At 39.3% G+C, this 144,179-nt stretch overlaps 1 protein-coding gene and 3 pseudogenes across 2 annotated transcripts; 1 reads left to right on the forward strand and 3 right to left on the reverse strand.

The window, feature by feature from the left end:
* Positions 1-13,754: 13,754 nt before the first annotated feature.
* On the reverse strand, positions 13,755-111,219 carry ARHGAP11A (Rho GTPase activating protein 11A). 2 transcript variants are annotated; one of them, XM_058293864.2, is made up of 15 exons: positions 110,305-111,203; positions 106,235-106,305; positions 104,270-104,366; positions 103,595-103,848; positions 98,283-98,446; positions 97,961-98,107; positions 90,871-90,945; positions 89,920-90,087; positions 86,527-86,656; positions 80,423-80,440; positions 75,275-75,489; positions 29,597-29,746; positions 25,495-25,604; positions 20,004-20,057; positions 13,755-15,788 (listed from the first exon to the last, which is right to left on the reverse strand). In XM_058293864.2, the coding sequence occupies exons 1-15, from the start codon at positions 110,431-110,433 to the stop codon at positions 15,693-15,695; spliced, it is 1,878 nt and encodes a 625-aa protein (XP_058149847.1). In that variant the 5' UTR covers positions 110,434-111,203; the 3' UTR covers positions 13,755-15,692. The 2 variants fall into 2 exon arrangements, with proteins under 2 accessions (XP_058149847.1, XP_004455415.1); XM_004455358.5 differs by lacking the exons at positions 13,755-15,788; positions 20,004-20,057; positions 25,495-25,604; ... (1 more) ...; positions 75,275-75,489; positions 80,423-80,440 and adding exons at positions 81,328-83,820; positions 84,155-84,290; positions 85,491-85,599 and having other exon boundaries at positions 110,305-111,219.
* Positions 33,653-35,376, reverse strand: LOC101440397 (non-POU domain-containing octamer-binding protein-like; annotated as a pseudogene).
* On the reverse strand, positions 43,792-44,402 carry LOC139438178 (eukaryotic translation initiation factor 4E pseudogene; annotated as a pseudogene).
* A 670-nt stretch (positions 111,220-111,889) lies between the features above and the next one.
* On the forward strand, positions 111,890-113,665 carry LOC101446194 (ras-related protein Rab-11A-like; annotated as a pseudogene).
* The last annotated feature ends 30,514 nt before the right edge of the window (positions 113,666-144,179 follow it).

Raw genomic sequence — 144,179 nt, forward strand, 5'->3', positions numbered from 1 at the left:
GAAAACAAAGTTTTGTTTAGGAAGATATTTTCATTTTCTTAGCCTGGTGAAATAGGGCACAAAAGATGAAGGTAGCATTGAATTAGAGAAAGAACATTTGGCTTTGTGGCAAGGAGTAATGCTCATTTTGCAATTGATTTTATTTTATTTTTAGCCCTTTTTTGAAGCATGGTCAAGTAACTAGCCAAGTACATTTGAGGAATAGCCATCATTCTAAATGCCTCTTCCTCTACTGTTTATTGATGAAGGCCCAAGTATCTCATCCTAATACATCTTGAGGGAACAGGGTGGGGTTTCTGAAAGCACAATTCCTAACATAGGAATATCTGGTAACCATCTGGGAGGAGGTGGGCTGCTTTCAAAGATCTGGGGTCACAGAAATAAATTCAGGTGAAGCCAAAACATATTTTTCCTATCTGATAGAATTTTTGTGAGACTAATTTCTCAAGAAAACTACTGGCTGGTTATATTTTAGCAGGTTGCTTATTAATTTAGTAACCAGTGGGATCATAAAGCAGTGGTGTTCTTGTATCCTTCCCCCTCTCTCACACTTTTCTTTACCCATTCTCATGCCATTACTGGTCATAACTGTGTGCAATGTTTCCCTAGGTTGACTGGGCATCAGAGTCACTGGAGGAACTTTTGAAGAATTGGATTCCCAGAGCTTGCTCCAGACTACTGAATCAGAATTTCCTGGGCTGGGGCCCAAGAATCTGTATTTTTTACAAGCTCTCAGATGATTCTGATTAGCATCCAGGTTTGGGAACATTGGGCCAGTGGAAACAATTCTTTTTGCACCTAAACTCAACTAATTTTAAACAAGTAAACTCTGTTATCAGGAAAATAAGGAAAATGATACCTACATCACAGGGTTGTTAAAGAATTAAAGGATATTACCTATGTAAACTATTGCGATATGAGTTTAATAGGCTGCATTAGTTAATACTCTGGTGTCCTGGAAGCTTACCATAGTCTTTTTCTGAAATAGGACTTAGCTTACTCCTCTGTGTTTAATTCCTTATGAAACTTTGTTTCTCCCTACATCAGTCACCAAGGATAAGGCCATATGTAGATGAATCACAAAGCCCTTATGCCATGTGTTCTAAGCGCCTTCCAAATTCATTGCTGCAAGAAGCGCTCAACATTTAATGCATATTGTATCTTGATATCTCTTTCCAAATTGCTAGTACAGTTTCCATTTCTGGAAATTACATAGACATGTCTGGATCCAACTCTTTTATCTTTGCATTTCCAACTGTTCTGTTTTCCTTCTTTCTTCCTGTCAAATTCTCATATTTTGACAGTTTTAAGACCAGTTCTTCCTTGATCTTTTCCTTCCTATAATATATTGAATAGAAATGAGCCCATTCTCCTTGTTGTGCCTTCTCGCCAAACACAGATTACTCTGATGTTCAGATCCGCTTTCTGTGATGGGTTAACATCACAAAAAGTTTGTGGTTTCATCCATCATAAACAAGAGTGTTTTAAAGGAACTCTGCTTCTTTTCTCCCAAGCCTCACAGAATGGTTGGGACAAAGTGAAATGAGTTTTCAACAAGGAAAGTTATGTATTAAAAATAGTGGTGCTAAAAATATGCAAATTGATTCAGTAAGAAGAATTTGTAAATTGCTTTAACTTAAAAGGAAAGACTCTTGTAGGCATCTACAATGTATAAAAAGGAAAACACTTCTTGAAAAAACTGCTCAGTCCACTGTTCACAAAATGTATGCCAAAAAGCCCCTTCTCTTGTGACATGAGGGCAGAAGTAAAACTGCGTGTGAGAACATCTGATCACACTTCATTTGGAATGTTGCAGCTTTGGTTGTGGGCTCAGTTGTTCAGAGCATATTAACAAATACAGCATTAGCAGTTGACAGTGTTTTGTATTGAACACATCCTTTTGTGAAAATAAAAGAAATACAATATTCACATTTTCAATCCTCCTCTTTATTTAAAAAAAAAGCTGCAATGTGGTTTCAGTTGTGAATTTATTGAAGACATCTTTGATGAATCAACAGTCAAGGCATATGTAAAAAGTGATTTGGAAAATTTTTCACTGTGGTGGATAGAATGATGAGGTATTCCTCCATTCTCTTTTTGGCTCTTTAATTGGTCCCTGTCACTCCCTAAATTCATCAGCTCTTATAATGAAAATAATGCCCTCTCCTATGCCAACCTTTCTCAGTTTCTTCCGGGGTCTGATTGGCTAATTGCAAAGTAATTTGAACGTCTTGGATAACTGGTGCCATGTAAATATAATACACTGTTCCTGTGTCAGACCCTTTAAAATAGCATCATCCAAGCTGAAAGCTTCCAAATCTGTGGAGGATAAATAAGCTAACAACCCAATTCAAAAATTAATAAGTGAAAGTACAGTGAAAAATTATAAAGATAAGCCGCCATCTTCACCTTTTCCTTTATGTCATTGTGTATCTGGGGGATGAGAAAGCTTGGGGTTATGCATGTCTTTGCTGCTCATTGGGTGCAAGACTTTGGGCAATTACTTATCTTCCATAGAACACACTTCCTTATTTTATCAAACAAGAAGTTTGGAAAAATTGTCTCTAAAATTCTTTGATTTACTGTTTGGCCATGGTGAATTGATGGCTAAACTGAGAATCAGATCTGGGCATTATTTTGACTTTTTTTTTAAGATTTATTTGTTTATTTCTCCCACCCCCCACCCCACCCCATTGTCTGTTCTCTGTGTCCATTCCCTGTGCGTCCAAGAACCGATCCTGGCACTTTCTGGAGTGGGAGAGAAGTGCTCAATCTCTTGTACCACCTCAGCTCCCTGGTCTGCTGCATCTCTTATTGTCTCTCTCTGTGTCTCTTTTTATTGCATCATCTTGCTGTGCCAACTCTTCACTCTGGCCAGCTTGCCTTCACCAGGAGGCCCCAGAAATTAAACCCTGGACCTCCCATATGGTAGATGGGAGCCCAATTGCTTGAGTCACATCCGCTTCCCTGCTTTTACTTTTGACAGAAAATTCAACTTACCTGTGCTTTGGTTACCTCTATTTGGAAAATATAGATAATACTTTCTGATTATATACTTGACAGGGTAGATGAGAAAAATATGATGCAGGCTGCCTTCACTTCTAAGAATAATAGTATATAAATGCTCACTTAAATTTATGTATCTATTAATAATAAAATAATACAAGGTATCATTTAAAAACCTAGATAAACTAACTCTGTGATAAGGACTTTAAATATTGGTTATGGCCAAATGGTACTCAGTATCTATTCTCATCACCTTCTATGTGCCTTCTTATATTACAGGCAATGGAAAGCTAGTAATTACATTTACCTCTCTCTCTGGCAACTAGAATTCCGGATGCAGACAAGAATACCAGATGGATGCACTCCCACAAATTTTGAAGGTGGGAAAGAGAGAGAGAGAAACGATTATTTCTGCTGCTATTTCTGCTATGAGCAGCAGTTGCTGCAGGCCAGCACAGTACCACTGCACTAAAACACTGGCTTGAAGGGTGTCAGGCAGTGATCGTAGCCAGACGGTGGCAGCACCGTTAGTTACCACTCCCTAACCTCTGGGATCTTGAACTGGTAAAGCCAAGCCATGACCTCCTGGCTCCTTCACCCCCTTCGAATGGTTTTGTAAGCATTGAATTCCTTGTATTAAATCCCTTTCATCTGGAAGTAAACAGAGTAAATGTGCTTCTTGCACTGAAATCTGACTAATTCTGAATTTGGCACCCAAATGGAAGCTTAATAGAGGTGCGTAATGCAGTGAATTCATTCTCACACCAGTTGGGTGAGATTTGTATTATTTTTTCCCTTTTGGCAGATGAGAGGACTAAAGTCCAGTGAGATTAAACACACTTGTTTGAGGTCACACAAATTTTAAGTGCCAGAACCCAGGGTCAAATGCAAATTTAATCACCAAGTTCTTGTTCCTGTTTACTGTTGCATTGTAATGTTATAGGGTCAGGTACATAATAATAGTGTGTTCTTGCTGATTTAATTTTTATCAACGTGTCATTGACTGCATGAGGGAAGAGTCTATGTCTTATACATCTCTGTATAAATCTCCTGAACCTCAGAGCATAGTTCAGTTTTTGGCCCCCAGAATAGGTAAGCAACTTGGGAAGTTGCTGTTGCAACATTAAATTCATCAAACAATAGGACATGTGGTCTATTAAGATGTGCTTTTACCCTAACCTAAAAGAGCAGCAGCTCTTTTCTAAAAGATTCTTTTTTATGTAACTTTTGAGTTACTATGCTTCTAAACCCAAATTTGAGGACCTCTTTCTGCTAGAATCTTTGCAAATGCCCTGCCTTTGCTTATGAACTTCAGAAGGCAAGGTGTGACATCCACAAATCTCCTGCCAATTTTCTCCATGATTTCCTTCTGAACCCATTAGCAATAAGCCTTCTTTCACTAAAAGGTTGGTTAATTTTTAGTAGCCCCCACCTTCTCATGGGACTTTCTGGCCACCAAGTTCTGCCACATTCAACACATTTTCTTTTAATTGCCAAACCCATGTGTATTTTAGGAGGAAATTTGATCCAGATGTTTCTGATTCATCTACAATTAAGTCACCACGCTGTTGTGAGAGAGCTGCCTGACAGCCAAAAAGTCTTGGTAAAGCCTCTATTTTCCTTTAGAAACAGGAAGTCAGGTATATGAAGAGCAAACACCCCAAATCCTACCATGCTCAGGTCATTGGTGAAATCCAGGCCTCAGAAGGCTTTCAGGAAATGTTACTTTTTTAAGATATTCTTATTTTTTAGTAGTTTTGGCTTGCAATAGTTCTTGTGAATAATGTTCCAGGAGCTGCTTTTGAGAGGTGATGAAACAGACCCACTCCCCTGGTCCATCTTGGGGGTCTCCTAGCCTCAAAGCAACCTCTCCATTGACTAGCCAGTTTCCCCAGATTGCTCTGCTCTAATTAGTAAGACTGTTTCCATAGCACTTGATACTAGTTAAGGGCTGCCATCAGCCCTGTGTGCTGCCCACATGGGACATTCCCATGGTCAGAGGAGCACTGCCAACCCCACCATAACCCAAGGCTATGGCTTCCCACAGATCTGCCCTCATGGTGAGCAGGACTGTTACATTGGTCTGGTCTAGCTTCCTAATACATGGAGCATGTACAGTCATCCTCGGAGTGCAGCAAATTGAGATATTTGGCCAAAGCTCTGTGCTTTGAGACTTCCTAGACTGCCAACACTTGGGCATGACTCAAGGAAGAAAAGGGTGGTTCTATTGACTGCTTCTAAAAAACATCTGAGAATCATAAATATAACTTAGAGTCAACCTTTAAACCCCATCAAAATAAGACAATACCATCCTTCCTTCTTTGCACACATTCTAAGATGACCAGCTTTTTGTGGATTCTTTAAAACATTCCAAAATGTTCATTCATCCAGCTAACAGTATTGCCTTTTTGAGGTCTTATGTGAGGTACCAGGCTACATCAGTCCGCCAAAGGGGTGCTGATGCAAAGTACCAGAACTCTGTTGGCTTTAATAAAGGGTATTTATTTGGGGTAAAAGTTTACAGTCCCAAGGCCAAAGGAAGACCAACTCAAGGTACCATAAAAGGTACTTTATCACCAAAGTTAGGTGCCACAAGTTGGCAGCAGATGGCAGGTGATCTCTGCTGGTTTCAGCCTTCCCCTCTGGGCTTCCTCTTCCTCTTGAGGCTCTGTGGGCCCAGCCTCTTTCCGATCCCAGCCACAGGCTGGCATAGGACTTGTCTCTCAGGGCTTCCTTGTCTGGCTCCACTTTCTTCCCAACATCAGCTGTAAGCTATCAGGCAAATGGTCCATCTCTCCCCGGGGCCTTAGTTATTTGAGCCTTCTCCTTTTTGTCACATGACGGGATCAAAATGACAAAGTTCTGTCCTCTGCATGTTTTCTTATGTCTGGTTGTCTATGTGAGTGTCTGTTAATATCACATCCACCCAGGGGGTGGATATTTAACCTGAATCACACTTTACTGATGTGGTGGAATTAAAAAAAGCCCTAATCTTAACAGGTAATTTAATCAAAGGCATCTCTGCTGGACTTAATACCATCAAAGAGTATCACACCCAGAGGAATAGATTAGTTTACAAACATAATCTTTCTTTTTTAGGGATTTATAAATAATCTCAAACTGCCATACAGGCTTGGAGAAAAATGAGACAGTCCCTGGACTCAAGGAGCTTATAACCTGGCAGTGAGGCAGACATATAAGCAAGTATCAGGGAGAAGTATGGTACAGGAGAAGGAACACCTACTGTACAGTCCAAATTCCAATTCTGCTACTTACTAGTTGTGGAGTCCTCCTTAAACTATGTGACTTCTTAGCCTCAATTGTCTCAACTATAAAACAAGAGAGGGTTAAATAAATCATATATATAAAACCTCTGCCCATTTCATAACTCCTATTATTATGCTTTGTCACAGGGACTGTGTGGAAAAATGGTGGGGTTCCACAGAAACACAAAAGAGGGTGATAAGAGAGCATTAGGGGATTTGGGGGAAATAATGACCTCTGACCTTTATTTCTAGGTGAAAGTTCATTGGAGGAGGATCTACCCAATCAACTTGAGTTCCTATTCTCCTAGAAATGACTTTAAGTATTCTGAAATATTGAGATGGAGAATACATACTCAGCACTGAAGTCAACCTAGCTTTATAAATAGCTCCCAAGGCTCACAAGACCTGGAAATTCCACGTGCCTTGAAATTTCAGTATTGCTATTTTTCTTGCCCTTTCTAGATTATAAACTTCAACAGCCAATGGATTGGTCTGTGCACTATTGCATTGACCTTTCTGAAAATGTAAACTTGATAATACTCCTCCCCTTAAGGAAATCCTTTTGTGACTCCCAGCTTCTTTAGGATAAAATCCACACTCTTTAGCATTTCTGTCACTCCACCTGGGGCAGTCCTGACTCATGAGATGTTCGTGAATGAATCACAGAATCTTAGAGGGAATCTTGGCTACTCTCCTCCTAAATGCAGGAATCTCTCTACGACTTTCCTGATGAGACAAGTCTCTCTGTGTAAAGTTGTAGATCAAGACAGATTCAGGGTGCCCAGAGAAAGGGCTGCTTCTAATGCCAGCCTCTCCTGTGTTTGGTGCGCAGACCACCTGGAGCAGACAAAAGGAAGAGGCATTCAAGTTCCTGGGAGAAGAACCACTTGCCTTTCTTGATTATGTTAGTGTAGCATGGCAAGGTCCCATTGTCCTAGGAAAAGAGTATTAATTGCAACAAATGTACCACACAAATGAAGGATGTTGTTAATGTGGGAAAGTGCAGGAGGGGTAGGGAGTGGGGCAATATGGGAATACCCTATGGTTTTTATGTAACATTTATGTAATCTAAGTATCTTTTTTAAAAAATAAAAAAGCGTATTGAATGGCTTTTAAAAAGCTACTTCACTGGTCCTGGAAAGAAAGGGAAGGGAGGGAAACGGCTAGTGAGGTGGAACATGTTAGAACAGCTCCTCATATCCCTAGAGCTGGCTTTTCCTCGAGAAAGCAGCTGTGACTGTAATTGGAGAATCATGTTGGGGACAGAGTCTGGAATCCTTCTAGGTAAGTGTCTGGATGCAGGACCAGGTTTCACTTGCTCAATGGTAGCAAGAAATGCCAGCAGTGGCTAACCATACTTGAGTGATTTTCCCCTCTTCAGACTGATGCAGTATCCTGGGGTTCTTAGACAATTGTTTTTGGGGGGAACTGAGGGAGATTCTGGGCTACCTGTCAGTAAGGCTGCTGTGTGTTTTAATGACACTGAAAAATAAAATAAAATAAAAACTGGCTATATTTTGAATGCTGAGTTTATGGAGTGTTCCTGCTGATTGCTTAGTGACAAGGGGCTAGTGCTCACTTAGCACTACATTACAGTTTGGATGCTCTGATGGATCTTTCCTCCCTTAAATAGTGCATTCACTGACTATCACCACCATCCCTGCAAAAGAGGTCCAGGTAAGTTCTTGGCTGTAAGAGCAGAGGCAGTATCCATTTTGTCTTATGTTTTAATTTTGTATTAATAATGAGATTACCAGAGTGTGGAAGTAGGGGCTGTCACAGATGCAGAATTAACTAGGCTCTGAACAGACCCTGCTAAAACATTCTCCTTTACCTTACCTCCATCTTCATTATCTTTCAATTTGACTCTGCAATGCCACCCTGTAACAGTTTGAATTTTGTGAATACCAGGAAAAGCTTATGCTCTTAAACTAATACATTCCTGTGGGTATGGGGCCCTTTGATTGCATTAAATTCAGTTAAAGGGTCTTTGATTAGATCATTGGGTAAGAGTAATTCAGGGCTTTTGATTGGACTATGTCAGTGAGGCATGAGCCAGCTTGGGTCTCTGCCATCTTGTTGGGTCTGATATAAACCAAGACAGAGAGAGAGAGAGACATAGAGGAAGGAAGCCAGCCACCATTTTTTTACCTTAAAATGTGAGAAAGGACTTAAGGATCACTAGCATCCAAAGCTTAAGCACAAAGCTCCCAAGAGGCTGGGCCCACAGAGTAACTCAAGGCTGAGAAGACAAACCCTGCCCTATGTCTCCTGCCACATGGAAGGATGCCAGCATCACCATTAGCTGACTTTGGTAAGGAAACATCCTTGTGGTGCCTTGATTTGGACATGTCATGGCCTCATAACTGTAAGCATTGATCACAAATAAAATTCACATAAAAGCCAATCCATTTCTGGTACTTTGAACTGGCAGCCCTTTGACAAACTAAGACACATCCCTTTTCTGAAACATGAACATGGACTCATTTGAGTCACTTCTGAGCCTTTCCACATTGCATCTGCTTTATTGGTTTAGTCTCACTGCTTTGTCTTTCCCATCTCCTAGTAGTCCCCTAATACATGCATACATTATACTTAGATCAGTATTTTCTATAAGTTATTTAGTGAAGGACCTCCAGAAACAGTGCTTCTCAACCATTTTCCAGCCCAGTACTCAATCTCACTTTCTCTTCTGTGCATCCCACCAGTCAACTAGTAGATATAATAATTAACCATGCCCTTCTCCCAGAAGATTCTGCTATCTGCTCCCACAATCCTCCCAGTACAGGCCTGCCTCTTAATGTCTTTCTCTAGCCAACAATCTAAGGTGATATTTCCTATTTTTAAAAAATGTTCCTATTTCAAGTTTCCCTGTTACCCTGGGCTAAGGCAGTAGCAGCTTAGAGATCATCTTGTGATTTTGTAGCAGATACAAGGACCTGGAGACGCCTGTTTCCATGCCAAGCCTGTGAATGGCTGATACCTGTGATACTTCTAGGTGAAGCCTAGTTTCTCTGAAAAAAAGATGGTTCTGTGCCTGGCTGGGTAATTAGGAAAGCTCCTCCTGGCAGGCTCACCAAAGAAATAGACTTCTGTCACAGGAGGCTTGGGGGGTGGAGGTTGGGTTATCATGCTGTTTCTTGTTGTGTGGGCTTTAGACAAAGTGGAGGGCTCCAGTTTTCCACTGTCATATCATCTCCAATTAGCTGCCCAACCCAGACAAACCCCAACTTCCTTACAAAAATGCTTCAAACTCAGAATTGGTCCTCCCAGCAATCCCAGGTAAGTCCTGGAATATTCTGAATTGTTGAAGACAAATGCATTTTAATTTCAGAGCCAACCCAAGGATATTCATGCTGTTGGAGTTAGGGGAAGGGCAACTGACTTTTGACACTTTGACACATGCTGTGGGAAACAGCTGTAGAAAACAGTCAACATTTTTTTCCCTGTTCTCTAGCAACAAGAACAGTCTAAAATGACCCCTTGTAAACTCCTCCAGGATTGTGTGTCCCCTTCACACTGTATAACTCCTCACAGGAGTCTCCAGCTGGCCATGCCCACAGTGGGAATTCAATCAGGATTGATGGCTGATGGTGCTAGCACCATATGCCTTACTTCTGGCTTCTGCTACTTTCCAGAGCATTCTCTTCTTTTATTCTCCACATGTCCTGGAGGTGGCTATAATCACCTTCCCAATTTCAAAGGTCACTGGGCCTGGAGACCCCAAGAAATGAGGTAAGAACCCTTCCCCTACTTCAGAAAAAACTATTTCTGCTGAAGATACAGGTCCAGCCTCCACACAGGAAAAAAAGGACTTTTTAAGTCTATCATTCTGTAGAGATCCCCCTTCTCTACTGCCTTTGAGACTCTACTCTGACCCATCACTAGCCAGTAGGCTCTCTCTCCCCTCACCAGGTTTTTTCTATGCTACTTCCTTCCATGGTATTCTGGGTAAACACTCTTTGTTAACCTGCTTTTTTGTCTTCCTCACATTTTTCCACTGCCCTATCCAGTAAAGCCTCATACTTTGCCCTACCTTGCTATTTCCAGGCCAATGCTCACCAGAGTCTACTCATTCTTTTAAACTTTTAATTGTGGCTTATTATGGAAAAATCAAAATATTCACAACATAGAGATAGAAGTACAATGGACCCCCATGAACCCTTGACCCAGTTTCAACAGTTATCAATTTATTACCAATCTTGATTCATTTATAATCCCATGTCCCCCATCCCTAACCCTATGTCCTACCATCACTACCACTGGATTATTTTAAAGTAAATCCCAGACATTATATCGAATAAAGACTCTTTTTAAAATATAGCCATAATACCATGTAACACCTAAATGTCACCAATTTTCTCCAATTTTCTGATCAATGTCTTTTAAATTTGACCTCTTATCTGTATCAGGATACAAATAAGATCCACATGTTATGGCTCATATGTCTCTTAAGTCTTTTAAAATCTTTACTATTTCCCTATTTATTTCTTCCTTGTCATTTATTTCTTGACAAAACAAGATCACTTGTATTATGGCATTTCCTACAATGGATTTTGTTAAATGCATCCTCATGGCTTGCTTAATGTGTTTCTGTACTCTCTGTACTATCTGTTAGTAGGTAGCTGAACCTAGAGGTTCAGATTAGATTGTTTTAGCATGACTATTTCATTGACAGTTCTTCATATTTATCCCACCAGGAGGCACCAACTTCTGCTTATCTCTTCTTTCCATGATGTTAAGATAGATTAGAATGGGACCTCACATATATATTTTTAATGTAATATTATTACAAAGTCAATAAAAAAAAAAAAGATAGATTAGTAAGTGCAGGTGCTCCTGGCTTTTAGGAATTAACCCTTTGCTCTTTCACACTGGTTTTATCAGTCATTGATGATTACTGCCCATTCCCATTACAATCTCATTTTGAAGTCTATATGAAAGAAGATTTTTTAAAAATTTATTTTACTGAAATTTTAGATTACATAAAGATTACATTAAAAATATAGGGGATTCCCATATGCCCGACTCCCTCCCACTCCCACATTTTCCCACATTAACAATATCCTTCATTATTGTGGCACATTTGTTGCAATTGATGAACACGTCCTGAAGCATTGCCAATAACTGTGGATTATGGTTTACATGCTGGCTCATGCAATTTTGTAAGCTATAACAAAATATATAATGACCTGTATCCATCATTGCAACATCATGCAGAACAATTCCAATATCCTGAAAATGCCCCCATATCACACCTATTTCTTCCTCTCCATCTCCTCAGAACCTCTGGTGACCACTGCCTCCACATCAACGATAAAAGTGCTTCTATTGCTAGAATAACAATAAAGTATATAGCAGAATAATAGTAAGTCTTCTTTAGTCCACTGTTCATTCCCAGTCTTGAGGATTTGGGGATGGTGATGCCCAGGCTGCCTGTAATTGAGAGGGGGCTTAGATTCCATGGGCAGATAAATGGAGCTAAGGGAAGATATTCTGTCATCTTGTTTCTTTCTCAAAAGCCCCTCATGACAAACTTGTTTTTTTCAAGACAAACTTCTGTTTTTCAAGACAAACTTTGATATTCCTCAGTGATTGCTGAGATGGTTCACACTGTTCCTCTCAGCAGTGATTTCTGCCTTTTGGAGGTAACAGATTCCTTTGAGATTCTGGAACTTTTTCATAGGAAAAAAAACGTGCACAGGCACACAAAATTGTAGCTAGTGTCAGACGAACTTGGACCTCAAGGTAACCCCACATTCTACAGGCTTGCTGGGCAGTCACGGAACCATGTCTAGCCTGACCTCCCCTCGAATCTGAAGTCTTCACTTTCCACAATAATGATTCTTTGTTCCCTGACCTCACAATCTACTTCCTAAAGTCCAATGATCTTTACCTCTGTACAGCTCTGCCTATTCAGTGTATTTGTGACAACTTAGACATCATTTATTTTCACTTGAAATTTTCCCTTCCCCAAGATTCCAAATTCAGCTTTCCTGTGACCATTAACTCCTTGACTTCTCCCTCCCTTTTTCCTTTATATTTACTGAGGCTTATTTTTGTCCATATCATTTCCTTCATTCTTTTGACCTTCTCAGATCATTGGTCTCAGCTCAACCTATACAAAGTCTATAATCTGTAATGAAACTTCTTGGCATTGCTTTCTCTGGTGTTTTAGAATCTTCGTCCTTTTGATGTTCAACCACGTGTCACACCTGAGAGGTTCACTCTTTCAATCTGCCCTGTCTGCTTTTTGTCCCAAGGTACTGAAACTAAATAAAATTATCAAAAAATGCTGACCAGACCTTATGAATTCAGACTAAATTAAACTGGGATCTCAGTGCTGTTCACCACTTGCATTAATCTTTTCTTAATTCCCTATCTCCTCATTACCCAAAGTGTGGGCCAGCAGCAGCAACATTACCGAGGAACTTGTGAGAAATGTAAAATCTAAGGCCCCACCCTGGACCTACTGTATCAGAGTGTGCATTTTAACATTATCCCCAAGGGAATCTTTTTCACAGTAAAGATCAAGAATCACTGTTGTATTCCCCACAATAGTTTTCTAAATATTTCAAACAAAACTTAACTCTTTTTTTTAAGGAGGTACCAGAGATTGAACCCAGAATCTCATACATGGGAAGGAGGTTTTAAACCACTGATCTATATCTACTCCCCCACGACAGTTTGTTTTTTTCATTTGTCTGTTTGTTTTTAGGAGGTACCAGAGTTCGAACCTGGAACCCCATACATGAGAAGCAGGTGCTCAACCACTTGAACTACATCTGCTCCCCAATAATTCTTTTATTTTTAATTAAAATTTTTTTCCTTCTCCTCCCCCTCCCCCTGCCCTGCTGTTTTTGCTGTCTGTGTCCATTCACTGTGTGATTTTCTGTGTCTATTTCTCTTTTTGTCTTTTTTTCTCATCTTTCTCCTCCAGGATTCACCAGGATTTGAACTTGGGGACATCTGATGTGAAGAGAGGTTCCCTGTCAACTGGGCTACCTCAGTTCCTGGTCTCTGCTGCACTTCATCTTGACTGTCCCCTTCATCTCTCTTCTGTTGGGTCATCATCTTGCTGTGTGACTCACTGTGCAGGCACTGGCTTATGGCACAGGCACTGGCTCACCATGTGGGACCTTGTGCGGGCACTTGGCTCACCAAGCAGGCACTTGGCTTGCTGCCTGGGCACTTAGCTCACCATGTGGGCATTCATGTGAGCACCTGGCTGACCATGTGGGCACTCGTTTTGCCACATGGACACGTGGCTCGCCATGCAGGCACTGGCTCCCCAGGCATACTTTCTCTTCTTCTTTTTCACCAGGAGACTCCAGAGATCGAACCCATGTCCTCCCACATGGTAGGCAGAAGCTCTATCATTTGGGTCACATCAGCTTCCCCTCAATACTTAATTCTTGATTGCCCCTCTGGATGACTGTATTGGTCAGTGTCCAATCAGGAAAACAGAAATAACTCTGAAGATTTCAAACAGAAGGAATTTAATCAAGGAAATTTTTCACACAGGTTATATAGAGCCAGGAAGCCAAACAGGAACTGGTGAAACCACCCTGAGATTAAAAATAGCAGATGGCATGATGTCACCAGACTAACCAGGGAAGGAGACAGCAGGAGATGGAGCCCCAACAAGGATGTGGCTACTGAGAGAGAAAAAGGAGAATGACCTTGCTCCTCCCATTCTCCTGCCTTCTATTCTCTTCTCAGTGACCTCACATTAAACTCAGTCCCAGATGACAAACGGACCTGGAAAGAACAGTCCACCATTCACAGAACCACAGGGGAGGGAAACGAATGCATCTGAGGACAAGCAAGCCAGACACAGGCCCTTGCCTTCTCCATCTTCACCTACAAGCGCCTTTGAGACTGACTTCTCTCTTCCTTCTTCATGACCTCAAAACATCAGTCTTTAGTCATTTTCTCTTCCTTCTGTCTAGTCTCAGAGAAAAAAGACATCATTCAGTTTTTTCAAGACAACAAAGCCTGGTATGAAATGTCACTAAATCAGCTACAAAACCCAGAATTGGTAGGATAGAACCTCCCAACTCTATATGTCTCAAGAACATGAGGGAATTCTCTTTTGGAATCAAGTGAAAAGGTGCTTTTGAAATCATGCCCCATGATGTGGAGAAATTACTGCCAAAGCCCTCTAGGAAAAATATTTCCTGCAATGAAAACAGTGCCAATGTATTTCTTGATTTTCATAAGTCATAATAACATAGACTCACATATTAAGTGAATATGGCCAACTGTTTCTATTAGAGAAATCATTAACATTTAGACTTAATGTGCATTTAAGGAAATTAAAATCAAGAATGGCCTTTTTCTCTGCGTTCTTTCTCACTGCCATCTCCCTTTTAAAGACAAGGAAATTGAGGTCAACGATATCAAAGCCTGAAGCCATTGTCTCCTCTACAGCAAGGGGTTGCAAAGAGCACTGAACTAAAATAATCCCACCAGTGAGCTGATATTCCTGTCTTCCTTTCAATGAATTGATTTTCTGACCTTGGGAGGAATTGACTGAAAGAAAATTGTACAGCTCTTCATAAAAACCAGCACAAGTGTGCTCCTGCACCTGCCATTCCAAATGTTAAAAGCAGGGTGGAGATGAACAACTTAACTTGGTGCTCAAGGAGACCTGGACTGTACGCTCTGCTGAATGAGGGCCTTGGGGGTGTCAGTCTGAGACACCAGTGCACCTCAAGAACCCAGCCCTGTGTCTGGCACATGGTAGAAAACCATTTGTTGAGTGTGCCACTTTCAGCTTTTCATGGAAGCTGTCTCAGTTCCACCATCTATAAATGGGGCTAATTATACCAACCCTCCCCATCTATTTACAAGATTATTGTCAAGATCAGAAAAGATGACGTGCATGAAGATTCTCTACTAAACAAAGAAACTTTCTATAAAGCTTTAAAAAAAGCCACACACTTGTGCTTGCATACACATTTATTAAGATACAGCTAAGTGAAATTGTCAGCTCCTCCTCCTGAGAACATTCTTATTTATTGGTGTGTAGCAATGCCCAAGGGCTGGACGAACTACATAATCAAAATCAAATGCCAGACTGACCAGAATACTACAGCTCCCAAATACCACTGTAAATTCCAACAAATCTGAGGACATTTCATTTACAGTCTTGCTTTTATCGTTGTTGACATATACATTTTAATGTTAATGCTCATTGCAGGCACACACACACATACACAAAAGCTCTTATTCTAAATTAGCAGGAAGCAGAACCATCAATGTCACTGGCAATGTAATATCAAAAATACAGTGGCTCTTCAATCATAGTTACTTAAATAAGAAACAAGCTGCCATTCACGGGGGCTTTAATAGCACATGCACATAAGCAATACTGAGGACTAATGATAGTGCAGGTTTCCCTCCAGCATCTTCACTTTACTCAGGGTCCTTATCCTCATCTGAAAAATGGGGGACTGATTTCTTTGCAACAACGTTGTCTAGTCTCTGTCCTTGCAGGTATGGATTAACACTCTGGAAAATAAAAAGACATAGTATTACACATAAAATATCAGCTACAGACATCTCATAAATGACATACAAGAGAATTGTTCCTGGCCTTTTGGGTTAACAAGGTTAACAAGGTATCTACCACCTAGCAAATGACTACATCAGTGCACTCATCAGTTTCTCAATGGTCTATGAACCATCCTCTGACTGACAGATAGCTGTATCTGCCACACAATAATCAGAATCTTTTTGGCACAAAGATTTGAGGTGAAGCTGCTAATAAGCCCTCATTATTAACTTAGATATCAAGTCCTAGATGAAAGGGAATTCTTATTCTTATTCTCCGGCCCCGTTTAGGTGGGAGAGGGAATCTGAAGTCGATTAAATTATTTTACAAGAATGTTCTAAAGATGACAGCAGGGCAGGACTAATTGGGAAGTAACATCTGGAGACTCATCACAGGATCATCCTGTTACTGCGATTGAGTCTTCCATGCCAGTGTTCTACTGAAGCACATTCATTAGGGCTGTAGCAATCATTTCCATCTTCCCTCAGCCAGATTCAAAAGCTGAAGAAAAGAAGGAAGTTATTTAGAAGTCTCCTTTACTTTTTAAAAAATATATTTTTATTAGAGAAGTTGTGAAATTACAAAACAATCATGCACTTGTGAGGAATTCCCATACAACACTTCTGCACCAACACACTACACTGTTGTGGAATATTGGTTACAGATTAAGAGATAATATCCTCAGACTATTACCACTATGGTCTATAGTGTACATTTGGTTTATTTTTTCCATACCTGCTATTATTAACATACTATATCTTTGGCATTGATGCAATAATATTACAGTATTACTGTTAACTATAGTCCTTAGATTATATTAATTGTATTTTCCCCATGCTTCTCCACATTCTTACCACTTGCGGTAGAGATGTACATTTGTTCTAGTTCATAGAAGGACATTCATGTATTTGTACTATTAACTACATTTGTCAACCACCTCTGAGTTCATTATGTTATTCAGTCCCTAGATTATTCTCTACCCATCTTTCAAGTGAAATTTACATCCCTAGACTACTCTTTTCAGCCACAATCTCATTTTAAACAAGGGTGCATCTACTCACTCTAATGTGTTATCATCAACTCTATCCATTTCTACACTTTTATGGTCAAGTTAATTAAAACTTCTACATACATTAAACATGAGTACCCCTTCTTAGTCCTCCTCTTATCTCCTAATAACCTATACCCTGGGTCTTAACTCCATGCATTTATTCTTCATATTTAGTTCACATTAGTGAGATCATGCAATATTTGTCCTTTTGTGTCTGGCTTATTTCACTTAGCAAATGTCTAGAAGGTGCCTTTATTTTTGACTCAAGACTCCATACACTGAAATTTCTTTCATGTGTCAGTATTCAGAGTGAGTCAAGGTTTTTCCATTCCTCCTCTAATACATATCTACTTTTTGAGGTTTGGATTTGAACCAGTAACTGGAACTTCACAACATAGTCTTCAGCAAAAAGAAAAATTCTTTTTCAGAAATTTTGGAAGATATTTATTTATGGAAGATGTCTTCCAATAACTCAGAAATACGAGAAAGAAACTGTAGTTGCAAATGATCAGATATCCCATTGCAAGTCAAGTCCCAGTACATGAATGAGTGCCAGTCACAGGTGTGGGGGGGTAACTGTTGCCCATGAGACGTGAACTGCTGTGACTTTTTTGGAAGGGTAGCAGAAATTCTCCAAAAGAGAAGGAATAGAAACTGAGCTTAGTATCTGTAAATGCCCTTCCACATTCTGACAGGAAAACGTATGAAAAATGAAAGGTTCACTTCACTCTGCAAAAATAAAGTGCATCACAAACCATCTGAAATTGATTTATAGTTGAGAATTAACTACAAAGTGTACAATATCCTTACATATCTGAAAAGTGACATGTCACAAAAAGATAGTACCTTGCTGGGAAGTCATTTTTAAAAGACTTAAAATAATGAAAATACTTTTTATATCAAGAACTGTCAACTAGAATGGCGGGGCCACCCCCCAGGAAATCCTATCAGAATATTTGGGTAGGTGAAGCAAGTGTGGACTGAAAAAGATATAATATCACAAATATTTTTATTGTTTTGAATAATAATATTTATTTGGAAATTTCTAATGTATTATAAGAGAATTTGAGATATTCATGTTTATCAAATATGAGATTACATAATATATAATATATGCATATCTTCTCATTTGGGTGAAAGCCTGATGAGGTTACGCAGAGAACAGTATTCCTATTTCACAGCCAAAGAGATGAAAATACAGTGGGCTCTCAGACTATTTGTCCACAGCATTGCGGCCCTCAGGTGTAATGCAAAAGACCACGGGTTTTCATTTGGAAGGACCACTGGAATTGGATCCCTGCCTTTGATGTCTTCTGGAAACCCCAGCAGATGATGCGCTTCACTGAAGGAAGCAATGATTTTTTTTTAAAAGCCAGCCTGTCATTTCCTTATTCATGCCCTTGAGGGGTGGTTAACGTCTTCAGTCCCAGTAGGAACACCATCTGAGACCTGATGATGGTGGAGGCAGCTTCTAGTTCCCCACCAAGCCTGAGAGACCCACAGCTTATGGCCTGAGCATGGGTCTTCGGAGATACCTGAGAACAGAAAGGACCCTTATTTTCATAAAGTCTAAGCCATTTCTATGTGGAAGAAGTTGAGACTAAAGTAAAATCCTTTATAACAAGTGTCTTAGCCAGAGTTCTGAGATTGGGTAATTGCTGGTCTCGTGGGAAGTGAACTAGGTTGTGATCCACAGTCATGCGAGTCAGGTCAAGAGGAATGGGGGGGCAGGAAACAGAGGCAATTAGAACTTCATGCTAAGCTATTCATTTTGGATCAGACCCTGGTCATTTTGGAAATGTCCTTGTGCTGTGGGGAGACAGTCAAGCCAAGTGACTGATAAATTATGTGCTCCTGATGAAATTTGTGCTCCTAGAATAGAATTTCTTGATTTTCTCTCAAGATCACATCCTACCCTTCAGACCTTTCCTGCCACCATCTGCCATTGGAAGTTGTAATCACCCAAGAAAAAAATCCTAATAACCCTGTTAGATCTCCCAAAGGAAATTTGTCTCCTGATGTCAACATTTTCTGCTTCTTGCATAGAAAACTGGCTGTGGATCATCTTGGTTTCATCAGGAAGCAAAGAAGCTGCCTGTTATGTGGACAGGAGGATTAATGCTGAGGCCAGAAAATCTACACCTCTTAACACACTTTCTGAATGGGTTAGGCAAAACTACTTAAAATGGCCACAGTTACCACTATCCAGATTCTCAAAATTTGCCAAGATCTGGCACTTGCTATTCTAAATAAACATTCATTGGCCTTGGGTATTTGGTTTTCTGTTTGATTTGTATTCTATAACTAAAATGCTTTCAATCCATTAGCATTTTCCTCCATCTGATAGGGGAAAAAGGGCAAGTGGCCAGGTCCTTTGGTCAAGTAAGGTACCAGCAGATGAGTAGAATGGATATTGATCACTTAAGTCTCAGTTCCACGAAATGTCCTGGAAACCCAAAGCAAATTTAATATTCGGTGTAATAACACAACTAACTAAATGCAGAGCAGCAAGACCAAGGTCCAACCTTGGACATCCCTAGGTTGGTTATGCCTATGCTGGAAGAAAACCCAGTGGTCTGCCAACAAATATAATAGATCCACCAGATTTTACATTAATCTATGTAGACCAAGAATAAAGATCTGTTGGAAGAATGAGGTTTGTGCACCTCATCTTTTTCCTGCAAATTCCTTCAAAATTATTGCCTGGCTCCTGCAGTTTTCACTCCCTTGTTCTTGTCTGTGCTTTTATAAACCGATGCAGATGTGTCAGCAGTTTCCCTCCTCTGGCCTACATACCCTTGAGGAAAGGTATATAACCTTATGCATTCCCCACATTTCCCATACGAAGGGAAGGATGCAGTATACATTTCCTGAACTGAGTGGTAACGATAGACTTGGGGTTCCACTCGAATTCATGTGCTAAGGCTTCTGGAAGCCACTGCAGAAAGCAGGGTGGATTTTCTGGGCGTGGCCTCACTATATAGAAGCACATTTTTTTCCCTCTCAGGGCTGCATGTGATAGGATTCTGGTACTTTCTAACACCCGGGGTCACATCTTGTCAACTCCCCCACTCAAAAAGCTCCGGGGATCCCAATACCCACCCGGCCAGACATCTCTTACCCTCCGCCTCCGTCTCTGTCCTCCTTTCATCTTCTCATAAAGGAGTTTCTTGTTCTAGAAAGGAGAGAAAAGAAAACACAAATGCAGAAGTATGGATCAAATTTGGGGATCGTTTATTTTAAAAGCAATAGTTGGTATGTCCCCTAGATATTTGCATATACATATTTTGGAAACAAAATTAGATGAAAAGAATGCCGTGTCAGAAAGACAGACCACAAGAGAAAAGCTGGTGGCTGCGCAGCTTTTAATAAAGTCCTCTGCAATGCCCTGGGGCACACTAGTGTCATCAACAGTTGCAAAAACAGGAAAATACAACATTCTAAAGCACAGGGGAAGCCCATCTTCTCACTTTGAACAGCTTTTGTTGAGAACACTTTTATCTTATTTTAGTTTTGTATCCACCTCCCTTGTATACATTGTGTTCTTGAGATGAGCGTCTGACTATTAATAACAATCTTCTACATAAATAAACGCAACTTTCTGACGTCGGCAGTCATTCTTCCTGTGGCTTCAGTCCATGTCCCTAGTCAAGAAAATCGGAAAGCCATTTGGTCTATAACATTTTTAATAGAATGAACCTTTTAAAAACTGCCAAAAAAACATCTTGGCAGAAAGGAAAGTTATGTTGGGGGGAAAATAAGGTTCCGTTACCACAGTTTGTATAAGTGTTTCCACATATCACTGTATTTCAAACACAAAGTGGACTTAAATGAGCTCTAGGATATCAGACACATGCTCAACAGATTTCCCTTCTATTGAGATTATAAAAGACAGAACCCTTAACCTAGAGGCAGAACAAGAGACAGGGAAATTGGGTGGGGGTGGGGTGTTAATTGTGTTACTTTGTGTTTTTTTTTTTAATCAAAAGGAAATGATATATAAAAGAGGTGATTCATCTTACTCCAAATAAAATACCCTGACATTGACTTAAAAAAAAAAAGAGAGACTTCTGGTAAGAAACAAGTTTATACAAAACTTGTATCCTCTGAGCTGTCTGATTATAAAGTTGTGTTTTTTTTAACGATAGATTTGGAGATGAAAATGACAAATGCCAACAATGAGCTTCATAACTTTCATGTTCATTAAAATCTACCCCACCCACAATTTACAATGAGAATCTCTTGCCCAACCTCAAGTATACAGCGAGGCTGTGCCAGGGAGAGAAGGAGCCTCCATTGCCAAAAATGCCAGTGCTGGCCACAGCCTCTATCTCCTGCTCACACGAGGATCTGTTTGATTTAATATTAGAAAGGAGGAAAGGCCGATGTGCGGATCATTTGCTGGTGGAATGAGAATATCTCTGTGAGGTTCATTGCTGTCAGTCTGTAGCTGCCTTTCTGTGGCTGTAAAATCTCCTGATGGATGGAGAATGTCCTGGGAATTAGTACCAGAGCTGAGGATGAAGGAGCACAGTTAGCACAATCTCCCTAAATCCACATTTTCTCATGTGTAAAATGAAGAGTGATAGGGATGTGTGGCCTAAATGAGATAGTTCATATAAAATATTTAGCAAAGTGCCTCACATACAGTAGGTACTCAACAAATGTTAATTAACTATTATCATCCATCTAGTTTCTATTCCCATCACCTACCATGGGGCCCAGCAGGCATAAAAGTGCATATAACAAATGAGCCTTAATGCCTTCCCACAGAGAAAAATGCAAGAAACAAGAAGGACACTGATAATTATGATATGGCATCATGGCTAAAGACCCAGTTCTGGGCTAATGCCAAAAATAGGGAAGCGGTATTGCAAATAAGGAATCAGGGTTTTCTATTGTGAAAAATAATTACTCTGTCAACTAAAAGGATGGTTGGAGACAAGTTTGAGATTATCATTATATATAAACACTGAGGAATGCTTGTGGGCCCCAGTTTAGAAAAGCAAGGCATACAATTTGCACTTCCATGTGAAGATCAAGCAAATCATGTTTTACTGACAGGTGGTAATGAGAAAATAAACCAAGGAAACTTAAGTTTAAACAAACACAGAATAACAGAGGATAAAATACATGTAAACATTGTTCCTGGCCATTGGTTTGTATTAGAACTTCCCTTCTGAACATAGTTCTAAATTCTCATCTTTAGTTCCGATGTAGACAAAGAATGGGAATGACTGAGAGAGACACAAATCATTGTTTGGAGAAAGCAGAGAATGAAGGATGGTGAGTGGGAGCTTTCTGAAGTGCCTGGTGAGAGAAACCTGTAAAGGCTTTCAAGAAGAGATGTGGAAAGTCTGGAAAGAGAGAAGTTTCCATTTATTCTGCTTCCCTTTTTCAGTCTCCCTCTTGCTTCCTTTCACTCATTTCCAGCTACAGGTTATGCAGGACTACCTCCCACGGTGGGCTGCAGTGCTGCGCTCTCCAGCACCTTCTACTTTCTCGAAGGCTATCGATCATAGCAATCAGCTGCCCTGCCCTCATTCCTGGATCCTCCTCTACCCCTCCCATCTTTGCCAGTAATTTCATCTGGGCTTCATAGTACTGTTAGAACATGAAGCTGAGCAGTGCTAAATTGGGTAAATTTCATTTTCACACAACGCTTCTCAACTAGACTGTAATCTCTTCCAGGACCATGTCTCTGTTACAGTGCCTGGAACTAAGCAGGCTCAACATCTCCTATTTGTTCATGGTTGAATCTGGCTTTTGCTTCTGTTTGGCAATACTTTTTTTTTTTTAGGTACCAGGGATTAATCCCGGAACCTTGTACACACAAAGCAGGTACTCAACCACTTAGCTACACCTGCTCTGCATGTTTGGCAATACTTTTGCCCATCTTTTGTGGATTATTTCTTCTATCCTTTCTCTTCTTCTTTCTGCTTCCTTCCTTCCCTCCCACCCCTACTCTTTCTTCCTTGCTTTAAAAAAATAAAATTCCCCCAAGAAGAAAATTTCATTCCTTCTGTTTCATATAAACCTGCCATATCTCTTTTTTCCTCCTGCCATATTTATACCATATGCCAATTCTAGTTAGTAAACCCCTCCTCTTTGTAATATCTTGGAGGCAAGCAGATTTGGCTCAACTGATAGAGCACCCGCCTACCACATGGGAGGGCCAGGGTTCAAATCCAGGGCCTCCTGACCCATGTGGTAAGCTGGACCAAGCGCAGCACTGATCCATGCAAGGAGTGCCATGCCACACAGGGGTGTCCCCTGTGTAGGGGAACACAACGCACAAGGAGTGTGCCCCATAAGGAGAGCCATCCCACCTGAAAAAAGTGCAGCCTGCCCAGGAATGGCACCGCACACACAGAGAGCTGACACAGAAAGATAATGCAACAAAAAGAGACGCGGTTTCGCAGTGCTGCTGACAAGAATGCAAGCAGACACAGAAGAACAATGGACATGGAGAGCAAACAACTTGGGGGGGGGGAGGAAAAATAAAAATATAAAAAATAATAAAAAAATTTTAAAAAGGAAATATCTTGGATTCTCACCCTTATTCACTATGTTCTCAGCCTTCATAATTGAATTACTTCCTGGATTTTCTTCTTAACTTTAGTTTCTTTTCCCTCTTTTTTATCTTTCAATATCCCACCAGGATAACTTATTTGATGGAGGACTTTCATGATTCAGTCTCTTATTTGAGAAACCATAGATGTCTGTCTCTCTAATTCAACATGTTTAAATTCTACTGGTAGGCTTTAAAAATGGCTTCACAAACCAATCTTCCCTGAAGGAATTGCTTATAAAAAGAAGAGAAATAGAATGATGTATATCAGAGGCAGCAAAATCAACTTAGGCTTTTATTATTTTAAGATGAGAAACTTATGCATGTCGAGGCAGAGGGAACTGACTCAGTGCAATGTTGATGCAAGATGCTGGGAAAATGAAAGTGGTCATTAATGAGGAGGGACATCTTTCTCTAAAACATTATACAAGGAATGGAAGGAGTTTAGGCTTGAGATTTCAATATTCCCCGTAAAATAGGTGGCAAGGTCGCCTGCCAGAAAATGAACTGAGAGGGGCTTGAGGGTTTCAATTGGACTTACGTAGTCTGAAACATCTGCTCACTCGCTCACTCACTCACTCATTCTGCAGATACATTGACTACCTGCTCTTATATCACATGGCTGTCTGTACTTCAGCATTTGATGATGCAGACCCAACCACAGGAACGTAAGACATAACCCAGTTCAATTGTGACCTTGTTTGGCTCATTGTTTTAGCCTTTTGGGACCTTCTTGAATCCCAACTCTATTATCTGGTGTTATCCAGACTTTTATATTTTTATTGCAAACATTGATAAAATTGTTGAATGAGGTAGTGCTAAGATGTACAGAATCCCATGTGAGTTCTCCCTCCCTGTTTTGGTCATGATCTTTTGCCTAGGCTCTATCTCTCCTCCTCTTCTAATAGAAGACCATGAAAGATCTTGTCAAATACTTTGCTGAATCCAAAGGTACCATACCCATTTCATTTCCTTCATCAAGCTGGCAAGTAAATGAATACTGTTGGCAAGTAAAAGAATACAATTAGAATGACAAGACTTGTTCCTAGCAAATCTATACCAATGGCCACAACTTTTCTTTCAAAGTGCTTATAAACAACATCCTTAGCTAACAGATATAGAGTCTTGCCTGGGATAGACAGCAAGCTCACTACTACACATTTTGGAAATTGTCTTCTCTTTTTGTAAAAACAAAATTCCACATCTATTTCTAAGCTTCTGGCATCTCTATTCCTTGATTCTGCAGATATTACCTCTAGACAAAATTTGTAATTTTTTAAAAGTCATACTTTAAAATAAAATCCTGTAAGAGCTACATGAAAAACTGGTAAGACTTTAGGATGAATTATGATGCAAGCTGTGGAGAAGACCAGAGAGAGGAGAAGCTTCTGGATACTAGCTGATGAGGCTGATATAGGTTTCCGTCTTTTCGGATGAGTTTGGTACATTACTGCCTAACACATTGGAGTAGCCTGCAATAGCAATCACTTAAAGTCCCCCTTGGCCAGAGATTTCCGAAAAATCAGCTTTGAACACTTTTTTATTCTTTCCTGCCCCAAGTCACATAAATCATCTCTGCCGTCAGTACCTTTGAAATACCACTATCACCAGAGTGCAAAGTCTACTAGTAATTAAGATTGGACTGGGGAAACGGACTTTGGCAGTGGTTAGGGCGTCCGTCTACCACATGGGAGGTCCGCGGTTCAAACCCCGGGCCTCCTTGACCCGTGTGGAGCTGGCCCATGCACAGTGCTGATGCGCACAAGGAGTGCCCTGCCATGCAGGGGTGTCCCCCGCATAGGGGAGCCCCACGTGCAAGGAGTGCGCCCCATAAGGAGAGCCGCCCAGCGCGAAGGAGGGAGCAGCCTGCGGAGGAATGGCACCGCCCACACTTCCCGAGCCGCTGAGAGCCACTGATGACAACAGAAGCGGACAAAGAAACAAGACGCAGCAAAAAGACACAGAAAACAGACAACCGGGGGAGGGGAGGGGAATTAAATAAATAAAAATAAATCTTTAAAAAAAAAAAGCCTGGACTTACCCATTTGCCCAGGCCTGGATAGTCATGTTCCGGATCAAAAAGGTGCTGGTGCAACTGGAATTCTCGACTGAACTCTGCTGTATCAGGGGTATTTTCTAGACATCCATCTTCTACTGTGAACAGCCAAAGGTTTTTGAGGAACAGAGAAGGCATTTATCTTTATTCTAAGAGTTAATGTATTAAGAACGGTTAGGCATTCAAAGGTCAGAATCTATTCACATTGGCCGCTGTAGCTTAATTTTTCCTTTAGGATTCAGTCTCCCAGTTGGATGGCACCACTCATCCCAAACTCCCACTCCTCCTCCTCCTTGTGGCAGAGACTGGCTGGCTGTTCACCAAACCCCTTTTCCTTTCCCTTTCCTTCTCAGCACACAGCTAGACTAACTTTCCAGTCTTGCTTTGCAATCAGGCGGCATCATAGGCCTGAGCTTGGGCCAATATAATGTGGTCAGAAGTGCTGTACTCCACTTCCAAGCCTGGCCTATAAAAACCTTCCAAGTGATGCTCCACCAATTGGATCCGCATCCCATTCTCTCTCCATCTGCTGATCCACTTGTTACATGTTGCTGATTAAAGCAACTGTGAAGGCCAAGTGTGAAGATGGAGCCCGGACCTCTGAAAGAGCTGAATCCTCCACCCCCACTACATCCTCCCCACCGCTGGCAGGATTTCACACAAATAAAAAATAAACTCCCATTGTGTTAAGCCACTAATTTTTTATGCCATAACAATAAGTATTTCCTTAACTAAAATACTCTTGTGGCATATGGCTGACCTGGTTTTCTCTTGGCTGTTGTGAGCTCTTTAGAAACAACTTCGGCTTTTTGGAAAAACAACAACAATCATTAGATATACTTGATGTGTGTCATAGCAGTAATGGAGTAAGCTTTGGAGTCAGGCAGACCATTGCTCAAGGTTCAAATCCCATATCATAAGTACTATATAGGCTTAGTTTCTCAGGACAGTCAATTGAGCCTCTCCATTTTATTCACCTATGGAATGGGAGTCATAAAATACTTTCCTTACTGGGTTACAGTGAGGATTAGAGAGGATCATATATATACAGCACCTGGCACCAAGCAGGTTTACAATATGCTTTAATACTCTCCCCACACTCTCCCTTTAAATGGCAGCTTATACTCTGACTGCTCTTTGAAGTAAAGTATGTCTTCCTTTCAGACCCAAGAAAGAAGGTTATCCCTTTTGGCTGCTGCTTTTTCCTAAGCCCTACCTTTACTAGGCACGATGCTCTAAAGATGAGCCATTTTCTCCATCTCTAATGCTTTAGAGATGCCTTAGAGCTGACTTAGATGACAGCTTAAAAAAACACAAAAAATAAAATAGGGAGTGTGGATTTTGTGCAGGGCTAAAAGGAAGAAACAGTATCCCTTTTCAAAGGGATAATGAGGTATCAAAATAAATGCTGGAAAGGGGTCTATTTACAATGAACCAGGCCGTCGAGTCTCTTGAGACAGCTGCCAAGCCTTCCAGCAGCAGCTTTAAGCATCCGCTGTCCCTCAACTTGTAGCAGCTTGAAGCTAGTGTGACGTCATTAGCTTTCTGAATGAATCCTTAATTTGGCTCTAATTTGTCTCCCCACTTTTCACTGGGTTATTTATCTAACTTCTTCATCTATAGCAATTAACAAATAGGAAAGGAATATCAAATCGGGAGTGTTTGGGCCCAGTCCGCATATGGAAGCTTTACCACCTGGGCCTCCTTTCTTCTCAAGCACTTCTGAGTTGACCTGGACTGATACGTAGACTGATACGCTGCTCTGGTAACCTAAGGTATGAGGGGTCTGAATGTTCGCCCTGGAATTCACGTCCTGTTCCTGAGGACAAGAATTGGACTCTTTGAGCTCTGCTGCCATTTCCAGAGTGAATGTGCCGTGATTCAGTGGTGAGCCTGTCATAGGAAGTTGAGGTCAGGTTTTATTTTTGGATTGCTTTACTGTGGTGTGTCATGATTACCTTAGGCATGTCTCAAGTAATTTCTTACAAATTATGGCTAAATTTAGTAAGTGATTTCCTTTTTAGAAAGAAAAGTGTGGTAGAACAAAGACTGAGAAATATATTAGTTTACTGGATAGAGAGCAAAGGAAATGGCAGAGAATCTGTGACAAGGCAAGGACTGATAGTTTGGCTTTTGCCCAACTTCATCAGCCCACATTGATCGCTCTTCTCTCAGAGATCCCAAATGCATGCTATTTTGTGCTTGATCTGTATTGTTTGTTTGTTTTATAAGTTTTCAGGATGATCAAGAACTATAGAGGTTTCTTTAAGGCATTGACTATGTGTTCATTTTACAGATGAAGAGACTGAGGCCCAAGGAAGTAAACTACATGCTGAAGTTAAAACTAACCTCACATCTCTTGGCTCAAATGGCTTCTTCCATTCTGCCATACAGTGGTTCTGAAACTTTGGTTTACATCAGAACTTATGTGGTGGACTGGATAAAACAGATTGCTGGGCCCCACCCTTAAAGTTTCTGATTCATGGGTCTAGGGTGAGGCTGGAGAATTTGCGTTTCTAACAAATTTCCAGGTGATGCTGATCATGCTGGTCCTGGGAGCACAATTTAAGAAGCACGACACTACACTATGTCTAATCAATTTAAACAGATCCCCATGGAGACTGTTGCTCTTTAAACTCTGAGCAGGTCTTTCCTCCTACCCATCCAAAAGCCTACGAGCAAGTAAAATATGACTGAAGTGATTAGAGTCATGCAGTGATTCAGGTTTTCCTGCAGTCTTATTCCAGCAGCCCCACATTTGCTTGGCCACATCCAACTACTTTGGTTGTTCTGTCCTAAGATGGAGGCTCTGTGACCCATAGAAACTGAGGACCCACCCTAAATGGAAGGAAGAGCATCATTTTTCAGAGTGCCTCTTTCAGAGAACGCCTGCATTGTATTTAAGAAAAGCTGAGGGGCCAGTACTCAAAATTCTCAGAGCAAGGCAATATATCATGATGGTTGAGCAGAAGGTTCTAACTCAGGTAACCCTGGGTTTGAATCTTGGCTCAGCTACTTGCTACGTGGATAATCTTGGCCAACAGCTCTCTAGGCTTTAGTTTCCTTATATGTAAAATAGAGATAATGAATACTGACTATTATTATTAGGAGGAGGTTTGGGTATAAAGACTGCTCTGGTGCTAGAAGCTACTACAAGCCCAAGGGGAAGAGATACATTATTAATGGCAAAACAACTTTAGCTAATTATAACAAGGGTGGCATTTAATGAGTTCTTACTATGTGCTAGGTACAGGGCTAGGTGCTTTACATGGAGAGCTTTATTTAATTTCCCCAACAACTCCCATTTTGCAAATGAGGAAACCAAGGTACAAAGTGGTTAATTAACTTGTTCATGGTCATATAGCTTGACCTTGGGTTCACACCCAAGTAGTTGAGTCTAGAGCCACTACACTTAACTACCAAGGCAAGATGCTCAACGCTCAACATAAACAGCCTACCTCCCATTCTTTTTGATAATAGCAGACAGAGAGGGGAAATGAGAGGAATACATGAGTAGCATGAAAAGTTTCAACCTTCTTCCTTAACCAGCCTCTTACCTTTCTGCACTAGCCTCTTCTATCTCATGGCACTCTCTCCCCAAACAAACATTCCAGGATAGATGCTAACTTGGTGTGACATAGTGGAAATGTTGATTGCCAAGAGAAACAAGGAAAACAAATGGGCATGGATAATCTACAAACTAAATAACCAGTTCCAAAGACACTAAAAATGGGCAACAGTTGTATAACAGAGGAAGAAAAACAAAACACCAACCAAGGAACCCACAACAAACCCTTCTCCCCTTTTCATTTTAAGAGTAGCTAGTACAAAAAGAGCATCATTTCAAAAGAAGGGAGGGAGACAGAAGGTAAAGACTTGGCAAGGGAATGCTACGTGGGTGTAACTGAACTCAATAACTCACACAAGGGTTCTGGAATACATTTCTCTATCCGATCCATGTACAAATACATAGGAGTTCATCAGTATAGAAATACTACTTCTCAGAATATTTGTAGCTGATGTTAGAATTTCTCATTTTCTCCCAAAGCCGTTACCTTCCATGGAAACCCAAGGGCAGGTCCATTACCTGTTTTTCCAATGGGGCAGGGATTTGGAGGGTCTGGGTATCCCTGATCTTCACTAAAATCCTTAGGAATGTTGTCACCAGTCAACTCTGCCACAATGTTGGGAATATTGCCAAAAGGACCCAAGTGCTGCAGACCTTCGTGGGCTCCACCTGCCAGGGAATCAGAAGTAGTTCTTTCAGTGCAACTTAAGTCATCTCACTAATATTGATTCAGGCATACCATTGAGGAGAAGCACTGTGTTCTGTATTGTGGGAAGAGAAAAATGAATCAAATGGTCCCTGCCCTCTAGAGGTTTAAAAATTGAATTGCATAAACAGACACGTGCTGAACAGCTATCATTCCCACACAAGGTAAATGGTATCTTTGCTATCATAGACATGTTCACACAGTATTATGGGAGCATAAGAAAGGGAGAGTTTTATTTGGCTGGCAGGATAAGGAGGACTTCTCATGGCATTGGATCTTGAGAGGCACAGTCACAGATGGGTAGGGCTTTGGAAGCTGGATATAGAGTCTGGGTGGTGGGGACACGAAGAGAGGCAATTGCTCAGGTATGAGAATAGACTGAATGACTACAAATTACCCCAAAAAAACAGGTTATAAAAAAAGGACCCCTGCCCTGCCATTCTAGCTCAATCACTTAAAATTTGGTGTATTTAACCCAGACTTTTCTCTGGCTCATACTTTTATACATAAATGTGTCTTCTTTTATCCTTAACATTAAAGCACAGCATCTTTCCATGTTGTTTCCTGGTCTTTAGTAGCAAACTTACAAATGCCTATATAGTTTTTTTTTTTTTAATCCAATGGCTATACCATGACATATTTACCATTCCCCTATTGTGGGACACTTAGTGTTTCCCAATTTATTCTTAGGCATTTAATTTTTTCCATACTTTGGATTAATTTTCCTCAGGATAGATTCCCAGAAGTCAAATTACTGAGTCAAAGGCTATAAACATTTTATGGCTCTTTATATTATATTGCCAAACTGGTTTCCAAAAACATTGCACCAATTTATAAAATACCACTAACAAAATGTGAGATTGCCATTTTCACAACATCCTCACCAGCACTGGGTTTAGTAAAAAATATATACATATTTTAAATTATATTGTCTTTGCTAATTTTAAAGACTTTTTAAAAATTACACTTTTATTTTGAATAGTTTTAATTACTAGCTCAGTCAAATATTTTTCCATGTGTTCATTTACTAATTTTAATTCCTATTTTGTGAGTTGTCTGTTTACACTCTTGGAATTTTAGAGTTTTTCTTATCAATTTATATCAACACTTTATCTAATAAAGATATCAGGCCTTTGGCTGTTGCATTTTCTACAAATATTCCCATGTTGCCTGACTTGGAATTCTGGTTACTATTATATTTTGCTAACATAAGTTTTTAATATTTTTGCACTCAAGTTTGTTTTGTTTATTCTCCTTTGTGATTTCTTCTCATCCTACTAAGCTTACAAAATTGTTGCCCCTTCAGAAGTAAAATCACTCTTCAGATATTTCTTTTAATTGTTCTTTTTTTTTCAAATACATTTTTAAATCCATATGCTATTTGTTTTGGTGTATATAATAATCAATTATCCTACCAGCATTTGTTAAATAATTCTGTCCTTCCTCACTTACTTTATTCCCTCAATACAGATTCAAGTGCCTCATGCATACTAAAAACTGCTCTGAGTACCAAGGCACAGCTGTGAATAAGAACCATTTATACTGTATAAAATTCTTCACTTATATCTACAAACGCATGTCAATTTCTGGGCTCTTTCCTTTATTGTGGCCATCACATCCTGTACCAAGTTCAGGAGCCTTATTTTTCTAACTCAAGACCAGACCATTTCTTGTTAGGATTCATATTTATCAATTCTTTTGGGAAACGGGGACCCCACACTCCCATCAGGGAATCATAATGCCCAGCTGTCCTACACGCAGACCTGTACATAGGAGTCCAAATCAAAAGGAAAAGGAGCCATGGTGTGCATGATTTCAGAACCAAATCAGGCTCAAAACGCCATGCTTACACCCACCAGAGGAATGGTCTTGCCAATAGGGCCATATTAGTTTAAGTCCAGTGGGATAAGGTTTCCTTCTCCTTGGGATGGCACTGTCAATGTATACCACTGAGACTTTCTTTTTCCTTAGCCTTTTTGCTGAAGCAGCTCTCCTTGGGAATGATACATTTTTTTCTCCTCTTTGGCAATGCTAATATATTCATTAGGTTCATGATGAGATCTTAGTATCCTAGGGATCATATTGTCTCTTTGAGGTGACATCACACCACTTTGTTTTACTGCACTGTTTGATTAAAGTTTAACCTTCAAAGGACAATCTTACTTGCTTTGATTCCAAATTCCCTTAGCCTCCCATTACAGACCCCACAAAATGGCTGGGTTACTTGTTTTGTCTACATTTTGATAAGATTGCATTGCTTTGTGATGGAAGCATTTAGCCTAGAAAATTTCTGTATTAAAAATGGTATTTTATACAAATGGCCAGAAAGCACTTGAAAAAAATGTTCAACTTCACTAGTTATTAGGGAAATGCAGATCAAAACTACAAAGAGAAACCATTTCACACCTTCCACAATGGCCATGACCAAAAAAACCCCAGAAAACTACAAGTGGTGGAGAGGATGTAAAGAAATAGGAACACTCCTTCTATGCTGGCAGGAATGTCGAATGGTGCATCCTCTTTGGAAGACACGTTGGCAGTACCTCAAGAAGCTGAATATAGAACTGCTGTATGGTACAGCAATCCCATTATTAGGAATATATTCAGAAGAACTGAAAGCAAGAACGTGAACTGACATTTGCACACTGAAGTTCATAGCAGCATTATTCACTGTTGCTAAAATATGGAACCAGCCCAAATGTCCATCAACGGCTGAGTGGCTAAACAAAATGTCTTATATAGACCACAATGGAATACTATTCAGTTGTAAGAAGAAATAAAACCGGGATGCATATGACAACATGGATCAACCTAGATAACATTATGTTGAGTGAAACAAGCCAGATGCAAAAGGAAAAATATATTATGGTTTCACTAATTTGGGCTAAACATGATGAGTAAACTCACAGAGGAAAACTCTAGAATATGGTTAATAGGAAATAGAATGCAGGTTGAGAACGGGAACAGGTGTTCAATATATATAGAACTTTTTTTAAGGCTTAAAATGTATTTTAATAAGTTGATGTTGCATTACTGCTCCATCTCTCAGAAAAACTCCAAATTTCAGGTTTCAGAGACAAAGCAAAAGTGGTACACCAATAAAAAATGCACAGCATAACTACCTAAGATAGGCAAGGCTAAGGGTTACTGTCAGACCTTCAGCACACAGCAGCCCTGGTCCTAAGGTTGTACTAAGTCTATGAAGAAAAGCTGTGAACAGCAACACATAGACACAAAAGGGCCATTCCTGGACAGCCTCACCCAAAAAAAAAGATGGATGCAAGTTTACACAAGATATTTCTAAAGATATACTAAAATGAAAATCTATGAGAAAATGTCTTCTTTAGGACATTAAGGGGTAATATATGAGTTATAATGGAACCATGTCCTGTGATGTCTGTGGACATTTGCCTGAATTCTGACCTGGGAGTGAATGGAGCAATGGGGCTAAGGTCATTGGGTGATGTTTGTGTGTGTGTGGTATATGTGGGTCTCAGGTTGGGGGACAGAGGGTAAAGGATAAGAAAGCAAACAGAACAGGATGGACAAAGAATGGGATAATCAGGATTAATGGAGCTCTAACTGGATCCATTTTTGTCATGGTTCCCCCCGGGCCCGAACATTAATAACATTTGAGACTTCAGGATTGCACCACACAGAAGTGATCTGTTAAATAATATATCACACTGAACTGATTTCTTAAATACTACCCTCCCTCCCTTGGCCTAGGTCTCCGTAGAGTACACAGAAAGGAAAAACCTAACTAGTGGGAGGAAATCCCTAACACTCTTCTTCAGGGTAGAATTCTGGCTAATCCCAAAAGGGTCCTTCTTTGAAGGGTTTTGAGAAACTAGGACAGTGCAGCTTTATTAGTATCGGCAACATTTGTTTGGAGCAATTTCAACTCCAGATGCTGCATGGTTGAATGCAGGAGGGGTTCCTCCAATTGCTCCAATTCCTTACATTGCAGCAACTTGGCCAAAGCACTCAGGTATTGGTGGGGTCAATCCCAAGGTTCCATCAAGCATCATAGTAGCTGGTCCTGGAGGAGCTGGGGTACCAGCTGGCCCAGGAGCAGGGTACAGGGAGCCTCTGTTGTTTATGCCCACAGCCATCTGGCCCATTTGTATCTCCTGCTCTCTTGGGAAGGTTCCCTAGAGTCCTTGAATCCTTGAATCCTTCCTGCTATCGCTGCATCATTTCCTACTGTTGTTGTCGCATCTCTTCCTCACAGTACCTGCATTCCTCCTGCCTGAGCTCCAGTTGCTTTCATTTTTGCACCTCTTGGTTGTGCAGCTCTTCTATCCTCCGTAGTTCTTCTTGGCGCCTTATCAAATTCTGCTTCATTAGCAGGGGCTCATGGCGAGCAGTCTCCATCTCTAGCTTCTCATAAGCTTCCTTGATATTGTTGTCCCTCTAGTCCTGCTGCTACTCCTCCATCTCAGTGAGTGCCTTCCAGTGCATGGCATACTCATACTCAAAAGACCCAGCTGGGAAGCAGATGCAGCTCAAGCATTTGGGTGCCTCATGCTTCCTAGAGAAGATGAGCAAGACAGCAAGCTGGCATGATGGGTTGGTGCAGCAACTTGACACAAGATGGCACAATGAGAAGACACAATCAGAGACACAACAAAGCAGGGAGTAGACGTTGCTCAAGTGATCGAGCATCTCTCTCCCACATGGGAGGTCTGGGGTTCTGTTCCCCATGCCTTCTAAAGAGAAGACAAGCAGACACAGAGAGCAGACAAAGAGCATAAATAACAAGGTTGGGGGGAGAAATAAACAAATAAAATAAACATTAAAAAAAAAAAAAAAGAGCCAGGCTGTGTAAATCTGGGTGGCTACTCTCTCTTCTCGTGAAGTTGCTGGTTCTTTATAACCAGCTTCTCTGGAAGTCCTTCTTCATCATCTAACTGGCCCATAGGTTCCACAGTCACAGGTCAAGGAATGAGATTAGTAGGAAGGAGCCAATGCTGCATCTGTCCAGAGCTTTCTGAGCATCTGGCTGCCCTAAGAACTCAAAAATGCCTTTTCCTGAGGACCTTCCTGAATTATCCACAATGACTACAGCCCAGTCCACCTGACCAAACACAGAAAAGGCCTCTTCCAGCAGTGGTGGGACACATACTGAGGAAGGTTTCTGACCATAAGGGATGCGCTTGGCAGGCAAAGCACAAGCGCAGCTGCTTTCCACGGAGAGGCACTTTGTCAAGCTCTGCTTTGGTAATATCCTCTAGGGTTTGTGTTTCCAAGCAGATTTAGCCACAGCCTTTCTCCTTATGAATGAAGACCCGGTCTGCTTTCCTATAGTTTTCAAATAGTTTCATCATTTCCTCCTCAATGTTGTCGGGAGGAAAATTGCCCACAAAGGAGAAAACTTGGGTGAAGGTTTTCTCTCCTGGTTTCCTAAAATTCCTCAGGTCGATAGTTAAGCCTTCATTATGGCTGCTGGCCTGTTGCCCGTTTGTAGGGACTGGTGGTGGTGGTGGCTGCTGCTGTTGTCACTGCAGTGGTGCTGCCGATGATGATGCTGACGACGCTTCCTTGGAGTATAGTTTTGCTTCTCCAGGTTAAAGGCTTTATTGCTCTGCATTTCTGCAAGCTCGACTGGCTGTACTCTCCTCAGAGCAGGGCTTCTTAACTTTTTTGTTCCAAGGACCCCTCTGCCAGTCAGGTGAAAACCACAGACCCCTTCTCAGAAAGTAGTGGCCGATAGTTTTATGACAGTCAGCTAGCATGGGGACTAATAACTACCGTAATTTCAAAGTTATGGATGAGCTTAAGTGATTATTTTGAGATAAGCAACAACTGTAATGTGATATGAAATGAGTGCTACTGTAATTTATTACATACATTCATAAATAAAGGAAATGCTAGATTTCAGTTAGAGGTCAGAGAAAATAAAGATAATAAGTTGATTTCTTTCATTTCAAGCTCATGGATCCCCTGGTTAAGAACCCCTGCCTCAGAGTAACAGCAATGCTAAGTAGAATTTTTAATAAGGTTTACTATAGAAGTGTGGAAATGAATAGAGTTGATGGTAACACTTTATAGTGAGTATAAAACTGCTGATTTTAAAATGTGGTTGAGGCTGAAAGGGGTAGCCTGTGGACATAACTGTCAATTGAAAAGAAACTAGAGAATAATCTAGGATATGTGTAACATAGTGATTTTGGTGGGTGATGAAGATTGTGGTTAATAATATACATAAAAGAATGTTCTTTTACAAAGTGTTAAGAATATGATGATACTTGGGAAAATTACAACTAACATAACTTACAGATGATAGTTAAAAGTAGTATTGTAATATTTTTGCAGCAATGGCAAAGAAGATACTTCAATTCTAAGAGACAACTATAGGGTGGTATAAGGGGATATGGGATTTTTTTCTTTAGGAGTAATAAAACGTTCTAAAATTGATGGAGGTGATGACAGCTTAACTCTGATGAAAATGAGGGCCACTGGGAGTACACTTTGAATGCACTGTACAAAACATGGGGCTGCACAGCACAGGGAATCCAGTGATGAAAGACAGCCTGTGGTTAAGAGGACAAATGAGTACGTTCTTCTCACAAATTATAACAAATGTATAACAATTGGGTGGGTTGGGGGAAAAACACAACAAATGTAAGATATAGGCTACAGTTAGTAGTAATATTTTGACAATGCTATTTCATAGTTTGTAACAAATGTTTCACAACACTGAAAAGTGTTAGTGGTGGGGTGATGTATGAGAGCCCTGCATGATGATATGCATGTTTGTTTTGTAAGTTCACAACTTTTATTATACACTTATTAATGTATAAATGATATATATCAATAAAATTTTATTTTATGAAAAGAAATATCTAATCCATAAAAAATAAAAAATCTAAAATGGTATTTCCTTTGTAGACTACCACATGATTATTTTTGTAAATTTTCCATGTGACTATTTAAAATGAGATGCATTTTATATAATGCGGCGGCTTGCTCGGTCGGTAGAGGTGGGGTCTGGCTGCGGACGAGGGGTCGGTCCCGCCTGGGATGAGGGATCGGTCCCGCTTGGGACGAGGGGTCGGTCCGGCAGCAGACGAAGGGTCGGTCTCACAGGGGTTGCGCGGTTCGGCTGACGGGGTCGCCCGGCGAAGCAGGTGACGAACTGGGGACAAGGGAGGCCAGGCCCTTGTCGGGGGCTCTCAGGACTGGAGGGCACCCGGCAGGAAAACTACCGCGGAGACAAGATAAACACGCAAGTCCACTTTACGGAGGGAGAGGCAACAGTTTTATAGGGGCTGGGGAAGGCTGATTGGTCGAAGCCACGCCCTGTTCTGATTGGTTGCCGGCGAAAGGTCAGTGGGCAGTACTGGACGGGGGAGGGGTGGTGGTTAGGGATTGGCTGTCGCTGTTGCTGGGGGAAGGGGCAGGGTTTAGGGATTGGTGGCTGCTGTTGCTGGGGTGGAGGGCAGACTTGAGTTTCCCGCCCACGCCCGGCTGTTGCTGCTGTCGGGGGAGGGGAAAAGGGCAGACTGGAATTTTCCGCCCTGCGCCTGCGCAGGGAGAAAGAAGAAGGGTGCCGCCCTACAAGGCATCGTGTGGCGCTATCTGGGAGGAGGGGCGGCCGCGGAAGCATGGCTGCCGAGAAGGGGAGACCCGAGGGCACTCTGCGCCCATGCCGAGCTCCCTTCAGGGGTGGCGGTGAGTCCGACCAGCCACCCTATTATGGGGACAGCGGCTTGGCCTGCCGCAGTCGCTCCCCCGCCAGGCCAGCAAACCACACTTCAGCCCGAGGGGTGACCGCAATATAACCCATAAACTTCTAAATATAGCCAATTATTCCACACTGTTAATTATATTTTTTATGTTCTTATTCATAGTTTAGCTGCTTAATCTAGCACAATCTGAGAGTTAAAATATATTAAAATCTACTTCTGCCAGTAAGTGTCTGTCATTCTCTTCTTTTATTTTCTTGGTATTTTTGCTTTATCATTTTTATGCTATGCTATTTGGCATATCCAAGGGTATAAATTCATTTTTAATTGTGTTATTAGTTGGCTGTTAAGTGAATAATTGATAAATCATTTTGACTCCAATTTTCTTTTAAAGTTGCCTCTCTTGTTCTGCTGATTTGTGCTTGACTAACGTGGTGGGTTGAACTGTGGATCCCAGTTGGACATGTTCTTGGTCTTGGTCTGCATTCTGGTGGGTGTGGATCCATTGTAAATAACACTTCAGTTAAGGTCTGGCCCCACTGAATCAGGCTGTATTTTAATCTGGATTACTGGAGATCTTTAGAAGCAGAGTGAAAGTCAGAGAGAGAACCCAGGAGGGGCCACCATGAGCACTGCCATGTGACAGAAAAACCAAGGACCAAGGATCCCCGGCAGCCAGCCCCAGAACACCTCAGTCTTTGGAGAAGAAAGCATCACCTTGATGACACCTCAATTTTGGACTTCTCCTAGTCTCAAAATGGTGAGCCAATAAATTCCCATTATTTAAGCAAGTCCGTTGTATGGTATTTGTTTTAGGGGCCGGAAACTAAAACAACTGGTAAATCTTAGACAATCTGTTTATTTTTTAATCTTTCTGTATCTTTCTGATAGTTTGTTTGATTCATACTATGGTGCCTGCTTTTCAGATACATTCTGGTGATTCATAGTTATTATTCCACTTTAACATGTTCAATGAAAAACTTGATGTTTTCCTTGTAATCTCTCCACTCTTTTACCAGATTGTCCACTAGCCTTTTTCCACTGCCCTTGCCCTGAAAACTAACTCCCTGTCTCTCTTAGAATTGAATTCTATAGTCTCTTTCCTACTAGTAGCTATGAAATGAAGTGATTATTGCCTGCTTAACATTGTCCAGTGTAGATTTTTCTTTGAAAAACCCAAGATCTACAAAAGGTTAAATAGGCATATTGATACCTTCAGTATTGATATATTTAAAGCTTTGTATAATCTTGGCACTCTAGCCACCACCATTCTTGCTACAGGGCATGCTCTCTGGTGTGTCAATACATGTCTCAACTTTTCAAAGTACTCTAGCCTTAAGTGCCAGGAATTACCCAACTTGGCTCAAGGAAAAATGCATGTCTTAATGCTCCATTAGTAATTAACGAAGGAAGCAAACACAGCTTCCCTTATGAAAGCCCTGCCAGGGCTCTATTTACCTCTGTGCACTAGAGCCATTACACTGAATACAGCATTTGTTGGGAAGCAACAGATGTTTAGCACCAGGCAGATACTTTATAACACTGGCTCTTTTAAAAACCACTTTTAATGACATCAGATCAAGAAACCCTCACTAAGCTAGGAACTGTGAAAAATAAGTAGAATTTTTTTTTAAGTGATTATTCGCTCTCCAACAGTTTGAATTTTATAGACAAGGAAAGTAACCACACACAGAAAATAATTTGAAAATGATATGCCCAAGTATACCATCAAGTGCTAGCTTTTCTGGTTCATTATGTTTAACTTGCACTAATCTATTGTATCTAAAGCCAAGTCAATCAAAATGTTATGGAGCTGTGGTCCATTCATCCCAGGTTCCTTAACTATCTTACATGGACTGCACTAACAATCAAACACATGTTTTTAAATCATCAATTATTCAGTCAATTAAAAAATAAAAATTGAGGAAGTGCTACATATCAAAACCTGGACTAGGTGCCAGAGGGTCAGTGATGAGACAGATAAATGTGTTCCCTACTCTCATGGAGTTTACAGTCTAGAGGGGGAATATAGGAAGTAAACACACACTGATAATGCAGACAGCTGTAATGCATTTATAATGTAACTGGGATACTGGAGGATGTAAACGTGTGTGGAGGAGAACTATCTAGTTCATTCTAGTTGGTTATTCAAGGCTAACACAATAAGCCAGTGGTCAGTAACAAGACATAGTCCTCAATATAATTCATTGTGGTTCAGACTATAAATGATGTAGGACATCAGGAAAAAGGGAATCTGCCAAGAAAACTTCCAGGTAGGAGAGGACTCATGACAGGTAGGATCCATTCTTAGAGGTAGTAAAAGGGAAAACCACAGCTGAGGGCACAGAGGTAGGTGTGAGCATGGGATGTTCAGCATCCATGATGAACACTGTTGGGGAAGGGAGGAGGAGCTCAACAGGAGGTGAACACCAAGCCGAAGAACATGAGCAGACAGGGCAATAAACAGCCACCAAAGGTTTCTGGCCAGGAGAGCAATGTGATAGTTGGATTTCATGTAGACTGTCAATTTAGCAACAGTTTAAAGCCCTTGTTATCACCTAGGGATGCACATCAGAATCACTCGTGGAGTTTTTAAAAGATCAGATGCTTGCCACTCAAGACTACTGTACCCAGATATGAAGACCAATGTACAAAGGGAGACTGGAGGAGAGTTAGAAAGGCCCGCTAGAAGGCTGTTGCTGACACTCAAGGGCGAAGTGACAAGGCTCAGGATTAGGTGGCTGCAACATGGATAGAAACCAGAGAGATTTCAAATGCTGTAGAGGGGAAAGATGAATCCAAAGTCCACGAAGTTTCGAAGTCTGAAGGCCTGCTGATTTGAGAAACTAATGATATTGGTAAAGACAACCTCTTTCACTTAACAGCTTTAAAATTATTTCAGGCAATTAATTAATTCTATGTGATGATGTTTTATTTATCTGGTTCCATCACAGCCATAGTGGTCTAAAAATGTTTCTAGACTAAATGGAAAATATTTCATTCCTGCCAAAGAAGCTTTAAGCCCAATTTTGTTTATATAAATTTTACTTTCTATAATAAAATTGGTACCATACAGCTGTTTATTTCCAAACTCTCATAGAAAATCATTGGTAGATTTTCTTTAGATTCTCATGGCAATAAAGTGCCAGTCAGTTGTAATGCTCAGGGGCAATGGGGGTGGAGAGCGAGAGAGAAAGGTAAAGGGGGATCTGAGTTGGTCTGATCTGGGCAAGGGCCCTGAAATCTCCTTCTGGCCCAAGCAGAACCCTCCATAAAAATCTGCCAGAGGCTCTTTTTCACCTTCTTGATAGATTTCTCCAACAGCTTTGAGCCCCCAGCTCCTTTCTGGCTCTATAGTCTCACTCCTTTGCTTTGAGCTTAGATTCTCCCTCCTCTGTGCGTCTTGTTTTGGCTGGCAGGTCAGCTGAGGTGACTGACCCTGTTGGTTTCAGTCTCTCCCTAACCTCAGCTATCTGAGGCTTGTTGGACGTCAACATAGTTTCCAGCAAGGCTCCTGCCCCTCCAGCTTGGGTCCAGCACCCTCAGAGCTCACTTATCTAGACCAGGGGCACTAATTTTTCTGGTTAATCAAAACCTTTCAGTTTCAAATCCAGTTTCCCACCTCAGTGATTTTGAAGGTCAGCTTTCAGTTTCTAGTAAATGAAAATATGGAAACTGAATACCTACTGACCCCCAAAATTTTACCTGGCTCTGGACAGTTGTGGGCTTTTTGTTGTTGTTGGTTGTACTTTTTAAGTATTCAGTTTTAAGAGTAACTGTCTGGTATCACACCTTATCTTGTTGACATTTGATTCTTTCTCCCAAATGTAGTCCATAAAAAGTAAAATTCAAGTTAACTGAGGTTTCCAACATCTCACTTATCTCTTTATTGGAGAATATGGTTCCCCACATGAGTATCCAGATCACTGAAGATCCCCTTTAAGATCAAAACTCATTTTTAATCTATTTAACTTAAAATTTTCACAATATATTTTAGCTAAACACTTTATTTTTTTTTAATTATTTATTTATTTTTTTAAATTACATTATGAAAAATATGAGGTCCCATTCAACCCCACCGCCCCCGCCCCCCACTCCCCCCACAGCAACACTCTCTCCCATCATCATGACACATCCATTGCACCTGGTAAGTTCATCTCTGAGCATCACTGCACCCCATAGTCAATGGTCCACATCATAGCCCAGACTCTCTCACGTTCCATCCAGTGGGCCCTGGGGGGATCTACAGTGTCCCGTAATTGTCCGTGAAGCACTATCCAGGACAACTCCACGTCCCGAAAATGCCTCCACATCTCATCTCTTCCTCCCGTTCCCCACACCCAGCAGCCACCATGGCTACCGTTCCCACACCCATTCCACATTTTCTCTGTGGACATTGGATTGGTTGTGTCCATTGCACATCTATGTCAAGTGAGGGCTTAGATTCCATATGGGTACTGGATGCACTCCTCCCGCTTCCAGTTGTAGACACTCTAGGCTCCATGTTGTGGTGGTTGACCTTCTTCAACTCCATGTTAGCTGAGTGGAGTAAGTCCAATAAATCAAAGTGTAGGAGCTGAAATCTGTTGAGGCTCTGGGCCTGGGTGTCATATTAGTCCAGTCCAGAGATTCGAATCCCCTACATATATCTTAAACCCAGCACCGACTACAATTCCAATAAAGTAGCATGCAAGTCTTGTGAAAAGAGATCCCCTCTGAGTCCAATTCCATCACGCAGAAACACCAGCTCCAAAGAAGGGCTATCTGTCATGGCAGTGAACCCCTTCTGCCATGACCATAGAACCCGTGGGTCTCTTTATCCCTCAAAAGAACCAATACCTGGGGTTGTATCTACCTTATCTGTCTCTTAGACTCTGTTCAGTTGTACATAGGGGTATTCCTTCTGACAACCTCCAGACTCTTTTTTAGAGACTCACAGCCTTATAATCTCATTTCTCCTTTCCATTTCCCCCTTACATTAGGTCAAACAGCTTCCCAAAGTCATGTCATTATATGTAGACAGGTATATTCTGCTGTTCCGCATTGAATCTTTAATTCAAGGTCATTTTCTAGTTGCTTCTTCAGCTGGTATGTGGTAGTGATCCCTCGGTGCCTGGGAGGCTCATCCCCGGGTGTCATGTCCCACGCTGGGGGGAATGCATCGCATCTACACGCTGAGGCTAAACACTTTAAATGGAAATTTTGAAATATGACTTTGTCTCTTCTTGATACGTTAGAACTATTTGGTGGAATATCAAAGACCATATAGTGTTGTAACAATGTGTTCTCTGAGTATGAAGTGTTTATGACTAAGAGTTATATGAAACAGTCCCAACTGCTATTTTTTTTAAAAGACAATTCATTGTACACATTTTATTTGCAGTTTTGTGCACTGTCTTAATATGAATGGGACTGCTTCTCTACTTGAGCCATTTTTAACCAAAGCAAAATAACCTAAGTAATATATAGTGTTATAATAGAGCATAAAAATATAAAAACAGAAATTCTAACTCTAGTTAGGAATGTAATCATAATGTTACATTTTTAAAACTTCACAATTTTGTTTAGGAAATAAATAAACATAGATCACTGATTGAATGAGAGACATAAATTTGTAGCAAAGCTTTGTAGCTCCAAAAAAAATTCCAAAGAATACACAAAATTAATGTTTATTCCACTTTGTGTTATATTCCTGGATCCTTCACTAATGTTACATGGAAAAAAAAAAGCAAAACAAAATGAATAAAAAACCAGAATCATTAGTGTTATCAAGTTGTGAAACAAATATATCAAAATAGAACAGTCATCAGTAGCAGTCCAGCAAAGACAATGCCATAAAAAGAAACAACGAAAATTGCTAGAAAACGTATGCATTGTCTTCTTTCAAACCAGCAAAATACGATCCTGCAAACAATGAAACAGAATTTTTTTTCCTGTAAGGTATAGAAATGCAAGTTCTTTTTTGAATATTGTGGATGGGTAAATATGTTTGTAATGGTAATTTTCCTAAGCTATTACAGAGTGGGCCAGGAACACATTTATGGATTCTGGGGACAATTTACACTATAATTCTTTGATTGAAATAGTTGATATGCTAGTCAAAATTTTAAAAAAATAATGATATATGAACACAGAAGTACAAGACAAAGGTGAATGAGTCTTCTCATATATTTTAGCAACGTTTAGAAGGAAATCCAATTTAAATGCAGTCCACTCTGTTTTTGAAGAGGCTTTGGTTCAGCTCCCAAATCTTGATTACTTGACACACCTTCCTATGAGAATACTCAGAAGGTGTCTTCTTAAATGACAAACTGATTTTAGTGGTGGAGCCACTCTGTGTCTGTAGGGGACTGATAACCAATCACCTTCTTTGAAGGAAGTCCTCACCTTTCCTTGTATTCCCTCCCTATATGTGTAACAGCATCTCTGTTTTGACATTCAGTAGTCCATATTGCTACCTTATCACCTTTAGTTCTAACGTTAACAATGGCTCCACACACATCATTGCTGTAGTCATTAAAGATCTCCAATAAGGCAGTGTCTCTAGCTAAAAGTGATCGAGATTCTTCTCAGCTGTTTGTTCAATGTAATTAGACATTGTCCCTGTTTGTTTTTTTCATCTTCCGACATAGGCTCACTACCACCCTTAAAGAGTGAGTAGTCACAGTGAGCCATTAGATTACTAGACAACTGAATATGGTTGTACAGAGCCCCAGAGTCTGCAACTGTATGAAACTTAGAGACCAGTCTAAGGTTTGCTTACCAAGTTTTTCTTTTATTGTTTTTAAAACCCAAAGCACCCATATGTTGTGTAGTGGATGTTTAGTGTATTGTTCTGGGTTAGCAACCTCTGACTAGATTCTGTTTTCTCTCCTTCTGTAGATGGGGGATGAGGAGTAGGGGTGGTTTCTGGTTCCACAGTTGTCATCTTAGAACCATCTCTGCTTTGGTTTTTAAAGTTCTTTGCTTCCTCCTTCCTTGCAAGCTTTTAATCCTTGTATTAAGTATAGTCATCCCCAGTTATTTTCATAATTAAATATATTGTATAAATTTAAAAAACTGAAAATGGGTCTAGGCCCTGGTAGTCCCTTCTTCCAGCTTGCTTTACCATGCCCATGAATGCAGTGGGGATCTTGGCAAAATGCAGACTCTGCCTCAAGAGGTGAGAGCAGGCCCTAGCTTCTGCATTTTCTAACAAGTCCCCATGTGGTGCTGATGCTGCTGGTCCACAAACCACATCTGGAGTAGCCAGGGACTAGAAAATGAACGTGCATGGCTTATTAAAATTGCATATAAAATAAGATTAAATTAGCCCTCAGAGCACCCCTGGGACCATGATCTTGGTTCACGGAGTTTGTGACACCCAGTGTGGTTGCTGAAAGGCTTTTTGCAGCTACCTGAGGTTTCAGATAAGGGACTGTAGCCTCTAGTTAAAGAGATATTTGCTCACATTTCATAAGAAAAGAACAGGCTGCACCTGTTTTCATCTAAACCAATTCTGTGGAAACTGAGGGTAAATACCATCCTTGAAGGTGTACTATCTTTTGAAAGGTACAAGAGATAATGTCTTTCATAGAGCCTGATGACTTCACACCATGATACAAAAGCCCTTCCTGGCTGTGGATGACTGGACAATTTTGGCAGAGGGTCAAGTTTGGTGAGCAGTGAAGAAAATCAACTGGGGTCTATACCATCCTTTCTCCTTTTTAAAACCATAATGCTATGGTTTCAATATTTTCAAAGTTCTTTTACAGCCTTACATAAACTTTCTAGGGAGTTCAGTAGGACAAGAATTACTATTCATAACTATAAGAGAAAATTAGTCCCAGGAGAACATTACTTGCCCAAAGCCACTTGGCAAGTTGGTACTACTTTGGAGACTGGGACTCTCAGCATTGTTTCCCCTCCACAATGACACCAGGAGAGCCCTCGTGGGGCCTTGAGGTTCATCCATACCATTTTAAAATGGGTTTCCATTTTCCAAAGATTACATCTAGCTCCAAAGCAAACCTTGGTAGAACAACCTGTCAGAATAACAGAGACCTCATTATTCAAGCAAACTCACAAATCTCTCATTTTCTAGCTCATTCTGAGGACCCAAAGGGTCCATGACCAGGGAAGTCAAATTCCCACTCTCTGGCACCAGGAGAATGATTCCGAGATGGGAAGCCAGCTCTAGTCCTTGCTACTGTGTCTCGTGCCAGAATGTTCATAGCATCCAGACACAGAGACAAAGCCCCTGCCCTGCAGACTTTGTCTCACAATTGGGTAACACCCTGACAAGCTCACAGCCAGTAAAGTTTCATCCCCAGTATCCTCTCCACCCCCGCCCACAGCCCCCTGCTGGGGCTGCCCACAGAAGCAAACAACTGGGCATCCGTGCTCGGCAATAAAGAATAATTGTGGCAGGGCAGTCTGGTGCCAAGGAGCCAGTCACCCACCTCATAAAAAGGGAGCTCCATGAGGGAAGCTGGCAGGGAATGGGCACACTCTCCTGAATACCAGCCATTCAACTGAAGGGGAAAAGATCCAGCAGTTTTCACTTATGTTACCACAAGCAGCAGACGCTAAAAATACACTGTGGTCTCGTCCTTCATTCCTCCAGCAAGTCTCGATACATCATTTGTAAAGCGATGACCAGACTTTTCTTTTGTTAACAGCCTTGGAGGCTGAAGCAGTCCGACGGGTTATTCAAACTATGGCGACCCTCCTTTGTTTCTTTCCTCAGCCTCGTGACGGGAAGCTGAGGGTGCAAGGAGAGGGAGCACCTGCAGCGAAGAGAGGGAAAAGTCCTCCCTGGGCTGGAGGGAAGATGAGGGGAAGTAAAGCAGGCAGGAGAGCCATCTGACATCTCATTTCAGAGGCCCCAGGGCAGGAATGGAAGGGAAGGGGACAGGGCAGGGTCAGAGTGGAGCACTCGTAGGACATGAGCGGCCCCTGTCCCAGGAAATCGGAAGGGCCTGACTGAGGAAGGTATCGCTTGCCCCACAGGTTTGTTTTTTTCCACAAATGAAAGTAAACATACACTTTGGAAAAAGTGCAATCGCTTCTCAAAGATTGGAGATCACTTTCTGTACAACCCATGCCTTGATTTTCTCCTTCAAGTACAGCATTCAGGCAGTTTCTTTACATATTATTGTCTTCATTGGAGCCAAGCAGACAGAGGGAAGGAGAGAGGATTGGAGAAGGACAACCAAATTAGTCCTTTTTAATGAGAACACCTGAAAGAAATGGTCAATTTAAGGGTGAATCTTTAAATTTTAGATGGCTAATGTCCCTGCTTCGGCTTTTTTCAACCCAAGTAATATAAGAAACAGAAAGAATTGAGAGTAATTTCTGCACATGTCCAACTTCAAAATCAACTCTGTATATTAAGATTTTCTTTTTATCTTGACTCTTAGTGAGAAATGAAAGTCCTAAAATTCAAACGAATTTATGAAAAAAGCAATTCATTTCCATTTATGGAAGACCCACAGTCAAGATGGTGCTTTCAATAGATAAACGTTTTATAGCATTTTTTGATAGGGCCCTGGGCTCAATTTCACATTCTGCCACACAACCATGTGATTCTGATTAAGTTCTAAGCTCTTTGGACCTCGATTTCCTCCTTTGTAAGCTGTGGATAATACACTTGCCAGAGGTTCCAATAAGATACTGTACATAAGATGCTTAGTTCACTACATAGAATGTAGTAAGCACTCAATAAATATTAGCCACTTTGTTATTCAATCAAAAATTTTAACAACAAAGTTAACAGAGCTCTAATTCATGATCCTACATATTTTTCATTCTAGTGATAACAGTCCTATATTTGCAGCAGTGAGCAAAAGGGGTGTAAAACAATTGAGGTTTTTTTTTAACTAATACCAGCACCTTCTTATCAATTTTAAACTAAATAATTTAATCATTACTTATATTCATCCATCCCCACCCAAACAGCATAAACTCTTCTCTCGAGGAGTTTGCCACTGAGTCATAGGGCACAAAATACGCCCACACAAACATATATCTATGTAAGTGCCAGTTTAGTGGAAGAGTCTGTGAGCACTCTGAGGGAAGAGAAACATGTATCCTGGTATGAAGAAATACAAGCTGATCACCTAACACCTGGAGGTGGATGTTCCCCCTCAACTCTCCTTTGCTCTAGAGACAGAATTTAGTTTAAGCCTTTTAGAATGGTGAGGGCTCATGTTGCAATATCCACATTCTCTAAACCCATGACAAGTGACCTCAAAGTGCACAGCACTTGGTAATTGAGAAAAACAAAGAAATGATTCTATCTATGCTGAATTGGCTTATTCTTTGATTGGCTTCAGGGGAAAGGACTGGTGCAGGCAGTTTGCTAGAGTTATCCTAAAGTTCTGAGTGTGAGCCTGTCCCCTCACAAGGATCTTTCCACAGAGCCCACCAGCAAAACAAAACACCCCACTAGCCTGGCATCATCCAGCATGTTCCAGGAAAGTTCTGAATTGAGTTGAGCTTGCTGGCAGATAAGCAAAATGTAACTCGTTGTTGGGATATTTTGTCTTGAAAGGCATTTGTTTTCATTCCTTTTCTTTCTTCTTCTGCTTCTCCTCCCCACATTAGGATCTAAAAAATCTCCAGCTCCCTTGGGATCACGGGCAGCATTAGCATCATCTACTCTGAGGCACGCGAACAGAGGGCACAGACGCAAAGTGTAAGTGTGCTGCATTTGTAGCCTTCACATCTTCATATGGTCCCAATTTAGGATCACAAGCAGGGTTGTTTATTTTAGAAAAGCTTTTTAGTTCACTTTTAAGGTATTTTGCTTAGGCATTGCCTGCTTTTAAAAAGGAGAAAATGTGTATTTTTTTCCAAGGGGGGGGTGTTTGTTTTGGCTGTATACTCATTTACAAAGTTCAAATTTTACCCTGTGAATTTAACTAATTTTCCTGCAGTGGCTACAAGGCCTGCTCCTCCCCAACACACACACACACACACACACACCATTAAAATAAAAGGAAAATTAGACACTTTAAGCGTAGCTGTGAATTTTGTAGGTTTTGAAAAAGTCATTTGGAATAGGAAAGTTGCAATAGTCATCTCAGCCCTTCACATGCTTTTATTTGCTGTCTGACATGAAGTGAAGTGTCAATTCAGCAATTTGAATGGAGGCCAAGCATGGTTTTGTACTGAGGTTAAGGCCCATTTTGGTCCTTTAAAAAGTTCATTCTATGATTTTTGCTGAAATTATATGATTTAGCTGGATGTAAGAGGGGAGCTTAAGTTAAGAAATCAATTATTTTTGAAAAATAACAGGACATATAAATGAAACTGGTAATGGTAGGGATTGGTGGTGGACATGGACAAAATGATAGAACACTCAAAATATGAACTTGGGCCCTCTAGCACTTGGTTCCACCATGAGTCCTGCTGCTCCTAATTAGTCAAAGCCTCTATCAACCAAATCTTTCTGAAACTTCACTTACTGATAGCATCCTTTGTACAGAGCCTGGACCCCACATCCCCACTCTTATGGACATGAATCCTGGGTATCATTCCTTTGGGTCAAACTCTCTGCTAACATGATAATGGGTAATTTTGGTGATGTGTTACTCTGCTTCTGTGTAAATATGTTTGCACCTTAGAGAACTTCCGGAGATAACCATTTAAACTAAAGTCTTGACTTCACTAGCAGAAATTCCAGTTCCCATGGTGTACCAGCTAAAGAAATAAGTAGGCTACATCAGGTTCTCAGGTAAGGAGAAAGGGCGATGGGAGTGACAATCCTGGTAAGCAGGCAGAAATTCAAGGTAACTGGGACATTAGAGGCCAAACCATAGCCAGGTAGATGTGTAAGAAGTTCATAATTAGTGATTCAGAGTCCAAGGAGAGAACATACAACACACACACACAAAATAACTGAGATGTGCAGAAGCTTAGAAAACAGGGAAGCAATGAGTGGTCAAGCAGGAGATGACATCAACATCAAGGCACCGTAATAATGGAGGTGATCCTCTGTCCTAGACCCAAAGTTCTTTGATGGTTTCTGTTAAGACGGAACTCTCCTACTAGCCTGGGCTTTCTAAGGGTAGCAGGACACTGGGAACACGCAGCTCAGCGGAGGGTTTGAATAAGGAGTAGCAAAGGCTGTGATGTGCCTTCCCAGAGCCCCCTGCTGTCAGGTCACTTGGTGTTGAAAGTTTCCTTTTGGAGGTTCTGCACTGGCCAGACATACACGGCTCATGGGTATAATTATTCCACTGGCCATTGCATTTACCTCCTTTAGTCTGCAGACTAAGATAAGATGACTTGATGTGGGGCAGGGAAGGCCTTCTGAGCCACGAAAAAGAACATTCTCACGTGGCTTTACAAATTGGCACCTGCTTCAATTACTGACCCCCTACATCCTTTTCTCCATCCGAACTGCTACAAATCATTGAGTATCCCTTAATAAATAAATGGCACAAATATCTGCTTTAGACAAACAAAGATCTCCTTGTAGAACATTCTTTTCTGTTTCTGAGTTTCAAACAGATATTCCCTATTTTTTGAAATTACAGCCTTGGGAAGGGAAAGCAGGAGGTGTGTATAGGGGTGGGTGAGAGATGCTAAGACCAAAACTTATATAAACCTTTGCTAATGTTTCTCTAGCCTGTAATTCTTCCATCTCACACAAATATTCCCAACTTCATCCTTTCATATCCATGAAATCCCTGCCTGGCCGTAGTTACTAAGAGTAACATAACAAACAACAGCAAACCCTTAGCTACATACTGAATGCTGACTAAGAGCTAGTGGCCATGCTTGAGTTAGAGCCTGATAGCATTGGAAGAGACAGACACAAAAGTGGTCACAAAGATGCGTGGAAGTGGTAAGCAAGTCACACCATGGGAGTCCAGAAAGGAACATCTGGTATTGTATACCCAGACAGGTAAAGCACTCCATGTGGACACCAAAAATATAACTTAAATGGCAATCACACTTAACCACATATGGCAATGCGGGGGGGTGGAGGGGTGGTGGTGGAGAAGAAAGCATAATTAATTCAAATACATCAATAATCCCAGGCCTACATTTAAAAAATGGCTTCAATCTCCATCTCCCCCCCACCCCACAATCCCAACCAGATTTTAAACTAGAACTGATGACCTGCGTAAATTTCACACTTTGTCTTTACTTGGAATAGTATATAGCAGCACTGTCCAATAGGAATATAATCAAGGCAAATATGTGACTTTAAACTGGCCATTAGCCTCATTTTTAAAAAGTAAAAAGAAACAGGTAACATTAATTTTCCAATATATTCAAAATATTTATAATTTCAACATGTTATCAATAAAAAAATGATTGATGAGATACTTTCCTTTCTTTTTTTCTACTAAGTCTTTGAACTCTGGTGTGTCATTCACACTTAAAGCACATTGCAACTTGAACTAGCCAAACTACAAGTGCTCAGTAGCCACGTATGGCTGGTGGCCATCATATTGGACAGCTTAGGTATATAGGGTAGATGGTCAAAAGTGCCAAAAGTATAACTTCTGCAATCCAACTGCTTGAATTGGAATATTGATTTCACCACACCAGCTGTGTAGTCTGAGGCAAATTATTTAATCCTTTTGAATCTTCCAGCCAGTAAAAGGAAGATACTAATAATACAAAGATAGAAGGGTCTGAAGAGTAAATATAATCATCCACGTAAGGCTTTTTTTTAATGGATCCCGAAAAACAGTGAGTATTCAATAAATGTCCTTTTATAATGCGTGGGCTCTGCCCTTAGTTTGTGTGAACTTGGACAAGTTATTTTACCTCTTTGAATATTAGTTTTCTTCTCTGTAAAACAGGGATGATAATACTTCATTAAGATAAACTGGTACAACATATCACCTAAAAAAGGTTCGCGCCTTTTCCCTTGGATTCAGGTGCCCGTGGGGTGGGCAGAGAAGTAAGTGGGCTGGCTCATTAGCACACTGGAGGGCCAGGGGGAGCTCGGCCACAGGCAACCGTCCACATGGTTCCAACTCACCCCGGGCAGCTTGCGAGTGGTCACTAGTTGTGTTCCTTTTGCAGTCCCTTTACTACACGCTGTATGACAGCAAGCAGTGCCACTGTTTTACAGGCTGATAAACAGAGTGGGTGCTTGTGTCTTTTATGACATATTGCTGTGGACAGCTACGTTTAGTATATTAAAACTAGAGTTATGACGCCTTTAGTGTTGGTAAGAAGAAAAATTTGGGAAAAAGACCAATTTGTTTATCATTTGGGGAAAAGACAAATTTGTTTATCATGGGATTCAAAATCCCTAATAGTGTATTGATTTCCTACTCAGAGGGTTTTTCCCCCCATATATAATAGCTCATACAAGATTTTGAGAAGACTTACAAATTTTAATTAAAACCATATCCTAAATATCTCTCCTCTCCTCCACATATTTGTTTATTTTTCTTAGGATTTATTTGTTAAGAGTTTTGGAATTACCGGGGAAGAGCTTTTTGAGGATATTTGATATCCATGATTTAAAACTGGAAGGGACACGTGGGTAATGGGACTGGCTATGACATCAGAAGTAGCCAGCCACTCCTCAAAGCTCTGCTTGGAACCCTCCATCCTGCACTTCAAGGAGACATTGTAAACCCTGCAAAGGATGTCATGTCCCTTCATGCTTTAACTTTTCAGAGGCTAATTTCTGAATCACAGTAAAACTGACTTGAAAACATGAGTTTGGGATAATACCAAGGACTCAGTCATGTCTCCCACCAACTGAGAAGGAAATTGTGATTAGAGACAGAAAGTACTTGATTTTACCTACAGGAACTTACAATTTCATAGCTCTTGACTCCTCCTTTTCTCCACAGGAATTCAATAAAAAATGAAATAATAAACATAACAGATAGCACACTATACTAAGGTAGCCCCCTTCTTACTCTAGATTTGCCTATATCTCATTGTATCTTACAGAAAGTGTCAGAAATGGGTCTTTTTTTTTTCAGTATAGGATCTAATTCTGATGTGGACATTAAAATAAATAGAATTGGATAAAGATGCTCTTTTAACAAAATGGAAATAAAATAAATTTCTTGAGAATATTCATATATTATTCAGAATATCCATGTTATTCTAATTGTTTCAGTGGAATTAGACACATTTTAGGGAAAAGTGGCCCTGGTGAATAAATGCACTTTAAACTTTTTAAAAACGTTTTATTTTAGTAACATATATACAACTAAAAATTTCCCATTTTAACCACTTTCAAGTGTACAATTCAGTGGTATTAATTACATTCACAATATTGGGTACCATTATCAGTATATATTATCCCAACATTTTCATCACCTCACACAGAACCTCTATACCCATTAAGAAATAATTCCCTCTTCCCCAGCCTCTGGTAACATATAATCTACTGTCTGTCCCTGTGAAATTTTTTTTCCCTTCCTCTCCCCCTCGCCCTGTTGTTTTTGCTGTCTGTGTCCATTCATTGTGTGATCTTCTGTATTTATTTCTCTTTTTGTCTTCTCTTCTTGTTTTTCTCCTCTAGGATTCACTGGGATTTGACCCTAGGGACCTCTGATGTGGAAAGAGTTTCTCTGTCACTTGTGCCACCTCAGTTCCTGGTTTCTGTTGCGCCTCACCTTGACTCTCCCCTTCATCTCTCTTTTGTTGCATCATCACCGTGCTGTATGACTCACCTGTGTGGGCACTTGCTCGCCACACAGGCACTTGGCTTGCCACATGGGAACGCTTTTTTTTTTTTAACCCAGGAGGTCCCAGGGATCAAACCTAGGTCCTCTGATATGGTGGTCAGAAGCCCAATCACTTTAGCCACATCTGCTTCCCCCTATGAAATTTTGAAAAGATTTCAATTTATTTCAAGGCAATGATTTGAGATTTAAGGGAATTTGGGGGGGGGGGGGGAAGGACACAACCACAAAAATGTCATGCAAATCTTGAAAAGTTTTTCATTAGAAAACTCAAATCATTTTATTCATGTTAACGTCCACCTCCCCATTTTACAGATGGAGGAAGAAGAATGTCTATGAGAGAAAGAAGATTCTCTGAGACCAAAATTAGAAACAAAAATAGAAGTGGGGCTCCATTAACCATCCCTGGTCCAGATCACAGTTGGGAAGTAAGACTGGTATCACATTATCTACCTTCATGTGTTTGTGCCTCATCTCCTGCATTAGACTGTAGTCTTTCCCTCTGTCCTCTTTAGTATTCCTTGGACAGAACAAAAGCCAATACATACTTGTTGAGTGAATGACTTCCATTCTGAGAGTAGAGGTGACTAAATGGTTCTCAGCAGGACACGTGTTATACAAATAAAAGAATGTAGCAAAACACACATTCTAGATTTATGACCCTAGTTATTATTGTTTCTAGAGGCAGATATACAGTGAAAGGAAGCTTAAGCTTCAGGGCCCCTCATTTGCACAGGCCACTTCCAAAGCCTTGTACGTAATTTTGTATTTGTAATATTGTATTATTTTACTTAAAGAGGATTTCCAAATTGTATGTTTCAGGCCAACAAAACCTGGACATGCTCCTGTTTTTGTTCTTAAAAACCATCTATGAATACCATTTTGGATTTTTCATCTGTCATTATGTTAACTTCTATTCACCCACAGCAAATATAAATCAATTAGCTCTGTAACCATAACAAATCTCTTAACCTCTTTTCCTCACTTATGAAAATGAGAGGTGATTGTTTATGATCTCTCAGCTTCCAAAGACAGGGATGAGGAGAAATAAGCCATAATGGGAAAAGAGGAGGCAAAGGATTGGACCCCCAGCCCTAGTCCTGACTGTGCTACTAACAGCTGCTGTATGACCTTCAGCAAGGAACTTCACACTTCTTAGGGTCTCAATTTTCTCTATTATGAAATGAAAAAGGTAAACAAGATGCTTTCTAATGTCCAATCTTGCCCTGTCATTCCAATACTGTAATTTGTGTAGTATGTCACATTTCACACTCACTCTCACTGGATGCTCATAATAGCCCCAGAGAGTATTCAGTGGGACATTCTGGCATGCTTCAGACTTCAAATCCAGTGTTTTTTCTACTATACCACACAGTTATTTTAGCTGAATACGAAATAACTGGAATCACTGGTTTGATGGCTTTCACATCCAAATTGTATGTTTCAGGCCAACAAAACCTGGACATGCTCCTGTTTTTGTTCTTAAAAACCATCTATGAATACCATTTTGGATTTTTCATCTGTCATTATTGCACTCTTGTCATGCCCCAAGATGATACTCTGATGCCAGTGTCATGGAAAGTAGATGTGGTACTCATGAGGGTGCAGTTCCTCTCCCACAACGGCCACCAGAAGTTCTGAGGGGAGGAAGAGGGAAGATCAGGTGTAATATGGGGCATTTTCAGGACATTGGAATTGTCCTGCATGACACTGCAATGATGGATACAGGCCATTATAAATTTTGTCGTAACCTACAAAATTATGCAGAGCACTAGATTTGAAGTGGCAGCTGGTAGAGCCAGGCTGCTGAGGAAGGCTGTTTTCTTCTCAAGCCTCCACTCAAAATCAGGTTTCCAATGAACCAGAGAGTAGGTGGTTCGTTGGAACTCTGCTGAGGCTTATGGCCCATCGGGCACATGGACAGTCCAGAGATTCAATTCTTCTGAGCATACACCAACCCCAGAGCCAACCACAGGTTCAGTAAAAGTGACAGAAAAGGCATGCGTAGAGAGGTCACATCTGAATCCAACTCCATCACACTTAGGAGCACAAGTTCCAAAGTAGGGCCTACTGGCAAGGCACTGGACTCCAGAGCCATCTGTCATGACCATAGGCACTGGGTGTCTCCATTGCCCTCAGGAGCTCCACTGCCTGGGGTTGTATCTACTTTGAATGGAAGAACCAAAAGAGTCCACAGCTGCAAGCAGGAGAATTCCATCCATCAGCCATGTGGGATCTAAGCCCCCTTTCGATTTAGAGGTCGAGTGGATGGCTTAGAGTGAACTTACTGGTATTCTACTACAGAATTATTGTGACTCTAGCAATAGAAGAAATGATATCATTGGTGTGTAGACAGTGGCCACGGAAGTTGCTGAAGGTAGGGAGAGGGAAAAAGGTGTGATATTGGGGCATTTTCAGGACTTGCAGTTGTCCTTAATGATATTGCAGGGGCAGATGCAGGACATTATATATCCTGCCATTATCCACTGAATGGACTGGGAGAGAGTGTAAACTACAACATAAACTATAATCCATGCTGTGTAGAAATGCTCCAAAATGTATGCACTCATCACATGCAATGAATGTTCCACACTAATGAAAGTTGTCAGTGTGGGAGGAGTGGGGAGTATGGAGAGTGGGGTATATGGGAACCTCTTATATTTTTTAATGTAACATTTTATGTGACCTATGTATCTTTTAAAAAAAGATAATAAAATAAAATAAACACATATAAAAAACAACCAGGTTTCCTTTTCTCCATTGTTCTTTATTTTTTTAATAATGTACGTTCATGGTGAGCTTCTTTTTTTTTCTTCCTCTCTTTATTTTTTTAAATGTTACTTTAAAAAAAATAAGAGGTCCCCATATACCCCCCCCCTTCACCCCCCTTCTCCCACATCAACAACCTCTTTCATCATCGTGACACATTCATTGCATTTGGTGAATACATTTTGGAGCACTGCTGCACCACATGGATAGTGGTTTACATTGTAGTTTACACTTTCCCCCAGTCCACCCAGTGGGCAATGGTAGGACATACAATGTCCAGCATCTGTCCCTGCAGTACCACCCAGGACAACTCCAAGTCCTGAAAATGCCCCCACATCATATCTCTTCTTCTCTCTCCCTGCCCTCAGCAACTACCATGGCCACTTTCTCCACATCAATGCTACAATTTCTTCCATTACTAATCACAATAGTTTCATAGTAGAATATCAGTAAGTCCACTCTAATCCATACATATCCTTCTCCATTGTTCTTTGACAGCTATTAGGATCACCAGAGGCACTGAAAGCAATCTTAAGCATCCCGACCCCTAGAATTACCAAATTTGAATGCCTGGAGAGATCGGAGGCCAAGAGTTCTTCATTTTAGAAGCTTCCCAGGTGATTCTGATGCTCTATGAAGTCAGCAAATAACTTTTCTAAGTAGTTTGCTCTGTCCTACAGCCCTGGAAATGCTATATTACTTAAAATAATCAATCGATCTAGCTACCCTTATGCTTTCACAAAGTCAAACTGGTATAATTAATGTTGGCTGAGATAAGTTATAATCAGATAACAGCCCTATCACAAAAGGTTACAAATTGTTTGATTCCATTTTTAGAAAATGTCCAGAATAGGCAAATCCAGAGACAGAAAGTAGGCTAGTGGTTTCAGGAAGTGGGGATGGGAGGTAGGGGCAGAGAATGGCGGGATTAGAGGGTAATGACTAAGAGAAACAAAGTTTCTTTTTTGGGGTGATGAAAATGTTCTAAAATTGTGGTGATGTTGAATATTCAAAAAAGCATTAAATTATATGTTTTAAATGGGTGAATTGTATGGCATGTAAATTATATTCAATAAAGCTGTGTGTGCGTATATATATATACTTTTTTAAAGCTCCTAACCCCTTTCTCCCCTCTAAACACAGGCAAGTACACACACATACACACACATACAGATGTACCACATCAAGTCATGATCATTGGCAATTTAATTACAAGCGCTCAATTTGTGAATATCCTACATGGATGAATAGCACTAAGCCTACTTATCACCTCACCCACCTATACCTTCCTCTAACCCTCCAGTACCAGAGCAAGCACATCAGCCTGGCCTCATGGCACCACCTGGTGGCCAGCATGGGAAATCTATGATCAGATACCTCTTGTGCATCACATTCTCTCTTGCCGGTCATGGAACTCCGGAATAAGCCATTCTCCCCTCTTTTCTTCTTCTGGCTTCAGGGCTCAGTTAATTCTAGTTCGGTAATCTCCAATTTCTATAAAAGCATCTCCTTCCATCTCTTTCCTCTTGCCCCAGATCTCCCTCTATTGCTGCTAAAAAGCTTAAGGATTTCAATTAGAAGCCTGCATTGAGAAAAAGGAAAGTAGAAAATCTTAAAGTGGTCATATCCAATTAGATCTAATAAAGAATCGTGCAGCAGAGTGGGTGGAGCTCAGTGGTTGAGCACTTGCTTTGCATGTATGAGGTCCCAGATTCAATCCACAGTACCTCCTTATAACAAACAACAACAAAAACAACAACAAAAATGCATCTCATTAATATTTCAGAGAAGAAAAGCAAATAGCTAAAAATAGATGTTATTTAAATGTAATTTAGATATAAATAAAAGTTTCCATTTTGTTACTCAAATAAATGCAATTAAATCTATGAAATGTCATTTTTGTCTGTCAAATTCAAAGATTTAAGATAATACTCATAGCTAGCAAGTGAGACAAGATCCCCATGAACAGCATGAGAGAGCAGCCATACTGGTCCAATATTTACAGAAAACAATCTGGCAGGTGGTAGTAAATGGGGCCTCAATCATATGCACACAGCTAGATCAAATAATTCTTTTTGGAGAAATATATGCTCTAGAGAAGTTATCAGGAACACACAAAAAGATTTATGTGTAAATATGTTTACTGAAGCAATGTTTATGGTGGGGCTAAATTGGAACTTCTCTAAATGTCCAACATTTGGAGAATGCCTAAAAACTGTGGTACAAATGCAGTTACAAATGCAAATGACGACTGCATTGATTTTTGATAATCTAGGGAAAAGCTCTCCATATGACATTAAGTATAAAAAGCCAGATAAAAATATTTACAGTACAATATTAAAGAAAGAATAAATTGCATACATATGCATAGAAAAAGAAACAGGAAGGAAGCACAACCAAATGTTGAAAGTGGGTGTCTCTATGTTGGTAAGATTATGAGCAATTTATTTTTTTCCAAATAACCCACATAGGCCTTTATCAGTTCTATACTAAGAAATATCTAGGGAAACGGACTTTGGCCCAGTGGTTAGGGCGTCCGTCTACCATATGGGAGGTCCGCGGTTCAAACCCCGGGCCTCCTTGACCCGTGTGGAGCTGGCCATGCGCAGTGCTGATGCGCGCAAGGAGTGCCTTGCCACGCAAGGGTGTCCCCTGCGTGGGGGAGCCCCACGCGCAAGGAGTGCGCCCGTGAGGAAAGCCGCCCAGCATGAAAAGAAAGTGCAGCCTGCCCAGGAATGGCACCGCCCACACTTCCCGTGACGCTGGCGACAACAGAAGCGGACAAAAAAACAAGACGCAGCAAATAGACACCAAGAACAGACAACCAGGGGAGGGGGGGGGGGGGGGAATTAAATAAATAAATAAATCTTTAAAAAAAAAAAAAAAAGAAATATATAAAAAGACATCTAGACTAGAGTCTTTAAAGATACCCCCAAATTTCCTTCTGAAAGTGAAATGGTGGAAAAAAAGAAAGTCTTTAGAGCAGTGGTTTTCAATGGGGGTTAAATTTGAACCCAACAGGGAATATTTGACAATAACTGGAGAAATATTTTTGTGGCCACAACTGGGGAATTTTACAGGCATCTACTGGGTAGAGTACAGGGGTGCTCTACATCCTACAATGCTCAGGACAGCACTGGCAACAGAGTATCAATCATTTGACTCAAATTTCAAAAAAGCTGAGCTTGAAAGCCCCAGAGTCAAACACACTGGGGTTTGATCCAGATTCTATTCCCCTTAGTGGTTTGATCTTGGGCAAGTTGCTCATCCACTCTAAACCTCAACTTCACCTTGGGGAAGGGAATCATCTGCATAGGATTTCCATGGAGAAAATAACAATATATAAAGTGCCATAGAAGATACAAAATAAATATTAGTCTTCTTCCCCCGGAGTAATACTTAAAAGATAACTATGACACAGTTTTGTATTTCCTTTTGTGACGTATTATAAAAATAGTGCTTTGCAAGTTTTAATTGCATCTTAATTTCCACTTTGGATATAATTTTAGAGTTGAGTAAGCTTTGAAGGGCTCTTCCTAGATTCTATAGCTCTAACATCAAGTTGTGAGGATACAAAAATGAAATCTTGGCTCTATAGTATCAATTAATTGCCTATGACATTGGGAAGCAGACTTGGCCCAGTGGTTAGGGCATCCTTCTACCACATAGGAGGTCCACAGGTCAAACCCTGGGCCTCCTTGACCCGTGTGGAGCTGGCCCATGCGCAGTGCTGATGTGCGCAAGGAGTGCCGTGCCATGGAGGGGTGTCCCCTGCATAGGGTAGCCCCACGCACAAGGAGTGCGCCCCGTAAGGAGAGCCGCCCAGCGCAAAAGAAAGTGCAGCCTGCCCAAGAATGGCACCACCCAAATGGAGAGCTGACACAACAAGGTGATGCAACAAAAAAGAGAAATACAGATTCCCATGCCGCTGATAACAGCAGAAGCGGACAAAGAAGACACAGCAAATACACACTGAGAACAGACAACCGGGGTGGAGGGGTCAGGGGAAGGGGAGAGAAATAAATAAATAAATAAATCTTTTTTTAAAAAATGACATCTTGGAGGTAAATATTCTCAGCACTGGAGGTAATATATATAAAGAGCTGTGTCTCCTGCCCCACACTGTCCAACTGAGTCTGCCCTGCAGTCGAAAGGTTGAGAGGGTGCAGTGCACAACAGGACCTGAGCAGCAGTGTCCTGGGTGCATTTCAGCTCATCACCAGAACCGGTCATTCATTTGGGATACTCACACTTCTACCTTCCACCAAATGAGCTCTACTTACAAATCTGCTCACAGATATTAAAAATGATCCAGAAAGAACATAACTAAACCCAAGATACTCTAATTCCTACTTATTCTACCTTAGAACAGTGATGATACTATCTTATTAGTGCCATGGGACATTTTGGCAACTGCCTCTCAGGTACTTTGTGGAGGATGGAAAAAGGCTGAGGGTCATTAGGGCACCATCCTCAGTGGCAACTGAAGGTGAGGGTGGTGATCTGACTTGCCCTGGAGCAAGGACACTTTGAAGCAGGGTCAGGAGGAGGCCTGCGGGGGAGCTGCAAGGATCCTGATAACTTACTCTTATCACAGCCATGGATCTAGGGAGCTGGGAGCAGGCTGACTACTCCGCGTCTGCAGGCTCCTCTTGCCTGTCCACAGCTCAGACCCACAGGCACCAAAACTCTGACTGTAAAAAAAAGCCAGAGGCCTAACCAGGCCCCAGTGTGCTATATACAGACCTAGTTAAAGAGAGCTGACTGCCAAAAATTCTCTACACTGACCACACATGAAAAAAAAATCCTTCCAATATTAGAATAATGCATCATTTACTGTCAGGATAAGTGCTCTTTTCCCCCCCTTCCCTTCGAGAACATTCTCAAACAATAGCACCTGCATTGTTGCCATGTTTTTGCACACTTCAGTGACCAAGGACTATTCACAGAGTCTGGACAAACTCAGCAAATGGTCCCTCCTATCATCTGCTGAAGGATTAAAAAAAAAGAAAAGAAAGAAAGACAGCAAGAGAGGAGAAGAGACCTGCTGGTTCAATGCAGGTGCCAGGCATCTATAGTAGTTTACACCAAAGGAATTCTTCCCAGCAGGCTGCTGATTGGGAGGAAAATGTTAGTCACTCACAGATCTTGTCCAAATGGTACAGGGCTTGTTGACACTGGCCTGCTGAGCTTCGTACCACAAAGATGGCATCAGCAAGGTCCCCTGGGCCTCTGCAGGGCAGGCCAATTACCTGGACTAGCTTTTCCCCTCAACCACAATTTGTGTCTCTTACAAAGGAAAACTTTGAGAAGCCACTGGGGGAATGAGCAGTTCTGCCATGAGCCCACCATGGACACCTATTAGAAGGGCCCGTCACCAGGGTCATTTCAGGTTCCGGGTATCACTGTCTTGGCCAAGCCAAATGCCAGTGAAAGTGTTCCCACCATACACTATAGCACCACCTAGTGGGCATGGAGTGTGCTGTAGACTATGTGCTGTGGGACATCAGTGTCTGAACCTCTGGGAACTTGCAATCAAATGTATTGAAGTAAACAACCACATGGAAAGGCTGAGCTGCTAGAGGAAAGATCCAGTTTACTGATTACTTGTACTAAGCGTGGCAAGACGCACTCTCCCTTTATTACCTCTCTGAGCTCTATAAATGTTGAATGACTGAAAAATACCTACCCCCATGTATTAGTCAGCCAAAGGGGTGCTTATGCAAAATACCAGAAATTGATTGGTTTTTATAAAGGGTATTTATTTGGGGTAGGAGCCTACAGATACCAGGCCATAAAGCATAAGTTACTTCCCTCACCAAAGTCTATTTTCACTTGTTGGAGAAAGACGACTACCGATGGCTGTGAGGGTTCAGGCTTCCTGGATTCCTTCTTTTCAGAGTCTTGCTTCTTTCTGGGCTCAGGTTCCTTTCTTCCTGGGGCTGGCTTCTCTTTCCTCTGTGGGCTTACTTCCCCAGGCTCCAGCTTAAGTCTTCAGCATCAAACTCCAACATCAAAATGCTAACCAGACACCCTCAACTCTGTCCTTTGCCATGCCTTTTATCTGTGAGTCCCCACCCAATAAGGGGTGGGGACTCAACACCCTAATGACATGGCCCAATCAAAGACCTAATCAAAACTTAATCACACCCAGGTACAGACCAGATTACAAACATAATCCAATATCTATTTTTTGGAATTCATAACCATATCAAACTGCTACACCCCATCCCAAGATCCCAGTGGTGTTGATGCCATCTGTGCATGTATTTAACCAACACACAGAGAAAAACCCAACCTCTCTATCCCCCACCATCACCACCACTGCTGCTGCCATTGAGGATATCTCCAGATTTGAGGCAGCTTTTTTATGTGAGGACAAAGCAGTGTTAATGGACACTCTGCGGGCAAGGTGCAGGTAGGCTGTGGGAGGCAGGAATTCCTTGTGTGAGTTTAGGGTCCTGAGCACTGCAGATCAGGCTCCCATGTTCTTAATTAGAGAAACTTGGTGACATCCTGAAAGGTATCTACCCTCTCTCCACATGCCACCCCCCTTCCCCCCACCCCCACAAGTCCACCTTGCATTCAAAACATACTGGCTAAGATGTATATTCCTTGTCACTTCTTTCTACCTGACTTGAATCCCCATGATCTATGTCCTACTCTCAGGTTCAACTCGGGGGACCAACACTTTATTCCCCTCCAGAACCCTTTTCATGGTAACTGTCTGAAACACATACTGGGCTTTCAGCTTCTATTGCAGAGTGTTGTGGATTTGCATTTTCTTTTTTAAGTCCCTTTCCCCCACTTAGACTTCAAGTTCTATAAACAAGGGCTGCAAGTCTCAGTAAGAGATGTTGACCCCTGCTACTCCTCTTTATAGTTCCCTAAATGCAACCTTTAACTCATCCACCTCATTGAAGGGGAGCAGTGTATGTAAACCTAGTTCACTATTCCTGATCTTTCTTGTGTTTTGTCATTCTTATACCTCTGGATGCCTCTAGACAGAAATATCAATGGAAAACGCTGTCAGGGAATGGAAAAGGGAAAAGGCAGTCTAGTCCTGCCCTATTCCTGATTTTCCATAAAACTGCTCAGTTCCACTGGTCAAAGCTTTACTTTTGTCAAAAGGCTAAAAGATAATGCCTGGCTCTAGCTATTTCACAAAGATCCTAGGTAAATAAATTAGATATATGTTTATTGGTTTTAAAACATACCAAGGCCACAGTTCCTGGAACATAATGGCACTCGATAAGTACTTGGTGAGTAAATGAAAATGCAAATTTTGTTGGATTATATTTTGATAGTATGTATAGCTCAGGGAAAGTATATTGATCATTGGCTGCTGGAGATACCAGAATGCGGAAAGTCTACTTTCAAACCAGAGAGAATGCTTTTAATATATCTGCGTACCTTTCTTACACTAATACCTCATATCTGCATGAGCATGCTTCACTCTTGGCTTGGTCGCTAACTAAATAGCATTCTTGACTTTAAAGATGCTTCCATAATCTATTTCATGGCAGAAAGGAAAATGTATACTGTCACAAGAATAAGAAGTGGAAGAGAGCATGATTGAGTATGGAAAAGGTGCCATTTATCAGAATTTTCAGAAAGCATCCATCCTCACTCTAGTTACAAGTTCCTAATTGATAGGAAGCTGAATACTTAAGATCATGTGGGAAACTAATATCTCCAAAATTTAACATGTAACTATTGGGGGACAGTTTTCCCAAGTCAAGCTTAGGAGAAGACTATCATACAGGGGATATAGGATGGAAAGGGAGACCATCTTCCAACCCTGGAAATATATGTGGTAGGATGGAAGAAGCAAAAGCCATGAAAATAATGTTTTGCATTTGTGTAACATTTTATATTTTTCAAACACATACACATTATTTAATTTGACTGTCAACAACCCTATGAATAATGCGCAGCTTATCCCCATTTTCAGATTTGTAAATGAACTCCATAGAGTTCAGTGCCATGTGATGGGTCCAAGGCAGGACTAGAACCCCAGGGCTTTGTGCCTCGGTACTCTTCCCATTATATGATACAATGAGCACCACCACTCCCATCCCCTGCCAGGCACACTTCTCTGCCCTATGAAATCACATGGCACACCATGGACAAAAGCATACGCTCAGTTTTAATCATGGTGCCAAGATTGTGGTCTGCTAAACCCTTCCAACTTGCTTCAATAGCTTTCTTTATGAACTGTGGTACCCAAGTTATTTGAACCAATTTGTTCCAAGAGAACTGTTTGTCAGAAAATTTACTTCCTGAAGCTTCATGTCCCTGAAACAGTATCCACCCAAATCTTTATGTGGTTTACCACGACTTCCAGCATCATTACAATTTCTCAGCTAAGTATCACAGGCTTATGCAAGTCTATGAGGAGAGAAGACGGTTGGAGAGATTACATTCAAGCCTAATAACACAGCTGGCTTGCCAACTACCAAAAAACTCAAACCATGTGACTGTGGGCAACTTTAAACCTTTTCAACCTTTATAAGGGTTATATCAAACGAGACAGAGTACAGGGGAGTATTTTTGCAAACAATAAAATAGTATCTAAAATTTAGTTACCACTGTTCTATTTCCTACATGTGCATGATCTGCTTTGTTGATTACCTGTGGAAAATTGTTCACCATGGCTTCCCTGGTGACACAGCATGCTTCTTGTTGCCTCTCGTTTCCAGATGGCATGTCTCAGGTGATGTGAAACAGCAGGGAGCCCAGCGAAGCTACTCTGGGCTTTGCATAGGACTAGCACGTTTGGCAGGACACCTGCCAGAAGCCGGAACTGAGAAACCTCCTGGGAAATGCTCACTCCAAAGGAAAGAGGAGTCAGGCTTGTTGGCACTGCATCAGGCATAAAAAATGCCTTGTTAGGCAGTAGGGAGGGAGGATTTTTAACCCTCAGGGTGCCCAATGCTCAGATTTGTCTCCCTTCTCAACCTCTCAAATCAATCCTGTGGAAAATACCGGGGGTAGGAGGAAGGAGGAAGACAGGGGCAATGGGAAAAAATGGAAAGCTCTGTTTTCCTAAAAATTCTCTAAGATTTAGGTATACCAGGTACAATGAGGGGATCTCCCCCTACCCTCTCCACCTAACACTCATTACAGCACACGCCCTGAAGCTGAGCTCCTTGGCTGGAGGGAGGGAGACAGCAGTAGAAGTACATCATCGTGCCCATCTAAAGGGCACAAGGGGAGGAAGAAGGGGAAGATGGGTAATTGCTCCCATGGCAGCTGACCCGCCCCCCCCCCTCCAGAAATCTTTAGAGCACTTTGTAGGGAGCTCAGGTTCTAATTGAGCAGGTGTGAGCAAAAGCCAATAAATTTTGGATTGTTACTGTTAAAATGCCTCCAAATAAACTTACAGGTTGTGAGGGTTGGATCATTTTGATCAGAATAACAATAGTCTCACTTGCAGGCTTCTCAGAGGTTAATGTTACAAGGTAGCAAATAAGGCAAGATTATTTCAACAAATATCTAGTGAGTGTCTATTATTTGCCTGGCCTATGTAGGCACTGTGGATAAAAAAGGCAAGGCAGATATGATATCTGCTTTTGCAGATTTTATAGGTTAGTAGGAAGATAGGTAATTCCTCATCTTAAATTCTGATTCACAAATACTGCATAAAGAGCAAATTTAAAGAAGTATCAACGGTGAACCCAGGAGCAAGGGTCATCCTTAAAGGTAAACCTATTTTGTAATTTGGTCTAAACTCAACTTTGTCCATATCTATACCTACAGTCAACTAGCCTGATATGCTGAATGGAACAGAAGAAAACACCAAGGTCTAGAATAGGCTCCAAACCCTCATAAAGTACAAGCTGTAGTCTCAGGTAGGTCATTTCTCTGAACTTCTATTTCCATATCTGTAAAATTCAACTAGGAATGCTTGTCTTTCTCAAGGCGATGATTATAAAGGGCAAGCATGACATGGTGCACGAAGATACTTTGGGATCCATAACGAATAAAGAAGTATGAAATGCACAATATTATCTTTATGTGGATTATAGTCATTTTCCTTAGGAAATAGAGACTTTTTTAAAATTGATTTTTTTAAAAAGCTTATTTCTCTCCCCTCCCCCCTCCCCCATTGTCTCCTCCCTGTGTCCATTCGCTGTGTGTTCTTCTGTGTCTGTTTGCATTCTTGTCATCAGCACCAGGAATCTGAGTCTCTTTTTGTTGCGTCATCTTGCTGAGTCAGCTCTCTTTATGTGCACCACTCCTGGGCAGGCTGCAATTTTTTCACACTGGGCAGCTCTCCTTGCAGGGGCGCACTCATTGCATGCAGGGGTCCCCTACATAGGGGACACCCCTGCGTGGCAGGGCACTCCTTGTGCTCATCAGCACTGTGTGTGGGCCACCTCACCACACTGGTCAGGAGGCCCTGGGTTTGAACACTGTGCCTCCCATATGGTAGGCGTACACTCTATCTATTGAGTCAAATCTACTTCCCAGAAAATAGAGACTTGATGGCAACTGTGTAATTGTGTTGCTCATCTTCTGGACTGACTTTCATGAAAGTCATGGGATTCAGATTCCTCAGGCTCCAACCTCTCTGGCAGTGAGCACTTCATAATGGCTGTCCCAGAGTCAGACAACTGGCACAAAAACTAGCAGTTGTTAAATAGTAGACTTAATTTTAGTAGTTTTTCTAGTTTTCTGTGTCCTTCTTTGTCATTATAGGGTGGGCACATTTCATTTAAGGATGAATTGAAGGTCTCACCAAGAATCAAATTTCACAGAATTCAATTCAATCCTTATCAAGTATGATGACTATTTTCTGCTTATTGGCTGAATATAATAAGCACGGTTTACAACTTAGTAAGCTTACTAGTTTCAAACAATGATTCTTGACAAACTGTTATTTGAGGGAGGGGGTTACATTACTTCACATTTTGTACATGCAGTGAGACTATGCTAACTGGCCATATGCACTGTTGCAAAGTCAAAAACATACAACTACATTAAACAGGCATATACAAAATTCCCTAATGGCATATTAAGATGGTTTTCCATTTTTTTCTAATTAAAGAAGTTGTGAGTTTACAAAATAAACATGCCATACAGGATTCCCATACATCACGCAACCGCCATTACCTTACACTGTAAGGTATATATTTGTCACATATTTTCCATTTTTGTTTTATGTTTTTGGCTCACTAAAACATTTATTACTATTAAGCAAAAAAGAAAATAGACATGTCACTCTATAGATCTTTTGAGCTTGGATTTTATTTTACAATATATATAGGAGTTACGTAATGTAAATATACAATGCTTATAATGTAATTAGTAAATAACTAGCAACTGAACTATATCCATAGAAAGTTAAAACCAGTCTTGCCTGAAATTTTAAAATGCCAAGAAACATATAGGTAAGATGTATAAGATGTGTAAGTTGACAAAGAATAGAGATTTGGGAAGCTAAGTACATTTCTTACCTGTATTCTTATTTTAGTTAATTCTAAGGTGGCTTAGCCAAAACCCTCCAAACTCTTCTGCATCCTGATGCACCCTGACCTCTTTCTTTTTTACCCAACGGAGAAACTATCTATGCTCGTTCTCATCCCCTCCCACCTCCTCAGGAGCTTTTATGATTCAGTTTCCTGCTCTTCATCCCATATCTTCAACTCTCCCTCTCCATTGGTTCTTGTCTATAAGCAGGAAAAAGTTAAAATCTCCCCCACCTTAAAACTACAATCTAAACAGACACTTTCCTCAGCTTTATAACACTCTCCCCTCCCCCATCTTCCCACGACTATTACTCATCTTCCCCTTCCCTGACATTTGCGGAACAGATTTTTGCATTGTCTTCTTTCTTGTTTCCCATTAACACCTCAGCTCCTTAAGTAAGGCTTCTGTACCTCCTACTCCATAGAACTAGTTCCGACCAAAGTCCCTAGGAACTTCTGTATTGCTAAAGAACCCAGTGAACATCCTACATCCAACCATTCTTATTTCAAGTAAGCTCTTAGCTGATTTTGACAGTGGTGACCACACCCCCTCCCTGAAACTCTTTTTTTTTTTTTTTTCCTCCCTTACTTTTCATCTTCTGGTTCTTCTCCTTTCTGGCCAATCTTTCTCAGTTCCTTTGAAGATTCTTCTTCAACCAGGCCCTCATATGTTGAGATCTCCTGGCCTTTGTTTCAGGTATTCTTAATACTTGCCCAGGGTAACCTCATCCATTCCTAAAGAGCCAGCCACCATTCACATCTCTCTTCACCCTGACATTTCTCCTATGTTAGAAACATCTCAGTCCCCTCTGGACACCAGCACCTGTGTCTCAGGGCACCTTACACGCAATAATGTCACCATTTGCATCCTCCCTAAAGCACCTCACCTCCCCCAAGAAAAGAAAAGCCTCCTCCATTCCTGTGGAATTTATCATTATTCATGTAATTTCCCAAGACAGAAAACTGGAAATCATCATCCAGGGACTTTTAAGAAATTGAGTTCAGGGTGGACTCAGGATGATCACAAAGGTTCCCCCAGGATGGGGATGAATTAGAAATTGGTTTTAGTCAAGATATCTAGGTTAAGAGTCAGCCCTACCCCTTCTAACTGCAGAGAGAAGCTAGAACTCAGCAAGCCTCCGGTATTATTGACTCATTTCTGCATTTCCTCCAACCTTCAAATGGGAAGCAACTGTTGCCGCTCTGTGGTGAAATGGAGTACTGCAACGCAACGCCTTTATCTACGCCCAAGGTTGGTGAATGGAGGCTTCTTGGGATCTGCCTCTTCAAATAGATATTTGATATTATCAATCATTTCATCAATCACTGATTATCAATGATTATCAATCCATGGTTCTCTTGATTTTGAAACGAAAAATGTGGAATCCAAAAGCCAGTGTTATAGAAAAGAATTCTGGTATTTTTATGTTTGGCAATATAGATTTAAAATTATTCAGAACTACCAAACATTAATATTTAATGAATTTCTATCTCAGTGGTTATTAGTGTGATAGTTATCTGTGGCCTAGAACTGTGGGGGCATTGAGGAGACCATCTTTCACCTGAGGATGTTAATGTTCTGAAAACTGCAGCACAAACATTTTTCTGGGTAGATCATCCAATACCAACATCTGACTCCCAAGAGCCTCTATACTGTAGCAAAACGCACTCTGAATTAGTCCCATAGACAGCAAGTAGCTTTACTTGTTTCTGGGGATAATGTAACAACAGTAGCCATTTGGCAATGACATAAAAACCAGTGAGCAACTTTGGGAGCAAGACTTGAACAGTACCCACTTATTGCATATCCCCATTTTACATATGAGGAAACTAAGGTTCAACAGGTTTCCAAGGTCACACACAGCTAGTAAGTGAGTGAAACTAGCAAGCCTCAACCCCAGTTCTCCTTGCCACTAAAGCACATGATCTTTTTTCCACAAAACCCCAAGTAGGTTCCTGTTTTATTGTCTTTATTGCCTTTACTCTGTGTTACTTTGTGTTAATTTGCTTTGGGCTAAGAAAGAAGTTCCTTACCAAGCCATGTTTAAAGTGCCCAGGGAGAAGATTAAGAATAACCCCCGATCCTCTCTGGATATTTTTGGCAAATGCTTCCTCCCCAGTGACCACTTTGAGCAACGACTAGGAGGCTACCAGTAATAATATATTTCTATTCTAATAGGTCCCTTGCTGGTTTAGGTACAAAACAGCAAAAAGTCTTTGCTTGTTCCAGGTCGACAGCTGTACAAATGATGCAAATCTTGCACCATGACGAACACAGGTATAAATCAGTCTAGGTAAAAAGACATTTTTGCTGAGTACATATCACTGAGCTCATGGTAAGAAATTCTAGATAGATTTTTTAAAACCACAGAATAAAAATGGAATATTTTCTGTGAATTGAAAAAGTCTCAACAGATCCAGATAGCAAATAGTATTTATTTACATACTATTGCTGCCATATATATTTATTTTTCACTGAGAGTATGTAGTCTTTCCTCAAATATTTACCGAATACCTACTACTCTGTGTCTGGGTATAAAGCAGTAAATAAAATAGGCATAGTTTCATGGTGCTTATATTCCAGTGAGGGAGATAGGTAACTTAAGAAACATTAAGTATAAGTTACAATAAATGCCATGTAGTTTTAAAAATATATAAGGATGCTGATTTTTGCCTCAAAGTTTATTGAGAAAGTAAAAAGACAACCTATAGAATGAGATTATTTGGAAATGATTTATTTGAAAAGGGTTTAATATCAAGAATAAGAATTCTTACAACTCAAAAAAAGATAAACAGGCAGCGGACTTGGCCCAGTGGTTAGGGCGTCCACCTACCACATGGGAGGTCTGCGGTTCAAATCCCGGGCCTCCTTGACCCGTGTGGAGCTGGCCCATGCACAGTGCTGATGCGCATAAGGAGTGCCGTGCCACGCAGGGGTGTCCCCAGTGTAGGGGAGCCCCATGTGCAAGGAGTGCACCCCGTAAGGAGAGCCGCCCAGTGCGAAAGAAAGTGCAACCTGCCCAGGAATGGTGCCACACACAGGGAGAGCTGACACAACAAGATGACACAACAAAAACAGAATCACAGATTCCCGTGCCGCTGACAACAACAGAAGTGGACACAGAAGACACAGCAAATAGACACAGAGAACAGACAACGGGGGAGGGGGGGTGGGGGGGCGGGAGAAAAAGAAATAAATAAATCTTAAAAAAAAAAAAGATAAACAACCCGATTAAAAAGGGGTAATGGGCTTGAGTAGACATTTGTCCAAAGAAGATATATAAACGATTAATAAGCACACAAAAAGATGCCCCAGCATTTTTAGTCATTATGGAAATGAAATACAAAACCACAGTGAGATATTACTTCATACACACTAGGATGGCTATTACTAAAAGGTAGGAAAATAACAAGTGTTAGTAAGGATGTGGAGAAATTGGAACTCTTGTACATTGCTGGTAATATAAAATGGTACAACCACTCAAAAACTGTGCATAGAATCACCATATGACACAGCAAAGCCAGTCTTAGGTATATACCCCAAAGAATGGAAAGCAGGAAGTCAAACAGATACTCATACACCAATGTTCATAACTGTATTTTCCACAATAGCTAAAAGGTAGAAACCACTCGAGTCCATCAGGTGAATGGATCAACAAAATGCAGTATATTCATATAATGGAATATTATCCAGCCATAAAAAGGAGTGAAGTTCCCATATACATTATAACATGAATGAACCATGAAAACACGTTAAGTGAAATAAGCCAGACATAGAAGGACAAATACTGTAAGATTCCATTTATATGAAATGCCTAAAATAAGCAAATCCAGTGAAAGAAAATAGATTAGAGGTTACCAGGGGCTGGAGGCGGTTGGGGGAAAGACTGGAGCATTATTGCTTAATAGATTCAGAGTTTCTGTTTGGGGTGATGAAAAAGTTTTGGAAATAATGGATGTTGGTAATAGTAGCACAAAATTGTAAGGGTAATTAACCCACTGAATTGCACATTTAAAAATGGTTAAAATGCATCATGCTAAGTGAAAGAAACCAGACACAAAGTACTACATATTGTATGATTCCATTTATATAAAATGTAAATATAAATGAATTTATAAAGATGAAATTAGATTAGTGGTTATGTAGGGCTGGGGAAGGATAGAGGGGTTGAGAGGTAACTACTAATGGGTGTGGAGTTCTTTTTGGAGTAATGAAATTGCTCTAAAATTTTTTGTAATGATGAATGCACAACATTGTGATTATACTAAAATCCATGGGTTATACACTTTGGAGAGATTGTATGGTATGTTAATATATGTTAATAAAATGGCTTAATAAATAAATAGTATAGCCAGAAATAGAAGCTATGTACAGCAGGGGAAGCATAAAGAGATTGAGAGGTGAAGAATTTTCTTGTTGGTTTGTTTATTATTATTATTAATTGAAATGAAAATGCTCTAATAATGATTGAAATGATGACTGCACAACTGTGTGATTATAGCAAATACCATTGATGGTATAATTTGGATGGATTTTATGCTTTATTAATATGTATCAATAAAATTGATTCATTTTTTAAAAATGGTTAAAATAGAAATTTTGTTATATATATTCCCACAATTAAAAAATGAAAAAGTACAGGAAGGGGGTGGGGAAGACACTGTGATAGAGAATGGGGGGCTGCTGAGAGCAGTCAGTGCAAGCTTCTCTCAGCAGGTGACTTTGAAATTGAAACCTAAACATGAGAATACAGGTAGGCAGAGTGGAAGAAACAACCTGTGTGAAAGCCTTGAGGTAGAAAGACACAGGTGTGACTGTGGGACTGAAGGGAGGCCAAGGTGGATGGAGCAAAGTAAGAGAGGAAGGCACGGCAGGAAATGTGTCAGCTCATGTGGATCCTTATAGGTCATGACAAGAAGTGTTATTTTTATTCAAGGTGCAATGGACAGCCATTGATTAGATTTTAAGTGGGGGCCTGGGGCATGACATGGTCTGATTTAAAACTTATTTTTGCAAGTTTAACTCTGGATTTCCTCTGGAGAACAATTTGGAAGGGACCAAGGACAGAAACAGGAAGACCAAATAAGAGGCAATTTCAGAAAGTCACACCAGACCATGGTACCTTGGACCAGGGAATTTGGAGCAGAGCTAAAGAGAAGAGGACAAATTACAGCTATATTTTGGAACTATAAATGAAATAAATTGTTTATAGTTTGGGTATTACATGTGATCTCCCTATTCCTTATCTCCCTGACTACGGGGATATTTTCAAAACTGAGTGATCCTTTCAAAATATAGGTTGACCTCATCTTTCTGTCCAAACCCTCTAATGGCTTCTCATATCACTCAGAGGAAAAGCCAAAGGCCTGATAGGCCTATAAGACCTTACATGATCTGTCCCCACACACCCAGCCTCCCACCTCCCCTTCTTGCCATTACCCCAATCTCATCTCCAACTACTTTTGAGTCTTTTCACTCCAGCCACACTAGCCTCCTTGCTATTCCTCAAACAGCTCCCATTTTATGGCTGTTGCATTTTCTGTACCCTCTTTCTGGAATGTTCTCCTCCTTTATATCACACAACTTACTCTAACTACTCTTTCAGACTTTTGCTCACATTCCCAGTGAGGGTCTCCAACCCCTATTTTAGGTTGTTTTTCCATTTCCCTTCCCCACTTTATTTTTTAATAACATTTATAACCATCCAACATATATGTTTTACTTATTTTTTTAATTTAAGGACTATATCATCTCTGCTCTGCAACTCTTTGAGGTTCATGTTTAGTATCTAAAATAGTCCCTGGAACTCATTTAATACTTGTAGAAGTGAGGAATAAGGAATGGCACAGTTGACTATAATGGACTAGGAGAGATTGCTGTGACTTCACATTACCCCAAGAGTAATAATAGAAACAGATTTGTCCTAATCCTTGTTCTTTCATAGCTCCATGCCTTTCCCGTGCTGTTCCCTAGAATGCCTGGTTGTCCTGATGAATTAATATTCAAGTTTCAAAACCCAAGTGAAATGCTGCTTCTTCAAAAGCAACATTTCCTTACAGCAACTCTCAGCCACCCCAAGCAGAATAAGTTACTCCTACCCCTTGCTTCCTTGGCAGCAGCTTGTTTGTGTATCTACATAATCATGGCAGTATATACACCAAACACTTGCCTCAATTCATTGTAATAACTTTTTATATATCTACCCCCACCCAGACTGAAATCTTTCAGGGCAGAACTGCCCCAGTCTCCTCACAGTGCTAGCATATACTGGGTACTAAACAGTGGGATGCTGAGTGAATCAAATGAGGCTCTTAATAAACACAGGCTTTTAATATTCAGAGAGTTGCTGTTTCTTTTCCAGCATAGATGATCAGGACTCAGGAAACTCAGAAAGCCTTCTCCATGGCAACAGCTGGGTGACCAACCAAGCATTTACTGCATTAAAAGGGAAGATGTTTACTGTTTCAAGAGAGCTGGTCTGAAATGGATAGGTGTGCTTGAAGCAACAGGTGGCAGGTGTTGGACAGGATTTAGGTTCTCCCCCAAAAGGGGTGGCAGTAAAGCCCTGTCTGATTTGATGATTCAAGCCCTATGCTAAATTTGCATGCTTACTGATTCAAACCATCTGTTTAATCCACTCCTAAAATTAAACATCATCTGGAACATCAACAGAATTAGTTTTATTCAGTGGCTTAAGAATCTGGATTAAAAATTGCAGAAATGTAAAACATGTGTCAACAATATCCATGGCACTAACAGGACCCCAGGACAGGTAGTAATTTTAGAAGATAAGAAATGCCAGCAAAATTATGCATAATCAACCCCCAGGGAGTGGCATTTAGCTGGGTGTGTGTCTTGAGAAAACTCAGGGAGAGAATTCACATTTTTCTTTAGGATCCATTCCCACTGGCAAATGTTTGATACCATAAGGAAATGCTCCCTTGCTTTGAACCTATATTAGCCATGCTATTGCTCTACCTCAGTGGAAAAGGAGATCATTCTGGATCAGAGAGGATTCAAAGCAAGGCATAGTAATAAGGTTCACAGGAGTTAGATTCAGGATCTCTTTGTAAATAAATCATTAAACAAATGTACTGCTTTCTGATAAAACTATTATACCCACATTGTCAGAAACGTAGAAAATTTGGGGGGAAAATAGTCTTGCCATCCCCCCCAAAGTTTAACTGACATACTAACGATTACATTTTTAAATTAAAAAAATTTTTTGACATAGTTAAGAATCTTAATGTCAGTACTTTTTGGTTCCTCTTTAGTGTACCTGCAGTTATTCCTAAGAATCAAACCATAGCATGTAGTTCCTACACTTTGAGATTCTTTTGCAAGTAGTGGCAGGCAGTGGCTAAGGGACACAGTTGGGGTCTGGGTCCTAACTTTCTTTATGGACAGCACTAACTGCTCCACCATTCACTCAACAAATGTCAGTTATCAATTATGTACTAGACTTTGTGCTAGGTCCTGGGGCTACAACTGTGTATTAGATAAGGTCCCTGCCCTCATAAGACTTATATTCTCATGTGGGTGTATATGTAGACACTGTGTAGAAAAAGAAGAAAGGGAAAACAAAGGAGAGGATATAGACTTTTAAAATGTATTAACTATTCCAGATAACTAGAATAGTTAGGTATCTAGTTGGGGCTGGGAGAGAGGCTGGGGCTAGGAGTTATTGCTTAATGGGTATAGAGTTTCTGGGATGATGAAAATGTTCTGGAAATAGATAGGAGGTGAAAGTTACACAACTTTGTCAATGTACTTAATGTCACTGAATTGTACACTTAAAAATGTATATTTTACCACAAATAAAGAAGTGTAAAATAATGTGCTAACTATTTAAAATGGCAATGGAAATTTCAAACAGGCAGAACTCAGTAAATACCTTCAATGTTCTGAGGGCCCACTAGATTCATGGCCTGGTGAGCTGGATATTCTACTCGTGGCCTGGCAATGCCCAACTGCTCCATGACACCATGGAGCAGCCTCTGGATGTCTGTTTCTGAGACACGGTCAGGGCTCCGAGGGCTATAAGCAGATGTCGGAGTCCATCCAAATGCCAGCCAAAACACTAAGCCAGACAGCATTACAGAGGCCATCCTAATCTGCAGAAAAAAAAACCAAACATATATCAGTTGACCAAAACTGGCAATTATGATGATGCCATTATACCACTACAGGGAATGGTTCAATGACCACTCAAAAAAGAACTGCAATGAAGAAATCCTTAGAGGTCTGCTTTTGTCTTAAATATCTACCCTACGCAGGGTATCAACTGTGGGAAGGTATTAAAAGAACAAACAAAAAACCCCAGACAAACAAAAAAAACAGTCCAAGGTATATCTATTCAATTCCTTAGGTACCTGCATTCTTGGGAAGGTTGGTCTGGAATGGCAGTTCTTTTTTTTTTTTAAATCTTCCTTGCATCTTCCTGAAAGACCTGATTGTCCCTGACCCTAACACTCGTTCCCACTCTTCCTAACAACAACAAAAAGAACACTCTTCCTAACAACAACAAAAAGAACTTCCTAACAACAACAAAAAGAACACTCTTCCTAACAACAACAAAAAGAACAACTCTGAGAAAGGGAGAGGAATGGTGACATCTTGAATTTTTCCAGTCTCATGAGAAAAGAGACTAACAGAAAGGTGTTTTGTAACCATTCTTTAACATTTATAAGATGTAAATAGCAAAGAAGCACAGAAGGGTTAGGGGGTGGTAGAAGGCAACATTTTTTTTTAATTTTAAAAAATTTTCCTCTCTCTTTTTTAAAATGTTACATTCAAAAAATATGAGGTCACCATATACCCCCAACCCCCTTCACCCCACTCCTCCCACATCAACAACCTCTTTCATAATCATGGCAAATTCAATGCATTTGGTGAATACATTTTGGAGCACTGCTGCACCACATGGATAATGGTTTACACTATAGTTTGCACTCTCCCCCAGTCCACCCAGTGGGCCATGGCAGGACATACAATGTCCAGCATCTGTCCCTACAGTACCACCCAGGACAACTCCAAGTCCTGAAAATGCCCCCACATCATATCTCTTCTTCCCTGTCCCTACCCTCAGCAGCTACCGTGGCTACTTTCTCCACATCAGTGCTACAATTTCTTCCATTACTAATCACAATAGTTCCACAGTAGAATATCAGTAAGTCTCCTCTAATCCATACTCTATTCCTCCATCCTGTGGCCCTGGGATGGTTATGTACACTCCACCTCTATATTGAGAGGGGGCTTAGATTCCACATGGATGATGGATGCAATTCTCCTGCTTGCAGTTGTAGGCACTCTTGGCTCCCTGGTGTGATGGTTGACCTTCTTCACCTCCCTGTTAGCTGGCCTGTGTAAGTCCAATAAACTAGATGGTAGGGGTTGCAAGTCTGCTGAGGCTCAGGGCCTGGCTGTCACATGGACAGTCCAGAGATTCAGGTCTCCTGAGTATACACCAACCCCAGCACCAAGCACAGGTTCGGTAAAAGTGACAGAAGAAGCATGTGTAGAAAGGTCATATCTGAGTCCAACTCCATCACACTCAGGAACACAAACTCCAAAGTAGGGCCAACTGACATGGCACTAAACTGCAGATCCATCTGCCATGGACACAGAACCTGTGGGTCTCTGTCGCCCTCATGAGAACCAGTACCTGGGGTTGTATCTACTTTGGCTGTCTCTGGGACCCTGCTGAGGCATGCATAAGCACCACCCCTCTGATGACCTCCAGACTCTTTTTTGGAGACTCATAGCCATATAAACTCATTTGCTCTTTCATTTTTAACTTATCAAACATCTATTATGCTTGACATCCTGAGAGGAATGAAAATACCCACAGCACAGGCCTGGTCCTGCCCTGCCATTTGGTAGAGGAGATGAAGTATGCTTGCTCTACCACATACTAGCTTGATGATCTCAGGCAATTGCCTCAGTTTCCTCTTCTACAAAAAAAAAAAAAAAGGATAATAAAAGCATCTACACAGTTGTGAAAAATAAGCGTGCAAATACATGTAAGAGGGCTTTGAACAATGCCAGGCACTGAGTGAGCGCCCTATTACAGTTGCTATTATTATGATGGTAATATTGCCTCAGGCTGACCAGTTTATCCTTACAGTTTTGGAGGTCAGAATTTCTGCAGGGGGGTTGATGACAGCAGGAATGCAGAGAGAAGGAGAAAACTAGCCTGGGGAGTCAATCTGTCTAAAAATTTTTAATTCTATGGATAAGTCAGGGAAACATGGGAACAAATGTTCACACAGCTTCCCTCTGCAGCTGCTAACCTGGTTAGGGTGGATGCTCCAGGCAGCGGCCTCGAAAACCCTCCCTTTGATTCCCTCTTTCTTTGGAGGGAAGGGGCTGAGGAGGAAACTCGTACATTTTCTTTCCTGAAACTGAAGTTGGTACCCACAATTTCTTCTTTTGTAAAAGGAAACCTTTTTCTAGTGACCTCTAGATCTAAAACCTTGCTCCTCAGAGAATTGAGAACAGCTCTGCGTTGCAGTGCGGAGCGAAGCCTGCAGTTCTGACGGAAAACGCCGGAGGCAGACTTCAGCCTCTCCATCCTCCATCTTTCCCTTGTCTGCTCTGAATGCAGGAAGTCAGTCTGTTTGATTTCCACTTCATGCCTACACCGTTCTGATCTGATGATTGTCCAATCTCTTCTCCTCGGTCCTGGTACTCCTTTCCGCTTATTTATAGCCGACCCCCCAAACCCCCCATCTTTCTTTGGTACCCAGCCTCCAGCTCGAGCATTTCCGCAGAATGCCCTCCCCCACACTCAAATCCCCAAAACGATCCGCCTGTCTCAATTTCGAGGCAAAAGGCCGAGAGGGCATCAGCGCAGTACTCACCTACAGGCAGCCCCGGGAGCGCGCTGCGGTCAAGGCCTCTGACACCGGCGACCGGGCGCCGGGCGGCTCCTGCGTCGCCTCCCTCCGCACCTTAGCTCCGCCCCGGCTCCTCCTCCCGCAGGTGGAGGCTTCCTCGCCCACACTCCACCGAAAGCGTGCCGGGGTGCGTGTGCATCTCGCCCGTCAGGCACACAGCGCCGCACTCCCCCATTTTCTTGACTGTCAACATCCTTCAGAGACCGTCTTTCTCCATCGACCCCTATGGAAGTAATTCCCCTCCTTTCTCAAGCTATTATCTAAACAGAGTATGCCAGATAGCCGCGTCTGTCCTTTGCCTCCACTAGCCCATCGTTAATTTTGCTACCAGTTTAAACAAGTCTTGTAGTGGGAAGAGGGAGGAGGTAAGGGCAAGGGTTACAGAAGATGAAGAGGACCTAAGATCTTCCAATGGTGGCAATAAAGTATATATTGCTTAAGGATCCCTTTCACTGAGCAGGAATTTGGGGGATATGTTATACAGGACGCTAAGGACGTCTGTTAAAGTGATACACCAAAAAACCTCTAGGTTTATTAGTCCTGAATGTTACATCTAAACCATCTAAGTAAAGTTTCAACTTTTGTCTGAAAAGAAACCATGCCAATGGATCCCAGGAATAGCACTTGCATAAACATATCCAGGTAGAGCCAGGATTTTTTATTAAATAAAGGTTTATAAACTTCCTACTGTATGCAATCTTGAACATTTGAAATTTGGTATAAAAAAAAAATCTAAGCCATACAATACAGTATGATAGTTCTACAAATTTCTTTAAGGACCAGGGATGTGTAATGTACCTGGGAAGGGGGGGTGGTGGTGAGGATAACTAAACAACTTAATAAGGTTAGAGCTCTCTTTTATCATCCGTAACGATTTTATGCACGGAATAGGGGCTGGCAACAGTCATTCATGAGACACACAGCTTTTTGGCTTGAAGCCAAGCCTCCTTCCTGGAGCTTTCTTCCATGTATGCTTTTCTGTTTACTGTTTTGTTTTGTTTCAATGCATGTTAAACAAGACTGCTACTATGTATTGACTCTGGACTCAGAGACCAAGCTGGGACTTACTATTTACTGTTCACACATATTGAGATTTTTTTCAATTCTGAATTTTACTTTAGCAGTGTTCACTATTTTCACTTTGTACTTAGAAAAATGGGATTGATAAAATGTACCGCCTTTGTGTTGAATGGAAATTTGATTAAAATAACCCAAAACTTCTATACATCATGCAATATTTATTTTTAAAATGAAACATCAAATATATCCTGAGCTTGATGATTATCAAAACCCTATATATTTAAGTTAATGATAGAGAATATTACCAAGCAGCCTACCACTTTCAGCTGTATGACTGTACTGTTTGTTGCTAATCAAATATTAGATCTTTATACTTAAAGCATAATCTTTGAAGTTATTGCACATATACACTTTTAACTTTGTACATTTGTATATTTATCATTTGATCCAATATCCATGTGCAGTTAGTAACCTAAGTATTAATTTACCTCCATTTTGTATAAGGAAAAATGAAAACAGAGATTAAATCAAGGATTCCTTTTTTAAAAAGATTTATCTCTGCCCCTGCCCCCCCTCCCCGCTCCCCCAGCCTTGTTTTGCACTCACTGTCTACTCTTTGTGTGTTCTTTTGTGTCTGCTTGTCTTAGCTCCAGACAGCGCTGGAAACTGATCCTGGGACCTTCCAGGATGGAGAGAGGCGTTCAATCTCTTGTGCCACCCCAGCTCCCTAGTCTGCTGCATCTCTGTCTATCCTCTGTGTCTTTTCTTACTGCATCATCTTGCTGTGCTAGCTCTCTGCAAGGGCCACTACTCCATATGGGCCAGCACTCCACGTGTGACAGCTTATCGTGTGGGCCAGCTCACCATGTGGACCAGCTTGCCTTTCACCAGAAGGCCCTGGAAATAGAACCCTGGACCTCCCACATGGTAGATGGGAGCCCAATTGTTTGAGTCAGATCCGCTTCCCAAATCAGGGGTTCTTAACCTTTTTTGTCCCAGGTCAGATGAAAACCACAGACCCCTTACTAAGTTCACACTATACTGTGTATTATTTAATAAATATATCAACCTGCACCAGCACATTTTGAATTTCAATTCAAGCTCATGGACCCCTTGTTAAGAACCCTTGGACTAAATCAAGTCTAAAATTCAGCTTTTCAGACTATTTCTCCAGTTACTACACCTTTAAGCATATATTCTGTACTGCAGTTTTCAGCTAACAAAAATGAGAATGGCATGTAGGTAGTTTCTTTTAAAAAAAATCACTAATTCCTCAGAAAAGTCACTAATTCAGGTAATTTATAGTTAGCAACATATGCTTTCTTTTGGAATTAGTCTTCCAATTCAACATTTCATAGCCTTCCAGTGGACATATGTGGTTGTAATCATTTTTAAAAATTCAAAGTGAGGTTAAAAAAACTGTTTTGAACTAAACATACATCCCAGAGTTTACAAATATTTTCTATTACTACTTCCTACTAAAAATACCACAAACATCTGAAATGCATGCCTATTCTATATTACAAGTCTATTCTATATTTTGATGTCAGGTAAATAAGTTTATATCTACAGATTTTTACAATCTTTTATCATAAGTCAAATACTGGTTCTAAAGGGTCGATTCCTAGGGAATGAATATGGAAACGGGAACTCACTTTGAAATAAAACAGATGTACAATCATCAAGTAGAACTGAGTAAAGCAAATATGTGATGACTTAAAACTTGGGTGTATGGTGAGTCTGGTTTGCTTGGAGTCGGTGTGCAATGCTGTCCTATTCTTCTGTAACATCAGAATGTGGTATTCTAACACTTGACCTGCAAAACTATCTTTAGTGGTCAGTTCTGCCTGTATATTCTTTCCTCTAAAACCTAGAGAATATGCTGTATTGCTCATAAAACTTTCTTAAAGATTTGTATTTCCTAAGATTTCATTAAATAATTTAAAATATAAATATAGAAGATTTGCTTGGCAGTTTGGGTCAAATTTTATATGGTAGTTTGAATTTCATTAGAGTCTCAGGCACGTAATTTTCTAGAAAGTTATCTTTAATATCTATGCTAAATAAATAACATTACACACAAGACAAAACCACCAAAGGCTTTTATCCTAGTTAAAGGTACAGAGGTCCATCACCTATTCTAAATTCTAAAAAACCAAGTATCTGCATATAAAAAAATCACCTTGATTAGTTTTTCAAGTTTAATTACTCCTCCTTAAATAATTTAAAATTCTATATTAAACAAAATAGATAAAAAATTTATGCAAATTCACTTTAAACATACAGTATGTTTTAAAAGTCATCAATCACTTCTGTATAATATATGAGCATCCATTAGACATCATTTTGCTTTAGTCATTATTCTTACTTCAAAGGAACACATTGTACACATCTGTAGACAATAAGCCAAATTACCCTGCCCCAAACAGAAATAAAGTATTAGGATGTCAGTGAAACAAATTTCTAGAATTTTTTAAAAAGATAATAAACATTAATTGAATATAATTTAAGACATAAGGTTTGCAGGGCTTACCGCTTCCTTTAAATGCTAGAAATTTTTTGTAAAAACCTTATCTTAGGAGGAATAACAGAAAATAGGCATAGCTAACTCCACTCATCCTGTCATATATAAAAATAAAACTGATGCATTTTCAAAACTTAATGTTTTAAAATCCACTCCATTTTATACTAAAAAAGGCAAAGTATAACCTCTGCTTCAAGAGAGCACAATAAAAAATAGTTTAAATACTGTCATAATTAAAAAAAAAACGAAGCAGTTATTTACAAAGGTATAAGCATCCAAGTTGCTTATGCAATGAAATTAAAATGTTTCAGAGAAAAATCTATCATTTAACGATCATTCTGAGCTACAAACTAACATACAGATTATCCTACAAGTCATATCATGAATTGCTAATTTTCACATTAATGACAAGAATAACATTTACCAATTACAAATCTACAGGTTTACTTGTTGGTAGCAGTTGACCTTTTCCAATAGGATTTTTTGGAGAACCTTTATACCAAACCCTTTCTCTTTCTGAATGTTTCCTAAGGACCCTGCTATTTATCCTAGGAGAGAAGCCCATATTATTTACAACAGGTTTTATATCATGATTAGTCAGGTCATCCAAAGGAGCCTTAATTTGGCCATCAGATACCACATCCTCTTTACAAATTCTTGACCTGAGAGAAGCATTCACCAAGTCTGGGGGTTCCTTCATCTTTGAGAAAGATTTAGAAGCTAAATTCATGTTTGATTTTGAAATTGCATTAGTATTTGACTGTTTACATGACATAGCCTTCTGTTCTTTAGGACTTGATACGGTACATGAAATAGAGGAATCTTTTGATGTACTTTCTATACAAGAGGAAAGAGCACTGTCACAGCTCACTGATTTAACCAGAGGAGAAGCAGCAGTAGCAAAACTTGACAACTTACACCTTATAGGCTGTCTGTTATACTCCGATAAAGAATTAATTCTTCTGACAGACTGACGGACAGGAGTACGCTGAAATTTAAGAGGTGACTTAATTTTTGTTCTATTTGGTTCATTCAAAGAAAGCTTGTTAAACCACTGTATGTGGTCTGAAACCTTTCCATGCTCTGTCATTTTTATACTTTCTGAAACCATTTTATCACATGTTTCCACCAGAGACTGCTGTTTAATAATTCTCATAGGCCTAGGTTTTGACATATTACTTGTAATCTGCTCTGAAGAAGAGGATTTAGCCTGATCGTTTCCAGAAACTGAACATTTCAGTAAATTCTCGTCAAATACATTTTCATTCTCCTTTAATTTAGTATTTAGTCTATCCCTTGGGGACTTCTCTTTCTCTATTTGTTCATCACTGGTGAACTCTTGTGTGCTTAAATTATCTTCTGGTATTTTTGAAAAAATGATTTTTCCATTTCCCACCTTATTCTGAGTTGAATAAAATTTTGCTTCTCTACCTAATTCTTGAGTTTGATGTACGGAGAAGTCTGTTTCTGAAAAACTATTTTCATCTTTACTAGTTTGGTGTTCATGCTTTTTCTTTGATTCGTTCACAGTCAAATCATTAGTTTCAAACAGATTTTCCTTTGGGCTATATTCTATAGAAGACATTTCCTTTAATTTTATTTTCCCCATATTAGTTATTGATGACTGCCCAGGATTTATCAATGAATGAAGGTTACTTCCAGATTCAGAAAATGCCTTCTGAATTTTCACCAAAGTCTCTGTGGTCAAGTTATTTTCATCCCCATTAAAAGAGTTTCCAGTTAGACTGCTATTATTCTTATTGTGTACAATAGAGGGGGTAAGCTCATATGAAGTAACAGGTGACTTTTCAACCATAAGACCAGGATCCAAAGAAGTGTTTTCCACCTCAAGATTTCTCACTATCGGAGATGTTTCATTTGCATCTGGGTCTTGATAACTTGAATTACTAGGTCCTGTCCAAGACATCCGGTGATTTGTTCCATCCAGTTGCTCTGGAGTTAGTAAGTTTTCCTCAGACTTACTGATCTTTTTTGAACCTAAAATAAAGCAGTTCAGGACTTTTAATCCTTTATATTTAACTTAGTTCTGAAATATAACCCAAACACATGACCAAAAAAGTACTAAGCATTTAGTTACAATAAATTAAAGATCTGTGCTAAAAGAAGCTTTTAATGTAAGAGTATAAAGCATTTTCATATTTATAAGTATCCTCCAATTGTTTATAGATCACATTGCCAGTTCAAATATTCTCACTATTAAAACAAGAACTTCTAATTTCTAGAATAGCAAATTATTTAATATATTTTATCTTAAAAAAGTCACTAAAGCAGACTTTTTGAGTAAAACTGTAAGAATACCAGTTAACTGTACCTTTCCTTGTTATTTTTTCAGTATCTGGGCTAAAAAGTAGACCTGTTTTTACAGATTCAATCCTATTTTTTAAACTTTGTTGACTTGCAAGTCGTCGACCAACATTTTCATATCTACTAAAATCAGAACATCCATTCTGTATACAAAAATAAAAGAAAAGGTTTTGATTAATAAATCTAGTTAATTCAAAATATTAAGACAAAGTAAATTTTTGTAATTACCAAAATCTTCTACAGCTGATTAAAAAAAAAAGACAAAAATCCTACTGTCATTGGGTTTACATCCTAGATGAGGAGACTTAGACAAAATCAAGATAAACAATAAAAAGTGAAAAGTGTGATGAAGAAAAGTAAAGCAGTGTGTGACAGCAGTTTGTATTTGGTAAATCTCCCAAAAAGATGGTGTTTGTACTAATCCATTCATATGGGCATGAGCAGGGGAGGGAGAAATAAATACGTCTTTAAAAAAAAAAGAAAAAGAAAAAAAGCCTACCTGGGAAGTGGACGTGCTCAGTGGTTAAGCGCCTGCTTCCCATGTACGAGGTCCCAGGTTCAATTCCTGGTGCCTCCTTAAAAAAAAAAAAAGAATGCCTCCATGATTGGAAGAATGGAGCTGTCTTAACTGACATGAGGAAGACTGCACGTTGAAGTATGGTTGGGGAGAGGGGAATGGTAGCAGCAAATAAGTGCATCTCAGGAGCACTGTTTGGGACAGGTTACACTTGAGATGTCTATTGAACTTCCCAGGAAGGAAGTTAAGCAGGCAGATGATAAGGAAGCAGTCAAATTGTTTAGGAGAGCATTCTGGGCTGGAGATGTAAACTAGAACACTTTAAGCTATGAGACTATCTGATCACCCTTAGTGAGTGTAGATAAAGAGAAGTCCAAGAACTAGCTAGATTTTGGGTACTTCCAATGCAAAGGAATTAAAAAAATAAACAGTGAAGAAGAGAGAAAATCATGAGAGTGTTAGTGTCCTAGAAGCAAGGAAAGAAATACCAAAGAACAGCAAGTGATCAACTATGCTGACTGCCGCTGGCAGGTCAAGTCGAATAAGGGCTGACATTTGACCATTGGTTTGATCAACACTGAATTCATCAGTGACTTTGGTTAGAACAGTTTCAGTGGGATGGTAGAGATGAAATTCTCACTGGAATAGGTTTAAGGAGAGTGGAGAAAGAGGAACTGGAGATATCAACTTAAGAATAGGAAATTTGCTATAAAGGGGAATAGAGAATGAGACAGTAGCTAAAGGAGAGACAGTGTCAAAAATGTCTCAGTGTATCAAGCCCACAGTTTTTTGCTAATATAAACAGATCAATGAAATGGACACTTACTACATCTCTGCTACTTTTCCCCAGACTAAATTTCAAACGAAGAGATCTTCGAACCTTTTCTTTACGACTAACTTTAGGAGAGAAGCAGCCTGCTTTTCCTGATTCTACCCTAAAAAGAGTAGAATTTAAAATGTCAGTTTATTATCACAGTATAAACACCAGGAATTCTTGCAAAATGCAATTTGAGAGAAAATCATCAGGAAATCATCTTGCTAATAATTGAACAGAGAAAGGATTTTCTAAAATCAATTAAATTTTAAAAAAAATTTATTTCTCTCCCCTTCCGCCCCCCGCCCCCAGTTGTCTGCTCTCTGTGTCCATTCACTGTGTGTTCTTTTCGCTTGCATTCTTGTTGGCGGCACCAGGAATCTGTGTCTCTTTTTTGTTACACTACCTTGCTGCGTCAGCTCACTATGTGTGCAGTGCCACTCCTGGGCAGGATGCACTTTTTACATGCAGAGCGGCTCTCCTTATGGGGTGCACTCCTTGTGTGTGGGGCTCCCCTACACGGGGGACACCCGTGTGGCCTGGCACTCCTTGTGCACATCAGCACTGTGCATGAACCAGCTCACCACACGGGTCAGGAGGCCCTGGGTTTGAACTCTGGACCTCCCCATATAGTAGGCAGACGCTCTATCAGTTGAGCCAAATCCACTTCCCTCAATTAAATTTTAAGATACCATATAGGTACGCATTGTATTTGCATATAAAAATTATCTTTCCTGTTATTATAAAAGGTTAGTCACTTCTAAACTGGGGTCATTAGAATAGATTCATTTTTTAAACTAACAGGAAATTTTCAAATTACACACACCAATGCAAAATAAGATTTTATAAGCAAAGTGAACTCAGATTGATGATATTTCCCTGGTGGGTATATAAAGGGCACTTGATTAGTAAGAATATAAAGGCAGAGGGGAATTTATATATTATGACTCAAATAATGCAAATATTCTCTGTAGAGAGATAAATATTTTTAAACTATATATACCAAATATTTATACAATGAAGACACAAACTGTCCGGGCTAAATTACCTGCAAACGTTTTTGCCTGCAATCCTTTTACTTCGCCTTTGCCCACCTGCACTGGTCAAATGGTTTCCACTGATGGCTACAGGAGAAAGTGAACTCTGAGATGACCCTTCTGGGCTTGTATCAATATTAGCTAAAAAAATAACCACATATAATAATTATTTACTTTTTAAAAGTATAAAATATTATTAGCAACAACAAAATCACATAATTTCTGGTTGGGTTAGGGTTCCAAATAACTAAACTCAAGGAAAAAAAAAAAGGCACCAATTTCTCAATTTTAGTTGTAAATGAAAGGTCAGATTAAACATACTTTTATATTAGAGTTTTGTGTTAAACTCTTTTACTAATATAAGAAAAGTAGGCATTGTTGCACTTTGGAGATGGAGTAAGCTTTGGAACCAGACAGATTTAGGTCTGCCCCACTACTTAAGAAATGGCTTTAGGCTCTGAAAATGGGCTTGTACGGTGAGTATAAATATTACTGTAATGTACATAAATGTCAATACAGTATGTGGTATAAATTAATGCTATCATTATATCAATTAATACTATTATCAAAAACAAACCATTGAGGACAGTGGTGGTGGTAGTACAACATTGTGAACATAATTAACAGCACTCAATTATATATTTGAATGTGGTTAAAAAGGGAATAAATTTTTTAAAAAATCCACTGGACTGTACAAGAAACAGTGAACTCTAAGGTAAACGATGGACTAAAGTTAATAGTACAATTTTAAGAATATACTTTTATCACTTTCAACAAATGAACCACACTGGTGTTAATAGGGTGGTACATGCAAACTGTATTTTCTGCATGATTGTTCTCTAAAGCCACTTTTCTAATTAAAAAAAAAAAAAGTCCCCTGAAATAAATTTTAGAGAATAGAATAGAAATTCTTTGCATTTTAAAATTTCCCATTTATCATTTTGAGCTGTATTCTTAAATTATTTGTGCTCGGTATTGAGTAGTACTCTTAAAAAAAAAATTCTATCAATAAACACCTGTGAATGTATAAAAATAAATAAATAAATCATTGACAAACAATGGTACCCAATACCTGAGTATCCAATACACACTTGCTAGCCAAATGCTATCTACCTGACCCTGGAGTGAATTATATTTGACAAATGAACAAAAACTAGTTATCTATAACATATACCTAGCTACTTTGCTATTGCCATGTTTCATACTAACAATCAGTGGTTACAACAGAAGTTCAATTAATTAATTTAATATCATTATATCATGAAACAGACTATAATAAAAATTATGAGTAAAAGTAAATAGTTATGAACAAAAGCTTATGTTTGAATCATGCCTAGTATACACTGAACAAATATGAATACTCTCAACTCATTATCATTATTAATAAATTCACACAGATCCTTAGACATAGATACCCATGTTTTTTCAGTTTGAAAATGGAAGAACTAAAATCATTACAGGGGCTTTGTGGTGCATTTGACTAAAGAAAAATTTGGAGGCCAATATAATGCATCCAATGTGACACAGTTAACTTTTCTAGGACTGCAGTCTAGACATCTGGGAAATGTGTCAGTGGTCACAAGGAGGCATAGCTGGAATACATGGAGTAGAACAATGCAAAATTACCATATGTATGAGAAAAAATTATAAATAGGAACTCTATGGATTGTAGATTAATGCTGTTGACTTTATACATTTTTTTAAAGTATCATATTTATTATAATTCAAACCTAGAAACCAACCTATTTTCAGTTTTGCAGAATTTTTTGAATTATGATTTAGAAAGTAGAGTCAAAGAAAAATGGTAAGTTAAGATAATAGAATTATTGTTGAACTTTTATTTGTAAAGAAAAGTCACTGATTAAACAGCTCATAATAATGTTATAAGAATGTTTAACATATTTTGGGGGAGCTTGGAGAAGTAATCAATAAGTTCATTGTTTGGGGAGGATGATGTAATGTTAAAAAGCAAACAAAGGCCAAGCAGAATTATAGTTCCCATTTGTCATTTGGAAAAAGTCCTCCAAACAGGAGACTTTAAATATTTAAAAATTTGCAAAATAATTTGTAAAGAAAAACACTTAAAAATTTGAAAAACACCAAACTACTTGAGGTACAGACATAAGCCTAGAAATCCTTATTATACTTTGGAATGATAAAGAGCATGTGAAGAAGTGATTTTCTTCTGGAAAACCACAGGTTGTTATTTAAATCTAGTATTCAAATCAGCACAGTCAGAATATTCACTGGAAGTTCTGGTTGGCCACATTAGTAACTTGTGATCTATTCTGATCATCACATTTTAAGAAAAATATTAACAAACTGTAGGTCATTTGGAAGAAAATAGCTAGGCTGGTAAGGGATCTGGAAATTATGCCATAAGGAACTTTTAAAAAATATTTCCTTTCTTTTTTTTTTTTTTTTGATTTTTTTCTTAGACTTATAAGGAACATTTTTTTTAAAGCTTATAAAAGCTACTCAAGTATATAACTTCAAAAATACCCCTCACAAAAACCCCAACCCACAATAGTTTCCGCAACAATAACACCTCCAATCTGGATTCAAAAATCAAACCTCTGACCATCTTAATTCAACAGAAGACAGCAAGAGAGTCATAGCTATAGATCTAGAAGCAACTAAAGTAGGATTCGGGATGTCTGATCACACAAAATCCAAGTACCAATGATAGCCACAGAAGCTCAATCTCTCACTCAGTTAACATACTTTCAATAGAATTCATAAAACACACACACAGGGAAGCGGATGTGGCTCAAGTGATAGGGCCTCCGCCTACCATATGGGAAGACCCAGGCTTGATCTCTGGGGCCTCCAGGTGAAAAAGAAGAAGAGAAAGCATGCCTGCGTGGCAAGCCAGTGCCCACACGGTGAACCAAGTGCCTGTGTGGCGAGCCAGTGCCCACATGAATGAGTTGTGCAGCAAGATGATGATGTAATAGAAGAGAGATGAGGGGGAGAGTCAAGGTGAAGCACAGCAGAAACCAAGAACTGAGGTGGCACAGGTGACAAGGAAACTTTCTCCACATCAGAGGTCCCCAGGATCAAATCCTGGTGAATCCTAGAGGAGAAAAAATGAGAAAAGACAAAAAGAGAAACAGATACAGAAGATCACACAGCGAATGGACACAGACAGCAAAAACAGCAGGGCAGGGGGAAGGGAATGGGAAGGAAAAACAAAAAAAACCATACATACACACAAACATTAATTATATTGAACCAGTGCCTATTTTAACAGGGTAGAGACCTTATAAACATCAGAGATTTGATAAAACACAGATTAAAGTTCTGACTCCTGAAGGGCGGTTTTAATATGAAATAGCACTTTATTCAGAGTAGGCACTCATGTCAAAGTTTATAACACAATTACAGAAAATTCTACTTGCTACCTGATCCTGGTGTAGAATTGCTACTGAAGAGATTACTTGGCAACAGCTCAAAATTAAAATTGTGCTTGATGAACTTCCTTTTCTTATTTGAGAAGCCATGTGAAGAATCTATGGGCAGTTTACGCTTAGCATTTGGTGTAAGAATCATTGGTGATACAGATATCTGAGCTAAAATAACAAAAACAAAAAAACACAATTTGTAATTTCTCTATGTTTTAAAAATTCAAAAGCTTTATACAGTTTCTTCTCATAAACTTGTTACTTAGAGCTAAGCAAAACAGGGAGAAGGAATACATTTACAATATAGTATATATGTTATATAACTAAACAAACACTGCAATTATTTAAAATGAATATAGGGAAGTCACAGAGAGGCAAGATTAAGAAACAGAAGTAACTTAAAATAGACTAAAAGGTACATTTAATACACAATAAATATTAATGTAGAAAAGGAGATTAAAATGAAAAAGTTGCAACAAAAACCTAAATATTATTTTTGCTTTAACTCTGAAGAATAAAACAAAAGATCCTATTGTTTGTTAATCTGTTGGGCTGAACATTTTCAGCTATACAAATGAAGATTAAAAATTGAAGCATACACTAATTCAACTTCTGGTTTGAAAACAAAAACAAGTTTGTGTGTGTGTGTGTTTAAATCCATAAGCTTTGTTTGTGGCAGAGCATGTATAAGGACATACAATCTACTTGAGCTAATTTCACATGTTCAATAGCATCAGAAAAAGCATGAGTAAGATTAGACTAAAAAATTGTCATCTAGAATTTCTGGTACAGTATATCCAATGTAATTAAGCAAGGTTACAACATAGGACAATATCTCCATTGAAAATAATATTTTAATTTGATTAAACCAAAATAAGTTAGGTAATTATGGTAATTATTTTTATAAAATACAACAAAAATTTTCCTTAAATATATACATAGTATACCTACCAGTTCTTTCCTGCTGAGGTGTAATAGTGGGTGTTCTGTTAGATTTAAGTTTATTTAATGCTCCACTAACAAAATCTGAAATGCAAGGCATATATAATCATATGATTAATTATAACTTAACATCTACCTTTCACCAATAATTCATAATGATATTTGTTGTCTTCTTTTAACATCTAATTTTATATCAGCTTATATATTTTAAAGTCATTTAATGTCATTTAAAAGGAACTATTTCAAAATAGGAAAAAACTAAAGGATATATTTTTATTCCATCCACAGCTTATATTTCTATAATTCCTCAAGAAAAAGAAAAAGGAAAAAACATACAATACAAAATTAAATGTCATGCAATTATAATTGTCAAAAAAGGGTACAGAAGTAGGAATCGTAACTTAATAAGGAATAAGAAAGCTTTGCAGGAGAAATGAAACCTTGACAGTGTTTTGCTGGATTTTTAGTAATTGATTAGTTAAGAGAGTAGCATTTGGGGATACAGTGAATAGTATATGCAAAGGAATGTCAGTAAAGGTAGGATTTATGTACACTGCAAACCAGTAGTCTGATATTACTAGAGCAAAAAGTGAGTGACAGATTAAGAGATAAGCTTTGAGAATTAGGTATAAAAGAACCTTTTGTGTCATTTTAAAAAACTTGGAATTTTCCAGAGGCAAAGAAGAGCAATATCACCAAATCTGCATTTTAGAAAAATCACTTTGGCTGTAGGGAGAAAGACAGATTTAAGGGGGCAAGCCTCCTTGGAGGCAGGCAAACTACTTGAAGCCTTTTTTATTTATTTATTTTTTAAAGATTTTATTTATTTCTCTCCCTTTCCCCAACTCCCCCGCCCCGTCTGCTCTCTGTGTCCATTTGCTGCATGTTCTTCTTTGTCCACTTCTGTTGTTGTCAGCGGCATGGGAATCTGTGTTTCTTTTTGTTGCGTCATCTTGTGTGTCAGCTCTCCGTGTGTACAGCGCCATTCCTGGGCAGGCTGCACTTTATTTTGTGCTGGGCGGCTCTCCTTACAGGGTGCACTCCTAGCACTTGGGACTGCCCTACGCGGGGACACCCCTATGTGGCACAGCACTCCTTGTGCGTATCAGCACTGTGCATGGGCCAGCTCCACACGGGTCAAGGAGGTCCGGAGTTTGAACCTCGGACCTCCCATGTGGTAGACGGACACCCTATCCACTGGGCCAAGTCCGCTTCCCAACTTGGAGGCTCTTTAAGTATATTATTTAGTCATTTGATAAATATTCTTTCATATCTATATTTACTACGTATCAAGTACAGTGTTAGCACAGAGACTACAACACTGACTGACCAAAATTGACATGATCTTTGCCTTTATGGAATTTAAATGAAGGAACCAAACATTAAGCATAAGAAATATTTATAAATGGGATCAGTAATCTGAGGAAAAGTACATATATAACGAGAGAGACATAATTTAGATTGGGGAGTCAGGGAAAGTATCCCCACTTAGCCAGGCAAGAAATGAAGGTCTGAGCTGAGGCAGGAATCATGGAAATGGGATGCAGGAATAAAGGAATTTAAAGAGATCAGAATTACAAGACTTGGTGATTAGTGGGATGTGTGGATGAGGAAAGGGTAGATAAAGATTCCTAGAGTTCTGATTTTGAGGACTGTGTAGACAATGGTACCAAATGAAGAAGGAAATTACACAAGAAAGAGGTAGACATGCCTATCACACACCAAAATAGGTATGAATCCATTTGTGGAAATACCATGGCAGAAGATTTGGAAGTCATTAGCACAGAAATGACAGTACAAAAAATGTGAATGAATTTGGCACTCTTTTTCCATACACCTCCATTACCAATGCTATGGACCATGGTTGGTGGTAATAGTCTGATGATATTATCTCATAATATGTAAGAAATACTCTACCACAGTGTGATGTGTTGGTGAAGGGGTGTTGTATGGGCAATCTACACATATGTATGATTATTTTGCAAGTTTACAACCTCTAAAATAAAAATATGTTTTTAAAAAATAGTGTGGGTTGGGGGAAAAATATACCAATATAGGGACTACAGTTGGTAGTAATATTTTGACAATGCTCTTGCATAGTTTGTAACAAATGTTTCACAACAAGGCAAAGTGTTGGTGGAAGGGTGATGCATAAGACCCCTGTATGATGTTACGTATGTTTATTTTGTAGGTTCACAATCTTCACTATACACTTATTGTTTAAGCATGTTCATGGATGAATGATATACTTCAATAAAAAATATATTTTAAAAAAATGTGAATGAATGAGATCAAGAAAGAAGTGTGAGACGAAGGTCAAGGATGGGAGAATGGAACATTTGAGAGGTGGTCCGACAAAAAGAAACCAAAAATGAGAGAACAAATGGCCAAAGAGGTAAGGAAACAATGAATTATAAAAAACAAGGAAAGGAGGGAAAAAAATCAGGACAGAAATAGACAAGTGGTAAAGAGATTCTGAATAAGACAAGCCTAAAATTCTATCCTGGATTTAACTTTTAGAAAATTATCATGACTTCAGTAGGAATAATTTCATGCAAAAATATCCCCTTAATTTTCTTTTCTTTTTAAATTTAATCCTCCCACCCCTTGTTGTTTGCATTCGCTGTCTGCGCTCAGCTCTCTGCAGGGGTGCAGAACATCAGTTCTTGGTGGTAGCGTGGGCCAGCTTGCCTTCACCACGAGGCCCCGTTAATCGAACCCGGGGCCTCCTGTATGGTAGATGGGAGCCCAATCACAAGAGCCATCTCCGCCTCCTCCCCCTAATTTTCAGTATGATAAAACACAAAACTATTTTTCATTCTTCAAATGTTCATTTACTTGATTAATCACCAAATATCACTCAAAGTTCCTATTTAAATTGAAGTTCAGAAATAGCTCACATATATATTATTGAGAAATCTTATACCCTCAAGTGAAGTAAGTACAAACGAGAGAATACTGAACACCTCAATGAAGAACCAAAAATGGCAATTCTCTAACTGGTAGGCAATGGCTAATAAGGCCAACCTTTATCACTCCTAGGTAGATAAACAAAGTTAATGTGGAAGAGGAAAAAGAGACAAAAAAAAGGAAAAGCAGAGCTTTAATAAAAGAAAAAAGAAGAAACAATCAGGAAACAAACAGGTTCAGTCCCAATAGTCAACACTCAATTAGAATAGCACAGCACAATTAGGAAATACCTAAAAACAAACTATTAGAAAGCCAATTTTTGTGCTATGTGATTCAGATGAACAACTACAGAATTAAATATAGGAAACTTTAATAAGGTTTTGTTTATTTGGTTAGTTTGTTTAGTTTAGTTTTCTGCACTAGGACATGGGACTTTTTATTATATTGGTTGAATATATTATACCAAAAGCCTATTTTTCCATAAATATAAATGCTAAAATATTTTAAAAATTAACAACAAAAAGACGAACTGTTTCCTCTACACTCTGAAACCATTCTGATTACATCATAAGCCACAGTGAAGGCACATGGACTACAGAAAATATTTACATAAAAGGAAGATGTCTTGATCCTTTTAATTGTCTCATGAGCTTACTATATATACTTGAGGAAATACCTCAATACTAATACCTCAATAGAAATAATAATAAGGGCACTGTGGGAAGCAGATGTGGCTCAACTGATAAGAGCATCTGCGTACCACATAGAGGGCCCAGGATTTGATACCCAGGGCCTCCTGACACATGTGCTGCCACATGCAAGGAGTGCTGTGCCACACTGGGGCACCCAGGTGTAGAAGTGCCCCACACGCAAGGATTGTGCCCTGCAAGGAGAGCTGCCCCATGTGAAAAAAAGTACAGCCCACCCAGGAGTGGCACCACACACACGGAGAGCTGATGCAGCAAGATGACACAACAAAAAAGAGACGCCATTTCCTGGTGCTGCCTGATAATACAAGTGGATGCAGAAGAATACAGTGAATGGACACAGCGAGCAGACAACAGGGGGGAAAGGGAGAGAAATAAATCTTTAAAAAATAATAATAATAAGGGCATTGTGGTGGATTGGATTGTGTAACCCAGTTTGGACATGTTCTTGGTCCTGGTCTGCATCCTGGTAGATGTAGACCCATGGTAAATAAGATCTCTTCAAAATGATACTTTAATTAAGGTTGTGGTCTCACTGAATCAGATTGGGTTTTATTCCTGATTACTGAAGTCATTTATATGTAGAATGAAAGATGGGAAGATGCCATGTAACAGAAAAACCAAGAACCATAGATCACCAGGAAACAGCCCCAAAATACTCCAGTGTTCTGGGAGAAGGCATCACCTTCCTGACACCTTGATTCTGGACTTCTAGCCTCAAAATCAAGAGTCAATAAATTCCCACTGTTCATATATACAAGGCAAGGATAGGAAAATTATGATGGAACAAATCACTTTTGTTAATATTAAAAGATTTGCTCATGAAATCCTGTGTAGATTCTGAGGCCATACAAATGTTGAGGATTGTCGTACCCAATATAAAACTAAGCAAAAGTAACTAACAGATATAATATAAATAAAAATTAAAGTCAAAAGATTCTTTAAAGCAAATGCAATTGAGTCACATGAATGTTCGTGGTATTTCAGGATATGAAATGTGAAAAAATAGGCTACCATAACATAAAAAACAAACACTGATGGTCTAGAGTTCCTGAATAGTTTTAAATAACTAATGAAATTAATTTATTTTGGTGACTCTTCACAAGTGCTATCCTATGTTTGAATAAATAAAGTACCTCTGGGTTTAGGTCAAATACTAATAACTTGATTCATTGTATTCATTTAATAGTTGATATCTATTCAGTAAAAAGCACTGGGCTGGATTAATGTATAAAAAAATGATCCCTGCTTTTAAAGAGCTTTAAATGTAGCAGGTGAGTCATGAACAAGGAATAAGTATAAAACCAGACAAAAATGGTTCAAATACAAAAAATTACAGAATGTCAGAATAGAGAATAAATTATTTCCCACCAGAAAAAAAAAAATGGAGAAAGGAAAGCTTATTTGATAAGACTGAATTTAAGCTGAATTTTTACAATTCTAAATTTTGACAATTGGATAGAATTTGAACAGAAGGAGAGGATGGAAGTAAAATCATTATATCAAGAGATAGTATAAGCAAAAGAACAAAAGTGTCTGGAAAACAATAAATAAATAATGCAGTTAAACTTAAGTATAGGTAGAGTAAAGGAGAGACAGGAAACAGGTAGAAAGGTATACTAAAGCAATTCTATGAAAGATCTTTATGAGAGGCTATAAATATCAGTATTATCAATGAAAGTATCTGAAGAGTATGGGTGTGATATATGATGACTTACGCCTTAAGAATGTCAGCCTAAGAGCAGTAAGTACAGTGGATTCAAGAAGACAGGCATAAGATCAAGGAGAGTCTTACAATTAAGATGTAGTAAACTGCAGAGATAGAATCTTACAGAACCTGAAAACTGAGTGAATATAGACAAAGTAAGAGTTAATAACCCATGGCTTAAAGCCTGAGTGTCTAGGGAATGGTGGTACCATTAATAGAAAATGTAATTCAAGCAGAACTGGTTTCGAGAATGAAGACGATCATTTTCAAATACTGAGTTTAATGCACCAAGGAAAAAGCAGGCATGAAGATATCCAGCCACTGGTAAAGAGGAATAATAGTGATAGAGATCCGGTGTTCATTTAGATGTGATACTTGAAACTATATAATAGTTATGTAGGGTTGGGGAAGGCTAGAGGGACTGGGAGGTGACTCACTGCTAAGGAGTATGGAATTTTTTTTTTTTTGAGTAATGAAATTGTTCTAAAATTTTTTTTTGTGGTGATGAATGCACAACATTGTGATTATACTAAAAGCCACTGATTGTTCTCTTTGGATGGATTGTGTGGTTTGTGAGTTTACTTCAATAAAATTGCTTAAAAAAAAAAGAATCAGCGGCCTTTGGTGATGGTAGCACAACCTTGTGAATGTAACTAACATTAATGAACTGTGTACTTGAAAGTGGGTAAAATGGAAATATTATGTTATATATATGGTACCACAATAAAATAAAATAAAAAAGAATGAGATAAAAGAGAGAAGAGAGTAATAAAGATGATCTGTGTCCGAGAAATATCTACATTTGACGTATAAAGTCATAAAGAGAATCTAAAAAAAGGCAAAGAAGAAACACGAGAATGCATTACTATGTAAGCTCAAAGATTAAAAAAAGAAAGGCATAGTTAGTTGGTTCTGAGACTCGAAAGATAAGACATTCCATAAGGCATCTGGAGGAATCTTGGCTTGTCTTCTTGATCAAGGAGGAGATAAGTCATATTACTGACTTGCTGTGATAGAACTTTTGATCTTTTTTATTCTTCCTTGGTAATGTTTTCCACATCATTTAGTTCATGCTCCTTCCTTTCTAATCCATGTCACTAATTAGTTCAAACCCTGATCTCACACCTGGATTATTGCCACACATTTCTGACTATTCTTCCTACCTCCATGTCTCAATTCTCCAAGCCAAATAATTTTCTAGGTTATTTTAATCATGCCAGGCCTCTAGTTATAAACCTTCAATGGTTCACCAATGCTCAAATTAATGTTCTAATTCCTGAGCCTGGCACTGAGCTTGCCATTAATATAATACAAACGAAATCCTTCTGATGAAGCCTTCACTCAAGTTAGGCTGGTCTATTCATAGGCACACACAAAGATTATTATTTTTTGCTACACATATCTTTCTTCGTAGCATCCTTCTCATCCAGAATATGATACAAACATTCTGATCCTGATCCCATCTCCGGTTCCCCCAAGTTCTACCAATTTTTCGATTTTCAACCTTCTATTTGAAGAGTCGCTAATCACTACAACTAGGAACTTTTTCCTTTGAAAACATTTTATATTTGTGCTAATGATTTAGCTCTTAATATTAGACTATATTGTCATTTTTAACTTTTCACATGTATTATGTCATTTCTTTCTAGTCATGCGGCAAGCACTACAAAAACATATACCATAGCTTATACTTCATAGTCAAACACATCTTAGAAAAAGTTTATTTAGATATAAGTAAACCACCTAACCTCCATAAAATGGGACGACCACTTACCTCCAACACTCTGTCTTCTTTTTCTCTTATATTCACCAGGAGATTCATATTCACCTTCTTCAAAACCGTCTAGTGATGAAGTAGCACTGAGACCATCAACACCCAACATAGCAGGTATCTTTTCCAGGATAAAATCTGGTACACACCCTAAATGAAAATGTTTGCAAGATAATTATTAACTTTCCTCTATCACCACCCTCCAAAATGTCTAGATAGTATACAGCAACTTTCCTAATAATTATCTTCATAGTTCACTTGAAAGAAGCTGGCATCTTCCTCTCATAAACACATTCTGTCACTTAATAGTACAACTACATCTTACCAATATCTGATGCATAATCAATAAGAGTCTGTACTACTGCAGCTTGTAATCTGAGCTTTTTTTCCGTGTTAGCAAACATCTTTTCATGCCCTTCAGATGTCTGAAGAAGGGTTGGTGCAAATATTACTGCAAGATTGCTACTATCCATCTTATTTTCACTGGACCTTAAAAGAAAAAGGTTGTATTAGCTGGAGCCAAAGATGAGTTAAAATAATATATTGATCACATTTTGAAGATCCCTTACTTTATCAGTCACACACAAGTCAAAATACAGTAACCCTTCAACTACTTCATCTATGTGATTGACTGAAACATTTAAAACACAACCAGAATTATACAGCCTCTGTATGTCGATATATAGAAAGACACATTCACATATATATGTGTATATACTTAAATAATTTAAACACTGTGCTAATCATAGAGTTCTCCCGGTTCCATACTTTGCTTTTCCATAGAAATTGAACATGTTTGTCTGGTACTCAAACCCATACACAGAAAAATGTAAGTATTAGAAGGCAGCAGGCAAGCACTTAGGCAAGAAAAAAAAAATACAAAAGGCATCCAAATTGAAAAGGAAGAAGTAAAAATTTCACTATTTACAGATGACATCATTCTATGTATAGAAAGCACCAAAAAACCTGTAACCAAGCTTCTAGAGCTGTAAAAGAGTTCAGTAAAGTGGCAGGATATAAGATTGACACATGAAAATCAGCAATCTGGAGAAAATCAAGAAAAAAATTCCATGTACAATAGTAACTAGAAGAATCAAACATCTAGAAATAAACTTAACTAAAGATGTAAAGGAGTTATACACAGAAAACTATACAACATTGTTAAAGGAAATCAAATTAGACCCAAATAAATGAAGAGTATTCCATGTTCAATAATTGAAGACTATCATTAAGATGCCTATCCTACACAAATTGATTCACAGATTTAACACAATCCCAATAACAACTACCCAGAATTTTTCACTGAATTGGAAAAGCCAATTATGGAATTTATTTGGAAGGGTAAGAGGCCCAATAGCCAAGAACACATTGAAAAAGAAATCCAAAACTGGAGGAATCATGCTACCTGACTTTAAAGCATACTACAAAGCTACAGCAGTCAAAACTGCATGATATTGGCATAAGAATAGATATACTGACCAATGGAACATAACTGAGAGTTGAGATATAGATCCTTGCATATATGGTCAACTGACATTTGACAAGGTAACTAAGCCCACTCAACTGGGACAGAATGGACTCGTCAATAAATGGTGCTGGGAGAACTGGATATCCATATCCAAAAGAATGAGAAAGGACCACCAACTCATGCCCTATACAACATTTAATTCAAGATGGATCAAAGACCTACACATAAGAGCCAAGACCATAAAACTCCTAGAAAATAATGTGGGGAAGCATCTACAAGATTGTGTAGCAGGAAATTGTTTCATAAACTTTATATCCAAAGTGAAAGCAATGAAAAATAGGTAAATGTGAGTTCCTCAAAATTAAAAACTTTTACACTTCATAGGAGTTTGTCTATAAAGTGAAAAGGCAGACTACTCAATGAGAAGAAAAGATTTGGGAATAACTTATCCAATAAAGGTCTAATATCCAGCATATATAAAGAAATCCTACATCTTAAAAATAAAAAGACAAATGGGCAAGAGATTTGAATAGATTTAAAAAATGGGCAAGAGATTTGAATAGACACTTTTCCAAAGAGGAAATACAAATAGCTAAAAAGCACAGGAAAACATCCTCAACATACTACCTGTTAGGAAAATACACATCAAAACTACAATGAGATATCATCTTACACCTATTAGACTGACAGCTATTTAAAAAAACAGAGAACTACAAGTGTTAGAGAGGATGTGGAGGAAAGGGAACCCTCACCACTGCTGGTGGGAATGTAGAATGGTATAGCCATTGTGGAGGAAGTTTGGTGGTTCTTCAGGAAGCGACCTATAAATTGTCATATGATCCAGGAAACCCACTGCTGGCTACATACCCAGAAGAACTGAAAGCAGGGACACGAACAGATATATGCATATCAATGTTCATACTGGCATTATTCACTACTGTGAAAAGTTGGAAGTAACCCAAGTGTCCATTAAGCAAAATGTGGTATATACATACAGTGGAATATTACTCAGATGTAAGAAAGAATGAAGTATTGACACATACGACAACGTGGATGAATCCTGAAGACCTTATATTGAATGAAGTAAACCAGTCCCTAAAGGACAACTATTGCATGCCCTCACTGATAGGACCAAAGCATAGTGAGCGGACTCACAGAGATAAGAGTCTGGAAGACAGGTTATTAGGAGACAGAAAGGGATTAGTGTGTGGTGAGCTGATACTCAACATAGGCAGAACCTATCATAAGGTAGAAGAGGGTGGTATGGCAGTGAATGGGGGTGATGGTGGTGCAGGAATTTGAATGGGGTAGATGATGCTGGAATGTGAGGGTGAGCAGGGTGGAGGGGTGGGTTGAACAATCCATGAAATTGGGGGAAGAACTGGGGGTAGAAACAGATGAATCCTGGTGATCTGTAGGTCTGTGGTTGAAACTACAACAGTGGGAAAATTGTTTTCGCAAATATGATGAGGGTCACTGGTGTAGGGTGTCAGTGGTGGGGGAATATGTGGGAAAGGATGCACCTGGAGCATGCTTCTATGGAATATGAATGTGTTCATCTTGTCACAGGGCATTGTGTCAGTGGGTGGAGACCCACACAATAAACAAGAAAACATTAAATTCCCATTGTGGGGAGTCTTGCTACATTCTCAAATAGTGGAGCAAGAATATCTCAAGTACATAGGTAGTGACTAATAAAAGAAAGACCAGTATGCCAAGCCCTCAATGTATGTAACTATGAACTTTATTCTTGAAAAAATGAAACTTAGTGGTTACCATAGGTTCCAAGAGGAGGAAGAGAGAAGAATAGGTAGAACATATGGCATTTTGAGGGCATCAGAATTGTTCTGCATGGTTTTGCAATGACAGATACAGGCGATTACACATTTTGTCAAAACCTATAAAAGTGTACAGTATAAAATGTGAACCATAATGTAAACCATTGACCATGGTTAATAGCAATGCTTCAATAAGGGAAAATGTGAGAGGGGGAGAGGGTGGAGTATAGGAATCTTCTATATTTTCAATGTGACTTTTCTGTAACCTAAAGCTTCTTTGAAAACAAGGCACAAAAAAAAAAAAAAAAGACACTGGGGAAACATACAGAAGAAATTATCAACATACATAAAAGATTACAGATCTTTGTGATGAAAGGCACAGTGCAAAAAAAGTTTTTTTCTTTTTTTGGTTTTGTTTAGTGGAGGTTTTAGATTATAGAAAAGGTATGATTATCGTAGGGGAGGATCACTGGTGCAGGGTGTCAGTGGTGGGGGATGTGTGGTAAGAATGCACTTGGGGCATGCCTCTGTGGTATATGAATGTGTTCATGTGGTCATGGAGTGTTATCTCAGTGGGAGGAGACAACACAATAACCAATAAAATATTAAATTCCCATCCTGGGGTGTCCTGCTACATTCTCTAATAGAATGGCAAGAATCTCTAGGGTACATAGGCAGTGCCGACCAAAAAAAAACCGACCAATATGCCAGGCCCTTGTTATTATTTGTACTTATGAACCTTATTCTTAAAAAATTGAAACTTAGCCTAGTAATATATATTGCTTAAGAGTTACTTCCTGAAAATCTCCTTGCTACTGAAATGTGGCCTCTCTCTAAGCCAAACTCAGCATATAAGCTCACCACCTTCACCTCCCCCACCTTTTTGGGGGGACATGGCTCCTGAGGATGGGCCTTTCTGGCACTGACGCATTTGGAAAAAGACTAATGAGTTTTTATGGCTAAGAGATGTCAAAGTGAGTCGGGAAGTCATTCCAGAGGTTACGCTTATATGTCTCAGGAGGATTTCACTGCCTGCCAAAGTAAGCAATGCCTCAAGCAGGAGTGCTCTTGAGGGCTCTAGAGACATCTAGACACTATAGGCTGGGCACACAACCCCAGGAAATTGGCACCCTGTTAGTGAGCCTCACCTTGGACTATATGATAACCTATCTCCCCAATGCATCCGAATTAAACTCATTAATACTTTTCTTGCACATGGTTCTTCTCTTATTTGAACCTATAATTAGCACTATTAACCATTAAATATATGTCCTAGAGACTTAGATCTTCAGTCTGTTCTTGTTGGTTGAGCCCTCAATCTCAGCAGAGTTGCAGCCAACACTTATTCTTCAGTTCATCAGAATCACCCAGGACAACTAACAAAAGATGATGATGGACAATGCCTACCCCCCCAAAAAAAACAGAGTATCTACAACTGCAAGCAAGATAGTTCCACCCATCTGCACCACGGGAATCAGAAGCACAGTGGGCATCACCATCTCAAAATCATCAAGATTGAGGAATAAACAAATATAAGGGGGAAATGCGTCTATGTACCAAAGTAGACTATTATTCTAGTAATGGAAGAACTTGTAACATTGATATAAGGACAGAGGTCACCAGTGGTTCTGAGGGGAAGGAGAGGGAAGAAGAGGTGTAACATGGGGCATTTTTTTGGACATTGGAATTGTTCTGTATGATATTGCAGTGATGGATAAAGGGAATTACACATTTTGCCAAAACCTATAAAACTGTGCTGTGCTAAGTGTAAACCATAAACTATATACCATGGTTAGTAGCAATGCTTCAGTATGTGTTCAACAACTGTAATAAATCAAATTAATGAAAGTTGCTGTTAATGGGGGAAAGGGGAGGAAAGAGGCCAGGTATATGGGAATACCTTATATTTTTTATGTAACTTTTATGTAATCTAAAACTTCTTTAAAAATAAAGAAGAAAAAACAAAAAGAATGTAGGAAGTATATCTAGAACAATCAGGCTCACTGACAAAGGAGAAAAAAGGCTAAAGGGAAGGAGAGGACTGTGTGTGTGTGTGGGGGGGGGGAACAAACTTAAAAAGGAAAATATAAATATTTTTTAAAAACACTATAATTTGAAGCTATTCAGTACACTCATACTAAGAATTCTGTAAACACCAGTAAACAATTAAGGCATTCATAATGACTCTATACAGCAAGGAAGTATTAAATCACTTGGTATACAGTTTCTTAAATTACAAAGGGAATACTTCTTATTGCAAGAAGAATGTAATATCTTTTAGAACACTTTCCATTCCAAACAAAATGTAATGTATTACTAGAAGGACAGATAAATCCTTAGCTATTTGAGAAATTAAACTGTCATTTCCCAAAACTTTTAGTTACCACTTACCTAAGGGAAACGTTCCTGAGAAAGTTAAAAAAGTATCGTAATATATCAATCGTGTGGTCAGGCATAAGACAAGAGAGCAACAATGTAGCTTTATTCTTCTCTTCTGTTCCTAACTGTTGAGCTTTGAAAAGTGCTTCATGCAAATCAGCTGGGAGAATGGGCTCTGGCAATTCCCTAAAAAACTGCTTGAGAAGTCCTGCAATATCACAAGGAGGTGCAGAAGACAGGCAACTTTCACCATGATCCAGCTTATTCTGAAAGAAATATTATACTTGAGCATTTGGGGGAGGGTGGGGCAGAACTTATGAGTTTATTGCAAATAAAATCCTCTTATAACCTAAGTTTAAAAGCTTACTTTAATAAATTTCTCTTAATTCTTGTTTTATTATATATCCCTCCTTTCTAGAAGGGCAAAAATAATAAAATTCTAAAAAACATTTATTTCATATAGTACATTATAGGAATGAGGAACATGAATTTTAAAGTACTCTGTAAACTTTTAAAGCACATAAATGATGTACAATTTCCATTAAAAGATTCTCCTACTGTGAAAAAAGCTGTTTGTAAAGTCAATTTATTTTAATTATTCATGTAATAGTTCTACATATTTCAAACATAAAAACCCCAAATCAGAGAATGGCACAATGAAAAACTACAGTTCAAGAACATACTTACCTTTAGTGCTTTTAGACGAATAACAGAACCTGATTTCCTAAAAAGCCCTTCTGTATGAATATGCTCTTCTAAAGAAGTGCAAGCATCAACAAGAAAGCTGAAAGAGAGAAATCTTTTCAGCTGATCACATGTATTTCTTACCAAATCCTACTCTTCTGCCAAAGTACCTAAGCAGGCCAAGCAATACCTCCTTTTCCAGAAGCTCTTGATGTGAAAAATTTCTTTACTCTGTGATAAAAGTTTATTTTCAGTTGTCCTTTTTACTTCCTGAATTATTCTCTAGGGACCATCTTTTTGCTTAGGCCAATTTCAATGAAACCTCTCATTTCTACATCCTTCTCAAGCTATTACTCTATTTCTCTGCTTCCCCCCAGAGCAAAATTTACCTTTTTTACTTCCTCCACTTCTGCATATCCCTATCTCTACTCAGTCCACTCCAATCAGACTCTCAACTCCACTGTTCCAATGAAGGAGCTCTCATCTAGGTCATCAATCATATGGTCAATTCATTTTGCTTGACTTACCAATATTTGACACCCTGGACCACTCCCTGCTCATTTTGAAAATACATTTTTTCACTACTCTTTTTGGTGTTCCTGCTATCTTCCTGATTACTCCTCATTCTCCTTGGCGGGTTCCTCTTCAGCCAGACCTCTACATGCTGGAATGACTAGGGCTCTGTCCAAGTTGTTCTTCTTTATCTATTGTCTCTTCATGAGTGATCCTGAATATTGCTTTAAGTATCATCTACATTTGCCAAAAATAAGGCAAACTTTTTTGCCTACACCAACACTACTCCACAGACAAGTGGGATATTCTCCAGTCCTTAAATTTTTTTTTCGTATTAAGGGATGTGCATTCAATTTCTTTATTTTGAACAATGATCTTATGATCTTAATCATTTTTGGCTTTAGGATGCTTAGATATTAACAACTGGTAACAACAAATTAGAAATGGATGTACGGGTACACAGTGGCTAAATATCAGCTGTTGACAGAGAATAACTGACAGAATAGGTTTTTTTTTTAATGTTCTTTTTTTGTTTTTGTTTTTTTTAAAAAAAAGTAAATAAAGACATTACCACAAAGATTTAGTTATTTTTCCTGGAGTTATGACTTCACAATTCCACATGTTGAAAATTATTATAAACAAGCCTTTTACAGACATTTAAAAACAAAATAGAAAATACCTTATGAAGATCATGATTCTACACCTATGCGATAAATGGGGGAAGTTGTCCTTAGGCAGCAAAGTGTTTGATAAATGCTTCTAAACAATTCATTAATTTAAAACCGGGTTATTGCACTACAGTAGCCAGATTGAACCTTACTTTGGACAAAAGAGCAATAATCAGGTAAAATCTCAGTTGCTCAGATTATATGCATTCTAAAATTATTTTCTTAAGCTACAAACTTCCCCAGTAATTTCTGGTGCAGTTAATCCAAAAGGTTATTTGTAAATCGTATATGGCATAGAAAACCTCAAGTGTTAAATAATTTATATTCATAAATACAGTGTCTATTATTTTATCCAACATTTCTAAAGCAAAAAATAAAGTTATTACTGTATTTAATAGATCTGAATTGTGGCAAAAGAAATGGAAGAGAACTGAAAACTCTGACTTAGAACAAAAATAATTTGCTTTCCAACATTTATTTATTTCTGAACCTTAAAATTCAATCCTGGGAATGAGTACAGATTATAAAGTTAAAATAAAATATGTAAAAGTAAAAAAACATATATTTTTTTACATTAGTTGGATAAAATCATTTGCTAGTTTAAAACAATTATGTTAATCAACTCCTTATTTATTATAATTGATTCTTTTTTAATTAGAGAAGTTATAGGTTTACAGAAAAATGCATAAAATGCAGAGTTCTCTTATACCATTCAACCACTTATTTTAAAACCCTTTAACACCATTTTGAAATTTGCATTTTATTCTTCATTTAAAACTTTGCTTACCTTGGAATGTGTCCATATTCTGGTACCATAGAACGGGGCAATACAGTGAAAGGCACTCCAAATACTTTACCCTAAAATGACAAATTCAGTTATTCTAATACAGGGGGTTCTTAACAAGGGGTGCATGATCTTGAATTGAATTTCAGAAAAACATTTTTCTATGGGGACTTGGTTTAGGTGGGATATATTTATTAAATAATACACAGTATAATGTGGCCTTAGTAAGGGGTCTGTGGTTTTCACCACGGCGAAGGGGTCAGTGGAACAAAAAATGGTTAAGAACCCCAGCTCTGATTTCCAGTGCTCCCTAATAATGCAAGCAGGCGCACAAGAACACACAGCGAATGGACACAGAGAACAGACAATGGGGGGGGGGGGAGGGGAGAGAAATAAATCTTAAAAAAGAACCCCTGCTCTAACACAAATATTGAGCATACTATGTATTTTCTTAAATATTAGGCAAAGTAAAACCTCAGGAAATAAGATAGCAGAAATAAACTATTAGTCAAAACAATTAGAACAATTATTTCAGGTGCATTTGATAAAAAATAACTACTACATTAGACATTAGGCTCGGTGCTGAAGCACAAAGATGACTGAGATAGAGCCATGGCACTCACGCAATAGTCTCCAAGCCAAAAATGGAAAACCAAATCCTGATAGTGGTTAGTCAGGAAATTCTTGAAAAGAGTTTGGTCCAAGACACTAACATTTCCTATGAACTTTATACCTCATAAAACTTATAAATACTAGCCTGAACTAAGTGAATGGATCAGCAAAAATGGTAATTCATGTCGCTCATTGAGCACTTCCTAAAATTACATCAGAAGTGATTATTTTTAGATCTGATATTTTTCCCCACTCTATAGGATAGTGCTCTTCAAACTACGTTTTGAGGTACTAAGGCAAGAATTCTGTAAACATTTAATCAAAATTTCATTTTTTTAAACAACTAAGAAACCATTTTTAAAACCTTAATGTATTACTGTTGTTAATACACTGAAGATACCAAGAATAAATTTGTGTGTTGGTTGATCTGGATATTTTACACTCCTTTGAAATATGAATCTGCCTCTTTCTGTGTGCTTTTGAACTTCTTAAAAAAATGTGTCACTAATAGGAAAGCAATGGCTCTGCATGAGCTTAAAAATAAGGTCAGTGTCTGCTTATATAAAATCAAATAATTTCAAACACCAATCTCACACACACATTAACTTATTTCAGATGCATCTGCTCTCTAAATGCTCTTGAAGCACTTATGTTTCAAGAGCATCTTATTTAACCTTATATTTTACAATAAGTTATTCAGCATTGTTAATGATTCAACACAGAAACAAAATTCTATTAGTTCTCTTTCAATCATCTAATCCATTTAATTGATGAATATTTCAAGCTAAAAACGAACAAATAAAAAAACTCCAGTACAAAACAGTGTTGCTCACGGGAGAGGATGTAGCTCAAGTGGTTGAGCGCTTGCTTCTCATATAGGAGGCCCAGGTTTGATTCTCAGTACCTCCTAAAAACAAAAACAAATGAGAAAGCCAACTCTCATTAGGCATTAGAGAGCGGATGTAGCTCAGTAGTTGAGTGCCTGCTTCTCATGTATAAGGTCCTGGGTTCAATCCCAGTATCTCCTTTAAAAAAGGCTTCTGAGTTAAGATTGTCAGGTTTTCAATTCTGGCTATTCTACTTATTAGCTGAGTAACCTTGGTCAAATTAAATTTTATGTACCTCAGTATCCTCACAGAGATCCCAGGTAATAAGAGTGTAAAGAAAATCAGAAGGAATTAAAAAATGTAAAACACTTATTCCAGAGTTTCAGTATTTGTATGGGCAACCCTTTATTTTAGTAAATCAGAATTTTCTTCTTAATACTGTGCAATCAAAACAAAACTAAATCCAATGCTGAAACTGATATACTATAACCGTCACACATAACTAGAATTCATTTTTTCCTTAAGTCTCTTGTTCTCAGTAATTGGATTTACAAGTAATTACTACAATTTAATCTCCTAAAATAAAACTATTAACACGCTTTTAGAATTTTACATGTTGGAATATCACTTACAATATAATTTTTTATTAAGATTTCCAGTACTTTCCTTAAAAAACCCAAACACTATTAATTAACATCAAAGAGTTAAAGAAGTCTAGTTTTCAAACAAATGGTCTATCCTATTAGGTCCCATCCTTCTTACACAACAGTCTTTGTATTTCTTTATTAGAAAAATTTTTAGAGTTTGTTTGAATTTATAACATAAGTTAGGATGTTGACTATTATCATAATTAATAATTAAGTGGAAAGTGACAGACACTGTGCTAGGCTTATGTACAGATATTATCATTTTTTAAATCCTCTAAACAACCCAAGGAAAAATACTATTATTGACATTTATAGACTGACTAGGAAACTGAGGCTTGGAGAAATTAAACAACTAGTCTAAGATTACACAGCTTGTAGGTGTGGAGCAAGATTCAAATTCAGGCCTGACTCTAACAGTAGGTGTCAAGTTTTCCTGTTAAAGGATAAAAAAAAAAAAATCAATGTACAAGTTTCTTCACATAATTAAAAAAAAACAGCCACATTTGGAATCTTGGAAAGAGAATTTAAGAATCAGAAAAAAAAAACATTGTAGGTTTTTAGTAGAAAAAACACATTGCTGTAAGCGATATGGCTCAAGTGATTGGGCTGCAGTCTACCATATGGGTGGTCCAGGGTTTGATTTTGGGGCCTTTTGGTGAAGGCAAGCTGGCCTGCGCAGGAGTGCTAGACCCAGCGGAAAGCTGGCGCAGCAAAATGATGCAACAAAAAGAGGCAGAGAGAGACAATAAGAGGCTTAGCAGACCAAGAACCTGAGGTAGAGTACCTCTTTCCCACTCCAGAAAGTCTCAGGATTGGTTCCCAGAGCCACCTAAAGAAAAAACAAGCAGACACAGAAGAACTCACAGGGAATGGACACAGAAAGCAGACAATGCAGGGTGGGGGTTGGGATAAATAAATAAATCAATCTTTAAAAAGAAACCCCAAAAAATATATCGCCACAAAGTTGCAAACAAAATTTCCCCAGTATTTATAAACTGTTAAGATGCACACAAATTATTTTATTAGTTTTCTAACTACATTTTCAGAATTTATAAACTACTTAGAAATATGCAAATTATTAGTTTTGTCTCCAAGTACCAGAAAAGTCTATTTAATTAGGCACTTAGCAAAATTAAAATAAAATGCTTTATATTCAATTTCTGAAAAAAATGAATTATATTAAAAAGTGAAATCCTTGATTATGCAGTGGAGATATTAAAATATCATTTAAAATCCCCTTATCTCGTACACACCAATATCATCAACAGCTTTTCAATCATTCCATTCTGGTTTCTCATTTACTCATTTTTAGAAATAACTTTTTCTCAAAAGTATGACATAGCCAAGCAACAAGATTGTTTTTCCAATTTGATGAATATAGAAGAATCATATGAAGCCTATTTCTAATCCTATGTCACTACCCTAGTGATTTATGGGTCCCATCCCTTACTCTAAAACAGGGGTTCTGGAGGGAGGTTGATTTTGACCCCATGCCATGTGCTGCTTGTTAAAATTGTAACAAATTGGCAATGTCTGGAAACATTTTTTATTTCCTTATTTTTCTTATTCTTTCTTTTTTGCTGTTTTACTTTTTGGAGACATTTTTGATTGTCACAATTTGGGGGATGCTACTAGTATCCAGAAGGTAGAGACTAGGGACACTGCTAAAGAGCCTACCTTGCACAGGATAGTCCCTACCTCCACAAATAATTATCCAATTCAAAATATCAGTAGTATTGAGGTTGAGGAACCCTCCTCTAAACCCTGCCACCTTCTCTCGATGACGAAAAATCTCTGAAAATAATCAAGAATATCATTCTTTAAATTTCAGCAATTGACCACATGGATCGAATTAGATACAGTCACAGTGGTTTACCCATATTGTCATTTTGATCTACACAAAGAGTGAACATTTTTATCATGACCTGCTAATGAGTGAAAGGGTGTGCCCTTTTCTTTATTTAAACCCCCTTCCCCTAGGACTTACCCCCACTTCCGCGGCTGCTGTGGCATGCTTCCTGCGATCACCCTGTCCATGCCCACCCTTGACCTTAATGCCATAGACGGCCCGTAGCTGCTGCAGCAAGGCCAACCTCACCAGCCTCTGATTCCACATTTCGGAATTCCTGTCCACCTTCCGGGGCAGGATTCTGGTCCTAATCCTAGTACGCCACCAAGTCCAAGGCTTCCAACTCCCAAACCCGCTCAGATCTGTCCTCCGCTCCACTGCCTTCCAGCCTTGCCGGGGTCTTCTCCCGCCCCCTGCCACGTCCCCTGCTCTTTCCTAGATCCCGTAATTACTTACACTGACTATCTTTTCTCTTGGCCCTTTCATACAGCCACACCTCACCCTTCCTTCACCTACAACCACCTTCTTTCTGGTCTCTCGATCCTTTCAGCTACTTACACAAACCTCCCTTCTTTCTTCCCTGTACTAACGCCAGTTGCCAACTTCTCACCGCTTCTGCCACTTCCAATAACTCTCTTTACACCTTAAAACTCACTTTTCCCTCTCTGTCTCCTACTCTCTCCGAACGGTGAAGACGACTTAGTCCTCCGCACCTCCTGCCCCCGCAAGCTCGGCTGGGCCTTCTCTTGGTCCGCGCAACCCCACACTAGCCCAGCTTCCGGACCAGCCGGCTGCTCGGCACTTCTCCCAGTCCCGGTCCCCGCCCGGGCTGGTCGCCACCGTCACCCCGTTTCACAGGCTGCTCCCTCCCTCCCCCGTCGGCCTCCCAGCGGTCCTCGGCCAGAACATGCTGACGAATTCACCCAAGCCAGGCAACTGTCTTCATGCCTCCGCCCCCACCGCTTCGGCAGGCACTCGGAGTCACCGTAGCGGTCGCCACCTCCCTTCCAAGTCAGGCTCGAACGCGAGCGCCAAACAGCGCTCAGCACCCTGATTGGCCCGCTCCTCTTTTCAAAAGCAGGCCCTCAGAGGGTGGCTAGAAGGTGCCTGTCTGGGAAGTGCTGGCGACGATAGATGAGTATGGCAAGCAAATTAAAGAAACACGAAAGAAATGAGTTTCACTTTCTCCTCCATAGCCATATTTTTTGGAAAAAAATACACCTTAAAGCGAGCCTAAATATACCCGACCTTCGCCTCACCAAATATATTTGAGGAAATGCAATAGACACCTCATCTTATTTTCCTGAACTTTACAGAGGCAGAAGGCCCTCATACGGAAAGCCGTTCTACGGATTCTGAGGTGAGACATATTGATTAGGAGTCACAAACGCGCATTTCAGTAACCCTAACCCAGGGGCTTTGAAGGGAATTTAGGCTCTGGTAACGGGTCTATATTCGGGACACTGATGGTGACGCTCAAATCTTGTAGTATAGGTAGTTAAGAATAACGTCGTGAGCGAAGTGGGTGCGAGAGGAATGCGAAGTCTGCGGGAGGCGGCAACTATGGAAGATTTCATCCTGTGGTATAGGAAGTTAACTTGTTGATCCCTAGGACTGTACATGCCTTGTCCTGTCTTCGGGCTGCTTTTCTTTTATCAAAAACATCAGCAATCCCATTAGGGTGTTCTCTGTTTACAAGGATGTGATTGATTTAGGGTGGGCGATGCGGGCTCATTTAAATACAGACAATATAGTACACATTTACTACTATCCCACCCCACGTATACTCGGTAAGAGCGGCGGCCGAACTTTACCTGCCTCGTGCGCTGTTGTGTCCTCATCGCCTAACAGTACGTAGAGCTTTGTAAATATTTGCCAAATGACAGCATTTAAGTAGAGAACTTTTTAAAAAAAGAGCCGTTTACACCTTTTGGTGTTCAAGTCGTTAGGTGTTTTTCCCAATCTAAAGCAATTTCTCTGACTGAAAAGATGGGAATAAAATGGAAGTTCAGCATTTTGCTTTATTTCAATAGTTGTTTATTAAGCGCCTGCTATGTAAGGGGGTATACAAAGACAAGCAAAACCAGACAAGATTCCTGCCCTCGAAGGGAAAGGGAGGCAGTTATTAATCAAGTAATTACGTCTATGGAGGCATAAAAATCAACCGAGAGAAGTGCACTTAAGGAAAGGAAAATGATTCAGTGATTGGGTATAATAAAAGAACCCTGACTGGGTTGGGGAGCAGTGTACCACTGATTGAGTGATATGAAAAACCGTTAGAAATGAGCATGGTAAAAGAGTTGGGGTGAGATGTAAGAATGAGACTAACATTCTGGAGGGAACTGCGCCGAGAAAAAAAATCCATCAATTTTAACATTAAAACGTGAGAGAGGAAACCGTTTTTCCGTGTTTTTTTTTTTTCCTTTGCTTCAGACATTACTTTATATTTTCGCTTATGCTGTTTATAGCTCCTCTCCCACCCCCTCTCTCCTTCACGTCCTTCTGGGTTTTAAATGCCCCAGAACCTCTGAAGCGACGCCCCTGATCCCATGATCCACTGCGGCTCCCGCCCCTTCATCCTCCGCCGCGCAGTGGGAACGCGCGACGACGAATAAGACTGCCTCATCAAAGTTGTCTTTATTAGAGATCCTGGTGTTAAGAAGAGTAATCTCCTGTCTGGATTCATTCGAAATGAGTTTAATCTTGACAGCAAGAGCACCACTGGTGTAGCGTTTGTAACAAGAAGCATCCAGGATTATGGGAAAACAATAAAGGCACAGATATGGGACACAGCAGGGCGAGAGCTGTACGGAGATGTAACATCAGCATATTATCATGGGGCTGTCGGTGCCTTATTAGTTTCTGATATTGCTAAATATCTCACATATGAAACTGTTGAGCAGTGGCTGAAAGAACTGAGATCATGCTGATAGTAACATTGGTATCATGCTTTTGGGCAATAAGAGTGATTTACGTCAGTCATCTCAGGGCAGTCCCTACAATTGAAGCACGAGCTTTCGCAGAAAAGAATGGTTTGCCGTTCATTGTAACCTCTGCCCTAGACTCTACAAATGTAGAAGCCGCTTTTCAGACAATCCTGACAGAGATCTGCTGTATTGTTTCTCAGAAGCAAATGTTAGACAGACGTGAAAATGACATGTGTCCAAGCAAAAATGTGGTTCCTATTCATGTTCCACCAACCACTGAAAACAAGCCAAAGGTGCAGTGTTGTCAGAACGTATAAGACGTTTCTCTTCCCGGCCAGAAGCCTTTGTATAGTCCATTGTCCCGGTCTGAGATTTAAATGTATTTGTAATTCTTGTGGTCACCTTTGTGTTTTATTATTTCTTCATACTTGCAAATTTTTCCATGTCTTAAGTCTTTTGATTTCAGGTTTATAAAATCAGTCTGGTTTATTTTGTCCTTATAGATACTTGAAAGTTGATGCTTAAAATTTGTTCTACTGAAGATAATCTGAATGGTCTGTAGTGACTTAGAGTTGGTCCCTATTTCTTTGTAAAAATTTTACATTTTCATCCAGACTGCAGTAACTTCTTTATTTGGAATTGTCAGAAATAATGTTTGATGGCAACATAGACTATGAAGTTAAGTGTCTGTGAGGAGTGGAGAAACTGAATTATTATCTGGGTGTTTGTTCCTTCTCTCTCCTTTCTATATTCTACTAAGTGTACTTGTTTGTATGAAATATCAGTTCAATACATGTGATAGTAAATGGAATGCTGGGCCCTCAGAAGGATGAAGAACTTCCAAAATCATTCAGTCTCAATACCTACCATCACTGTGATAACACACATTTTAAAAAAAGACATGGCGCTGTTTGAAGACAGCCCATGAAGTACAAGAAAAACTTTCTGCCTATTTCTTTTACAGCAGTAACATAAGCTCTTTTGTGCAGAGTATACACTAAATGAATACATAAACAAGTTTAGTATTTTCATTGTAGCATGTGCAATAATAATAGCAAACACATTTAATATACATTGAGGTAGCTAATATTACCATTTTGCAGATGTGGCAACTGACTAGAGAGAGGTTTAGTAACCCTCCCTCCTTAGTAAAGGTCAACAATTCCCAGATCCAGGATTCCAACCCAGGCTCCAGAGTACAGTGCTCATAATACTATGCTATGTTATCTCTGAAAATGGGGGGGGGGGGGGGGGGGGAAGGGGGGAAGGAGGGGATGGGAGAGAGAGAGAGAGAAGGTTCCCAGGAATTTTTTAAAAGAATTACAGTGGTACTATCTTTCAAAAGTTCTCCTTAGCCATTCCATTTAGTTGGAAAGCTTTCTGGGTCAGTTAAGGATAGAGTATTCCAAGTTTTCTCTAGGTCTAGACTGCTTGCTTATTTCCCTTCTGTGCTCTTAGGGGAAAACAGAGATCAACACCAATGTTCTGTGCAAATGATATAATTTCCAAAGATGTAAAGAGTTCCAAGTTTTGCATGTGTGGTTTTTGTTATTGTTTAACTTAAGAGTCTTGACCTATAGATGATTTCAACACAATTTCAAAAATGTTTTTTGGGGGATGCTTTAGCATTAGTCAAAGAAAGAAACTGGTAGAAGCCTGAGAAATGCTAAATTTAATCTAAAAACTGATGTAGAAATAGTTTTTATCATCTGGATTTTTCTTTTCAGAACCATAACTAAGTGACTAATGCTTTACAAAAAAATTAATGCTTTAAAATGAATGGATACATTACTTTCATGTAAATTATATCACTTAATTCTCACAAAGTCTTCTGAATTAGGCAGGGCAAGGATTGTTATCTACTCTTTCTTTCTTCCCCTCTTCTTTTTTCCAAGAAATATAGGTCACTAATAAATGGTATACCTATTTCCCCTCCTGACCTGTCTTTCCCACACTCCCATCCCTTTTACGTAGTTAACTTGCACCTTGCTCAAAACTTCTCAGAAAGTCTTTCCCTAACGTCCAGAACAGACCAATTCTTGCCTTTATAAACTTTTCTTCATCATAGCATTTATTCCTGTAGATAATAATATTTTTATTTTAATGAACATTATCTGACTTTCCTACTAGACAAAGCTTCCCCTAGGGCAGGAACTGTATCTGCTTTGCTCACCTTTATATCTCCAGTGACTATAATGCCCCGGTTGCTGGGCACATAGTAACAGCTCAATAAATATTAAATTAAACAAAGACATTTAAGTCAGAAGATCTGGGTTTGAATTCCACTTTCAGAACATACTAGTTGTATGACCTTGGGCAAGTTAGTTGACTTCTATACTGTGATAGATTGGATTATATAATGAGGGTGTGCCTTTACCTGAATTACTGGAGTTCTTTATAAACAGAAGAAGTTCAGACACACAGAGAGAAAGCCAGAGAGAGGAGCCAGAACCTAGAAGTCAACAGAACAGGAAAAGAAAGGAAAGGATCTTGTGACAGAAAAGCCAAGGAACCAAGCATGCTGGCCATCCAGAATGCTACAACCCCAGGAGGAAGCAAACCTAGGCTCTGAAACCATGAGCCAGAAAATTCCTATTGTTTAAGCCAAAGCCAGAGTGTGGTATTTGTGATGGCAATCTAGCAAAACTAAGACATGTAGCCTTCCTTAGTTTCATCATCTACAAAATGGAAATAGTAATACCTGCTTTCCAGATTGTTAGGAAGATGAAATGGGATAGCATATAAGCCTCGTTTTGTTTTTTTTTAAAAAAGGAACTGTGAATTTTAATAATGTCTTTAAGCACCTGGGTAGGTTACCTAGTTGCAAATCCCCATACATCTCTTTAAAAAAGAGATTTTATTATGGACATTTTCAAACATACAGAAAATAGAGAGATTAGTATAATGAAGTCCCATGCATCCATAATTTCTGTTCTGGAGCAAGAAATTCAAGCTTCTTGTTTTTATTTTTATTTTTTGGCAGATGGGGAAGATTAGATGGTAAAAATAATGGTAGATAAACCAAAATCATGAAATAAAAAATATGAGTAACTAAAGGCTTGAGAATTTTTCTATCTTTTACAAAGCTAAGGATTGGATAGCTTAATATTGCCTCCAGCTACAGTAGAGGTTTGGTTAAATAAATTTTTATTGTATGGCGATATAATAGGTGATACATATATTTATTTATTGACTTGGAAGATATCTAGAATATAATTTGAGAAAAAGAAAGTCACAAAATTATATGTATAATATGGGGAGCAGGTATAGCTCCCTCCATGTTAAGGTGCTGCGTTTGGTCCCCAGAACCTCCTTAAAAATTTTTTATGTATAATACGATTCTTGTACTTTGCATGTGAATATGCAAAGAGAAATGCAGAGTTATGCATAAAAGGTAAGATTACACTTTGTAATCTGTTCTTTTCTGCTGTTCTTTGTACTTCCGCTATTATAATTTGAGTTTTTAAAATAAGGAGCTTATGTTACTTTGTAATCATAGAGTAAAGCCATTTCCACTTTGAAAATTAAATGGGGCTATGATCAACATAAAGAAAGGTGGCTTTCAAGGCCAGCACGGCCTCTCCACCAAAGTCTTCCTTGATGGTTCTGGGGAGCAACGCTGAGGCTCTTGTCATAAGCAGCTCTTGGTTAATGACTTATTCGCATGCTTTACCTTTCCTTCTCTAGGTGTAAGTCCCTTGAGAAAGCATGACCCAGTTTCATGTTTACTTCCCACACAGAATCTAGCTCAAACTTTGAATAAAAGTCCTCAGTGAATGCTGTTTGAATGAATGAGGGCTTCCTATTAGCAAGGAAAGCTTTCAGCCAGCACTCAAACAGAATAGGTAAAACAAACAAACAAAAAATGCAAAAAAACATCTTGAGGATGAAAATCAAACGATTCAAGATTGAGGAACAAAGGAAAGCAAGGAAACCATAGACCAATGTGATCAGCCTAAAAATCTCTAGGGAATTCTGTGGGATATTAAAAAGGAGATCCCTTATCAAATGAATATGAAGATTTAAACCAGTTTCTTTTTTTCTTTTTTTTAAGAGGTATGGGAATCGAACCCAGGATCTCATACATGGGAAGTAGGCGCTCAACCACTTAAGGGACATCTGCTCCCCTAAACCAGTTTCTTTATCATAGGATTTCTAGGGGCCTTTAATGTACTATTATGGATTGGGACTTTCCAATAAGAGGAATCAGTTAGGCTATGCTAGTTCCTAGTATTTGACCACTGAATTTTTTAAAAAACATTTTTATTGTTGTAATTGATATAAAGCACAAAATTTCCCATTTTAACCACATTCAAGTGTACAATTCAGTAGTATTAATTATATTCACAATATTGTGCTACTGTCATGAACAGCCATTACCCCTCCTTTTTCATTACCTCAAACAGAAATTGCTCATCCATCAAGCTACAACTTCCTTTGCCTGCCCCTCCTCACCCTCACCCCTGGTAATCTATAACCCACCATCTGTCTCTGTGAAGATTTCTTCTTCTAGGTACTGAATTATTTTTAATGCATTTATTGCAAAACTTTGGAGACTGGTGTTTGGGGAACAAACTTTGGTGCACCCTGAGTTATGTTCATATAAATCCTTTTGATACTAGGCTTCCCTATCTCTGCACTCACACCAAGTCTCCAAGCTTAAGTCAAACACGTTTCTGTGGTCCTGAAGATCTTAAAAATTTTGACTTAATTGTAGATATGTTTTCTCATTAGATAAAGGGAGAAGAAGATAGAATGGGTAGAGAAGGCTTTCAAAGGCTTTCAAAAGACAGATATGCTACCAATCCAGAATGTCACTGGCAATTCTTACTTGACCTTTGGAGTAAGCAGACAAGGACAGGCAGGTTTATGCTATTTTCCAGGATAAGGCAAGGGCCTTATTTGGCTCCATGCTTATGAAGAATAAATGGGAGGAAGTCTGAGTAGGCAGGGAGAATCTTCAGACCAGGATCCAGTTCTGACATCTGTGAAAGGAGAGGGGAATAAAAGGGGGATTGGTTAGGGAGGATTTTGGCCTAAGAAAGTTTTGGCCAGACTGCTGGGCTGTTCCTGACCCAAAGTCACCTGTTAGAGGAGTCCTGCATCCCACAGGAATAGACTATCACCTAGTAACTCTCAGGTATTGACGGGGAGCAACCCACTGTGCAAAGGTGGTGGTGGATCCAGAGGGGAGGCAGCTAGGGTTCTTGGTCAACTCCTTGCAGCAGGAAATCTGAATGGTGCGTTTTTATAGCTGCCACAGGGAATGAAATCAGGTGACCTGGGTTTGAATTCCAGCTCCACCATTTAACTATGGGAAAATTATCTAATTTCTTTGAGCCCCAAATTCCTCATCTGTAAAATGGAAATTATTAAAGTATCTATCTTAAAGAGTTGTTGCAAGAATAACATGACTCAGGTAAATTCTTAGCATTTTGCCTGGCACAAATAAGATCTTAATAAATGTCTATTATTATTTCAGGAACTTGTAGCTGGTACAAAGTCTGAGCCTCAGCCCTCAGGGAATTATGACAGCTGTATGAAATGCTAAATAGAGGAAAAAAGCTTTTACCACTTCTGTCCTACAATGTGTGTGGAGAGCTCTTCTCCAGTATCTTTCAAATATTATCCTTTCTCCCTGCTTTTCAGAATGGCAAAGACTTTCTCTGCTGATCTTCACTTCTAAACACTTAAAATAAGGGAGACAAAGAGCAGCCCCAATGCCCAATTCCCATTTCCCTGGCTGGTGTGAGCACCCCAATTTACAAATTTCCTTAGTCAAGTTTATTATGTTTATCTATTTATTCTGTGTGCTTCCTGCAGAGGTCAATAAGGCTGTAAACAGAGGAGAGTTCCAGGATCAGTCAAGCAAATTACAGAATTTTAAAAAGTCTTTGCAGTAAAGAACATCACTATAATCCACAAAATATATGAGACATTAAAATCCTAATGCCTTGACTTTTGATCAGAATTTATAGGACATAAGAATAATGAACTACCTCAGGGCGTTTTTATGGCCAAATTTAAAACTGGGATGGATTCACTTAACCCTTGCCCATAGTCTTACATTCATTGAATTACCTTCTGTGTTTATGGGATTCTGTCTCAACAAATGGAATGGAGAGCTATTATTGCTTTGGAACCTTCCCCGGAGACTAAAAGAGGGAGAAGAGATGGGGGACAATAGAACCAGCTGGTGAGACATTATCACACATTTGAGATTGGGCTGATGGTTAAAGTAGAGCTGATGGTTTCTCAAGCATTTTGGCCACCTGATCCCTGGTCTACGACATTGACTGCTTCAAATGTATGACCTGTCCTTCCACTGACCATGCAGCCGAGACAGTTCTGCACAGCTTCTGTGCCTCTGTACCACTACCAAGAAGAACGGGTTGTTAACTAAAATAATGACTTTGCAGCCCAGGAAGAGAGTGAACCTTGAGAAATATATGAAGCTATGTGGACATCTTGTGTCCAGAATAGAGTCTTTTATAACTCTAGGAGTTCTAGGGACTGAAAGCAAGTAGGAGCCTAATCTGGAAACATTTCTAGGAAATATTCCCTCAGAAAAATTACCTGGGAAAGAGCTTGTTCACCTGTACAATGTCATATCTAAAATTATTAGTGGAGTTACTGTCTAATCTTTTGCAAAACTGAAATCACTCTGCTGTTTCCGAAGCTCCATCAAGAGAAGTGGTAAAGAGATTGCCATTTATTGTGTACAATAGGCCAGGCATTAATCTTGCAGCAAACCTATGAAGTAGTTATTATCCCATTTTATAAATGAGAAAGCTCAGGTTTAGAGAGATTAAGAAAATTATACAAGATCCCAAAGGCATTAAATTATAAAGCTGAGGGAAGCGGATGTGGATCAAGTGATAAAGCATTTGCCTACCACATGGGAGGACCCAGGTTCAATCCCCAGGACCTCCTGGTGAAAAAGAAGAGAAAGCATGCCTGCGCGGTGAGCCAGTGCCCGCGTGGTAAGCCACGTGCCCGTGTGAGTGCCTGTGTAGTGAGCCAGTTCCCACGCAGTGATCCAGTGCCTGCACAAGTGAGTCACGCAGCAAGATGTTGACACAACAAAAGAGGCAAACGCAAGAAAAGAGACAAAACACAATAAAAGGGGAGAGTCAAAGCAAAGCGCAGCAAAGACCAAGAACTGAAGTGGCGCGATTCACAGGGAACCTCTCTCAACATCAGAGTTCCCCAGGATCAAATCCCTCTGAATCCTAGAGGAGAAAGATGAAAAGACAAAGAGAGAGAAAGAGAGAGAGGAGATAGAAGATCACACAGCAAATGGATACAGACAGCAGAAAAACATTAGGGCAGGGGTGGGGGCAGGAAAAAATAATAAATAAATCTTTAAAAAAAATTATAAAACTGAGATTCCAATCTGGATTTCCTGTCCCCAAATTCCATGCTTGGTCAAATACATCACAACACTGATCGCAACACTTTTCCAATGGAGAACACCAGTGAACTTCAGAGAAACCTTTATTCATAAAACAATACTTTCAATTTGAGTAGCAACTAAAAATCCTCCTGTTTTAAAATGTCTTCCTCATTAATCTCTGTAATTTCCTGTTAGGGGCTGGTTTTCCTTTAAATTGCAAATAGTCCTTAGAGAGGAGATGTTTATTGTGAGTAAGTGTTGCAGATATTTTCTTTTTTAAAGGGAGACCTTGACCACATAAGTCACCTGGGAAACAGAGAGAGTGATTTATAGAGGAAAATGGTTAAAAGGGCAATAGTTGGTCTTACCAAATACATGAATATTTCAGAATTATACCTAAGGCTGACCTCAGTTGTCTCTTTTGCATCATAGGAAAAAGAAATTCTGGATTTGGAATATGGATACCTATATCACGGGTATTATTGAAAGAAATGAGACATTATGTGTGAAAGTGCTCTTCCTGTTCTACCCGGCTCCATTCTCTTGACCATGTGTAAATGAAGGTGGAGTGGGAAGAAAAAAAAAGTCTGGTCTGTTGAAACAGTATATAGGCAAATAATCTGTTCTGAAAAATAATGTTTAATATTCTAAACGGAAAGGAATGCATTTTAGGAAAATGTTGAATATATTTTTTATGGTTTTCATCATTTTCTTTCTTAATTAAAAAAAAAAAAAGGTGTTTCTCTTAATTTGACTTTTTAAAATGTTAATAGCTATGTGAGAAATTTCCAGCAGAGGGGAGTCAAGGAACACAAAATTTCTTTCAATTTAGGGTAATTTGTGCATAAACAGGAAAACAAAGTCCTCAAATCCTTGTTGTTGTTTTTTATTAGCCTATGTATGCATGTGATTCAATTTTATTAACAGCTCAGTCTGTAATGAAGAGCAAACAAACAGATTTGCGGGACACAAAGTGACTGGCATTTTCCAAGTTTCTTGAAACCATAGTAAACTCAATTTCTTTTCTTAAATTTGCAAGCCTATGCTTGAATATTTTCTTAGAATGAAATTCCAATGAAATGTGTTTTAAAAGGCTGCTTAATGTCATTGTGGATGAAAATTTTACTTTCACAAATTGTATCTCATACATATAAAGTCTTCATCTAGATGAAGAGGGGATGTGGGAACACTGATGCCTGTTCAAAACAGACCAGAAACACACACATATACACACACACACACACACACACACACACACACCTCTCAAAAGCTAGTTATTTACTTCTGGATAGATACTGGCTTATACACCAAAGCTTTTTTTCTCTCAGTTTTGAGGGGAAGGTTACTTTACACATTAGAATGCATGAACTCTAAACTAAAGGCATGAGAAAGCAGCAATCATTGCCAACGATCTTAAATATATATTGGGTGGTTCACATGCTAGGCATCTGAGACATAAAACCATAGTAGAAGAGGCATTGCCTTGAGACAAATGATATCATTTTGTAATAATGTATCATTATGTAGTGATATATCTCATGCAGGGAAGATGAAGACAAATCACCAATAGACCAGATTTCCAATACCTAACCAAATTATCTACCAAGTTTCTTCCTCATATTTATTAAATTAATAGTTTTCATAGAGTGGAAACCAGAGACTGGTGCTCTTAGCAGAGAATTCTACTCTGATAAGACAGAGAAGGAAAATGTGGATTTTAGATTTCATTTCAAAGAAATGTCTACCATCAATTTCATCTTCATGGGCTTTTTATACAGGGCCTAAGAGTAATAAATCCTTTTTGCTTTATTGAATATACTGTATTCAACTTTACTTACCTTGCTTGGGACCTTTGAAGGTCTTCTATTCATATTGATGTTTTGCACTCCCCAAACATCAAGTCCTGATAGAAGGGCTTGATAGTTAACACTGCATGATTCCAGAACATCCTGCCAGTTGGAAAGACAGCTTTGATTTGTTACTGGTCTTAAGGACTTTAGCAATTCAGCACACCAGGCAATCAAGAAATTCTGGGGCTATTAGAGTGTACCTGATGGAGAATATGGAATGTTAACTGGGCTTTGAAGAAAAGATAAGACTTATATAATTAAAACGGGTGTAAAAAAACTACTTAGCAAGTAATAAAGCAGAAAAGTACTAGGAAATCCATAATAAGTTATCAAGAATCATAAGTAGTGAGTGTATTCAAGTAGAAGATATCACTTAATCTTTGTAGCTGAAGGGATATCCTGCTAGAAAACATGGGAAAAAATTGGAAAAAAAGAGGAGATACCCATGGGAGCAACACTAGTAATTTCTCTCTCCCTAAGTTAATGTCAATGAATCAAATACCTAAGGGTAATAAGTAATTCACAGACTTGGGACATAAATGAGATTATGTATGCAAGGCTCTCAGATTACAGTAGATGGTACCCAATCAGTATTAGATCACTTTCCATTCCTCCAGTTATCACAATCTATTTGAGAAATATTGTTCTCAAAAAAAAAAAAAAAAAGGTAAGCATTTTGTATCATAAATCTCAGTGTTACTCAAAATACATTATTATTTAAAAATTTAGTAATAAAGACAGAATAAATAATAAAAATTAAATTTCCCTAATACTTTCTTGGACTTTATGATCAAGAAAATTGGGGAGTGTATGTGGCTTAAGCAGCTGAGTGCCTGCCTCCCACATGGGAAGTCCCAGGTTAGGTTCCCAGTGCCTCCTAAAGAAGACAAGCAAACAACAAGCAGACATTGAGCAAAAACAATGATCAAGACAATGAGCAGACAAGGAACAAAAACAAACAAGCAGGGAATGGATGTGGCTTAAGCAGTTGAGTACCCGCCTCCCACATGAGAGTTCCTGGGTTTGGTTCCTGGTGCCTTCTAAAGTAAAAAACAAACAGACAAGGAGCAGACAACCAGCAAAAAACAATGAGCGCAAACAACTAGCAAACAGATGATGGCGCCATCTCCAGGGGTGGGGGATAAAAAAGAAAAAAGAAAATAGTCCCTTGAAAGACATAAAAAATATTCAAACTTAAATCCTGACTCTAATTCTTTTTGGCAGAGCTTTTCAATTTTCCTCTCGCAACAAAACATGATGCAATTGTATAATGGTTAGAAGTGTTTCTTAATGAAGTCACTCTAATATCTTTTCAGAATTTCTTGGGTTTCTTTTCAGGAATGGACATAGATATTATTTTTGCATAATGGGCTTAAATGACTTGACAAATTTCAGTGTGAAGGAAACAAATATACTTTGCATTTCATGACAAATATTCCCTTTTGGAAAGACTGCCAAATGTGTGGGAAATGGAGAGTGAGCAAAGTGAGGTATAGGATTATATTTCACCTAAAGTAAGGTTATTTCCTGTGTCAGGCCATTTTGGCAGACAGGGTTGCTTAGCAATTCTGTAATCAATGAATTCAGGATTCCTGCTTTGCAAGGAAATTCTAAAGAGCAAAGTCTAGGATAGTCCTTGTATTGTTTTTGGATCATTCAAACTAAAGGTAATTTCTACAAAAGATTAAATTTGAGAGAGGTGTGTGTGCCTTAGAACATCTCTTCTTACTTCCCACCTTTAAGAAGGAAGGGACCCTCCTCTTGCCCATTGCTAAAGTCTCTACCTGTGCTTCTGAGTCCATCCAGTTTTTTACTTCAGTATTTCTTGCTTTATCAATTTTTCACCTTTTCCATTTCCAATTTCTTCTTCCCCACTGGCTCTTTCCTCTCAGCCTAAAAACATACTCATCTGAAGAAAATTAAAATTAAAACTTACTTTCAGTTCTTCTTCAGGTACCCCTTCTACCCTCTCCTCCTCTTTTAAAACAAACCTGGAAAGAGTATTCTGTATTTATGGCTTTCAATTCCTCACCTCCCTTAGGTCACTGCAATCTGAGTCCTAAAACCAGCAAATTCATTGGACGGTTTTCAGTCTTATCTCACTTCTCCAGCCAATTTGAGAACCCTTCTGTTCTGGCTCTCCTCTGACCTCTTCCTATGTCTCTGACCCTGTAAATGCTGGGCTTCCCCAGGGTTTTTCCTCCATCCTCCTCTTGTTCTGTATGGTCTGCCTCAGTGATGCCATCTACTCCCACAGTTTTATTTAGCTGTGGTAACCTCCAAATCTATGTTTCTCTGGTTCAAACCTCAGTTTGGGGGCTGTAGGCTCATTTTTCCAGGTATCTCTGTAAACATTTTTTTTTTTTTGTATTGTATGTCTTGTAGGAACTTACGGCCTCCTTTACCTCCTTGACATTATCCCAGTATCCCTACTCCAACTAGCACCAATAACCTGCTTATTCTTCTTCCTATTTTCTCATTTCAATTACCATCCACCTAGTTTCTCAAATCAGAAACCTGAGAGTCATCCTGAATACCTTCCATTATGTGCTACATCAAATGATTCATCAGAGTCCATGTATTCTACCCCTAAGATCTTTTGACTCTGTTGCTTGAATCTTTTGAATTAACATCCCTATTTAATCCAATCCTTATAAGGACAATTGAAATTTCTGAATTGTCCTCACCATCTTCAGTTTTGTCCTTCCCACCCCTCCCCCAGTTCCATGACATTTTCCTTTCATTTTACTCCCCTTATAGTGGAAGTGGCAACTTCTTCTAGAGTGTGCCACACAAAGTCCTTCATATCTGGCTCTTTTTACCATAATCTCTGACATTTACCACCCTCTTTGTCACATTCTATCATGCATCCTATGTTCTGACCAGTCAATAGGAAATGATTACTGGTTTCCTGAACTTGAGTGTTCTTCCATCCCTTTATACCATTGCACATGCAAATATCTTGGGCCTTTCCTTTCTCCTTATCCACCTCAGGAAGCTTATGCTTCAAGAATCAGCTCTTTCCATTACTTCCTTGGGGGTTCTTTACCTGGCAGTTAGGCACACCCTCTTTAGAATTTCCCTATTGCATTGTACCAAGAATATACTTTAACACCTGTCACATTGCTATCATGATTATGTATTTACATGTCTGTTCCTTACAAGATTATCAGCTCCCTGGCAGCAAGGAAAATTTCTCTTTTAAGCCCTTGTATCCCCTTATTTCTGGCACAGAGTAAGTACTAAACAAAGGCTTAGTGAATAAATGAACAAACATAAAATATTTCAATAGTGAAAATTATAGGAGGCTGAAGCAATCCAAACAGAAATTGTAGAACCTGCTAGTCCAATAACCAATGGTTTACATGGACTAAATGCTGTCTGAAGGTCAAGCACCTGTTGGAGGGGAAGACTAATAGATAAAACTTGAATTACAGTTTAGGCGCCTTCACAGGCTGAATGTTATTATATAATCTAAATCAAAGCCTTTCCTTTGTAAAATAAAGTGACTATTATATGAATAACAAAAAATTTCATTTCCCTTTCCAAGAAAAGTTCTCTACATTTCACCATCTCCATTAGGCTTATGCTTTAATCAACACATAAGAGATTTACTAACCGACCTGGGAATAGCTGTCTTGGAGCATACCATCCAAAGAATATGACCCTAATGCAGACAATTTTCTAGAAAAACCTATAGACAGAACTGTCCAAAGGGCACACTTACATGCAAGCATACACACACACTCATGAAGCTTTCATGAGTCAGGTTTCTGAATAAATAATATTGGAAAATAAATAATTCCATAAAAGGCAAAAGTTGAAAAAAATGTTTCTAAAGGAGAAAACCAAGCTGAACTTTCAAAGTGTCTCTTCCAGTCTTCTTTGACTCAAGAACTTTGACTTAAAGCTTTCAAATAGCAATCACCAGTCATCAAAAAAAAAAAAAAAAAAAGAAGAATCTCAATTTGAGTTTATTCTTTGGTCATTAACAGTACTTTAACAGCAGAAAACATTTCAACTTTCCCTGTAGGGTTTCTGAAATTTCCTTTTTCTAAACCCACGTACTTTTATCACTCCCATGGAAAACATAAACATCAGGGATAAAATGGAATTCAGGATCCTTAGCTGATTCCCTTCTCTAATTTGGCTCATTTGCATCATTGAACCTCTGGGGTTACTTCAATATAAAGGCATCTTAGTCACTGAAATTGAGCAGTTTATTCAAAGTAGTGAAACCAACATGGAGAGTACTTGTGCAAATTGCCATGTGCTCAAGGTGGAATCAGAAAATCGCCAACGTAGTACTACTTTCCTCTAGATCTGCAGCGCCGGTAATCAGCACAATCCCCAGGCCTGGTCCCTCATCTCTTCTAAATCTGCAGGAAGTGCACCACTGCTCCTCTGAGCCCTGCAATTTGTGAGTTGCCTTGGAGCTATAGAAAAACATCATTAACTCAATCTGTGTTATTCTGAAATGTTGAAAACAAAAATAGCATCCAGAAGGTTACATCCCTAGACTCCTGTTATTTCATATAAAGATTTTCTTTTTTCTTGAGCTACAGTTGCTTCTTGGCCATTTTCCTCATTACAGCTGCTCTTTACAATTTCATTTTGCATCCAGTTCTGATGCCAGCAGGTTTGCTTAGAAGGGGATGTATCCCTGGGCAAAATGGATGGGAGCAGATCCATCACACAGTAGGGTCTGCTCCATAGGCCTACATATGATTAAATTCAGGTTCATCCCTAAAAGAATTTAAAGAGAAGTCTAGATTGTTTCCGAAGTTAGTTACAACATTATTTCCCATCCTGTATGCCTTTTAGCCATGTAGCTTTGCCAGTTTCCATGAAAAGATGAATTCTCTTTCTCGCTCCTTGAATCTGGACTGAACCTATGACTTTGACCAATACAATACAGTAGAAGCAATGCTATATGACGTCTGTGGCTATGTTTTCATGGGATTTGTAGCATCCATTTCCTCCAAGTCTAGCCTATATCCTATAAAGCAAGAAACCTCTGTCAATGTCAGTACCAACTGCCAGATGCATGAGTGAGGCCATCTTGGATGTTCCAGATCCATCTATATCCCAATTTAATGCAGCCCCCTGGAAGACACCACCCAAGACCAGCAGAAGCCTTGGCCATCCATTTGAGCCTAGCTAATCCACAGTATTGTGAGATATAATAAATCATTGTTGCTTTAAAGCACTAAGTTTGGGGGTGGTTTTTATACAACTTTTATACTGGTAAGTATCCTTCTGTCTGACCCTTGCCATTAAATTCCTCTTTCCCCCTCTATTTCTAATAAATTGGTGTTTACATATAGAGACTTGTTTTAGTTTACTAGGCTGCTGAAATGCAATACCAGAAATGGGTTGCCTTTTACAATGGGAGCTATTCCCTTACAAGCTAACATTTCTGAGGCCAAGAAAATGTCCAAATCAAGACACCATCAGACAATGCTTTCTCCCTGAAGACCAGCTGCTGGTGATCCTAGACTCCTCTGTCATATGGTAAAGCACATGGCAGTGTCTGCCGGTCTCTTCCTTTGCTTCCAGGCTTCCTTGCCTCCAGCTTCTGACTTCAGTGGGTTTCTCTTTGTCTGTCTCTCTGTATTCATCCCATTTATAAAGGACCCCAGTAAGAGGATTAAGGCCCACTCTGGGCCATGTGCCAACTGAAGTAACCTAATCAAAAGGTCCTACCTACAATAGGTTCACACATAGAGGAATGGATCAGCTCTAAGGACATGATTTTCTGGGGTCCATAAAAGCCTCAAAGTACCACAAAGCTTAATCAGATTCAGGTTCATGTTTTTGGTAATAAAACTTCATAGGTGATATAGTTCCATCAGGAGGCACATAATATCTCATTGCCTTTCCTTTCACAAAGTTGGAATCCACTGGTAATCTTTGCCTCAATCCATTAGGAATTGCAAAATAGAGATCTTCTATTATTCCTTCTTCATATATTAACTGGAACCATTCTATAAAGAGAAACTTTGTTTCAGTCATAAGATAGGATAAAAGATAGAAGTCTTTCCTCCATTTACCAGTTTTCAAATCAATGATTTCATTCCCTAGGATTTTCCAAAGGTGCTTAATGAGATTGTTTTTTATTGTCCTGTTTCATTGTTTTTAATATCATCATGAACTCAAAGATTTAAACATGTTTGATGTGTTTCATTCCATTGCTGTTCATGTTCTTAATGATGCTCAAACGGTCCCATCTTTGGCCAGTAGCAGACTTCTGAGTGCTTTAGATTCCACCTCAGTAGTCTTGGGCAGCTTTCTTGCTTTCTGGCAAACAAGATGTTCTAGGCTCGTCTTGCACATTTCCTACCCAAGACTTGGACTCAACTGTTTCTCCAAATGCATTATTTCTTTTTAGTGAGAAACAATTCTTAGGGACCACAATCAGAGCTCTAGGAGCCCTCATTGCTACTATACTAAGCATTGTTTCTACGACTTTTCAGTGGACAGTACTAGGAAATAAGTACTTTAAAAAAAATACAGTATATATTTATACTGATTCCAGGGAGAAGATATTAATAACTCTAACCATAATGGCTAAAAAGTACATACAAATTCAAAAGGGACTAAAAGAAGCATTTGGGGAAAACTCTTATAATAGGAACCACATATGCAATTAAGTAATTAGACCTTTACTAGCATTTAGTAATAGGTCTAGTACTATTAAATTTCCCAATACAGAATTATCATTAATACATATTTATCAATGAATTAACTTATATTGAGGACCTACTGTGTGCCAGAGTATAACAAATTGGGGAAACAGACAGGAGTAAGAATGCTCCTTTATCTAGATTTACTCACAGCCTAGTGCAGGGATCCAATGCCAAACACCCAGAAGGACCTGGCACAGAATAGAAATGAGTTAAATGGACTTGTAAAGTCTGTACAAATAGAAAACTTAAGATCCATTAATAGGGGGCAACTGCTGCCCAACTCAATCTGAATGTTGTCAATGTGGAGAGCAAGCTTAGTGTTAACCATATTCATTATTAAAAGAAGAGAAACCCTAAATTCATGTGTTGGGGATTGAATCATGTTCCCTACAAAAGGTATGCTCAGATAGGACCTTTGTAGATGCTATTAGTTAAGGTGTGCCTAAACAGAATAAAGGTGGGTCTTAATGTAATATGGCTGAAGTCTTTATGAGCAAAGGAAACTGAACACAGAAAGAGAGTCTATGGGAAGAGAAAGAAAATGGAAATCAACACAACCTGAAGGAGAAAGGAGGAGACAGCACAATGTGCATTGCCATGTGACAGAAAAGCCAAGTACTAAGGATCACCAGCAGCCAGCCCCAGAACACCATAGTCTTAAGGGAGAAAGCATCACCTTGATGGCACTTGGATTTTGGGTCTTCCTCTAGTCTCAAAAGCGTGAGTGAATGAAGTCTGTTGTTTAAGCTAGCCCATTGCATGGGATTTGTTTGAGCAACTTGGAAACTAAAACAGCAACCAAACACATTTTTTGAAAAATAGTCTGAGAACTATTCAGACTTGCAGATTGCAAGTTGATTAACCAAGAGTTATGTTCTGTGACTTTTGTCTAGTGGATATAAATAATTAGGGTACATTGTGATAAGAGTTCTGAGGAGGGAGTGATAGCCAGAAACTTAAGAATATACAGATTGCTTAGTCCTTCTCTTTATGGTAAAACTAAATTACTAAGTTAGATTTGAATTTCAAGAACACTGAATTCATACTATATGCTGCATACTAAATAACCCTGAAACTTAGCACTTAAAACAACTGTTTATTGTCTTATATAGGTTCTGTGGGTCAGGAATTCGAGAGTAACTTAGCTGGTGGTTCTGGCTTAGAGTTTCTTGTGAGTGTGCAGTGAGGATTTCAAGGTGTCAGAAGGGTTCAGGCATCTGAGGCCTGGATTGGGACTAGTAGATCCCCTTCATGATGGCTCATTCACACAGCGAGGGATATAGGCAGGAGGCCTCAGCAACTCTCCATGTGGGCCTCTCCACAGACTTTCTAAGTGTTCTCAAGACACGGTGACTGGCTTCTCCATATCCAGTGATCCAAGAAAGGGCAAAGTGCAATGCCTTTTATGACCTCGACTTGGAAGTCTCACTCACTCTGTCATTTCTGCAATGTCCACTTGGTGACACAGGTCAGCTTAGTCCATGTGGGAGTGAACTCCATACCATGAAGCAGAGCTCATTGGGGTTCATCTTAGAGACTGACTGCCACATGCCTAATTAAGTTTCCTTAAAGCTGAAGCCTCTTTAAAAGGTTATGTAGCTGTTTTCGTACACCTGATTAGGAGAACAAAATCAACAACGTTAAAAAAGGAATTAGAGAAGGAAAGTGCACAAGACCTTTTGTGAAGGCCTTTTGTGAGTTTGTAGAAACCCCCATCTCCCATCCCCATAATTATACAAGTCCAAGCTGTTCTCTGAGGATCACAGCGTAGTTAAGTAGGGTGCTCATCATTAAATTATGACGTGAAATCAGTCATTGAGGCTGTTTGTGTGTATCTGTGTGTTTGTGCAGGTGTCGTGCAAGGCTATTACCTCTCAACTGGGTTTATGATGTATAAACTGATGACAAAGAATTCAAAACTTGAGCCTCCAACATGAGCCCCTCACTGACATTACTATCCTCCCCCACCATTCACTGGACTCCCTTACCTATCTTCTCTGAACTTTGGCCTCCTTCTCTTGACAGAGGTGTTTCATTTCATATTGAAGATACTTTACTCTTTGGGGCCTTATACTTAATATTTTAGCTGATGCCCATTTGCCATGCACTGGCAGTTTACAGAGATAATTTATAATATATAGGTGGGTAGGTTGGCAAAAAAGAGAGACAGACAGAAGTGGAAATGGAGTCATTATTACAATATATCGCGGGTAGAAATGGGAAGAAGGTTTCTCTCCAAGTACCTCTATCTGACCTCCACAAAGCTCTAAGCAAATGAGTTATCTTGTGCAAACTACCCATGAAAGAGAAAATACTTCACACTTACCATGTAAGAGGACTGATCATTTTGAAAATTGCAGGTACATGGATTTATCTGAGAAAATCCCAATAGGGTGCCATGGTACTGTACCACACATCCAGTGATAGTGGTGATAATGCCATCAGAACTAAGCCAGGTGCTGAAATATAATGAAAGGTGAACAAGGAGACAAAAATCACCTCACAATACAATAGTCAAGGTTCTTAGATGTGAAATGCTGATAGAAGTTACCAAGTCTGTCTCTTTTCATTACAGTCTAGAATGACGAAACCCCAGAGCAAACATTCCAGGTTAATGGTGTCTCCTTGGGGATGTCAGTGTATTAGCAATCATTATCCTCAGAGACTGGGAGCACGGGAGCTCCTGGTGACATTTCATTCTTTTTACTGAAGAGGCTGTCGGCATGGTTTCCTCTGACGGAGGAAAGTGATCTACAAGGATCAGAAACTTGATAAATATCATTGAAAACGTATTATTTGGCTTTCCTTGTTAGTAGCACTTATTGGCTGCAGATAATTAAATCTAGGGATAAAACTATAAGAACTTTATGGAGGAACTTTGATAGGATCCAAATATATCTTTCTTTCCTTTTTCAAGGATTGTACCTAAACTATGACTGACAAAAAATGGGAGAAACACTGTTGATGAGAATTTTTGACCTAAACTGTCAAATGTGATAAATTGTTGGGTGAAGGAATAATTTTTCATTCAATTGTGCTTTTTTAAAATCTTATTTACAAGAAGCAGAGGCATTTGAAATTTAGGTCATAGGTTCAAAAAAATATCAAGAATAAGTACTTAGGCTGAAGAGACAAATATGAAAGAGACAAAAGTGAAATATGCACAAAAGGAATGATCTGGAATTCAGCTATTTTAAGGAGGGATCCAGATGTGCCTTTCAGCTTAAAAGAAGCAAATTCAGAGTCAGCAAACTGGAGTCAGAGCCGAAAGTGTCTGCCAAACCAGGAAGGAACATGCAGACCAAATAAATAAAGAGACCAAAGTTTGAATCCAGCAAGTCTAAACAAACTGGGTAAGAATAGTATCTGAGAATCAGAGAAACCAAGGCAATGGGCAGGGAGCAGATAGGTCCAAGGATAAAGTCCTAAGACTCAGCACAGCTGCATAAGCTCCACACCACCAGTTTAATTAGTTGTCTGATCATTGACCAAAGACCAAATTAGCTGCCTTTTTCTCAAGTCTCATATATTTTGTCCCAATATAGATGCACAAGGCCATCTGTGACCTGACCTACATCCATTCATCCAGCTTTACCTTCCAGCACACAAACAAGGCTTTAGCAGGACCTAGCTTCTACTTATGTTTGTGTCTATACTACCAAAGGGCTATTTATTCTACCTGAAGATCCTAACTTTTCTTACCCATCTGGAAGTTTCATCCTTTTCAGACTCAGCCTGAGAGCTACTTTCTCAATGAAGCCTTCATACACTCTCACACACACACTCACAGATATGCACACACACCCACCATACACGACCACACACACTTACACCCCACATGGAGTTAAGTGCTAGCAATACAAGTTGGCATGTCTCTACTGTTACATTTATCATACAATTTAAACAGTAATTCCTTTTAATTAGATTAAGAAATTGTGCTCACTTAGAACATTTCAAGTAGCATGAATTCTAAAGCGGTTTGCAACCACTGCTTAACCCAACACTGCTCTCCTCACTGACCTTAGAACTGTTCTGGTTCTAGGCCTGCAAGTCAATTTCAGTCTAAAATCTGTTGTAGGTGCATAGAAGGAACCAGTAACTACTGACAACTACTGATTTAATCAGAAAAATTTGCTTTCCATTTCCTTGGTTCAAGTTTAAAGAGAATGATCTCAGGCACATATAGAAGCATATCTACAGAAAATTTCATGATTTCGTTTTCCTATTAGAGAAGAAGTGCTAGGCCTCTGACTTGCTTCTCTTATTCTTGGCTCTTTATCCCCTGATGCTTTGTTACTTCCAAAATGACACCAAATATCTCCTTAGCAACTACCTCAAAGTGGATGAGTTTTACCCCTTCTCTGGTGAAGACAACTTTATCTTTTTTTTAAGAAAGAAGAAATATTGCTTTTATAATTACAAAGCCAAGCCTAATAGAATCTGACTTTTTATAGTAAATGTAAGATGTAATGTTCTAACAGAAGACCTTTTAAGCTAAGGCCTAATTATACCATATAGGGTCTTACTAGCTTTGGGTGAAGTCAGCTATGAAATGTCCAAAAAGCAGACTATGAGGATTGGTACACAAGGGAAGAAAAGCAAGAAGCCTAGGTAATTCATCCTTGAATTATCTAAAAGGCTGAGTCTTGTCCTTACTATGGAATGTCAGTGTTTGTGCTGGAAAGAAAATGAAGATACTATATCCACTTAATCCACTTAGGACTGCCCTGAATGCAAGCTCTTTCTAAGGGCTGATGTTGTACACCTTAAAGGACACAAGGAGGTTTTACATTTGTGAAGTTGGAAAAGGGCTAGATGTTTCATATTCCAATTCATTACCACACATTATCTATGACTTTTGGGTAATTGAGCAAACAATGCCCTTGACAACCATTCCCCCTCTCCAACTCCGAAGCAAGGTAATTAATTAAGGCCAGAAGGGGATTGTTAGCTGTTAATGAACCCCAACTGAGGCAATTACTTAAGAGAGCACTCTTAGAGCTTCTATAAAAGTGCACAAACAAGCTTAGCTTGGACAGCTACAGCTAATGTTCCCTGGCCTTCTCATCACTGCTCAGTTGCTGAAGGGTGCATAAACCGTGAAGCATCTGGTGAGTTTCTGTGACATACTCCCATCTCTTATGCTTGTATAACTTTGAGTGATAATTTATTCTCAAACTCTATGATAATTCAAGAGAAACTTTTCTAGGACATACATCTAATGTATAGGACACATCAAAATGTGATGATACTGACAATTAACTGATTACCAGTATTCATTCAACCATGTTAGGTAGATAGAGTGTCACACACACATGCAAAAAAAGATTGTGAGGTTCTCCCTGCCTCAACGGGGCTACATGATGGACTCAAAAACCAAATGGAGACAAATGTGACCTGACAGTATGTAATTAAGTGCCAAACTGGTAGACCATAAGTGCTAATGTTTAGAGAAGTGAGAGAGAACTGTGTAGGTTGGGTGAGTGGAGCAGGTTTGAGAGGTGGTGGAACCTATGCTGGGACCTGAAGGAGTCAGAATACACAGAGAGGAGCAGGAAGCAACAAAAGTAAAGGCAGGAATGAGTTAAGCTAGAACCTTGCCTCCCTAAAAAGAATTTCATGCTAGGATCTACAGAATTATCCTTCCTCCGCCTCCTCTTTTTCTTTTTCTTTTTCCCTTTCTCCTCTTCCTCCCATCCTTCTCCCCCTTCATCTGTAGTTTAAGGAAGCATTAGAGATCACTGAGTCCAACTACATACTTCCCATACACATACACACAGTCTCACACAGCTCTTTGGTGACAAAATGTGGAAACTTGAAACAAGAAACTAGGTTACATAATTCTGAGTCTAATGTCAATACCTTTCTTACTAGGGCTTAAAGTTAGGTAGTATGGAGACAGGTTATAAAAGGTCTATCAGACAGAGGAGTTCAGGAAGAAGATGCAATAGACAAGGAGCATCTGTAGGGAAGTACAATCACTGAAGAAGGGTTGGTAATAATTTTTTTACCTGAATGTTTATAGCAACTTTATTTGTAATAGCCAAAACTGGAAACGATCCAAATATCCGTCAAGAGGTGAATGGGTAGGGAAGTGGATGTGGCTCAGGTGCCTGAGCTCCTGCTTACCACATGGGAGGTCTGAGTTCAGTTTCCAGTGCCTCCTGGAGAAGATGAGCAAGACAGCAAGCTGATATGACGGGCTGGTGTGGTAAGCTGACGCAACCAAGAGACAGTGAGGAAACATGAGAAACACAAAGCAGGGAGTTGAGGAAGCTCAGGTGATTAGGTGCCTCCCTCCCACATGGAGGTCCCAGGTTCAGTTCCCAGTATCTCCTAGAAAGAGAAGACCAGCACACAACAAACAGACACGGTAAATGCAAACGATGAAGGAGTAGGGAGAAATAAATAAATAAATCTTAAAAACAAAAGAGGTGAATGGATAACAAAACTCTGATATAGCCATAAAACAAATTTTGATATAGCCATACAATGAAATACTACTCTGAAATGAAAAAGAATGAACTATTAATACACACTACAATATGACTGACAATAACAATTTTAATAATGCCAAGATTTATTAACAGATTACTCCATGTCAGACTGATCTCACTTGAATATTCTCATTTAATGCTCACAACAACCATCTAAGGTGGTAATAATTTTTTTCCCCCATTTTATAGATTGTGGTGGTTTGAAGCTGTATGTACTTCACTAAAACAAACCCTTAAATTTAATCCATTCCTCTGGGTGAAAGCCCATTGTAAGTAGGACGTATGTCTCACCTCAATTAAGATGAGTCTTAATTCTATTACTGGAGTCTTTATAAGAAGAATGAAATTCAGACACACAGAGAGAAAGCCACAGGAAGTAAGAAGGTGAAATAGAACCTGGAAGAGAAAGGAGAGACCAGAAGACATTGCCATATGCCTTGGCATGTGACAGAGGAGCCAAGGATCACCAGCAGCCAGCCCCAGAATGCCAGTATTTGGAAAAAAAATATTGCCTTGATGATACCTTGATTTATACTTTTCCCCCTCCTCAAACTGTAAATGAATAAATTCCTATTGTTTAGCCCAACCCATTTGAAGGTATTTGTTTGAGCAGTCTAGGAAACTAAAACATAGGTGAAGATAAGGCTTAGAGAAATTACCTTGACCAAGGCAAGTGAGGGCAGGATCAGTAGTTCTAAAACCATAGTTCCCAAGAATTATGCTTTATTGCCTCCCATATATCTAGCTTGTGGTCTTTGCATCTTTCTGTTCAAATACCTTCTAAAACAGTGGTTCTTAATCAGAGGCAATTTAATGTATGGACATTTGGAATTGTTTGGAGACATTTTGGCTGTCATAACTGGAAGGATGCTACTGGCATCTAGGACACAGAGGCCAAAGATGCTACTAAACATCCTGTAAAGCACACAGCAGCCCCCACAACAAAGTGCTGTCTGGTTCAAATTGTCAATAGTGCTAAAGTTGAGAAATCCTGCTTGTAGCAGTTTGATATTATTTATGAATTTCGAGAAAAGATATTTTTTATGATTATAAACTGGGGTGTTCCTCTGGGTGTGATATCCTTTGACTATTAAATTCAAAGGTTTTACATTTACTTGATTAAATCAAGAAGGGAGCTTTGATTTGACCATGTCAGTAGGGTGTGACTCAGAGTTGAGTCCCCACCCCTTGATGGGCTAATAGAAACAGACTCTCACTCAAGAAGACACACGGAAGAAGATATGGAAGAGGAGAGAACTTGGTTATTTCATTCTTGCCATGTGACACAAAGGAGAAGACACAAACAGCTAAAGCCAAAGGCAGGGAGACAAGCCCTATGCCAGCCTACAGCTGAGAGCAAAAGAAGCTGGGCCCATGGAGCCTTAAAAGGAAGAAGGGAGGAGAGACCAGGCAGAGGTCACTGCCATCTTGCTTCAGTATGTGGCAACAGACTTCGGTGAGGAAGTAACCTTGAGTTGGACTCTTTAAGGCCTTGTAACTGTAAACTTCTACCCCAAATAAATACCCTTTATAAAAGCCAACAGATTTCTTGTACTTTGCATCAGCACCCCTCTTAGCTGACTAATACACTGCTCTAAAAGAATTTTGAAAAACTGTGACCCATTCACACTTCTTAGGTTGATATGTGAATGTTTCATTTAAGTTTAAATAATTACAAAGGATGCAATTTCTTGTATAACATAAACGCTGATTTTTAAAAATAAATACATTAAAAGAAAACAGTGGCATTAGTCTTTTAAATGTATCCAGTTTTCTCACAAGCCTGTAACAAACTGATATCTAGCATCATCTTTATATAAAAGATACATGAAAAAAATGTATTTCTTATATTTCCATTCCACTTCCCCTGTGGAATATTTTTCCAGTGTAAGCTATCTAATTCCTGTAAATGTTGCTAATTACAGAATCTTCTATGCAAATATATATATACACACACACACACACACATATGTATGGATCAGGATTCTTTAGGGAAACAGAATAGACTGGAGATATCTGTAAATAACTGTATGAGATTTTATAAAATCCTCTCATGTGATTGGGGATATACAACCCCAAATTCCACAGAAATGCTATAAACTAGGGGCTCCAATGAAGGTTCTTGATGAGTTCCCAGGAGATGCTGACTGTGAAGTCAGGCTGGAAAATTCTCTCTCCATGCTGAAATCACTTCCCCTTTTAAGGCATTCAACTGATTGGATAAAACATCAGTCATTGCTGACTGCAATCTCCTCAGTTGATGTAGATATAATCAACCATCTATGCAATGAACTCACTGATGACTGAAGGCCATTAATGTCCTTGTATTACAATTAACCCAGTGCTTTCTTCACCAAAAAACTGGGCACAATTACCTAGCTGAGTTGACACCTTAGCCTAACCATCACAACATATATATGTAATTGAAATTATTAAGTTTCCTGTGGACCTAAGGCTCTAAGTGAACTCACAGGGCAGTGGTACTGCACAGTGTGTTCAAGGAAGTCGACAGTTTCAATGTTAGATTGTACAACATTCCTTTGTACTGCACAAAAATTGGCATGGAAAGAAAATGAAGATGGTGGTGCCCAAACTGGCTCCAAGGTTTGAGAGGCTGTGCTTTGTACCATAGGTACACACCCTCTCATTAGCAAGTAATTTCAGTCATTTAAGAGTGAAATAAAAATATTATATTTTCTTTCACTTACTGTGGTTTTTCCCCCCAAATGTCTACTGTGTTTTTAGGACACAACTATTTATTAAGTTATTTGGACCAATGAATTTAATAAGCTGATAGGCATTTCTTCTGGCCTGGGGACACTGGAAATATTTCTGATTCACTAAGGGCACTATGAACACTGTGAACCTCCATTCTAAGCACTAAAAAAACAGTCTTTTGGATTGACTTATTATCACAATGACTATTAATATGCAATACATAGAAACTAAATATTAAAAATTTTGATAATTATGAAAGTTAAAAAAGTAAATATTTATTGAAATATTTCTCTAGTGGATGGAATTTTTCCCTAGTTAGTCATTTATCTGTGGATAAATATTATATACCCATGAATGAATAGTAAAAATAAGTGAAAAATTATATTCTTATTTCCACTTCTAATTGACAAAAGCAGTGAACAATTTTGTCCACAAACATTTCAAAGCAGTTTTGTTAACCCAGTGTCATTCCATTCTTGAACTCCTAAATTAAATGCCAAAAGCCATTACATCACCTAGCATCAGTTTATTTTTAATGATCATTAGCTCTATTAGTAACTCTTTCATCTTTGTTGAAAACACAGAATTAGAAATCTTTTGATTTCCCAAAGAATATTACTTAGTCATTGGAGTTATTCACTTTCTCAGCTCCAAAATTGCCCATTGGGCCTTTGTTTGCACCCTAGATCTTTACTACTCTGGGGCAATCCTTCTTTTATCAATGTTTGGGAAGGGTGGGAGATGTGATTTTCTTTTGTAAATAAGTAGAATGGCTACTGGAAGGGAGGTGGGAAGAAAGAGCCTCCACTTAGATTGCCTGTAAATTCTCAAGAAGATCCATTTCAGGAAAGTACACATGGAAGTCAGTTGAGGACATGGAAATAGTTCCCCTTAAGACCAATTGCACCCACCCTCCTTCGGGAAACCTCTGCATAAGCCTAGGAGCACAGCCAAGTGTGGAGACCACTGCCTGACATGGGAAGGAGCTTTCTTTATGCCAGGGCATGGACATAATGGAGTCCTCCAGAATACCCAGTTGAGCTGTGCGGCAAGACTTATCCCAACAAGCTTTTTTCCTCTCTTCTTTCCTGGGTCACAGCTCAGCATGGCTTCTAAAGTCAGATTGCAGGGTATAATTCTTAGTTTTTCAACTAATCAGTTTTGCAAATTTGCACAAGTGATTTAATTTTTGTGTTGCAGTTTACTAATGTGTAAAATGTGAATGATAATAGCATTTATTTTATAGGTTGGAGTGAGAGTTAAGTGAACCCAGCACCTAAAACTCTCAGAATAGTGCTGGCTTGTTACGAGTGCTAATTAATGTAAACTATTATGTAAAGACTCAACTATGTCCCTCTGGTTGAGAGCTAACCCAAAATAGACCCAAAGGAAAGGAATCAGCCACTTGAGTTTCCTCTAGTCTAGGCAAAGGGAGTCATCATGAGTTTCTAGGTATTTGGAGATAAATCCCTAATGTATAACAAAGAGTGGTCACTCACTTGTGTTGAGAGTGGCTTCAAATAGAACTGGAGGGTCTTCACTGGGCTCTGCAATTAAGCTGACCAGCCTAGAGCCAAAGCTGCTGGTTAATGTTTCTTCCCTTTTGTTTTCCAGCATGAAGCACATTTATATCCCTATATCATCCTACTTTTGCCAGATTTTCTCTAGGTTCTTGGCTAAGCTATAAAAAATGAATTTTAAGTGCAAGCTAGTTTAGTTAGACCAGTAATTTATTAAGGAGGGGAGGGAAGAGAAATGGGAGAAAATAACAGATTATGGGTCCCAGGTAGAGAGGAAAGGGGCTGAAAAGAGAGAGAGGGTTGATTTACAGACTGCAGTTCCCCATTACAGATTAAAAAATGCCCAGGTTTACTTTTGTGCTGTTCCAGGCAGGGGAAAAAGGCAAGAACAGGGCCGGTTTGCCTTTTGCACTTGCTTTTTAAACCATTAATTATTCTGTCCCTTTGTTAATGTCAGGGGAGGAGTCCCAGTTGTCTGCTGTTTTGATTGGTAATCCCACCCATCAATCCCCTGGGAGGTTCCCAATGATAAGGCCCCTGGAGAATATCTGGGACTTTTCCTGCCTTCCAGAAGAAGTCTCTTCTGAATGAGGAGTCTCACAGGTTCTTCCAGCAATCATCTTATGGGATACTCATGGCTACATGTTTAATCGCAGCAGTTTTTCTGCCAGGTTCCAGATCCATCTATTGATTCCCTAATTTACTGTCCTGCCTCAATTACCCCCTCAGAGAGTTTACACCTTTATTCTTAAAGGGGTTCTGAAGGATGATGGTCATTCTTCTGTAATTACTTCCTGCTGGTTAGGAGCAGTAGGCTTTCCCTGACAAGGTGTAAAACCCTCTTGCTATTATACCATGGTTGGGGGAAGACTTATCTGGCATTGTGGGTGCAGCTGGATGAAATCCCTGTATGCCTGACAAGATGTTAATTCTGGAACAAATAAACTTAATTAGAATTTTGAGGATATAGGGTCCTTCTAAAAGAATACTGGACCACAAAAGTAGAAAAGTCCAGGTGCCATAAAGACTGCATCTTCCCGAATTTGGTGGGCTTTATTTTGCAGGTTTTGAATGCTGTTTAGGACTATTTCATAGTGATTTACATAGCAATGGCATTCTTCCTTAAGAAAGAGATGTTTCTCCCTGTGCTGCAGTTAGCATTTTAAGTGCCCTGTGATTTTGTAGCACCTCAGCAGCAAGAGTCTGTTTGCTGTTTTGGCTTCAAGGCATGGCTGGCTTCTTTTATGCTGTTAGCTCTAGGGAGTGATCGTAAAAGATAATGGAGTTTGGTATAAATTGCCAATCCCAGTTTTCCATGGTGGTGGTTAAGGCTAAGACAGCTAAGAGGGGCATGAGACTAGGAATTACCCTTTTAGTTATCATATAGGAAGAAACTACAGGAAATGAAAACAGACAAGGTTTCTTGAGGGGAACCTGACATGCTCTCCCCCAAGCAATAAGTGTTTGAACTAGAGTTAGAGGGAAGGGCTGCCTTTGATATAGACACTACTTAGCTTTGCCTCTTGAAGATATATTTCAGGCCATCCAATGACTGGCACTCATATGTCCTGTCAGGTGCCTCTGGTGAGCTGGCACTTCCTTGGGCAGCTGGCTTCACTCAGGATAAGTGCACCCAGCTGGCCGTTTCTTTAACTTTAATAGCTGTGGGAGTGATCAGAACTACAGAGTAAGGTTCCTTCTATTTTGGTTCTAATTGAGAGTGAGGCTTGTTTTCTTGCCAAGTTTTGATCAGAATCTGGTTTCCAGGTCCTGGGTGAGGAAAAGTTGTCCATGGACCATCTCAAAGAGGCTAAATTGAAGTGGGTCCTAGCCACCACGTTTACTATTTCCCTTCGGGGGGAAATGATTATCCCTGGCAGGATGGCATGTGGGTTTGCCAGTCTTCCCCAGAATATTTGTGGAACAGGTTCTGGAATAAGGGCAACCTGAGTTAAGCATGTCTTTCACTTGGTGTGGGGTGTAGACTGAGAGGTTGCCCCCAAGTTAATTTGGTGTTGTTGTTTTTGTTTTAAATTAAAAGGGCTTTGCCCTCACTGCTCTCAGGCAAGGTGGCTGTTTTCTTTTCTTCTAGGCATGTTCATTAATTACTTAGAAAATGAAGTTTACCAGGACTTTTAACATGTTCAATATCCCTTTGCCTATGGAGGTGTTGTAGAATTTGAGAGAGGTTCGATTATTTGCATATAGAAAAACCAGGACTCAGAAGTGATTTTGAGGAGGAAAAATGATTCATTGACGGCTGGCCGGACTCGGGAGCTTTCTGTTTCAAGCCCGAGCCCTGAACAAGCTTTTTGAGTTCCTTTTATACAGAGAGGAAAAGTCAAATGGTCCTTTTGATCAGTTCTCAATAGGCTTGAATTAGCATATATCTTCCACATCTAGGTAAGCTTTTAGCATGGACTTCATACATTCTAGATAAACTTTTAGCACCATTTGGTTTGCATTTTCCCTGAATATTTAAAGTACATAGAGTTTGCACTGATAAACTATTTCCTGGGACTGGAATCATTGCCATGGTTACCAAGGGCAGGGCTGCAGCCTCTCACCATCCCACACCCACAAGTCAGGACAGACAGCTTAGGTTAAGGTTATCTCCTAAGAGACAAAGAGCCTCCCACCCGTAGCCCATGTCATTTTCCCCCCTTATGCCGAAGCTTAACTTGCTAAGCTTTGGCATAATTATTGTTGGAGCTATGAGGTGGGTGGCTGTTTGTTTGTTTTGATTGATTACTTATCAATTTTTAGTGTAGCATCCAGGACTTTGTTTTCAGAAGTTTAGAAGTTTTCATTCTAGACAGCAGAAACCTGGGGTGGGGGTCCCCATGCAGTCATCCTGGGGCCACCGGTGCTCACATGGATTTCTAGTTAGGCTCCAGATTCATTTATTAATTTTGTTTTACCCTTAAAGATTTTACACCTTTAATCTTAAAGGGGTGTTGAAGGGAAATGATTTCTTTTCTGTAACTGCTTCCTGCTGGCCATGGGCTGTAGTCATTGCCTAACAAGGTGTAAAACTCTTATTTTATTTTAACTGGAGGAAGATTGATCTGGCATTCTGTACGAAGTTGGATGAAGTTTTCATATGGTTAATAAGATGTTCACTCTGAAAGAAACAAACTTAATTAAAAATTTGGAATACTTGTTTTTAAAAGAGGACATTGGATTACAGAGGTAGACAAGGTTAGGTGCTTATAAAGATGGCACCCCTTTTTAAAAGCTGGTGGGAACAGTATATATATATATATTTTTTTTTAATTTTTCTTCTAAGGTGTTTTTAGAGAGAAATTGCAATAGATACTTAGCTTTATTTTGAAGACCCATTTCAGGCTGTTTAATAATTGGCACTCATGTGTTCTGTTAGATGCTCCTGGTGAACTGGCACCTTTTGGACAGTTGGTTTCATTCAGGATTAGTGCACTAAGATGGAAATTTTCTTAGTTTTTAGCTGTGGGAGTGGATCAGAACTACAGAATAAAGATTTTTTTTTTACATTTCAGTTTTAATTGTATAATTTCTGGTAATTCTGACTCTTTAATAGGTGACCCATTATTAGCAAGCAAGCCTCATTTTTGCTACACAGTAGAGTAGAATAGTAAGTTGGCTGAGCCTGGCTAAGACCGTTGCCTTATTTTATAGACATGTTTATTAATTATTTAGAAAATAAAGTTACCAGGAATTTAACATGTCTAATATATTTTTGTACCTGATTCAGAATGGAAAAGATAACATTATAATTTTTAGGCATATATTTAGTACAGGATAAAAGTATAACACTTTAATATTAATTAATGTATTAGAATTCTGAGTTGCAGTTAATAGTTTTAAATTTCAGGATTGTAATACTTTACATGTTATCTCTCCATGGGAGCAGGCCATAATGCCAATTGTGCTTAACTTTTACTTACAGTATCCTGGTTTCAAGGCTCCACTTAGCATGTTCTTTACAGTGAGCAAGTCGCAGCATTGTTGACTCTAGAGAGAGTTTCTAGTATTCTACCAGCCTGGTGCATAGTGCTCTCTGGCACTATGGAACAGTGCCAGTCTGGAGGCGATATCCACTGTGCACTTGGCTGTACTGAGTCATCATTGGCTGCTGCAGGAGCTTGAAACTGTAATGTAATTTCCATCAACATCGGGAGCAGAACCAGAGGCTGATATAGCAAATATTTTTAATTGAGAGGTCAGTGACCAACTTAGGCCAATAACTCACATGGAGAGGCAACCTGTAATGTATTCAAGGCCTGGTTTGAATGCACAAAAGAGTTTGACAATGTTAAAGTTTATTCTTTGTTTTTATATATATTTTAAACAATGTAATGCAACACATCATATGTCAATTGACTGTTTACTTATACAATTTTACCATTAAGATAATAGTAGGTATTTTACTTTAGT

The sequence above is a fragment of the Dasypus novemcinctus genome, chromosome 3, assembly GCF_030445035.2.
Source record: "Dasypus novemcinctus isolate mDasNov1 chromosome 3, mDasNov1.1.hap2, whole genome shotgun sequence".
Classification (NCBI taxonomy): domain Eukaryota; kingdom Metazoa; phylum Chordata; class Mammalia; order Cingulata; family Dasypodidae; genus Dasypus; species Dasypus novemcinctus.

Coding starts and splice junctions, on each gene's coding strand:
- ARHGAP11A (XM_004455358.5), bottom strand. CDS start 110,433: ATGTGGAATCAGAGGCTGGTGAGGTTGGCCTTGCTGCAGCAGCTACGG. Junction 104,367..106,234: donor GAATATGGACACATTCCAAG/GTAAGCAAAGTT, acceptor TCTCTCTTTCAG/CTTTCTTGTTGATGCTTGCA. Junction 90,946..97,960: donor AAGAAGACAGAGTGTTGGAG/GTAAGTGGTCGT, acceptor CTTGCATTTCAG/ATTTTGTTAGTGGAGCATTA.